This window comes from Sarcophilus harrisii, chromosome X (assembly GCF_902635505.1).
Source record: "Sarcophilus harrisii chromosome X, mSarHar1.11, whole genome shotgun sequence".
In the NCBI taxonomy this organism is placed as follows: Eukaryota; Metazoa; Chordata; class Mammalia; order Dasyuromorphia; family Dasyuridae; genus Sarcophilus; species Sarcophilus harrisii.
In genome coordinates this window covers 73,458,082-73,602,260 of record NC_045432.1, presented here as the reverse complement: position 1 = coordinate 73,602,260, position 144,179 = coordinate 73,458,082, and the positions used below count along the sequence as shown (strand labels likewise).

The window sequence follows — 144,179 nt, the reverse complement described above, 5'->3', positions numbered from 1 at the left end:
TTGTTTGGTTATTCGGGAGTCTGGACCTGTGATTTCAATAGCATGGGGAACTCCAAACATAGGAGTGCCTGCCATCCATGAAGACTGACGGCCTGTCTTAACAACTAGTCTTAAGGAGCTGCCTGGGACTCTGAGACACTATCTTAGCCAAAGGCACACAACTAGTATATGTCAAAGGCTGGACTCGAACTCTTAATATGGTCCTCTATCCTCCAGGTCACGTTGTCTCCTAATGTACTCTACAGTTGTAGCCCCCCTGGGATTGTGTTGTAGCTGCATGTCCTTCCAGAGAGATTAGACATCTGGATGACCGCTTCCTCACACTGGGACCACAGCTATACAGGCCTGGCTGGCTAAAGGTAAGATTTGAGAGACAGTGGAAATCAATGATAATTCTGCCAACAAAATAACTGATATATGTTTTGGCTTTGGATGAAAGTACAAAAGTCTTTGCTTTTCTAAACACTTTCTGTTGTCTGATAAAGATGTGCCCATTCTATGTAGTCAGAAGCTTCTGGGTTTGCCCATTGAATGAAGGAAGTGGCCACGAGCCAGGTTCATCACACGAGAAGCTTAGCCCATGTGACCAATTTTCACTGCGGCGCTCACAGAACCGCCTCCAATTTGAGATTTGTGATCACATCTAAAAGGGAGCCAGTTTCCCGAGGCCCAACACCTGTTTTTGATCTTATCCCAGACTATTTTCAGAAATGTTCTGGGAGGCCCAGAAAAATATCCAAAGCTGAAGTGGAGAAAGATCCCAAGATGTGCCCAAAACTGGGGAGAAGCTAGACCTGTTCAGAAAAAGTCTGATTGAAAGACACTAGAAACATGAAAAGAGAAGCAAAGGTCCAAGCTCCCATCTCCCCTCAGCTGCTGGTCACCCCACCTTTCAGGACCCCACTTTGCTCATCTGTCAAAAGAGGATGATAAGTCTTCCCTGGGCATCTCCTCGAGCTGATGGCAGCATGCAAAGAGCTAATCCCTATGGAAGTAGGTCATAAAACCCTAAGTTTCCTCTGGAAGGTAACTGAGATGTCATACAGTCCAACCCTCCTCATCTACAGCAGAGGAAACTAAGGCCCATATAGATTAAGGGACAATCCCTGCATCACACCGTGCTGCTACCAATCAGGTAGTTAATGCCATCATTCCATTTGAGCAATCAAATCACAGGAGAGTCTCATGGATACAGGAGAGTCTCATGGATACAAGAGAGCACGATGTAGTGACGGGTGCTGCTCTGGGAACCCAGAAATACCCGTGACCAAATCCTTCTGATACTAGCAAATTACTCACCTCTCTGGCCTCAGTGGCTTATTCTGTAAAAACGGGTATATAACTACAGGACAGTGGTGAGAATCAAATGGGATCAGGTTTTTCAAGTGCTCTGCAACCCCTGAAGTGCTATAGGGCTAAGTGAATGAGTGAATGAATGAATAAATGGACAAATAAATAAATGATGGAAGATGCAAAATTGAAGTTGTCAAAAGACAACTTCGGAAAGCTTCATGGAGACTGGTAAGTGGCAGGCCCAATTAAGCTTTATTCGCATGATTATGTGCTCATCAGTCCATTCCCTAGCTCCTAAGGCATTCTTTGAGCCTTCCTTCAGGACAGAGCTGACCTGGGGACTCTTTTTCCTGTGTTCCTTGATGTCTTGGTCACCTTGAGGCTTTGAGGTGGATGGAGAATATTTCTGGATGATCTGACAGTGATAACTTCCACTGATACAGGGAATTACCCTTCCAGGAGGTTGTGCTAGAAGGGGATAAGAAAGAAAGATTAGGGAATTTCTCCTGAGAGAAATGACCAGATAGCTGCCTGGGGATAGACCAGCATCCTGGATCTCCATACATGAGGAGACTTGCCTCCTGAAATACAGGCAGACTACTATAGTGCAGGGTGAGGAAGGAGACAGGTTTGAGACCTGCAAACCACAGGCACATGAGAGCAAACTCTTTGGGCACTCGTTAGGGACCCTTCCCTAGAAAGAAGAGATTCTTCAGAGGTTAGGGACGATGAGAAAAGCAGCACATTGCCCAGGGAAAAAAATAATATCTAATAGTGAAGAAAGTCATCAGGGACACTCCAGGAAAAGAGAATGTTGTCTTTGGGCAGAGTGCTGGGGGACCCCCTAGGGGAGAATGCCTTCAACATTTCCCCGGATGGGCTCTCTATTGGTATTTTTGTTTCATTTTTTTTGTTACAAGGGATGGTTCAGTTGTAAGCCAGGGCAGGGGAGGGGGGTTATTTCCAGAAATGACCATCACAGAAAAACAAAAGACATCAATACATTTTTGGAAAAGAGATGGTGAGTGGCTACCTGTCATTGGTGAGTGGTAGGTTTCAGTTCCACCATTCAGAAGTTCCCTCTAAGATGACTCGAAACGCCAAGGAGAGGGGACAGGCGGGATGTCTCTTGTTGTTATGTGGCACACAGTAGGCACTTGATCAACGTTTGTGGATCAGTTGGAGTGGCATACTTTTCATGGGGGTGGATGGCAGTGGACAGCTCTGGGGAAATCCTCTTGGGGGGGGTCACCCAATATGTTCCGACTCTCCAGTTGTTCTCATTCGCTTGGCTTGTGTGAGCCCCCCACCTTCTTTTCTGGCCATGCAGCTCCGTGGGGATCTCCTACACATGTACCATCCCCCATGTATACCCGCCATACATGCTTCCCCTGCCCTGTGGGATATCCACAGTTTGGATTCAGTGCAAGTTTCCGGCATCCCATCCCCAAAACAACGGGATCTAGCAAAATGCTTTCTCTTCCCCAAAGCCCAGAACTGGAAATCATTAACAGGGATCACATGCTACCTTCTACGGGCCAAAGTTTCCAAGCGAAAAAATAAAATAGGCGGTTTCATCTGAACAGCTGCAGAGAGTAGGTGTTGTGGCTATATTCTAGGGTCTGCTATTTGAGGGAAACAGCAGGAAATGCAGCACATGAATGAAGCTTGTGGTGATTGGCTCTGACAAGAAGGCCTCGAGAAGGCCTCAGCCTAACATGGGAAGACAAGACATTTAGGGATTTTGCTCAATAACGGCAATGTCCCAGGGGCCCACGGGAGCTGGACTGTGAGTGTCCGCATCTAGCCGGCTGCACTATACATTATGCATAACTTTCCCTCACTTTGACAGTGTGTGTGATTTGCCCCCAGCAAAGGATGGAGGAAGAGCTAAGTCCCCAAAGGAAGTGCAAGAGGCCTTTTCCCCAGAGGGCTTTCTGAGCAATCAGCATCATGGAAGTCCCTCTCCTGAGGTTGCACGCCCCAATGGACATCTCCACCAACTAACTGAGCATCTCCCTCCGGCTGGCCCCCCAGCACCCACCTCACACGCAACACGTCCATAACAGAATTTATTACCTGCCCCTCCCCAAGCTGTCCTGCCACCTGTCTGGTACCAGGCCTAGGACATCAGAGGAGGAAAGCAATTAGATGAGCCTGACCCTTGCCACCCTATGTGGTAGATAAGAGCCACATATGCAACCAGAAGCCAGAGCAGTCACAAGAGCCTGTCGGCCTCAGTTACCCAGAAGGAGGCCTTGTGCTGGCTTATCAGTGTCCTCTGACCTCCTGCTACCATCCGTGGCCTCTTCCTCATCTCCCTTGGGGGCTCGGTGACAACAACCTGGGAAACCTCCTTGGCAGAACACCCGTATCTTAACTGTCCTGCTTATCCCAGGCGGCTTGTCCCTGTTCTGATCCCCCCCAGGGGCCAAAAATCATCTTACTGATGCATATGTATGATAAGCATCATTATTTTTAAGTATCGATATGGCACCCGAAGGTTAGCAAAAGCAATTTACAAATATTATTTCATTTGATTCTCCCAACAACCCCGGGAGAACGGTGCCATTATAATCCCCATTTGACAGATGAGAAAACTGAAGCATCAGCGGCAGGTGAAGTGATTTGCCCGAGTTGCCAAGCTAGTAAGTGAGGCAGGATTGGACTTGAGGTTTCCCTGACCCCACATGCAGTATCCTATCCACTGAATCCACCAGCTGCCTCTCCGGAGCCTTCAATGCTTCTCCAGTGTCTGCAGGAAACAATTCAAACCAAGTCCTTAGCTTGGCATTTCAAGTGCTCGGAATCCAGCTTAAACTCACCTTTCCTTGTCCATTCGCCCTTCCCAGATGCCACAGTGGTCTTACTAGCCAACTTTACCCATCGGCTCCTTCCATCAGGTTTAGAAAACATAAATCTCCTCTTGTCGAAATCATTCACTTCCTTAAATGCCCACACTGATTGATCCTCCCTGTAATATCCACGGGAGGTATCACTCCCCAAACTCTCTCATCCCTCCACTGATCCACTCAATACATTCATTCCGGTCCACTGCAGGGCTTAGAGGGAACTTTGCAAAAGAACTAGATTCAAGGAGAAAAACAGGAGGCCCTCACTCATCACGGTTTGGCCCTCACAAGGAAAAGTGACTCAACTTCCCTTGAGATACTCATGGATAGGAGCATAAACGGGGAGGTGGGACCAATAAGCAAAGAGCAGGCTAGCCATTTGTCCCCCAGGCCAGGAGCATCAGCCAGCACCTCCAGTATCAGGGAAGGAGCCTACCCCCAAGCCAGGGCAGCAGACAACTTGTCTGAAGTGGAATGGGGAAGAGTCCCAAAACCCCTAGAGCTTTGGCCATGGTGGTCTTTGAGGCACAATGAGAGAAGAGAGTCCAAGATGTTCCAGCAAGACAGTGTTTCATAGACTTGGCACCTTTCTATGTCAAATCATCCTCCACTTTTGCTCTTTCCCATATCAGTGCTCTATACCATGGAGGGATCTTTGAATCCTTAACAAAGAAGGGGAAGGTCAGGTATGGTCTGCCACACACCCCTGTATGGATTTGGGCATCCAGAAGAACGAGAGGGCAGATGTGATGGCCTGAAACTCTACAAGGGAGATTTGGTCGAGAGAACAGGAAGTTCTTAAGAATGAAATGCTGAGGGGACAAACAAGGCCAGTGGTGACATCAAGAGCTAGATGCACTGGAAGGGGAGGTAGGAAGGTGGCAAAGTTCCCCTACTTCACAGTTTTGCCAAGTCACCTCGACTCTTCCCCTCTCTCAATTTAACCTGTTTTGGTATCACTGACATTCCCAACTCAAATCGAGGTCACTGAAAATGATTTTTCATTGGTGTCCCCTCTGGAATTCCAATCCTTCAGTTTCCCGGAGCTCCAGCCAGCTATAAAGGCCCCAAGAACAAGGTCTGTGCCTCAACCAAGCAAGGAGATGATAAGGCCTTTCTGGGAAGTTTTGCTGCCTTTGCCCTATCGCAGAATTATTGCCATGTTGTTACTCACGTACCATCCCTGGCTTGGGGACCCCAACACCATGAGATCAGAAAGGAATTAGTTCTCTACAGCATCAGGCTTCCAGAAACCTATGGGCTATTCATAAGCAAAACCTCCTGAAAATGAATGACTCGGCAACCCAACAAATGCCAGATGAATGGCTGGAGAGAGATTCTGATGTAGTTGTTCAAGCCTTGAGCTGGGAATTAGGAAATCTCGGCTACAAATCCTGCCTTATGTTCTTAATAGCTGGATGATCCTGGGCACATCACTCCACCATTGTGGGCCTCAGTTTCTCCTCCTAAACAGGAGGGATTTGGTCTCAGATCCCTTCCAGTTCTAAATCTAGAATCCTAAGATTCATGTCATAGATGCTGAAGCCTCTGGGTACGATAGGCTGGGATTGTTCTCTAGGACTGTAGTAGATTATTTTTATTGTTGTTACTGACCTGTGTAAATGATATTTAGTCTTTCTTTTTATGATTTCTTTTATGACTTCTGGCCAAACTACATTGATCTTAGAGCGTAACTCTCATACAGGGATGTAATAAAAATAAAACTATGTATAGGGATTTTTATGTTTCAAGCCCCAAACATGCTCCTGTGAAATCATGGCTAGGAAAAAGTTCTTCCTTCCCCCAGAGAATGGGCAGTCACCCCTAAAGGACTCCATTCCCAAGAGGGTTGGAGTTAAGGCAATGCTTCTGAGAGAGATCTTAATTACCAGTGTCTATTAATAAACATCCCAGTTCTCCTCCCTCAGGCATATACTCTACATAGTTTCCATCAACTAAGCTGAAGGGGAGCAGAAGGGATAGGGAGAGCATCCCCACACAGAATTCCAGAATCCAAGTGTCTTGCAGAATGGGGCCAGTTGAGGTTCCTTGTTCCCAGAAGTGCATCCAGAGTGACGCATTGGTCCAAAAACACTGCTTTCAGTTCTGGGCTCCCACCAGGATGGGCTTCTCACTAGCCTTCACATAGGTCATGATCAGGTAGGCAGGAAGTCCAAAAACATACATGGAGCACTTCCTAGGGGCCACGAGGATTGGCAGAGTGAATGGAAGCAGTGTTCTTAGAGTCAGAAGACATAGACTTGATCCCTGGCTCTGAAGTTAGCGATGTCGCTCTGGGCAAGGCTCTTTGAGCCTCAACGTCCTCATCTGTAACATGGGGACATAAATACTTTTTTGGACATCACAGAGTTACTGTGAGAAAAGTGCTTCGTAAACTTTTTAAATTCCCCATACAATTGTAATTAAAAAGTTTAAATTTTGAAAAAGTACCTTCAAAACTGCTTAAGGTAGCAAAAAACTGGAAACAAAATATATGTTCATTGATTGAAGCTGAGGAAAAGGCCCAACTGGTACCTTAAGCAATGACTATGAACTGATGCAGTAAAGGAAAATCAACAGAATCAATGGGAAAACAAATGACTACAATAATGATGTGCAATCAACAGCAACAGGAAGTTGAGCTCTGAGGAAATGAAGACCCAATCATGATCCCAGAAGATAATTAACTGAGAAGTGAGGGGTTACTGGGATAGAATACCAGATACATAAACAGCCGTGGTTACCTTTGGGTGTTTTTGCCTCAGTGTTTAGCTTTGTTAAAAAATATGGGTCTATTCTAGAGGGAATGGGGAAGAAGATTTACAGACTTTACTGAGATGCAAAAACAGGAGGGAAAATTCAAGATTAAAAAAAATAACGATATTAAAATATTCTAAAAATGCTGTTGACTCTCTCCCTTTCCATTCTTCTTGCCCATACAAATGCTACTCTCATTCTATGAGAATCCTCATCCTATGTGCCATCAAGTCCCCTGATTTTTAAGCAGGTTTTCTTTATACCGAATCTCCATTACCAATATACCCTATTACTCTTAATTCTAACAGTTCTTGTTGATTTTCTCTCCTTTTGAAGAATAAAATTATATTAAGCAAACCAAGGCTTTATCATATTTTTCACACAATTTTTTTTCACTATATATTATCTCTAATTATTATAGATGAATAAAAGTTGCTTCTGAAATGGATTTTTTAAAAGATCTGGCTCAAGTAGTCCATTTTCTCTCTGTAATGGCTAGTTATAAATTTATCACCCGCAGATGTGAGAGATATCACCTCAAAATTTTAATGAGAGACATTTTTATATTTAACTCGTTCATCCATGTAGAATTTACTGTTATATAGAATAAAAACTGATATAAATCTATTTTCTAGAAGACTGCTATTTTGTTTTTTCCAGCAGTTCTTGTTAATTTTTTTCTTTAAAAAAGACGAGTCGAGAAATTATTAATTATTCCATTTCTGGAGAGTGGGGGGGGAAGGGAAGGAGGGAGTGAGAGAACACTTCAGTAGATATCTCAATAATTCAAGTGCCTCATCACTTGATTCAGTACCAGCTTTATATCATGTATCATTTGTATCATCACTCTGTCCCAAGTCTGCAAATTTCTTAGTGATTTGGTAGCCTGTAGCACAATATCTTGATAATATTGGTTCCATTTCTGCCTGATTTTCACTATGCTTCCCCCTTTCGCACCTTTATTGCCTCATGAGCATACCTTCTGAATATGTAATTCTATCCCCTCAGAACTCCTCTGTTATTCCACTATCATGTTCTAGTGACGGGTCCTATCCTACCCAATCTTGAGCGCTACTTTTGAGGTCATATTTGCCTCCTCACACGAGGAATGCTAATTCAATTGACTTGTTGCCAATACTTTGTGCATCTGTGTATGGAAATAGTGAGGTTCTCTTTGCTTCTGATGTGTGAGGCTAAAAGAACCTAGAGTTAGAACATGTATTCCATGTACCTTTTAGTCAACTAATGGTTTCTGAATATGTGAGTGTGTTATGGAAAATCATCTATGAAAGCCTTTCTGTATCCTTCTATTTTCACCACAGCTATTATATATTCATAGACCATTTTTATCAGTATTTTCTAGAAATTAGAAAGTAGAGATATAGACAAGAGTCTCTTAATATCTTTTCCTTTGCCTTTGGGTGCTGGTGATAATGGTCATCAGAATGATCTTTTTTCATGCTTTGGAATCTTCTGGGCCTTAAAATGAATCCCTCCATGTCTTTAAAACTGTGTTGCAACACTGGCATCCCTGATCTATTTCCCATCTATTTGTTATCCCACCAGTTCCATCTATAACCTTGGGATAAAGTTTCTTACTTGTGTATCATGAAAATCTTTCTGTGGGTCTTGTCCCTCTCTCCAGCACTATTGACTGTGTGGTGAGCCACGGACACTCCTAATATTTGAACATCCACTTCTGTCACGTTTTGCAAATGAGCCTGTATTCTAAAGCAACGTGGCCGTGGACCGGTGCATCTCTGTACTTGCTAAGACCGAGCACCCACTAGATGATGCTCGTTTCTGGGCTGCTTTAGCCTCACTGTTGTGGCAGCTACCTGGCATTGCAAAACTGCCCATTTCCCTTTTCTCCATTTCCCTTTTTTTCTCAGCAGTTAACAAAATTTCAGAGCTGCTGTAATTGCACACGCAGCCCTTCTCTTTATCTGACCTAGAGGGCAGAAAATAGCATTACAAGAAAAATCTTTGTGCAAACAAAAAGATTTCTAAATTGAGGCTGGTGACCCATTTATGACCCACTAATAATGAAGACAGCAGGCTTCTAAAACAAATCATTTGGGAGAGTTCCTTGCACTTACATTAGATTTGTGTACCCATGGCTATCTCCCCAAGGTTTTATTTACTGGAAGAAACCAACAAAAAGGCCCGCATGAGCAATGGCTCCTGGGGATCCCAAACAACGTCACCACTTCCTTCCCAAACTCAAGTGGGTATCTTGGATTTGAATCATTCTCTCCAAGCAACCAAATCTGCCCAGGGCTATAATCATTTACATTTTCTTCTCTACTGGCAAGAAGCTCCTCCTCCTCAAGTCTCTTCAATACCATCTTTCCCCAAATGTCTACAATGATGTCAGATCAGTTAGACCCAGTTCAGCACTCTCTTTTACTGAAGAAATGACTCATGTTAAGACCCTTATTTTTCTGTCTGTTCTCTGTCCATGGTGCTGAAAGCGGAGCAGGGTATCTGATCGCTGACTTTATTTAACTCTCCATTTCTTGGTTTTCTCTCCTCAGAAAACCTGTTTTGGCTACTTTGCTTTCCCCTCCATTTTCATCTCTGAGTCTGCCACAGCCCCTTGACCTGCTGGAGTTAGTTGTTCATTCCCTGGTGGGTTCAGTCATGGCCCCCCTGATCTTCACTGTCTATAGACTGAGAGCCAGTTTGAATCCCTAAAGTAGGATATCATATAATATATAATATAATATAATGCATGGTTTCTGGTACCAAACATGGTGATTACTGTCTTATTAATCAGTTCTCTCCCACTGAAAAGAGCGAACTTCCTCACAATAGCTTTTTGGCTCATGAAGCTGCCTGTCAGCTCGTTTAGGCAGTCTTGGGACCGTATTTTTCCCTAGGGAACTGAAATGAACCCCCAAACGAAAACCAGCTGGAGCCCATCATTGCCTCTCCAACCAGCCTAATGGAACTATTGTTGGTTTTCTGTTTTTGTTTTGGTGGTGGTGGTGTTTTTCCCCCAGAAAAAACATATGAATGTCATCTGAGGCTAAAGCCATTATTTCCAGTGGGGGATCCAAATAAAGATTTGATTTTGGCAATGAAAGGAGACTGAAGTCAGAAACAGCATATCTTATGGGAATGCTTTGGGGAGGACGAGTGGGGTGCTATTTTCCACTGCAAATTAACCAGTCACAATCAGTACTCCACTAAAATGATGTAAGATGTAAGTGAACTGTCCCTGAGAGAAACAGGGAGTTGCAAATAGAGTCAGGTGAGCAGTTTGCAAGCTCTGAATGTCTACATATTAGCCATTCCTCAAAATTTGTTGAAACAAAAACAGGAACATTGGGTCGGGTTTCTAGAGCTAGAAGAAACCTAGGAAACCAATGAGTCAAACCTTCTCTACACTGAAGCACAGAGAGGGTGAGTGATTTCCATGGGGTCATACAACTGGTAACTAGTGTCTGAGGTGGAAACCAAATTCAGGCCTCCTCACTCCAACTCCAGTACCCCATCAACTTATGCCATGCTGCATCAATGATGTCAAAATGATTTCTCTTTGTTTTCTTTCACCACTCCCGGAAAAGCTATTCTATTCTTCCCCTCTTTCTTTCTTCATGGCCAGCATATGTCTTTCAAAAGACTCTGGAGCACCACTCCAAAGCTCCCAATTCTATTAAATCTTCATGGGACTATGGTCAGTGATAAGGTTTACAAACTGATCTATTCAAATAATTTTATAATTTATAAACATGTCAGACAGACTTTGTAGAGCAGGTATGGAAGGGAGGGTATATAGGAAAGGAACAATGCTACTTGAAGACTGAAAACTGGAATTAATGAAATAAGGTATCACGTGGAAAGGAGACTGAACTGGAAGTCAAGCCAAGGTCAGCTCCAAGTCCTGGCTGCGCTGTTAACTCACGGTATGACCTGGGCAAGGCATTTCCCTTCACTGACTTTTCACCTCTGGAAGCTGAAAGGTTTGTAACAATATCACTACTAGATCTTTACTCCAAGGAGTACTAAAGAACTGGAAACAAAGTGAGTGTCCCTTGGTCGGGGAATAATTGAATAGACATTAATAGAATGGCATTGAAGAGTATACTTTAAGGAACTATAGCTATGGGGAATTCAAGGAAATGTGGGAAGATCTGTATGAAATGACACAGAGTGAAGTAATCATAACCCAAAGAACACAATATTCAACAATGATAGTGATGTCAATGAAAAGATCACTAAAATGAAGCCCAACTATGAGTAACTGAAAAATCAGTAACAGTCATAGAGGTGAGGAAACCTGCCTCCTGTGTGACCTTTGACAAGTCCCCTGTTTTCTTACCTGTAAAAGGGAGAGGGAAGGGGTTGCACTACAGACAGACTCTGACACTCCTTTAAGTTCTTCATTTCAAGTTCCTTTGGTCCTCTTGGCAAAGGGGATTATTAGGGCAGGATATTGCAAACACTGTTGGACGAGGTCACTGATCACTACTTTTCGCTTCTTTCAAGGAAAGATTCAATATGGGGAGTGAGGATGCAGGACCAGGAAGATATATCCATAAATTTTCATCATCACCCAAAAGTTATCCATAAAATTTATTTTAAAAAACAAATGAAGGGAGTAACTAATTGGTGTAGTGGTTAGAGCACCGGCCCTGAAGTCAGGAGGACCAGAGTTCAAATGTGGCCTCAGACATTTAACGCTTCCTGGCTGCATGACCCTGGGCAAGTCACTAAACCTCAACTGCCTCAGCAATCAATCAATCAATCAATAAATGAATGAATGAATAAATAAATAAATAAATAGAACAAGCAAAGAAGTCTCTTTGGATCCAGGGAGGAAAAAAAAAAACAGAGAAAAGACCATTGAATGAATGAATGAATGGTCAAATAAAGGGGCTAAATTAGATGGTCACTCAGAGCTCTTCTGGTTGAGAAGTTGCATAATAACATTGCAGTGTTAAACACTGGCAGGAATGGCTACATGCTTTTACACAGAAACATCTTTAGAATTAAATAATTCAAAATGACATCACTGAAAACAATAGATTTGCAAAAGAAAATTCATTTCAATTATATTGTGTATCCCACCATCTTAAAATATCACTGTGGAGGTGGCTTCCATAGCTTTTCTATTTCAGAATTTTCTTGCAATTAACTATACTTCCTCCCAAATGCAAATCAGAATTCTTTGTTAAAACAAGCATCGTTAAAGTGCTTTCTAGAAGAGAGCGGTTTAGGATCTGAGAATGTTGATGTGAGGAGTGTTTGTCAAGTTCAGTTTCTACATTTGACCAAAATCCCTCTGATTTGATCCTATTGGGGATTTTTTGCCTGTTTTTGGGATAAAATCACAGGATTTTATTTGAAAGGTTGGCTCCCCAAACAGTGAAATGAGTTGAGGGTGTGAAAGGGAATCTACAGATATTCAAGGAGATTAATAACAACTAAAGACTTTCCTCCATCGTTTTCTTGGCTGATTAGTTTGCCCAGGATGAGGTAAAAGGGGAGATTCTGGAAATCAAGAGTCGAGTACGGAGATCACTGAAATGCTCCACGCAGGAAGTGAAGAAGGGCAGAGCTAGAGTGAAGTCAGCCAGGATGGAAGGGAAGGAGGAACCGACTATCTTTAAGGATTATTTGGTTCTGAAGAGAGGGAGAAGTTGAGAAGAACTTGGAGGTTTTGAGTCTGAGTGACTGAAAATGGAGGTGGTATAAGAGTAAGATTGTGTGGTGGTCAACTATGATAGACTTAGCTTTTCTCAGAGATGCAGTAATGAACCAAGACAATTCTAATAGACTTGGGCTAGAAAATGGCAGCCACATCCAGAGAAATAACTATGGAGGCTGAATGTGGATTGAAAAACACTTTTTGCTTTTTTTTTCTTTCTCTTTTTTTTTTAAATAGCCTTTTATTTACAGGTTATATGCATGGATAACTTTACAGCGTTAACAATTGCCAAACCTCTTGTTCCAATTTTTCACCTCTTACCCCCCACCCCCTCCCCTAGATGGCAGGATGACCAGTAGATGTTAAATACATTAAAATATAAATTAGATAAATAATAACTATACATGACCAAAACATTATTTTGCTGTATAAAAAGAATCAGACTCTGAAATATTGTACAATTAGCTTGTGAAGGAAATCCAAAATGCAGGTGGGCATAAATATAGGGATTGAGAATTCAATGTAATGTTTTTTAGTCATCTCCCAGAGTTCTTTCTCTGGGCATAGTTGGTTCAGTTCATTACTGCTCCATTGGAAATGATTTGGTTGATCTCCTTGCTGAGGATGGCCACGTCCATCAGAACTGGTCATCATATAGTCTTGTTGTTGAAGTATATAATGATCTCCTGGTCCTGCTCATTTCACCCAGCATCAGTTCGTGTAAGTCTCTCCAGGCCTTTCTGAAATCATCCTGTTGGTCATTTCTTACAGAACAGTAATATTCCATAATATTCATATACCACAATTTATTCAACCATTCTCCAATTGATGGACATCCATTCAGTTTCCAGTTTCTAGCCACTACAAAAAGGGCTGCCACAAACATTCGTGCACATACAGGTCCCTTTCCCTTCTTTATAATCTCTTTGGGATATAATCCCAGTAGTAACACTGCTGGATCAAAGGGTATGCACAGTTTGATAACTTTTTGAGCATAGATCCAAACTACTCTCCAAAATGGTTGGATTCGTTCACAACTCCACCAAGAATGCATCAATGTCCCAGTTTTCCGCATCCCCTCCAACAATCATCATTATTTTTCCTGTCATCTTAGCCAATCTGACAGGTGTGTAGTGGTATCTTAGAGTTGTCTTAATTTGCATTTCTCTGATTAATAATGATTTGGAGCATCTTTTCATATGACTAGAAATAGTTTCAATTTCTTCATCTGAGAATTGTCTGTTCATATCCTTTGACCATTTTTCAATTGGAGAATGGCTTGATTTTTTATAAATTAGAGTTAATTCTCTATATATTTTGGAAATGAGGCCTTTATCAGAACCTTTGACTGTAAAAATATTTTTTCCAGTTTATTGCTTCCCTTCTAATCTTGTCTGCATTAGTTTTGTTTGTACAAAAACTTTTCAGTTTGGTATAATCGAAATTTTCTATTTTGTGATCAGTAATGATCTCTAGTTCTGCTTTGGTCATAAAGTCCTTCCCCTTCCACAGGTCTGAGAGGTAAACTATCCTGTGTTCCTCTAATTTATTAATAATTTTATTCTTTATGCCTAGGTCATGAACCCATTTTGAACTTATCTTGGTGTACGGTGTTAAGTGTGGATCCATGCCTAGTTTCTGCCATATTAGTTTCCAATTTTCCCAGCAATTTTTATCAAACAGTAAGTTCTTATCCCAAAAGCTGGGGTCTTTGGGTTTGTCAAAGACTAGGTTGCTATATTTGTTGACTGTTTTATCCCTTGAACCTAACTTATTCCACTGATCAACTAATCTATTCCTTAGCCAATACCAAATGGTTTTGGTAACTGCTGCTGTATAATATAATTTTAGATCTGGTACAGCTAAGCCACCTTCATTTGATTTTTTTTTCATTAATTCCCTTGAAATTCATGACCTTTTGTTTTTCCATATGAATTTTGCTGTTATTTTTTCTAGGTCATTAAAATAGTTTTTTGGGACTCTGATTGGTATAGCGCTAAATAAGTAAATAGGTAATATTGTCATCTATATTATATTTGCTCGCCCTATCCAAGAGCATTTAATATTTCTCCAATTGGTTAGATCAGACTTAATTTGTGTGAAAAGTGGTCTGTAATTTTGCTCATAAAGTTTCTGATTTTCCCTTGGCAGATAGATTCCTAAATATTTTATATTATCAGTAGTTACTTTAAATGGAATTTCTCTTTGTAACTCTGACTGTTGGATTTTGTTAGTGATATATAAGAATGCTGATGACTTATGTGGGTTTATTTTATAACCAGCAACTTTGCTAAAGTTGTGGATTATTTCTAATAACTTTTTAGTAGAATCTCTGGGGTTCTCTAAATATACCATCATGTCGTCGGCAAAGAGTGATAATTTGGTTTCCTCATTGCCTATTCTTATTCCTTTAATCTCTTTCTCAGCTCTTATTGCCAAAGCTAGCGTTTCTAATACAATATTAAATAGTAACGGTGATAGTGGGCAACCTTGTTTCACTCCAGATCTTATTGGGAATGGTTGCAGTTTGTCTCCATTACATATGATGCTTACTGATGGTTTTAAATAGATGCTGCTGATTATTTTAAGGAAAAGTCCATTTATTCCTATACTCTCAAGTGTTTTTAATAGGAATGGATGTTGGATTTTGTCAAATGCTTTTTCTGCATCTATTGAGATGATCATATGGTTTTTGTTAATTTGGTTGTTAATATGGCCAATTATATTGATAGTTTTCCTAATATTGAACCAGCCCTGCATTCCTGGTATAAATCCTACTTGATCATAGTGTATTATCCTGGAGATGATTTTCTGTAGTCTTTTTGCTAATATCTTATTTAAGATTTTAGCATCAATATTCATTAGGGAGATTGGTCTATAATTTTCTTTCTCTGTTTTCAGCCTACCTGGTTTAGGTATCAGTACCATGTCTGTGTCATAGAAGGAATTTGGTAGGACTCCTTCATTCCCTATTTTATCAAATAATTTATATAGCATTGGGGCCAATTGTTCTTTAAATGTTTGGTAAAATTCACATGTAAATCCATCTGGTCCTGGGGATTTTTTCTTAGGGAGTTGTTTAATTGCCTGTTCTATTTCTTTTTCTGAAATGGGACTATTCAAGCAATTTACTTCCTCCTCTGTTAGTCTGGGAAGTCTATATTTTTGGAGGTAGTCATCCATTTCACTTAGGTTATCAAATTTATTGGCATAAAGTTGAGCAAAATAACTCCTTATTATTTCTCTAATTTCCTCTTCATTGGTGGAAAGTTCTCCCTTTTCATTTTTAAGACTACTAATTTCATTTTCCTCCCTCCTTTTTCTAATCAGATTTACCAAAGGCTTATCTATTTTATTGGCTTTTTCATAGAACCAACTCTTAGTTTTATTAATTAGTTCAATAGTTTTTTTACTTTCAATATTTTTAATTTCTTTTTAATTTTAGAATTTCCAATTTAGTATTTGATTGGGGGTTTTTAATTTGGTCTTTTTTTAGTTTTTTTAGTTGCAAGCCCAATTCATTAATCTTTTCTTTCTCATGGTTTTTTCCTTTGGTTCCAATTGTTCTTTCTCAACGTGATTAATATGGAAATATGTTTAAAATGATTGTACATGTATAACTGTATCGGATTGCTGGCTGTCTTGGGGAGTGGGGAGGGAAGGGAAGGAGGGAGGGAGAAAAAAATTGGGAACCCCAAATCTTATGAAAATGAATATTGATGTATGAGACTGCCTGCCATCTAGGGGAGGGGGTGGAGGGAAGGAGGGGAAAAGTTGGAACAGAAGTGATTGCAAGGGTCAATGTTGAATAATTACCCATGTATATGTTCTGTCAATAAAAAGCTATAATAATAAAAAAATTAAAAATAAATAAATTAACCCCCCCCAAAAAAAAAACACGAATGTTGGAAACTATCTTTACATGTAATTGGAAAAAGAAAATACTATTGAGGAAAAAAGGTGAAATGCTCGTGGTACCATTAAGAGGGACTGGGAAATGGCAGAGAGGAGGTGGCTTAAGGAGGAAGATGATTCAACCAGCTTGAGCTGACAAGTGAGTCTGGAGCTTAGAAGAGTGAGAGCTAGAGCTGGAGACTTGGGGATCATCTGCAAAGGGTACGTGTATCTCTGAGGGAGAAAAGCCGGGAGCTGAGGACAGCACCTCAAATGCTCACAATGACATAGTAGGCGGCTATAGAGAAGATGGGCCACAACGCACAGTCACTTCCAAAATTCTTCTCTCCTGGGGCACTGACGAATGAAAAGAAGAGGCAGGGAGATTAAGGGGGCTAGTTGGGAGCCCCCCCAGCCCTTTACTCCATTTCTCTCCACAGTAACTCTGAGGTGACAATGACATGATTCAATCATTGGAGGAAGAGCTGACTTGTTTGGCATGGGAACTCCAAATACTGGGTTTAAGTTCCCTCATTAATTCAAATGAAATCCAACACAGTAGGTACTTGCTCCATGCAGGCTGGGTTTAATTAACTAGGAACTGGCCTAAGGAAACGGATCTGAAGAAAAAAGCCAAGTGATAGAAACAGCTAGCCCACAAGGGTCCTAGCCCAAGTTTGTAGAAACAGACTTAGCCAGTCACTGGTCACTGCAAGGATGACCCCCTTCTGGCCGCCGTGCAGTGAGCAATGGAAGCGAAGCACAAGGGTGGCTTGGCAAAGCAGGCTGTTGTCTACGCTCCTTGCAGGTAGGACTGGTTTTGGTCCTTTGGGCCTTTCGATTCCCAGCACTTAACAGCCAGCATTGCCTATGGTTTAGCCTGTGTTTAAGCCTGGTTGAGTTGTGCTAGGCCCCTTAGCCCCCACTGGCCCTGACACACCTTTGCTGCCGCATGAAATTCTACCACTCAAGATTTTCCCCGATTTTCCCACTGAACACAAATATCTGCTCGAGGGGATCACCTCATTACCCATTTGGCCATGCATAGGAATGGGTTCATGGAATCTCACCTCACAGCAGGTTTTGGTGGTGCAAGAAATCAAGAGACCAGAGGCACAGGGCACCTAAGGGACGTGGGTTAGGTGTGAGCCCAAGAGATGAAAAAAGGGGTGAGGGTGGGCTGTCACTGAAATATATGTACTTGATACCGTCACTAGACTGGTTCTGTCTCTAAGCAGGGTTAGAAAAATGCCTCCAATAAATAAAGAGAAGAGGGGTTTTTTTCTCTTCTAGTTTTAACAAAACCACCATTTAGTTGAACTCCCCTGCTGGCAAAAGCTCATGTGGAGGCCCAGAAAATGGGGGAAATGAGTCACCATGTTCAATGCCTTCTTCCCTCCTAGAACAGTAAGAATATTAGCCCTGAAGCAAAATGCTCTGATTTCCTGGGAGTCCTTCTGGAGTAATAACGTTACAAGGAAAATAGAGTCAGAGAAAAGAGGGTCTGCTTTCCTTGCCTTCAAGTGCCTACAATAGAGATCTTTGGAGGAACAAATCCTGCTCTAAAGCGATGGTAAAAAGCTTTTTGGGCTGTCACGGGCCCAGTCAGGCCCAATCAAAAAGTTCAGCTGGCCATGGCCTTGAGAAGATGGCACTTGGCACCCTTCTATAGCGGCAGCCTCCCAGCTTTTCAAGTCACTGTCAGTTGGAGGGCTAAATTAGGAGGCCCATCTTCCCAGGGACCCAACCCCTACCCATTCCTCAGGGTCTGTTTAGGTCCCTTTATGAGTATTCTCTTCCATTCCAGTCCAGCTCATAAGGATCCCTCACCTTCCCTGCCCTTCTAGGGCAATCAATAGCCAGCCTCCACACGGGTATCAAGCCCACACAGACTCGATTCAATTTCACTCAAAAACTCTATACTTGCCATGAAAGTAGAAAAACTCCAAGTACAACAAGCTCCTTAAAGGAAGGAAGGAGTGAGCCTTTAGTAAGCACCTGCTACATGCCAGGCATGATGCTACATGCTTTATAAAGAGCACCTCCTTTTATTTTCACAAGCTCAGGAAGCAGACTCCCCATTTTGGAACTGAGGAAACCAAGGCATATGGAGATTAAATGACTTTCCTAGAATTGTTAAATTCTGAAGCTGAACTTGAACTCAGGGCCTCAACTCCAAGTCCAGCACCCTGTGCACTGTGGTGCCCCCGAACAGCCTTCAAGCAGAAAATGTCTCATTTTGGTCTTTGTAGCTCCAGCACCTAGGACAGGGCCTGGCCCATCACCTTCAGTCAGCATTTTTCAAGTCATGTCTGACTGTTCAACAAGCCCATTTGGAGTTTTCTCGGCAGATACTAGAGCGGGTTGCCATTTCCTTCTCCGGCTCATTTTACTGATGTAAGGCGAACAGGGTGAAGTGACTTACCCAGGGTCACACAGTAAGGAAATATCTGAGGCCAGATTTGAATTCAGGAAGACCGACTGCAGGCCCAGGACTCTATCCACCACAGGGCCACCTAGTCGCCGTAACTAGAACTTTAATAAATGCTATTGGTTTGAATTTAAAGACAAAAATGAAACCATGTTGACTGGACTTAGCTACTTTTGGAATAGGTTCATATTTTGGTAGGTAATCTCCTCTTCTTGACCAGAAGCTCCTAGAGGACAGGGTATCTCGCTTCAACTTTTGGTACAGGACTCAATTAACACGGGTTGAAGTGAATTATAAGAAGAGAACTCTAATTTTCTATCTATCCACCCATAAACAATCTGCTTGGGGCTTCAAGGAGGTGGGGCTTCCACAGGACGGGCCAGGGTCATGGTCACTCTACCTGCTCTCACCTTCAGCAATCCCTGTACTACATGAGCCGATATTCAAAGCAAGCAATGGATGTGAGCTCACAGAGCACTGCCCCCGGATGAGGAGGGAGGAAGAGGCTCAGCAAGGGATTCACCACAGTGCAACAAGCACCAAGGTTTTGTGCTAAGTGCTAATGCAGACACAAAAATCAAAGCCCTTGCCCTCAAGAAGCTTCCGTTCCATGCAGAGAACACAGCTAATTACATGCAAAATCTAAAGAAAGGAAAGGAGTGCGGGAGGACGGTAACCAGGAGGATCAGGACAGTCTTTGTGGAGAAGAGAGTACTCCACGTGGGTCTTGAAAGAAGCCAGAGATCCCCCAAAAGCCTAAATAAGGAAGGGGAACGTTCCAGGAATGAGGGGTACACAGTCTGTGCAAAGGTGTGGAGCTCTCAAAGTGTTCTCCTAGTCAAACAATGTCCTTCATACTGACAACAGTGGCAAGACAGACCTCTCTGAAAGACCCGACAACACTGATCTGTGACCAAGTAGGCTTCCCCGTGACCCAGGCTAAAAAGCCTATTATCTACCTCCTGGAGAGGGGATGGTCAGTGAATTGTTAAACATTCAGTGCCTACTGTATTAAAAGTGCTAAACACTGGGGATAAAAAGACAGACCAAAAAACAATCTCGAGAAACTCGGTCTGACGGGGGAGCCGGCATGCAAAATGCCCAAGTACAAACAAGCTCAAGACTGGATATATTTTAGATAATACAGGAAAGGCATTAGAATTAAGGAAGGCTAGAAAAAGCTTCCTGGGGCAGGTAGGTAGCACAGTGGATAGAGCACCAGCCCTGAAGTCAGGAGGACCTGAGTTCAAATCTGGCCTCAGACACTTAACACTTCCTGGCTGTGTGACCCTGGGCAAGTCACTTAACCCCAATTGCCTCAGGAAAAAAGAAAAAAAAAAAAAGGCTTCCTGTAGAAAGGAAGATTTTAGCTGGGCCAGGAAGAAAGCCAAGGTCAGAGGATTCAGGAAGTGGAGAGGAGGTGAGGATTTCACACATCGGGGCCAGCTAGTGAAAATGGCCCAAACCGGGAGAAGAAGGGCCTTATACAAGGAGACCAAAGAGCCCAGTGTCACTGCCTTACACGTTACGTGGCCAAGGAGGGAATCTGTTTTGCTCCATTTTTGGTATTTGTTACAAGGGTTTGTTTCTATTTTCTTAGCATGAGGAGAGAGGGTGAGTGGGAGAAAAAAATTGATTTTTGTTCATTGAAAAAACTTAAATGAGCAAACGCTCTTGGAATGATATGGCTCAGGGGGCTTCTTCCTCAGTTTCTGTAGCTTCATTTTCTCCATCCCCCTTTTCCCTATTGAGACGATGCTGGCCACGGCTCGTCTCTCTCTTCGTGCACTGGGCCAAACTAAAAGTATTTAAGCATCTGCTGCATGGCAGACATCGTTAGGCGGACGGATACAAAGACAGAAGGAAATAGGTGCTGCCCCCCAAGAGTCTCCAGTCAGCCAGGACATCATATGCAGCCATACAGAGTAGAAGCAGAAAGGAAACAGCTCGTGGGCTGCAAAGAAGAGCAAGGAGGCCGCTGTCCCTGGACTGTGGACTACAGGGAGGGGAGGAAGGGAGGAGGAGACGGGAGTTGTAGAAAGGAGAGATCTGGCAGGAAGATCCTCGAACGTTTCCCACTGGATCCTTTCTCTGTTACTAGGAGCTTCATGGGAAAAGATGGAGGCTGGCCCCACCTCAGCTTGGTATTCTCAAGTCTTGTGATGGGGGAGTTGAAGTCATCTGCACTCTCTGGAATCTAGGATGCTCCAGGACAGGGCTCCCTGGAAGGCCTTTTCCTTCCCTCCTTTTTCTGCCCGTCCCGCCTCACTACCACCCTTCCCAGAGACCCAAACATCCCCGAGCAGCTCCTGTTTCCTGGCAGTGCGTGTTAGTGGGGTACTGTTGTGCATGGAACGTCTCCAGGGAGCCCTTGTCCCCAAATTGCTACTAAAAGCACTAGGCCTGGGCAGTCCTACTTTAGGGACTTCCTATACATCATTTCTCCGATTTCAACTTCCTTATCTATAAAAAGGGCGTGACACCTCCGTCCCCTACCTCACGGTCCCACTTGGGGCAAGGTACCAACAAGCAAGCTCTCCTCGTTCTTCCTAATAAAGAAATGAGCCACTGGAACACCTTCTCTCCAGTGAGGTGGTACCGTCCTCCGCTTTTATTTCCCTGTTTCCTCACATCAAAAGGCATGGCACGGGGTGACCACAAGTGGAAGCAGGTAACCACTGGGCAAGACGACCACTAGGGCCAAATGTGTAGCGACCAGAATAATATAGGATGATTATTTGCAATGAAGTTCAAGCCTTTTCCCCTTTTGGCCCGTGAGTACATTCAAATATCGTTTCTCAAGTGTCAGCCTGCAAAGTGCTCGAAGGTTTGGCAGGCAAGATGGGTTAGTGGGAAAGAGCTGGATTTTATCACAGGAGTTCTAGATCTGAATCCAGCTTTGAACACTTAGTATCTGTGGAAAGCCAGGAAGTTTCCTTCAAGTCTGCGAAGCTTCAGTTCCTTCTTCTGCAAATGGGAGACACCAGCACAGATTTATGAAACATGCTTTGGGAAAGTAGGGCTATTATTATTATTATTATTATTATTATTATTATTATTATTATTATTATTATTTTGCTGAGGCAATTGTGGTAAGGTGACTTACCCAGGATCACACAGCTAGGAAGTGTCTAAGGCCACATTTGAACTCGGGTCCTCCTGACTTCAGGGCTGGTACTCTGTCCACTGCACCACCTAGCTGCCCCTGGGGCTATTATTAAGGTCTGGCTCCCCCCCAGATGGTTACAAGGGAATGACTGGAGAGGTTCTTGGGAGCAATTCCCCAAGACCTCATTGCTGGGAGCTTCAGCAGTGAAGGGAGTCTTCTCCACTGAGCACAGCTTGGCTAATGGCATTTCAGTTTCAAGTGAGCAGCTCTCATTGTTGCAGCAGTGCACTGTAGAGCCAGCATTCTGAAGGGGAACCGAGTCTCTTGGACTCCTCCTGTGCTTCCTGTCAGCTATGGCTACAAGTCTCTACAAAGGATTCCAAGTAGATGCTGGAAGGTGGCTGCTTTTAAGATCCTGCTCTGGACATCCAGGTGCAGAAAAGCAAGAACCAAGCAAGAGCACGTGCAGAGGCCACTGTTTAGAGAAGGTCTCCCAGGGAAGGTGCCAACCTTTCCACATCAGGACCCAGGTTTCCTCTTCTGGAAAAAGCTCATAAAGAAAATGAGGTACAAGGGCCCTTGCAATAAAAAAGCACGTTGCATTTGCAACCTAATTAAATCAAATGCTCCACCATTGCCCTGTGGAACAATCTATCCTACACTATTAATGAGGGAATGATTTGAGTAACTCCCTGAGCAAGATTATATACACCATCATTTTTCAGGCAGTCCTGGAGATTAATGATCAGTTTCAGAACATGGCTGTCTCTTTCTAGGACACATACAACCCAAGTGAAGGAGGATACTGACCCTTCTACGAGCTTTTCCTTTTTTTCCTGTCCCTGATTGTTTTGTAACCTGGACCGAGGAGGAAAGAAAATTCTGGACCTGTGATGTTTTAAGTGAATCAAGTCACAAAATGGATTCAGCAGAAAAACCAAGTGAAGTTAGCCAGGGGAATTCTAGGTCGATCAGTTTGACCAAAATGATGGGTGATTTAACTTCTAAGAAAATCCCTCGCTTTCTCCCAGATGATCAATAATGACACCTGTGGGTAAGGCATTAATTGAATTACAGTATTGTTAACTGCTTATCATGGGCATCATGCTTAAAGGACAATGACTGAATGGTGAGAATGTGACTGTCCACGTGTGGAAATCTGTCCTTCTTCCAACAAAGATGTCTATGTATGTCAAGTGTATAAAGAATCAGATCCATTGGGGCAAACTAAAGTGAACAGGCCATCTGCCAACTGTCCACCCTGAACAGCCACATAGTGGTGTGGATCCTTCTCAAGAGTGCACTGGGACTCGTTTTCTTTGCCCGAATGAATGTCCCAACTTGCCCTCCTCCATGATGAACTCTCAGTTACTTCAGTTCCCCAACATCCACACACACTCACGCAAGTGTGCACAAATCTATGATGATTGCCGTCAGGAAGTAATGATGTACCCGAGACCACAATGACATTTTAAAGTTTTATTGAACAAAAGATAAAACATGGAAGTCCAAGTTCACAGAGAAAAGCAGCTCTCTTGCTCACAATGTATCTTGTGCTAAATAACCTTATTAACAGCAACCATGGAAAGGATATGGAATATGTAAAGTTACATCAACAGTCAAGGAGAACAAGGAGGATCTGCAAGGGTTGGAGGGACAAGGCCAAGATGAAACTGTCTGCTTAGGGTGAACATGCTTCTGTCCTTTATCCCCTAAAATCCAATCCGGCTGCACTGACTGCCCATGAATTATCAATTGGTCTAAATGGAAATTGGTTTTTGGCAGATTTTCAATATCTTGCTATTGATTTGAAGTGTTAAGCCAATGTTTAAAACTTAAAATGTCTTATATTTGTGCCGACACGAAGGAAGGTGGGCACCGACGTTTGGGGTGGCAGCCCAGAGCCTGGCCGTGGGGATGAGGCCGAGCTGCTTTCTGGAAGCGTGTTTTGGCAAGTTCACTTCCAGTAGTTGGAATATACTCCACCCAGTCAGGTGAGCCGAGCGAGAGAGCGAGAGAGAGCGAGAGAGCGAGAGAGCGAGAGAGAGAGAGAGAGAGAGAGAGAGAGAGAGAGAGAGAGAGAGAACAAGAGAGAGAAAGAGAGAAATGGCCAAAGTACTTTACAGACAGAGGGAGGCAGCTTGAGAGGATGACCTCCCTCGCAGTCAAAAAACCAGAAGCAAACATCTTTCCGTCTTAAAGCACAGAATACATGGGTACACGTGAGTGGTGACATCCCACCGCCAAAGGGACGGGTTGGGCTTCCTTCCCCAAACTGACCTCATGCCGCCCACCCACCCCACTGATGTACAAAGCAGGGGCCACAGAAGCAAAACGGTTGCGAGACAATACCTTGCTTTTTCATTGGTTAAACATTTGGCTCTGATGAATACATGTTCAGGATGCTTTTGTTAACCACAGATAAACATTTTACAATAAACAAAGGTCACAAATAACATCAACGCTGGTTGTTTGCCAGTTATGGGACTGAGCGCTGGAGGAGAGCCCTAACAAATACTACTTAAGAACACCAAGAGCAACGAGAAGAGGAAGAGCATCCCCAGCCTCAGCTTCAGAGAGGATGGCAGCAGCCCCCAAGCCCACAGAGTGGAAGTTAAGGGGCTGACAGAGGTGACTCGCGAGAAGGGGACCCTGCATTGTCTTCTGGAGGAAAAACAGTGAGGGTGCAAGCTCGGATGCCACCAAGAGACTCGGGAAGGTCAAAAACTTTGTGCCACTCATCCTTTTCTGGATCGTATTTCTGGACTATCTCTACCATACAGCGGTTGTTCCAAGAGTACCCGCCCACCACATAGATTTTATTTTCAAACACGGCAACCCCAACATCACTCTGGCCTCGTAACATAGCAGCGATTGGAGTCCACTGATCGAGTGCTGGAGAGTAGAATTCACAGCTGAGCACATCGTCATAATCACTGGTTCCTCTAAAGTGGTTGCCACCAATCACGTAAAGCTTTTCTCCGACGGTGCACATGCAGTGGAGGCCTCTGACTGTGGTCATGGGAGCTTTCTGAATCCACTTGTCTGTGTCTGGGTCAAAGCACATGAGCTCTTTTTGGAAAGTGTCATGAGTGATTCCTCCTGAAGAGTGAAAAAAAGAGGCATTGAATGCTCCTTGTGTGAACACTAACATTCATTTCTGAATCGCCCTAAGGTGCTCGATGGGAAGCGTCGGCATCTGACTGGCTGGGAGAGGGGGAGGGGGCCTTACAACTGGGACACATGGGAGCCAGGATTTGAAGCCAGGCCTCCTGACTCCAAAGCCAATGATCTTTCCGCTAGGCCAAGCTACTTATCTCCCTCCCCCCCCCCCCCCACCCCCGAGAGAGATCTAACAGAGACGCAGGCTGTGGTCTGCTTACTGGATTGTAAGAGCGTATGAAAGGGGGTCCTTGGACCCCCGTGGATGTTTCGAAATTCACAAATGGATGAAATGAGCATTTTTTTCTTGGGAAAGCAGACCGACACGTGCCTTTTCCAGCAGTGATTTCCAAGGCTCCCGCCAAAGGGAGTTGAGCCAGCAACAAAGACACTCTGTACCTTCTCCTATCCTGAGCACCATCCGCAGTGCAAACCTGGGATAGCTCCTTACCTCAGGGGCTTCCAACAGTGGTCAGAGGGGAGTGGGTTATATCGGCACACCCTCCTCCACCCCCACACTGCACATGAATTCATTGAGGGAAACCGCTCTGAGCGATCTCCAAATGGGGCCAGCGGGGGGGCTACGGCAGTGGCCGATGTTCTTCTGAGTGCTAGCGTGGGCCACGAGAGGCCGAGAAAGACTTGAAAGGTCGTGTTTCTACACGATCGAGTACAGCATCATGAGGAGACCGGGAAACTCAGACTGGAGAAGGAGGTTTCTCCCACACTCATTTGTCTCCCTTAGATTTGCAACAAAATCGCTCGTAAAATGTGGCCAACCCTGGTGATCTCTATAAACGGTGACAACAACCAGGAAAGCACATGAAGGTATGTGGCCAAGAAAACCTCAATTAACCAGACTCCAACGAACAAGCACCCTGCCTTGACATTCTTCCCTTGGCAGAGACCTTGGGCTCTCAGGGGGTCACTAGGGTAAATGGCATTCGTGATTTAAAACATGTGCTCAGCCCTTAGTCATAGAGACTCTGGAAGGGACCCACAGAGAGGTGTGAGGCGGCCCGATGCACCATTGCTATCTGAAAGAGACCAGCAGACGGCAGTTTTCATTGACCTTGGCCCACACTGGCCCTGTGAGCTACCCCTGTGCATGTAGTCTTCTAAGGTGTTTATTAGTATTTTTTTAATTATCTACCTAATTAATGTACGCTCTCTAGATCCTGCCCACCATGCACCTGGCCTAAGCAAGCCTCCACTTAGTCATTCCTTTGCACCTTGTACTTCATTTGCAGAAGAGGCCAACTGCCGCCAAAGCAAGCCACCAGCAGAAACTTCACCCCTGTGGAACTGCTGCCAGAGCCACACAACAACAGCACAGGCTTAGGCCCCGTTCAGGCCAAACTCCTAGTCCTTTACCATGTCCCTTGCCTGTACGATGATCAGGGGTGCCCAGAATGACAGTGATCCGGAGGCCCCGCTTGACTGCCAGGCACCCAAGAACTTCCAGGTGGTCTATGGGAATAAAGTGGGTTCGGCTTAACCCCGGGTTTCTATGAACTCTCACATCTTATTGTCCCCTAAGCGCTGCCGGCCACCAAGGCTGTCCTAGTCTGTGCTTTCTGAATGACGACTGGGGAGGATTCACTAGCGGTCCCAAGTGAGCATCACATAGAGGTCAGAGGTGATCCCTTTGGAGCCAGCACACAGACAGTGTTCATGTCCACCTAGAGACAGCCAGCCATGGAAACTTCTCACATCCACTGATTATCTCTGCTGTGCTCGACCCAATCGTCAAGATGCCACCTGAATTACGGGAGGCTCCTGGGGAAGAGAAGACACTGCCCTGACAGGTTTCCCATTTCACTTAGACAACTCAGCCCCAAATATAAAGCCCAGAGGTACCAAGACACATTGTGGGCAATGCACACATCTAGAGGCCGAAGAGCTCCATCACAAAGACACACCAGCCCAAGGTCCGGCAGACAGATGTCTCAGTGTGGCTTCTTTAGGAAGATTGGGGCAGGAAGCACAGCCATGCTGAGGATAGCCGAGTTTTTCAGCCCCAGTACCGTTATTTTGCCTTTATTTGCCATTTTTCCATTATCGTGCATGCCCTTCAGTGAGTGCTCCTATCCCATCCCTACCTCAGTCCCAGCCCAATCAGTCTGTCCAGAAAGACTCATCTCAGCTCCCAAGTCATCCACCCAAACCTCAGCCGCCAAGGTCAGGCCAAGTGGTAGGAAAAAGTGTGGCTGGGCTGTGTCTGGATGGGCCCCCTTTCTCTTTCATATCTGTTTCTGGGGTTGGAGAAAGGGTCAGCGCTATTCCAGGCCCTATTCCTGTAGACCAGGCACCCAGTCCCTACCAGTGTGCTTACTGGAACAAAACCACCTACCAAAACAACCCGAGGTCCTGCTTCAATGAGCTAATGCCGATGGACGTGGAGCACTTGGATTCTCGTGCCTAGACCCAATTAAATCCACTTGGGGCTAAACATGAGCTGAACACAGCGAGCAGTGGATTTCTCCAGAGGCTCTTTCTCTAAGAGAACGATTCAATCTTCAACTCCCCCAATACGTCCTAGAGAGCCCCAACTCTCCCAAGTGCACAGGGCTGACCACGCCCTGTCATCTCCTTCGAGGGCACTGCGGATACTAAGTTCTCTACCTGCCCTGCCTGTCTAATGACCCAATGAGCTGCGGCTCAGTATCAGTGAGGCTCATCTCCTGACCTGGCTGACAACAGCTTTCATCCAGGGGAAGAAAACCTGGCCAAAGGAAGCCCTGGAGCCTGCTGCCATAAAGGTCTGGGCCTTGGAGGCCCCAACGGACTTTTCAACCCATCAGAATGGAGAGAAGAGAACCCTCCCCAAAGAGCTCAGAAGGGCTGCTTCCCAAAGACATGAAGGGAAAATAAGATGTCCCAAGCACAGCAAGTGCACCCATCAGGGCTTGGCAGAGGGCTGTTGGCAAGAGGCTAGCATAGACAAAATGAGCGGGGTGCCTCTATGAAGTCGCTTAATCGAGCATCAACATGGGACCCTATTGTTATAATGCTGGTGTCAGAGTCCAGGCTGGAGAGGGATGGCCCATCTTTCTCTGGCCTTGCAGTACAGTGTTCCCCAAGGCAAGTCATGGAGCAGAGGATTTCGAGCCTCAAGGAAACTCGGGAAACAGCTAAGCCAGATGTGACTGGGAAACGGGAGAAGGCGATCCAACACAGCTAACGTGAACGGGTTGTTTCCCAAGGCAAAATACTTTAATGTTTGACCTGACATCCTGGCCTAAAGCAACTCTCTCATTTTATAGGTGCAAAAGGAAAGTCACTCGCTCAGGGTCTCTTGGATAGGAAGTCGTGTGGACCACATCCCAGGCCAGGGCTTCTACCTACCCCGTACCACAGTGCCTCTTCCACAGCAGTGGAGCCTGTCGGGCTATTCCAGAAGACAGCTGACCATTCACCACCCCCTGCACCATTTTTCCTTTCCTCTCAGTTGAGTCCTCTTTCCCTTTTCCTCCACCCCTTCCCTTTGGGCTAAGCAGACATTAGCAGAGCTCACTTGTGATGATGCTCAAGGCCAAGAGCATGACTGCCCTTACTTAGTCGTTTCAATGACCAGATAAGCTCTTTGAGGGATGCTTCTCCCCTGGTCCAGAGCATTTGAAGTGGAATTGAAATCGTCCACTTTGATTTACATTGCTAAAGAGGGGAAACCTCTACTGGCGACGCTTGATCATCGATGAGTGAAACGTCTCCCAAAAGTTTTATTTCCATGTCCTTAACCGATCCCTTCCCTCACACACTTGAATTTTCACTGACACAAGCGAGAGCTTCGTTTGCTGTCATTTCAGTAGGGGCCTAATCAGCAGATCAAAGAAAGCCCTCTCTGGCCCAATGAAGAAAAGTATGGCATATATGAGTCTGGGAGGGGACGCCGTCCAATTGTGGTGGGCAATAGTCATCTGGGAAATGGCGAACTGCAAAACTCTGAGCTTTCTTCTCAGATATTTATAGTAGGAAATAATTTGCTTTCAGCATTAGCAAATCACAGGCGACTGTATTCAAAAGTAAAGATAAGACACTTTCCCAAACTACAAATACATTATCGGGGGCTTATGCAACTGCTCTAGCTTGGGCAACAACCGCTCCTACCTATGAGCAGGGAGAACAGAGACATCACCTTCTTCAGAGCCTCTAGAGTGGGCAAAACACTCCCAGATTAATATCATTGACCTTACCTGAAATATACATTGTCCCTCCATACACAGTACCAGCATGGCCATAGTGGGGCTCGTTCATCTTGGCCACATAGTTCCATTCGTTCATCCTTGGGTTGTAACACTCCACTGTGGCTGGTGTGACAAGAATACAAGATCTTTTTAAAACCTCAACTTGCACCATCGAGTCATTTCTTCCAAGAATAAGTCTCTCACACACATATGGACACACAACACACATCCAGAAACACATCCATTATGCATGAGGGGTCCCTTGAAAAAGATCTTCTGATAATGCCAGAAATTACATGAATAATTTAGATAGCCTCACTAAGTTGGGAGAGTCCCTGGAGACCACCTGGTCCCCCCCCTAGGCCGACCTCTTCCTTTCCAGCTGAGGCCAAGAGAGATCGAGTGCCTGGTTTGGGGTCACAGAGCTATCAGTGCAAGTGCTGGACCTGGAAGAGAGTTCTCAGCATCCTCTCAACTCAGTGCTGAACCAGAACAGGGAAGGCCACATTGGTTCATTTCCTCATCATTTCTGTATCAAATCTGTTACCATTTGGATACTGGGTATCAACATCTATGAGGGGTATGGCAGACCCTAAAAAATACCCAAATTTCAAAAGGCTTCAATTCTATGCCCTCGACTTGGACAATCTCTACCCAATCTAGTAGTGGAGACTAAGCCCCACATAACAGGCTTTCAAGTGGCCCGAGAGGATGTCTTCTCATGCGGCTCTCGCCTATCCTCCTCTTCCATCTTCAAAGGCCTCAAATGCTTTGTTCACAGGCATCTCCAACATCACTGGTGCTACTTTATATGCTCATGACTTGAAGACGCTTAGAGGCAAAACCTGAAAGGCCAAAGCCAAGGCTGTGAGAGTGGAGTGCACTTTCTTGCACAATAACAGGTTCTGCTTGAACACAAAACATTTGAGAGAAGTGGCCAGCAACTTGTTCAAAAATCTCCATGCCTGGGAAGGCAGATGAACCATTCTAAAGGAGAGATGGGGCTGGGCACCATCTGATCATTTCTCTCTCTCTCTCTCTCTCTCTCTCTCTCTCTCTCTCTCTCTCTCTCTCTCTCACACACACACACACACACACACACACACACACACACACACCCCACAGCACCATCCATTGGAACCTCAAGAAGAATTTTCTAGAGAGTATAATCTGCCCCTCTCCCCCATCCCACATGCAATGGTTTAGTTAGAAGTCACTCAATCCAATTTCAGATCTAAAGACCCCACTCTAAGGCAGGCTGTGTGGACATCCAGAGCAGCACCAGTTGAGGCCACACTGATGACTTACAAAATGCCTCCAAGGCCCCCACCCCACCTGACCCTCCAACCCTTGCTGCTTCACCAAACTGCAGCATTTCCACGCCCAAGAATAGAAGGTGTTGCCGTGGCCATGGCCAAGGCCAAGACCAATTCCAAGAACAAACTGCCATCTCCTTGAAGACCGAATCGCCAACGTTACTGTCATCAATCCCTGTTTCTTCAGTCTATCTCCCAACTGTCTTTACACAGCTGAACTCTGGGCTATCTAATAAACACAAATGACAGTGAGTTATAGGAGCATAGACTTAAGAGCTGGACGGGCCCTTAGCAGCCACAAAGTCCAGCCTTTAATTTTACGGAAGAGGCAACTGAGGCCCGGAGAAGTAGAGCAGCTTGCCCAGAGTCACACAGCTGGTAAATGTCTGAGGCAAGATTGCAGACTTCACTTCATTCTCTCCTCTCCCTATACTTATGGGAGGGCCCAGTAGATTGATGACTACGTGGTACCAGCAAAGAAATGAATGGGATTGCTTTGGACAAGTGAAAAAGGCAGTTTGAGCAGAAAGACCAACTCCCAAGAAAAGGAAGAAAGGGAAGTCCAGACAGCATGTCTCCACATGTGGCTCTCACCTATCCTCTTCCAGGTGCCTGCTGCTGTCGCCATTTCTAAGGGGAGAAATGCCACACAATTTGGTAACCTATACCAGCACATAAAAGCCCCTCCTCCTGTCTAACCACCAGCAAGCTCGCTATAAGGTAGACGTTTGTCCGCTCGGTCGGTTTTTAGCGGGGACGAAGGCTGCCGAGCCAGCCGCTCTGTACCTCTCTCAGCATCGCTGGAGGCGCCTTAATGAATGGCATATCAAAACCAGAGAGAGACAGGCAGGATGGCCTCGTGGAGAGCAAATGCAAGTGAGAGTCTGGAAAACCTGGCTTTGAATGCAATCTGTCTGGGTTTCACTCTCACCATAGGGAAGGCGCTCCTTGAGGCTCAAGTACCTTGAAGAGTTCTCTATTAGGCCAATTACACATCAGTAATAACCCAGAATGCCGGTGACTCGGGGACGAGAACCGAGCCACCGTTCGGACAAGTCTTCTTGTTGTTTTGTTCACGGGCTCTATACTCTCTCCCCAAAAGTCCCTGCTCTCAGAAAGAGTGGCTAACTTTTCAACTCTTTTTTCAAGAAAACTGTAGGGGGTGAGTCACCCCCAGCCTTCCCTTCCTCCAGTTATCCAACTCCTGTCATTTTCATTAACTTCCTTTGGCTTTTCTCTACAGAAGATTCCCTTGACTAATTCCCTACTGAACTCCCTAGAGCCATGGACCTGCATCAAAGGTGACTCACACTCTTGCCTGGCATGTTACTTACCAATCAACTCAACGTAGGGCGCCTGGTGACCGCAGCGAGACTACGGGGGAAGAGCAAAGGGGGCCCGCTGCCAAGCATGCATAAGGGAGTGAGCACAATGCGGCTCTCCAGATTAGCTTCAGGGCTAGCATGGCACCGAGGTACCTGCACATCCACCACCTCCAATAGCCAGAGAGGGCAATCTACATGAGCGATCCAACAGTCCCGTGTTGGCAGGCCGATTAGACAGGGGACAATTACAGAGTGTCTCATTTACCCAGCCCCTCCAAGTGAATGGGGTCTCCTTGGGGAAATGGGGGACACCAAGGACTGTCTGACCCTGTGAGTCCAAGCAGACTTAAAGCAGGGTTCGAGGGGGTGGCGAGAAGGGCTGGCAAAAGATGGGGGGGCTTGCACCCCATTCTTAGGCACTATGTCACCAAGAGAGTCCAAAGCCATAAAGGAGATTAGAGCACTTCCTATGTTCTGGTGGGAATTTCAGGAGCAATCTATTTGCAAAACCAAAAATTGCAAAAAAGGAATTCACTCAACTACTTCCTGTCTTCAAAGCCTGACATATTAACATCTAATGTGAAGTACCAAGATCTCAGCTGTCACCTCTGGCCTACAACAGAAACTGGGTCTCTTATGCTACACGATCGAGAGAGATTGCAGTGAGCAAGCGGTTCCTTCTCCATGGGACCAACGGCTACTCTGAGCTGCCCTAAGTTGCCCAGTGTGTTCTCAAAGGACAAGAACCATTTCTAGGAGTTCCTGGGACTTCCAGCCAGGAAGCCAGACTCCTGCATGGAAGCCAGGGCCTTTCTGAGGTGACATGGCTCTGGTCTTTCCTAATCCTTTGCAGAGACCTGGTGAAGAGAGGAAATGACATACACATTTATATGAGCTCACAGTGCTAGCAAGTTTCACCCCTGTTGTCCTCTCCTATGGCCATGCGGCTGAGGCGCATCATTTTGCAGGCCAGGCCCCAGCCCCTGTCTGGGAAGTCACAGAGAGCCAAATGCTTTCTTTGGGAGCATCGGGTGACATCCAGAAGTCAGGGCAGGTCTAGAAAAATCACAACGAGCTACCAATACGAGGCTCTGCCTTATTTCCATGAGGTAAGGGGCTCTTAGAGGAGTTTCCAATTCACTTCAACTAACATTTTATTAAGCTCCAGCTGGCTCTGTGTGAAAGCGAACCGGGAGCTTTATCCCAAGAATGTTTGGGGGGATGGCAACATCTGCCTTAGAAGCCCCTTTGCTAAAGCACCACATGTCGCATGGAGCTTCTACTGGTCTATTCTGAGATTAGAGGGTGAATAAAGAGGTGGACAAGACAACTCCAGAGGCAGTTTTATCTCGGAGAAGAGATGGATGTCCAGTGCTGCCTGTGGGATAGGGGTGGTGGGCGTCAGAGTCCTCCACTTCCCAAGCGGCCAAACTAGTGCTCTAGAGGACTGGAGCTCCAGCCAGACTGGACAAGTCAGTAAGCCGGGCCAGAAGAGGACAACACGCCAGGTCTCGTACATGTTACATGTAGCTGTCAGGTCATGGGCTGCCTGTAAAAAGAGGGAGTTGAGCCTTTGGAAAGAAGTCTGCCTGCTTGGGCCTGTGGTACCTTGTGGATAATGGATGCTGTTTTTCTGTACTTAGCTCTAAACACATCCACATGAAAAGATGGAATTAGAAAAGAAAGATGAGGTGGCGACACGAGTCGGCACAAACAAACTCATCTGTCTGTCTCATTGAGGAATAGGGGCTGCTTTTCACTACATAATTAAATTAGCTTGATATGAATTCATTCTGGATCTCAAAGTTGTTCTGGAGAAAGGAAGAATAGGAACAATTTCACTCAAGGGAAGAATAATCAATTCATTTCTCCAAGTATTTCTCAAAGGTCTACTGTACGCAGTGCCAGGAGCACAGGGGCATGAGGCCTCAGCTGGCACGGACGCTCCTGCCTAACATAGGACAGGCTGTCATGCTGCGCCTTACGAGTCCAAACCCCGCTGATGGATGTGCTCGCTAAGGGGTTCCCCCAAATCTGAGAGCCATCACTCCTCTGCCTGTACTTCCAAGTGGCTCCGATCGCCTAACTGGCATTTAGGGCCTCATTCTCCTGGTGAAGCGGAAGACACAATGCATACGGCTTCAAATGAAATGCTTCCACCTGGAGAAATGTGCATAAAAAACACAAAAAGGGGCACAGAAATGTAGCTACAACAGAGCTAAGGAAAAGCTCAAGTTAGCAGGAAGCATTATTATTTCTGGAGCGCTTGGAGAGGGCAGGGAGGGTTCTGTGCTTGGTGCTGGCCGTGTCACGAGGCTCAAGCCCTGGCCTCTTTAAGCTTAGTTGGAACTTCTGACCTACTCAACATCTCCAAACACAGCCTCCATCAAAGTACCAGGGAGAGCCTGGGACAGGCAGGAAGAGACATGACCATAACCCAGCCAAGGAAAAATTCACAAAGAAGTCCAACTGTTCCAAAGTCCTGAGCTTCAAATGCTTGCAGGCACACAAAGATCATGGACACAGAAAATTTTTGAAGGTAACTCGGCTAAACCACGTAAATTTGTAACAAGGCAAATTTAGGCCTGACATGAGGAAAAGCTTCCTGACAGTCATGACATCTCATGGCAGAGAGGGCCACATCAGAGGTGGGAGTGTGCTGCTCCACCTCCTCACTGAAGGCCTTCGTGTGGCAGCTGGATGAATGCCCACTCGTCAGGGACACCACACGAGGGAATTCAGGGGCAAATTTCAGCTGGCTGAGGTGGCCTAGCAGGCTGTTCCAAATTCTGAAATTCTACAGGTGACTGTGTCTGTGTATGTGTCAGAGGGGGGAAGGGGGAGAGAAGGAAGGAGGGAGGGGGAGAGGGAGAGGGGAGAACACTACCTGTATTATACAAATAATTTTAAAAGTAGGTAGATAAAATCAGTTCCAACAGAGCAGTAATGAACTGAACTAACTACACCCAGCAAAAGAACTATGGGAGCTGACTATGAACCATTACATAGAATTCCCAATCCCTCTATTTTTGTCCTCCTGCATTTTTGATTTCCTTCACAGGCTAATTGTACACTATTTCAAAGTCTGATTCTTTTTGTACAGCAAATTAACTGTTTGGACATGTAGACATATATTGTATTTAACATATTTAACATGTATTGGTCAACCTACCATCGGGGGGAGGGGATAAAGGGAAGGAGGGGAAAAATTAGAACAAAAGGTTTGGCAATTGTCAATGCTGTAAAATTACCCATACATATAACTTGTTAAAAAAAAAAAAAGCTATAATAAAAAAACACGAGAATTAGAAGCTAAAAAAAAAAAATAAGTAGGTAGATAACGAGTGGTGAATGAAACCACAAGTTCAGAATCTGGCTTATGGTATATCTAAGAAAGGCAGCTGGAGATGACATACAGACAGTTGGAGGGAAGACCTGGATTCACATCTGATCCCTAACACAAACTAGTTGGGTGACGCAAGTTAGATACCTGCCATCCCCAAGTTAAGCCTCCTCAACTACAAAATGGAGATAGTAACACTCGTCATGACTTCACAAGGCTGACATGGGGCCAAATGGCCAAATTTATGTAAAGTGTTTTGCAGGTTATTAAATGCTATTTGCATATCAACTATCATTCTGATTCAAAATAGGCAGCACAAGGAGGGTACCTGGACAAAGGTTTAATGATGCCTTTTCAAATCCTTCAGGAGAAAATCAAAATTCTAAGCCCATCCAAAGACCCTGGTCCTATTCAGACTCCAAGCTGGGACACATATTTCTGTGGTGCCTTGAGAAGAACGTTGCCTCTCAAGCAGAAGCAACATCGCTCTTTTCAAAGAATAAGAGTTTACTAACAGTTTGTTGAATTGAACTAGCTGAGGCATCCAGTCTTCATCTTGGTTTTAGAGATAGGGGAGTACTAAATGAGTAATTAAAGGCTTCTGCCAAAGGAGTTACTTACTCTGTCAAGTTCTTGAATTTGCTCTAAAGTAGGACCAACTGTACAGATTGCTTTGGAGGAAAGGGCACTGGCACTCTTAATAACAAATGGGCTTTCACCAAATGAACTGATGCTGATTCCAAAGGGTTTTGGAGAGAACACCCAAGGGAGGAGGGAGCCAGCACATATGGCCAAAACACGCCTATTCACCTTAAGAGGGTAAACCCACTAACACGCTTCTCTCATGAAACTAATCAAGACAATGCAAGAGAAAAAGATGGCGCTGCTGAGCATCCATCTACACGGGCCTGATTTTTTCTAGTACGGCAGTGCCAATGACACACGCTGGGTTGCGTGTTCCCAGTCCCAGGCCCTTTTCAAACAAGGCATTTGTGAAGGAAGAAGCTGGGACTTGGACCGCAATCTAGGGCATGCCGCTGCTTTCCCTGGGAACCCAATCTGGCTCACTAGGCCCATCAAACTGACCTCATCAGTACCACATTCTAACCCAGTTCACTAAGCATAATGCTTAAGACAAATTAGTTCTTCATTTACAGGCGTTAACTACTAAAATTGCTCAAGCTGGTATTGGTGATATACTTTTACACCTATCATTGATCCTTTTTCTTTTTTCTTTTTTTTTTTAAGGGATATAATATCAATAATTAAGTGTTTTATGGGGTCAGGCTTTTAATTTACCAAAGGGGAACGATGGGCTTCCTGATTTCCCTTTTGTAAAGCCTTCTTACTCCAATTTGATTTAGAATAAGAAAATTACACCTTGTATAGTTAATTACAGGCAGCCAAAGCACCAATACATTAAACTGTAATCGCAAGCAATCAGGGCTTAGGAAGAAAAAAATAACTTAGCAACATAATCAGCCCAAGTTTTCATCAAGAGAAAATGTTTTCCAAGCATCAGGTAGACAGACTGAGTCTTTCAGAAGGCTAGGAATTACATGAAGTAAATTCTGAAACATGGCAAACTCTTCTACTTCAGCTATTCGGGAGTTTATCTTTATTTTATTGTAATGTTTCTAAAAGGTAACAAAGAGGGAAAATAGTCATCATTAATCTACTAGAATGACTCGCTTTACCTGTTCAACAATATACTTGCTAAATATGGGGGGTGCGGGAGCAATATCAATATGGGAACTGAGATTCTGGTCCAACTTCCTGCCAAGTTACTATTACAATTGAAATTGCAATCATGGAATGATTCTGCCATTCAAGTTATAACTGCCCTATATGAGACAAATCAAGTCATATAGGATCTAGTGGTTGATTTTCAAACTATATCTGAAATGGAGCCAGGGACACAAACGACCGGTAAGGTACAGAGACGATCTCTGGCAGCTTCTTGAAGAGAAGAATTTCCCATGAGAAAAATAGGCCCCTGCTTTGGCTTCTCATTTTAGAGAGCTGCTTCCTTTTGAACTAGACAGCAAGATCCAAGGAGAATCAAGTCCTCCTCCACATACTCACCCAGTTCCCCGGCTGCGTTGCGGCCACCCACGGCATACAGATGGCCCTTGAGGGCACTCAGATGGAAGAAGGTGCGCTTCTCATTCAGCGATGCCACTTGCATCCATTTATTGTATCGGGGATCAAATCTGAACACGGTGTCGACTGCCGTTTTGCCTTTTGTGTCATAATTACTCTGGCCGCCAACGACGTAGAGAAAGTTTCCGATGACCGCGATTCCATGCTGATATCGTGGGGCGTCCATGGGGGCTAGCGATTTCCATTCTTGGGACTTCTCATCATACATTCTCAACTCCTTGCTGACCACCAGCTGCTGTCTCAGGACGCCTCCCAAGGTGACGAGGTGAGTGCTGTCGGAGCGGATGGCGGTCCTCTCCGACTGCATCACGGGCTGCATGTAGGGCATCATTTGGTAGTTGCTGGCTTCCAGAAGCAAGTTTACACAAGTATTGTCCGTTCTCATAAAGTCCACAGTTTGCACGTAATTAATGAGATCTTGTGGTGACATCATAGGGAAGCGAATATTCTTCATCAGTTTGGAAGCAAACTCCATCCGCAGATCATCCGAGCGGAGCCAGCGACAGGCGGCCTTGAAGAGATCGAGCTCACTGCAGTGTTTCAGGCTGTTACTGGAAAGCACGAAAGCTAGTCGTTCAAAAGGGAGTTTGACAAATTCACCACTGTTCAGGACGGAAAGGAAGTTCTTCAAGATGAAGTTGTTCACGTATTTGTCCACTTCGGTAAGATTGTAGGTATTAGCGATGCGCCCCACTTCGACACAGTTGTCTAAAGAAACCTATTAAGGTAAGACAAAAGGGACCATGAGGCTTTGTGGGCGGGTGTGCATGGACGTATAGATGTGTATGGTATGTGTTGGGACAGCAGAAACCGCATCAGAGTACACAAAACAAAATAAGAGCATCAGTAAAATGTTCATATGTCAGTAGAATGATGGACAGAGACCTCAAATCACTTTTTGGTCTTATTTGTGAAAATATTGGAAAAATCAATGAAGGCAGAAGAATGCTGAAACTCTGTAGAACTCGCCAACTCGAGCTATTATTTTTCCTCACTCAAATAGCTAGAGCCTAGAATGTTTGAAAATCTAGTCAAATTCAAGTTCTGAAAATATTCAGAAGAGTTAGAATCTTCTTCTCAATCACAAGGCAGATTCACCCATTTTTAAAACCAAAAGCAACAGCATCTTACACCAAGGTGATTTCCAACACTGGCAGGGGCCCAGCAGCAGCCTCCCTTCCATCTACCTCCACCCCTTTCTCTTGGTTTCCCCAAAAGGTCACATTTCCCTTGGGAGCACCATTAGGCAAGGGCCAATAAAAAGTACAAAAGTGAGGTTACTCGTGGACCCAAAAGTGTCACTACTCAAACCCCAAGAAAGGATGCAGGGCTCTTCCATCTGTAAAAAAACAAACTATCTGGGCAATAATCTCCATGCTCAACAATTAATACGTAGGTATATTAAAGGTAATGGAATCTTATGGGGCCATAAAAATAGGAAGTGTGGAAAGTTGATGGACATGAAATAGTACTTATTGACTATATCATTTCTTTAGAAGTCAATTTTAAGGGGAAAACCAAATCCAATCAATTATCCCGTCCCACTGTTTCTCCCTTGCTGACATCTCATGCACATGCCCCCCGCCCCCTTCTTTCTCAGACACTGTCACTGCTCTGGGTCCATGCCTGCACTATCACCAGAGCCTTCCACTTGGCCTTCCTGCCTCAAGCCACTCCCCACTCCAGGTCATCCTCTGATGAGCTGTCAAATGGACCTTCCTAAGTAAATGCCCGTCTGGCCACACCATCCTTCTCCTCAAAACTCCAGCAGCTCCTGATCTCCTCCAAGAGCAAATAGAAAAACCTCGCAACTCCTCCTAAAGTGCCCGGCCCCTTCCTGTCTTCCCAGTCTTCTTGCAATTCAGCGATCTCTGTTTTTCCTTACACACGACACTCCACCTCCTGTGTGTTTGCACAGGCTCTCTCCCATGGCTGGAAGCACTCCCTCCTCATGTCTGTGTCCTGCCTGCCTTCTTGTCTCAGAATCACACCTCTGCTTTATCCTGTCTGTATCCTGTTTGAACCTGCCTGCTCACATCCCATCTCCCCCATTAGGCTGCCATGTTCTACAGCTTTTTCCACACCTTTGTCTTCATCTAGGCTAGTAAAAGAAAACAGGGTACAAGCTGTTATTTGTAATTATCGGCACCGCTGTCTGCTTCCATTAGTACATGGGCAATCTTACTATCGTTGGTTTCATTTGGCTTTATCTACAACAGATTCTACCTTCTAGCAGATCGTAATGGGCCACAGGGGCAGAGTCAGTTTCCTGTCCCTGGCAGTAGGTGGAAGACCAACTCAAGGGGATGGTGCAGGAAGCTTTTCGGCCAGCCAAAGACGGCCTGAAGGTCCCTTCCAACTCTTTGGACATTCTGGGATTCAAAGGAGAACACGACGCGTAGGGCCAGCCTGGGTTTCCTTGCAGTGTGGAAACTCCCTCCACCACTGCAGCTCATCAATTCCTCTGCAAGTGACAAGTTTTCTCAGATACTCAGAGGCCAATTGATTTGCCCAGTCACAAAAGGGCATGGGCCATCTCTCCTTTTTCTCTCTTTGCCGATTTTCTACATCTCAGCTTAATTCTGTAAAAGCCATTTTGCCTCCTCAAAGTTTAGGATCTCCCATGAATAAATAACGCTACTTTAGTTGAAGAGAGGGAAACTGTATAGGCTGGCTATTTCTGAGCTCTGAATGGCAAGGATGGTAAGGGCTTGGGTAGGGGGTGCAGATTTGACCGATTCTCGGCTCCTCCCATGCAAGACCCTTCCCAAAGGAGCTTTGTTGTTCTGTTCAGAAATCTCAGGACCCAGTAAATACAAATACCAAATCGTTGCAAAAATTTGATTCCAAAGCCTCGCACGTTTGGCTCAGTTTTCTTTGACAGGTGGAGAAAATCGGGCATACCAAAGCCCAAATCATAGCCCACCTCAGAACCAAAGCAGGACAAAACAAACCAGTATTGGCTCCAAATTTCCAGTACAAGAGAATCTGCCAAATCCCTTGACTTCAGTGTAACTGGATTTGATCTAGAGCTGTCTGGAATGCGTGTGTGTCTGTATGAGAGTGCATGTGTGTGCGTGTGCGCACGGGTGCATATTCACCACAGTTGGTGACAGAAGAAATGGAAGCTTTGTAGATATTTAGAGTCTGCCAAGAAAATGGGCCTCTCTCTCACTGCCCTCGGGAGTTGATCTTTCAAAAGTAGAAATATAGCCCAACAGAGATTTCAACTTTAGAGTTTCTGTGAGCAGCCCTGGTTCACTAGTCCCTCATTTCTTCCATTTCCCCTCTCCGCCTTCCCTCCTCCTCTTCCCCAGTCATTTGCATACTAAACCTCTACTTGAAGAAATGAAATACATCGGCAAATGTCATGCTGGGGATAAACTCAGCGAACAAGGCCAGCATACAAATATGCCTATTAAAAACTAAGCCATGAGTAATTGAGTCAGGGCCCTCTTTACTCTGATATTGTGTGTCTTCATGTCACACAAATCTTAGATGCAAATATCATAGGAGATTGGCAGATGGCTAAGACAGCAGCATGGTGGACAGTCAGGCTTTTCCTCCTGTTGAAAAACTAAGAGGAGGCAAATGACAATGGATACTATACCAACTAAGGCCCTCCACAAGGCACAAAAGCACTATTTCCTAAAAAGAACGTCATCATAAACAATGTTCAAAGAATGTTTATGCAAAAAAACGAGTTCAATTCTGGGTAACAGCTCGGCAAACACTTTCCTTTACTCAGAGTCAGGCTTCTACCCTCCCCTTCTTGGCAATCGATGCTGCCCGTGAGACAAGAAGCACCCCACAGCCAGAAGAAGGGAATTCCCAGGCGTAATTCAGCAGTTACCTAGCCCCTACCATACACTGGATGGCAGATTTGTTTGCTAGACTGATCCCCAGAAAGGAGGCTTAGGCCTGCTATTCTGATGTCCCATTATTTTCTGAATCGTTCTGATTTTAGTGATAGGAAGACCCCCAAAACATGGCCATGCACTCGGCTTGCTAGGTGGCAGAGAGAAGGCCATGGCAGAACCCTAATCCTGCTGCAGCAGCTCTCTGTGTCAGGGCTCCCTTCCTTTTTGAATACTCAGAGCTTAGGATCCCCACTCAACAAATACACATATGGACAACAAGCAAACAAGCATACGGACAACATGCCTGTCAGGGTAGATTTCTAGATTTTCTCATAGGATTGAGAAAAAAATGAAGTGATGATGGTTAGTTTCAAAAGGCACATAACTATCCCACCGGTTGTTAATCACAGATTTTGACAGCTACATTGGGATGGAAAATAAACAAATCAAAATCCAAGAGGAGACTCACACTATATAATTTAGAAATGAGAATAAAAAACAAGATCCTAGCCCTTTTAACTCCTTCCCTTCCATTTCAACTTCTTTGGATTAAAAAAGAGCAAAAAAGAGAATAAAAGAAATTACATAATAATTAAAGGTGCTCAGAAAAGTACTTGTACATGTCAGTATCCTCCAGATACAAGGACCTGGCAACAACCAGGACAAAGACAGCCAGTTCACAAAGACAGCTGCCATAATGTGCGAACTCCCAGAATGCTCCCTTCCTGATGGCAAGGACTGAGCCTTTCAAGAGCTCATATACAACAGCAAGTGTGCTGTGGGAGGACAATGAGCATTCATTCGTGCTACTTCTAGCAATAAAGAGATCCAAAGATGCAAAGAAGGGACAACTAAAAATAAAAGGCCCATATTATTAATATTCAACAGTTAATTATTGGTAGTTATTCATTTGAAACCATCACCCAGGTAACATGAGATAAAAAGAAAAGTTCCTAAATCTAGTTCTCTTATACAGAGAGCCTTTCAGCTACAAGAGTTCATGTTGGTGCAGGAAGACTAAAGTAACACCAAGATAAAAGAAAAGCGGCAGGCTGACGGGGGTGGGAGTGGGGGAGGAAGCCAAGAATGAGCCATGGCAGTGGCTGACCTGTTCTAGATACTGGACCACATGGTAGAACATTAAAATGTTAGAAAAAGCAATATTCAACAGCCTATATGGTACTCAGTTGAAGTGTCGGTCAACTTTGCTAGCGTGCTTCTGTTGTCATTAGAAGGGATGGCTCAATGACGAGAGAGATTGCTAAATCAGTCATGTAGGAAGGTGAAGTTAAAACTAAAGCAGGCATTGAAAATAAATTTAATAAAAAATAAACTTTATGTACTCGGGGGGGGGGAAGGCAAGTTTAGATAATGTGAAGATGGAGAACACTAATTCCCTGTGGACATGACATTCTGGTCATGATAACTGGCCAAGATAAACTAGAAAATAGAGATTTGACAATGGAGGTCAAACAAGGTTTGGAAGCAAAGAAATAGGACCAGACTTAATGCCTTGCCAAAGCAAAATAATGAGGTCATCTCCAAACACCTGAATGGATATTTCCATTTCCTTGGGGGTTCTTCTGTTCTTCTGGGGCTCCATTTTAGGAAGGACACCATTAAGCTGTGTCACATCCAAAGGAGTATGACGAGGCTGGCGAGGATACTTAAAACCATTCTACATAAAGGTAGGCCGAAAGAATTGGAAGCCTTTTGACTAGAGAAGGGGAATAGGTCGGGAGAAGGGCAGGAACTCAGTTATTAATTGTTCCAATTTAATGCCAGAGAGCTTTGATTATCTAAGTTGTGCGGGGCCTCGTGCTGTTGGCTGGGGGTACAAAAAGGAATAAAAAGAAAAATCGTTTCTAGTCCTCAAGGGAATTGGAATTAAAGGACTATCATATGGAAAAGGATCAGACTTATTGTGGTCAACCTGAAAGGGCAGAAGGGGCACCAGCAGGCCTCGAAGCAAGAAGAAACTTCCTAACAGCCGGAGTTCTCTGAAAAGGGAGGAAGGGAGTAGATTATCACTTAAGACCTTCAAAGATGGGTCACCACTGGGTGGGGCCATTCAGGAGCAGACTCATGTTTATGGCACAGATCTGACTGAAGAACCTTTAGGATCTCCCAAATGGGAGAGTTCATTATTTTATCTGCAGGGATGATGTAAGCTACCAGATTGTATTCCTTTCAAAGCATAAAAATATAATCCAAATGCAAATATAAATGTTTTGAAAGAATGAAGAGGAGCATTTGTTAGGTACTGACCGTGCCAAAAGCACGGTACTTTGTGCATTCTTTGATACTCGACACTGTCTTTGCCATAGTTGCTCTCTGTGCAAAAGCACAGAATGACAAGAATCAACCGGTAGAGCTCTCTGGGGCATGCATGCTGTACTGGCTTCGGGGGTGGGGGGGAGGGAACAGGGGCAGTGAGCTCCCGACGCTTTAATTTCCTGCTTCATTATAAATAAATTAATGCTGTCCTGCTGCCCAAAGTTTTGCACTAAAGCCCACAGCTACATGCCAACAGGACCAAAAGTAGTCATTTCTGAAAAGAGCATGAGGGAAATGGTAGCCAAAATGAAGACTGGGTTCCTTTCATACTTTCAGTTTTCTAGAGATTAGCAGCTCAAGAAAGAGCCTTAATCCTAAATGTGATGATTTAAGACTGGACTTTGCTATATTATTATTTTTTTTAATCTTCCTTTGAAACATATCACTGGCAACTTGAAGCATGCAGCTCTTAACAGCAAGGAAAGCAAGCAAAGGGACCGGTTTGAAAATGCACCAGGGTTAGCTGAGACGATCAGGAGAAATGAGCAGATTTACAACTGATACTGCCCTTTGAAAGAAGAGAGAAAATGCCTGGAAGGAAGACAAAGGAAAAGATAGGCAAGAGAGACAGAAGTACAAGGAGATAGTTCCACAAATGGGATTTGGCCTTCTAGGGAAAGATAGCCATCACAAGGGTCATAATGCAGAAAAAAGAAGGGAAGCCTGTGGGCTTGGCTTTAGGCAGAAACTGGAGTCCCCTCCCTTATACAGTGAGGGTACGAGACAAGATGACCTCTGTGCTCTGTGATAGGTCTACATTCCACGATTCCCTCTCTTCGGAGGGAACACAAGAGTCTTTATTCAAAAGTACACATATAAAGAGAAAAATCAGAAAAAACAGCAAAATCATGGGATGACGGGCTGTTCCCAGGCCCCATAGAGGAAAGTCTGGAACTGGAAGTGAACATGTAAATCACAACAGCAACAAGCCAAAAGTCTTACCCCAGATATCAGAAACACTTTGCAGAAGTCCAGGATGGGGAGAATCTGGAGGAAGCTCGCAGCTTCGAGGGTATCTTGAAGGTTGTCCATGTTGAGAGAGAGTTTTGCAGTGTAAATGAAATCAATGATCTTCTTCAGCCCTACTTTATTCACCCCATGGAGCTTAATGCACATTAAATCTTGTTCTTTCATGCCACCTGGAGAAAAATACAATGGGATAAAGGGAAGGAGCTATTTTAATGAAGGCAGAACTCACTTCTATCAAGACTATGTAATAACATCAAGGGAAAGCCTTCCAGGGTACAAGCACTAGTATCCAAGTATGTTTAGTAATTGCCAAAGGATGCTATGGTACCACCAAAAGAAGGCAGAGCAAGTATTTCTCAAAGGATCCCACTTTCCCAAGCAGCTTTTTCTGGAAAAAAAATGCTTGGAGGCCAACATGAGAACAAATGAAAAATCAGCTTAAATCCAGTTGCCAGGTGAAATCAGGGCCTCCCTCAATCTTACCTGATGATTTATGCTCTTCCCCAACAGAGTATCACCGTCCTGAAGAAGGATCTTTCACGTTCAGGAAACCTTGACTTGAAATTAAGACAGAAAATCCAAAGAGCACTCTACCTGTGAACATAGCCTTGAAGTAATCACTAGCAGACGCCATCATGGCCCTGTGAACAGGGAAGGCTTCATCTCCATCTCCAGGGACGAGGCTCACATCACAAAGCAATCCTTCAACACGGAGTTGGTCAAAGCCCTACAATGAGATCATAATATCAGCCATTCAATCCTCAAGCAACTTTAGTAGAATAAGCTTTAATTTAAAAAAAAAAGAAAAAAAAAAAGAACCAAGTAGAGCGCGGGTGACCTCAGCAGCCTCCTGTTCATTTTGCTGCTACGTGTGTAGACGAGGGCTCAGGCTCCCAGCAGAGAGGGTGCTTCAAACTCCAAGAGGCTACTTAATAGCAACAAAGGTGCATTTGGGACTACCCAAAAAACCCAGAGAATCAAAGCAATTTCAGAATTCAGAATAACTAAGGGATATTGAATAGCTCCCCAAGCTAACTATAAACAGTAATAAAACTAGACTATATTGTTTTGGGGGGAAGAAATAATATTGTGTCAAGCTTCAGTTTTGTGCTCTATGAAATGTGTGTGTGGACATGTATTTATGTATATATGTATACATCTTTTTTGGGAGGGAGGGGAAGACAGTCTAGACCCTGATTCAAGTTTACCAAGCAGCCCCTCCGCCCTTGGCACACCCAGAGATTCTTATTCTTGTAAACTATGGGCTACCTTTCTTCCAGACCCGAGTTCTCCATCCATCTCATTTGCTGTTCCCCTGTCTCTGTCATCACATGCCCCCTGCTCTACACCCCAAGATCTTTTCATTGCTACTGAATGTCAGTGGCTTCCGGGGTCAACTAATTATGTCAGCAAACACGTATTAAGCACCCGGGAGAGAAGAGCATGGTGTTCCGGAGCCAAACAGATGAATGGCTGGGACCAGAGTCCTTGCCTCCGTGGTAGAGGCCGTCACGTCCTTAGATGCTCCGGGTCCCAAGGGCCCGGTCTGCTCAAGTGCGTGGACCCTGCCTCCCCACCTCAGAATCATGGTTTTCATGACATCAAATAAAATGAGCCTCCCAGTGAGGCGACAGGATCCCTCTCTCTCTCATTAAAGGTCTCTGAGCTGAAGCTGCACAATCATGGGGCATTGTTTTTCAGGTATGGCCTCTACGGTCCCTTCTCATGCTAAGAGTCCATGGCAGGAAGGGCACGTCAGCCATAGGAAAGCAGGAGCAAAGACAGCCAAATATACTATACCAGTTTGGCTCAGGATCTAGCGGGGAATAAAGAAAGCAAGAGCTAAGACTGGAAAAGCGGGGCAGGGTCAGATTGGGGAAGGCCCTGAATGCTAAGCTAAAGAGTCTGAACGTTAGGTAGAAGGTGGCAGAGTCCTTGAGTTCTGAGTAGAGGATTGCCCCAACCAGCTCCTTGGATAAGCTGGGGAAGAATGACCTAGCAGCAGACTGACAAACTTAAGTGACAAGGTAGGAAATGACTGCAAGCAACCAAGCGAGTGGCAGTAAGGGTCTGGACCATTCTTGGCTCCAGTCCTCCTCCACCCACAGTGCCCCTCCCTCTATCTGGATGGGAATCCTCCTGGTCCTCCCCAGCTCAGCTCCAGGCCAGCTAGCTCCCCTGCTGACTTTAGGCCTTCCTGTCCCCTACATCAAAAAGCACACAGATTGGGGTAGAGACAGAGACAGAGATGGGAAGCTGTCACATCTCATATCTCCCCGGCTCAAAGCCCGGAGGGCAGCAACCCCACCTTCTGGACTGCCCTAGTGCCCAGCTACTTCCCAGCCCAGTATCCTCTCCTTTTTCTCCCTCTGTATTCCCCCTACCACCATCTACCCCAACTAAAGCTCTCTCATCCTTGCTCCTGACTGCTGCTGCTATGGAGTCTGGCCTATACAATGCAGAGCCAGTAGGGGTTGGAGAAATTTTTTTTTCAATTCTGTCTAGGCTCTTGGCCCAAGCCGGGGGCAGCACACTGCCCGTTCCTGCACCAAATGGAACCCTCTTTTGGCCTCCTCACTGAAGGTGGCTGGCAGAAAAAAGCGGCTGGCACCCATATAGCATGGCTTGCCGAGTCCTTTATGTACATCATCTCACCATAACCCCGTGAGCTAAATAGGAAGGGTATTCTCATTCCCATTTCACAGATGAACAAAGTAAAGTTCTGAAAGGTAAATAAATGGATCTGGCCAGAGCCATAAAGATGAAATCTGAAGCCAAGTCTCTTCTGTATCCAAGGCCAATACTCCTTCCACTTCACCATGCAATCCCAGAACTCATCTAATGTCTGGACAAACCGAGGCCCAGATATGGGCAGTGATTTTTGAAGATCACATAGCTACAGAGGGTGCCAACAGTCTAAAACCGCAACTTCTTTTTCTATATGACCCCCAGTTCCTTCATCAAACCAGTTTGGCACATTCACCATTTCCTGTGGCCAAATCGACCATTCCTCAAAGGAGGAAGCTTTTCGACTAAGTCTTTTCAGACCTGGCCTCTCCCTTATGTAGCTAGGTTCCGGAATGGACGGGGAGGGGCTCTCCAACTCCTGCCGGCTGGATTTTACAGCCTTCAAAGGATGCCGGAGCCCATCGGTCTTGGGCCGCTTAGAGACCCGTCACACAGCATGATTTTTGCCTTCCTTGATTTTGGCTTGGGGATTAAGTTCTATTTCTTCATGGACTGGGAGCAGAATCTCCATGGGACTCCAAGGATTCACAGTCCTCTCTTCACCTTACTTGGGCTCCACCACCCTCTGATGTATTATTTACAGATAATGCGACTGAAAGCTTGGCAACAGCCACCATATCCTATTTACTTCCTCGTTTCTTTCACCAACCCTGCTCAGGATCACTAATGCTCAAGCAATCCTTGGTCAGAGCCCTGCCTCTCACAAGTCAGACCATCCCCCAAATGCTCCAGTTCTACAACCTGGTCCCGCAGCAACTCTGGCATCTTCCGAAGCTATTGTAAGGGCTTCCAGTGTCCTCTACTTCCTTGCCTTCTTTGCTCCTTCCTCTACAGGTCCTACCGCCATATGGGGAAAGTAAACTCTCGCTTCATATACTGTTTGAGTTTTTAAATCATCTGAGGAATTGAAATTTTCCTCTTCTGTTTAATTGTCCCCCCCGCCCCCCGCTCCTGAGCTGGCCACACAGGCTCAGTTCCCCCTGTTCTGAACTCTGGGGGAAGGTACAGATCGTCCCAAGCTCCCTCTACAATACCAATTTAAGCCACTCCTCAGTCTTTCTTTCTCCAGCAAGTTAATTTTGTTTCTTTAACCTTTCCTCATTAGGCCAATTTTCCAAACAGTGGAAAGTTTGGCTGCTTGTCTTTAGATGTTAGCATTTCTCAACGGAGACATCGCGAATGACATAGACCAAAAGTGGACCCGATAACAATGGCTTTTTGAGCTCTAAGGACCCAGCTTAGGGACAAATAAATGGAAAATATTTCTTTGCCCACCGAATAGTAAACACATGGAACTCATTATCCTGAGGGAGACCATAGAAGCTGAAAATACGATGTCATCTAGACTCGTAAAGCCCTCTGGCAACCAGCCAGTATGTCCCAACGATCAGTAATTGAGAAGATTGTGCCTGATTGACTGTTCTGTTCCCAACCGAATGCTTTAACCGATAGCTCCTGTTCGTATTTGGGGTCCATTAGCACATCAAAATAGTGTTTATTGAGCCTGGCAAAGGGCTGATCAGCGTCAGACAAAAAATGAATGGTTCAGGGAGTCGGCCCAGGAGAGCTAGTAAACTCTCCAGAATGTAATTCTCCAGACACAAAGGGAAACTGTTCCAGTGAGGAGGGAAAATGGTAGCTGAGGGAAAACGCTAAAGTAGACACACAAGGAACTCACTAGCTGACTGAGATAAGCAAGAACAGGTGAGAGGATGAAGTGAAGCGCAGAGTACAGTCCTGCAAAAACGGTAGTGGGAACGCAAGAGACTGGTGAGGGTAACTACAGACAACCAACAGGGTACTCTGGGAAGGTGGGCAACTCTACTGGGGGCAAAAGGAAGATGATGGAATGGAATGGAGAGGACCGCTGCCTGCAAGCGGACAGAATGACCATGCCCTTCTCCTCCACTGAAGGGAACAGACTTTTTGGAAGTGACAGAACAAACAGGCCAGCAGAGAGCTGATCTCCAAGATAAGCAAGGAGAGAGTAGCTCCCAATCTCGGGATGCAAACAACAGCCCAGGCGGCATCATTTAATGGGAAACTAGAACTCAACTGGGGTGTTTGCAATCACTATATGGTGAATGTGCATTTGCAATGGTGCCCATTTCTTTCTAGGTCATGTGCCGTCAATTAGGACCCGAGAACATCGGTGAAGACCTTGGTGGTGGCCTTGGGGACAAAGACACCAACTTCCGAATACCATCACAGAGTAAGAAGAGCAGCCTGTACCATGCAATTATGTCTCGTCTTTAAAAGCAAATTTTATTAAAATAGCTAAGTAGAAATGTTAGGTAGTGCTACCATAAGCATATTTAAACAGAATATGCAACTCAAAACAAGATTTAACAAAGTACACTTACCTTAGTCATTAACAATTCTTCCTCCTTAATCCAACTGTGGTTCCCACTCATCCCCAATCCAACATCTCTGGATTTGGAAAGCTTGTTATGCCCTCTCAGGACAAGTTGAGGGCTACAGGAACACATTTTGGCTCCAGTGATACCAAGAGACCCATCTCAGAAAATCTAGTGGGCACATACAGCCTGCCATTCCCCCACCATCCCTGATTCCAGCTCGCATTTACTATTACTTATCATTGTAACATTTATGGAATATTGAGCAAAGAAGCATTTGATGATAAGGGAAAGATTAGATATCACATATTAGAGGACTTAACTGGGAAACAAAATGGGCTAAAACAGAAGTTTCACTTAGCTATTCTGAATAAAGAAGGAACAGCTCATTGGTTGGGTACTCGGAGGAAACGGATACTGTCTAGAATTAACACTGCAGATGACCGAAGTCATCGATACGTGAGGGCCAACATTTCGTTCAGCTAATTTCAATGGAAACCTTTCCAAAATGCATTATGTATTCCCTACCTCCACATGCACCCACAAAGAAATGGACCTCCCAGGCTAGGGCCCTACATATATGGCCTAGGGCCCCACACATATGGCCTGGGGCTCACGCATCTAAGTAACTGCAAAGCCCAAAGTAACTCCCATAGTCCCAAGATGCCACATAACGTATCTTTCCCCAACATTGATTTGGAGGCATTGCTAAGGTGCCTATAGCGGCCCATTCCAAACATTTCTCAAGCTTGGTATTTCAGAAGTGAGAGAAAGATGGAGAAACGTTACCTGTAACACCACAGAACTGTGGGTGTTGCTTGAGAAAAACCGTGTGGTTCCCGTCTTGGATGACTGCAGGTGGGCAGACATGCCTATATCGCTGTTAACGAGAGATACCTTCATGTGAGGATCCTCCTCTTCTACCAGAGATCTAAAGAATGGGAGGGAAAAGCCACAAATTTAAATCTGTTCTTCCATTCACAACAGCGGATAATACCTTCAAGTAAATCACAACAGGTACTACCAGCCCCCAGCTTCCATTTCAGAGTTATGAGTCCATGAGGAAACTGAAGAAAGTCATGGCCTCCTCCAATACTTGCCGCCAGGGTCGCAAAGGTGCACGCGTGAGCTCGTCCCAGAGTGCTATCGCAGCCTGCTGCGGCCAGCCACTCGCAGGAAACTCTGGTGGCCGGTGGCACCACATCCAGCTTGGTGGAGGCTTTGTCACCCCACGTGAGGCTAACCTGGCAACTTTCTGAAGCAAGAGGAAGTTCAAAGGCAACAGGCAGTGGATCTGCCGAGTCTTTTCCCGTCCCTTTATTTCTGATATACAGAAACAGTCCCCTGTGAAAGCAATGCTGTCTCCCTGCCTGGCACTATCTTTCACTTAGCCCAAGTTCAGGCCTCTCAACAGAGCGACAGTCGAGTCTCTGGAAAAAAAAAGGATGCTATATAAATAAACGCAAGGCGTTAGCACACGCAGTACACTGGAAGTGTGTGGATGTGTTCACATACCAAACGAATTTATTCTCCAGGGGGAAAACACCAACATACAATTGGCCCAGGTTGCTCTTCTGCCTGGCATTCAAAGCCTCCCAACTTCTGGCCTTATTTTCTACTAGTTCCTCCATATATCTCACATTACAGGCAACCTGGACTGATCCCCTTGGCTCAATTTCTCCCCTCTGTTTCTTTGTCCCACAATTCCATATGCCTGAACTGCTCTCCCCACATCCCCAGCCCTGCCTGATGTTTAAAAGTCACCTCTACCACATAGCCTTCCTTGATCTCGCTGGCTAGTTACTTAGCACCACTGAAGACCTCGTGAGGACACTCGCCACCTTCACTAATCACGGCACGGGGTCTCGGCTCCCTCGCTCATTCTCTCTGCCCCTCCGTGGGAGTCGTTATTAGTGCTGGTGAGGATTCTCACAAGCTCTGGCACCCAAGCACCTAGCTGGACAGGCCTTGACTCCAGACATATGGAGAAGCTGCAGCACCCTGGCTAAATTGGGAGAGACCAATTAGCAGGGCGGTCTCAAGAGGAGCACGGTGTTAAGCCAAAGAAGCTCTTCCCCAATCACCCAAGCCACTGAGGGAGTATGATCTGTGTTGGGGGAGGGGAAAACAGGAATGGAGCCCCTACCCAAAACAGTCACATAATAAATAGCAAAAGTGGCAAGAGCCAGAGCAACAACAGATGACGTTTAATGAAGCTCTACACAAACATTCAAGAATCCAGGATCAATTATTATTAACAGGAATAATAACACCCCATTCGTGCCTGTCAACTCACTGCTCTGACACATGTCAATCTGTCCAAGGTCACAACAAGGTGGGCACAAGGGGCTCCAATTAGGCCTAGAATCCAGAGACCCCGCAAAGACCAGGCTTCCAGGCCCACGATGTGGGACGAGGAAGAACCCACGGTTTTGCCTGCACTAAGCCCTCGCTAGCAGTGGGCTTTCCTTCCATCTGAGCAGAAGCCCACAGGCTTTCCATCAGGTGGGCTGACTGCCCACCTGCCTGCCCCGGGGGTCTGGGATTGACAAAAGTGGCTCGCCGAGGGGTCTGATTGAACAGCGGACTGCCAGACGAGGGTTGGGACTGAGCCATGAGAGCCAGTGATGGTCAAGAGAGCCGAGGACAGTGGGGACTGTCCTCACTCAGCAGACAGGGGACACATTTCTGGACAGATGAGAGGAGCCCCGGCAAAGAGCAATTTTAAATCCGGGAAGAAGAGAGTGTCCGTCTCGGGGACTGGCCCATGGCGCACGGGGCCATGTCACAGAGAGGTCAGGAAAGACAAGGAGAAAAAACCAGCAGATTGTGCTCACTGGTGATTCTGTGGAGTGAGGAGTTCAGAAGCCAGAATGCAAGAGATGGGGATGCGAGAGAAGCTGAGGCAACACGTCCAGACAGTCTTTTGCATCCTCCAATCCATCGCTTCACACTGGGCCCCACCTGTGCCAGCGTCCCCTCTTCACTGCAGCCTCCCCCCCATTACCTTATGTTTACATCTCCCCGAGAAAGTCGCCTTTCCCCAGCAGAATGCAGCTTGCCAAGAGAAGGTTACTGTGGTCATGAGAAGGCGCTAAAGTGAATTTCATTTTGGGAGCAACAGGAAGGCTCTGAAGGAGTTCCAGCAGGAGACTGTCATGGTAATTGCTACCATTTCTACAGCACCTACTATGTGCTAGGCTCCCTGCTAAGTGCTTTACAAATTCTTATGTCATTTGCTCCTCCCAACAACCCTGGGAATTAGGTGCTATTATTAGCATCCCCATTCTAGATGAGCAAACCAGCAAACAAGTGACTTGCCCAGGGTCATCTAGCTAAAAAATGTCCACAGCTATATTTGAACTCAGATCCTCCTGATTCCAGGCTATCCAAAGCTGCTTGTGCCTTAGGAGAGTTAACTGGCAAGGCTGCCTGACAGGGAGCAGAAGAGAAAGACCCAGGAAGAGACTAGTTAGGAGGCTCTGGAATCACCCAGGCTCAAGGTGATTAAAGGACTAAATTAAGGAGGTGGTAGCAGCAGCAGTGGAAATGAGACATTCGTCATGTGATCGTGACATGACTTTGTAGTTGGACACCGGGAATGAATAAGGCATGAGCCACAACCAATGGGCTACCATGCTTGGGGGGAGCTGACCCGGGATGGGGCCAGGTGCTCGGCGGCCCTCAGCTTGCCCTCCCGTACTTGGAGTTGCACTGGTGCTCCTTCTTGCGTCTCTTCCCCCCTTGCTTCCGGGCCACCTGGCTCAGCTTGTTCCCTCCGGCACCAGCCTCTTGCAAGAATCGCCAGAGACCCCCTTCAAATTTCAAGGGATGTGTCTGAACTTCTGCCCGTCCCGACTCCCACTCATCGTAAAACAACCTGCTTGTCTACTCCCTTCAGATTCACTCATTCTAAGTCAATGGGCATCAGCAAACTATCGACTGTACCAAAGTCCTGGGACCAAAGAGAGGATCCCACGTTTTTGGAACTTTCCGAGGCAACTCATAGAGGTTATCGCGGGTAGAAAGAGAAGTTAACGGATGCGGATGAGTGCGACAAATGCAATGGCGTTCATCTGTAATGGCCAAGACCCGGCAAGGTCCAAAGGGGAATCATTCCTGGATGGGGTAAAGCGGAGAAGGCTTCATGGAGGAAGCCGCTGTGAATTCAGCAGCCAAAGGAGAGGAGAGCTATAGCTCAGATCCACAAGGACAGAACAAAGAAAGAGGTGGGAAAGCACAGGGGGTTTGGGGAGAGACAGATTGGGCTACAAAGCAGACTGCTTAAAGGAGACTAATAGCAATTAAGGCTAGAAAGGTAGGAGAGAGCAGGGCTGTGAAAGGGCCTTGAATGTCAGGCAAAAAAAAAAAAAAAAAGCTCAGCATTGTCAATGGACCTGGTTTTATCAATGAAGGAGGGGCACTGCCATCTCTCTCAATGCTGTACCCTAAGGATCACTGGGCCTTTCCACTTATCATACTGCAGCGGAACCCCTTAGGGTATAACTTCCTCAAAAAGAATGAGCTCCTAGAGAGTAAGCAATATCTTGCTCTCTTTGTATAGCCCGAGTCTGGCAGAGAGCTCAGCACCTAGAAAGAGCTTAATAAATGCTTTTTATTCATTCATGCATCTCTCTGACAAGAGGTCTTTGAACTAAGAAACATTTAATGATCAAAGAAGGAGCAATCGCTAATTGAAGAAACATGTCATTTAGGCAAGATTACTTAACAATGAGGAACTCCATAGCTGAATTTTCCAGCTAAAATGAAATCCGATCCTTAAAGCACTAACTAGTTTTGATGGGGGAAAACCGCCCGACTCATGCTTCCCTGCTCTCAGAAGCAGAGTATCCTGCCCATAACTTCCCGATGACTCAGGGCCAGCTTTAGGAGTCTCAATTATTGGGCCTCACACAGTGAGGCACATGGGGAAATCTGCTCAATGATTCCGGCTCCTGTGCCTCTGCTTTCGCTCCACCTCCGAGGCTCTCAGCACCCAGCTTTTGGGCCTTCCAGGCCCTGTGCCTGTCAGAGCCTCTTCCGTTTTTAAGTACGCCTCATGGTCCACCCAAGTGCAAGTGAATGGGCTGGAGCCAGTCCTTCTCCCGTGGGTTAGTTCCATGGTCTCTCCCAGTCATGTCTGTGTCAAAGGTGGCCTTGAGCCCGAGCTACAGGATGCGGGATGGGGGGGCGGGGTTCGGACCCTACGCCAGAAATCTTAATAATTGGCTCAAAACAGAGGGAGACAAAGGAAGGTACATTTTTCTTCATCAGAAATCGCTGGAAGGAAGCATCAGTGTCTTGTGTGCCTGCTCAGACTTTCCGACCGAATTTGCAATTTAAAAGAGAAAGGAAAAATACTCATCAAAGGGGTAGCCTTTTTTGCCTCATTCCAAGAACACTATTACAATCCAGGGCTGTCCCTCAGATAGTTAGTTCCTTGTCCTAGCAGAGGGCCCTTAGTAACAGTGCTCTGTTGATCTGGTTACAACACACATTTTCTATAATGAATAATTCTGGACAACTAAATGCTTTCTTTCTCTGACCATTATCTATGCAGCATGTAGCCACCATCGGGAAAGTACAGAGGGGAGGGGAAGTCACCTCACACAAGTCCTCAGTCTGGATTTCAAAGCTCACTTGCTCTTCCCTACTTCCCCTCAGCCCCGGGCCTGCCCCTGCCCCTGCCACCATCTTCCGCACATCTCCAGCCACCGCTCCGAGCACAAAAGCCCCGGAAGCTTGGAGGAGGCCCAACATTACGGTACGTGAGGCAGGCTCGGGGTTCTGACCAAGCGGCCCCGGCCGCATCCGAACCACATCATCAGACAATTCCACGAGGGTGAACGGAATGGCACTTTCCTCGGACTTTCTCATAAAGAGAATTAACGGAAGAGTCCTCTCCAGCCGTTCCTTCACCGGGGCACGCTCCAAGCAAGCAAGGGGCCTTGAGGCCAGGACGCCTGTGCACAGACGGAGGCCCCGGCCGCCAAGTCCGGGGGGGAGAGAGGGTTGTGACAGTAGTCTGACATGTGGGAGTCCCTCTTAGGAGGGCACAGGCTTCCCCTCTCGACCTCTGCTTCCTACAGCTGGGCTCCGGGGGCCCTGTTCCTGCTGCTGTCAAGAGGCTGTGTCTTTGTTCAGGTTTTCAGCCTGTGAGCCAGCCAGAGAGCTGGGGGAAAATGGTCCCTTAATGAGCTCAGGGGCTGAGAATAGCGGGTCAAACAATGGGAATCGGCTTTGTGTGGGGAAGGGGAAGGGGAAGGGGAAGGGGAGACTCCACATCCCTGTAAGGCAGACACATGAACTTCCGATTCTAATTGGAGTAAGGGCTGTTGCTGAATCGGGGAGCAGAAACTTGGTCCATTCAGCGGGGTGGGAGGGGCTGCTCCACCAGGAAGGGGTGCTCCTACTGCAGGGGAGGGGATGCTCCAGCACACCCTTCTGAGAATAGGGTTCTTAAACCCTGGTTTTGGACCCTTGGAGACGATGATTTGTATATCACGGATCAAAACAAGTATCATGTGGAGGTTTGTCAACAGGGAGGAAAAACAAACTGGTAGCAGATATCATCGGGGGCGGGGCACACTAACCTTAGAAAAATATTATTGTCAGTATTTTTCCACGAATATGTTCTATAAGCTTACAGCCTCAGGCCTGATCTGACACTGGTTTCCATGAGCAGATTCTATAAGCTACAGCCTCCCCTTAAAGAGAAACTGTCATCATGGTCTTAAAACCATCAAGACCAACATTAGGTTACAGAGAAAAATTCAGTGCTTTAGTAGCTTCCTACCTATTCTTCTTGCTAACTAGATGGTAAACTGGTCTTATTTTCCCCACTTAGGAACTGCAAAAGCTTTTAGTCCCCTCTAAATTCCTCATCCTGGGACAAAGCTCCAATCACCCTACCCCGGTTACACAGTTCTGTCCCTGCCATTCAGCAGGCTGATAAAAGACAAAACATTTCTCTTTAGAAAACCCTGGGGAATGTTCCAAATGAAATGTTCTAATATATAAAATGAACCCAATCCTAAGCATCGAGAAGCCAGAAAGCCTTAGTCAAAAATGTGGACTTCTTTCTTCACTTATTTATTAGTCCTTGCACAATGTCGACCATTTCTTTAAAAAAATGAAGAAAGATTCTTTGCCCCTCACCCAAGTCCTTCCCCACAAACAAAGAAAACTCTGCCCGCAGCTCAACAGCTCAATTTACTCAAGGGGCAGCACACAAATGGAGACAGGGAGCTGTCCTTCCCCTGGAGCTCTGAAGAGACAGAAGGCCCGTCGGGGGCCTGCATTGTACCCCAAGATCCAGATGAAGCCTAGGATAGCTAAGAGTCAAAGGACATGAAAATTCCATCCATACATAAGAAAGTGTGCTCCTGTGTCTGTGTCTCTCTAGCTCTCTTCCTCTGCCTTCCTCTCCTTCTCCCTCTCTCCCTCCCTCATGCTTTCACTCTCACTCTCTCCTATGTCTCTCTCTTCTCTGTCTCTCACACACAGGAAAAGAAGCCCGAGCAATCCAGATGACATAAGTATATCCAGCATGCCTCTCTCTCCTGAGCTTCAGTTTTGGATCTGTATCATCAACTGCCTACCGGCCAGCTCCTCCTGCACGTTCCCCAGACACCTCCGACTTAACGTGGCCAAAACACAACTCATCAATCAGCTTCCCCCCCCCCCACCCCGAGCCTCCACCTTTCCCACCTTTCTTTCTAACGGGTCACCACCACCTTTCAAGGCGGGGCCACCTGCATAACCTCCGAATCGATCCCAACTCTTCTCCTCTCCTTCTATCCAACTCCCGGGTCCTGCAATGTCTAATTCCTCAATGTAGCTGCCAGCTGTCACCTTCTGCTGGCTCGCCCCGGTTCTCACCTAGCCCTCTACCTTTAAGGTATCCCCTAGCCAATCGGTCCTCCGGGCAGCTCCCCAGCCGATCTTATCCTCGGGGCACAGGTCTGTCATTGTCAGTTCCCGGCTTAAGAAGCTGCACTGTTCTCTGTTGCTTCTGGGATAAAATATAAAGTCCCCAGTTAGCTATGTAAAGTCCCTCGCAGCTGGATCCAATTCATCTTTTTGACTTCTTATACCAGATTCCCCCTCCCCCCCCCTTATATTCCAGCGGAACATGTGGAAATGTCAACATTTTCTGCATGGATTTCACAGGCCTCCCCCAAGCAGATCCATCCCACCTCACTCATCTCTTTTGAGGCCCTTTCATCATAAAACCACAACTTTCTTCACTGACAAGAGGTTGCAACATCAACAAGTAATTGTGTATTTTCCAATAAGAAATGCTGATGACTATTAGAGACCAAGTCGTAGCGATTCCCAACACAAGAAATGATCCATCTTTACTTGAAACAGCTTAGAAGACTAATGAGATGAATGGCAAATAAAAAATGCATCTTCTACAGCCAAACTGATCGACTGGCCCTCATCATACAATACCAAGTCATCTAAGTTCCTTGAAATCATCTAAGTTGAATGAAAATTAAAACTGTAACTAACAAACTATCAAATCTTCACATTTTATCATTAGTCTATTATTACTGTCTACCAATTCTTAGACCCCTAAGTGGAATTCTATTAGAGAAAGCTACATTTCATAACAATCTCCTCACCCTCTCCAAAGAGCCCTTGCTTTCTTTCTTTTTCTACTGGGGTCCAGTGTAGGGGGTTGGCCAGAGCACCATGGAATTGTAATGCCAGTTTCGAAGGTTATCTCCCTAAATTGTAAAAGGATTGTCATCTGTATTGGGGAGGGAAGAATCACAGAGCTGAATGAAGAACCCAAAGTCAGCATGTGACAAAGGCAGGATCTGGATTGGGATCCTCCCGGTTACAAGGCCAGCCCTCTCTTTGCCTTGTCATATCGCCTCTCCAAGAATTGTCAAGTACGACATATGCTAATAATAGTTAAGAGACATATACCAAAAAAGGGGACATGATGTTTGAACCTACGATCGTAGTGGTTTATATTTAGTGAGCAATGAAAGTACTTCTTAGTATTCTAATATCTGCCTCATGAACACCATCCCAGCCTTGAGTTTTTAGACAAAACTCATTTGTAAAGTAAAAGAGGAAATGGATTCAGGTACTGTCATCTTGTTCTTTAGTCCCCAGGGGCTCATCTGTTATGCCACAGTTCTCTTTATTCTCCTGACTCAGTTTCCCTAATTATCCTGACTCAGTCCTGCCTCAGTTCCCCTGCTTCTCAGTTCTGCAAAACCTCTCCTTCCTCTTTATCAGAATACTTGATAAGGATAAAAGATCTTACGTTTTAGAATATCAGAATGCCTTTCCCCCATCCCAAGCTACAGGAATGTCAGATACAGTTTTATCAAGATGCCTCTCCCCATGTCATTATGTCATCTCATCTCCAGTGGCTCATCCCACCCTGTCAAAGTCCCATCCCAGTCTCAACTCTCTGCCCCTGCCTCAGTCTACCCTCTGCATCTGAGTCACATGTATATACGTCATCGAGAACTCTGATCGTTGGTTGGATTCTTGGAGACCATAGTCTCATTCAGTCCTGGGACCAAACATGCATCCATTGGTCCCAATATATCTCTCCATTCAATAAATTATTAAATACTCTCTAATCTCTATCTTGCTCAGTTTCTCCGGCATTACACATCCTAAAGCAAAGCTCTCTCCACACCCTCTTTCCAATTCAGAAGTCTTCAGTGGGGTCCTACAGCTGTAGAATAACACACCAACTCCCCTGTTTAGTGTTAAAAGTCTTCTGCAATAGACGGCTCCCGCCAACCTTTCCAATTGGATCCAATGGATCACTCCATTCCACCCAACCGGCATGCTAGTTGCGATATGCCATTTCCCGCTGTCACGACTTTTGCACATGTGAATCGATGACTAAGTATTAAGTGGTCTCCATGTCACTAATGGATTCTCTCTTCCTCTTTGACTTTTAGGATAATGATAATAATAATAATAATAATAATAATAGCAGCTCATATTTAGATAGCACTTTAAGGCTTGCAAAGTGCTTTGCACATATTATGTCATATTTTATCCTCGCAGCAATACTGAGAGACGGGGGTTGAGGAAATTAAAGTAACGAGTGGTAGTTGGAATTGAGTGGACCACACTGACTGAAGTACCCCGCTCTGCTGCTTAGAGACCCTTAACCAAGGACCTCGGTTATGCTGAGCAGAAACCCACTGAGACCCGAAGTTTGATGCCAAAGAATTCTCTCACAACTGGCCATCTCCAGAAATTTCAATGTCTTAGCCTAAAACTGGCCCCCCTACTCATCCATCAGTCTCTATTTCCATGTGTCTTTGTCAATACAGACACCTTCGTTTACCCATTTAGCATTCTAAGACTAGGAAATGTACCATCCCAAAATAAAAGCCATGAACGTTTACAGAGGGAGAGAACCTTCCTTCCCTGTGATAGACTGGTGACCCCAGAGGGCAGTCAGAGCAGTTCTTATCTCTATTTTATAGATAAGAATGCTGAGGTTCAAATGGTTTGGCCCAGGTCATGTGATGAGAGAGCTATACAGCTAGTGTCTGAAGCTGGATTTGAACTCAGATCCCTCCAGACTCCAGAACCAGCCTCTATCCACCACACCATCTACCAGGCCCTGCACTGTCCAGCTACCTTCCGCGGCCAGCTCAGGCACCAATTCCCATGAAGCTGCCTTGTGCCCCCACCCCAAGTCGTCAGTGCTCTCCCACTCTGGAAACTGCTCTGGATGACTTTATGTGCGCTTTGCCTTTCCTTTCTCTTTGTACCTGTTCTTTCTGCCAGTAGAACTTAAGGCCTGAGAGGAGAGGAACTGCTTCTTTCGTGTCTTTGCTTCCCTACCACCAAGCACAGTACCAGGCACAAAGGAGGCTTTTAATGAGTATTTGTCAAATTGAACTGGCCAAACTGAAAGAGCTTCAGAGAGCTGGAGGCAGGAGGATGAACGGCTCGAAATGATTCCTCATCAAGGTTGGCTGAAGGGATTTTAGACCAGAGAAGCCTCAGAAAGAGCGTGGAGGGCTGTCACTCCATTTGCTCTCTTGGCGGCCTTCCCCCCAAGGCAGAATGAAGAGCAAGGACAAGTGGCAAAGAGGCAGATCTGGGCTTCATGGAAGGAAGAGTTTGTCATCAGTTGGCACTAATCAAGAGGGTCAGGCTGCCTCAGAAGGCAGGGGCTCCCCTTCACTAGAGGTCTTCCAGTAAAGGCGATACAGCCACCTGTTGGGAACTCCACTGGGGGTGTTCCTGGAAAGCCTGTAAAGTCCTTCCAACTCTTAGTTATGTCACATGACCTGGGCCAAGCCATTTGAACCCTAGAGCCTCCTTCTTATCTATAAAATGAAGATAAGAGCTGTTCTGACTGTCCTATGGGGTCATTGTGTTCTCCGGTCTATCACAAGGAAGGTCTTCTCCCTCTGTAAAGGTTCATGCCTCTTATTTGGGGATAGCACATTTCCTAGTCTTAGAATGCTAAATGGGTCCCTCAAATGTGGTCACATTCACAGCACACATGTACTACGCAGGAGGTAAACGTCATGCTCCCTGTAATTAAAAACTCCAGGTACTTCTATTTTTACCCATGCTCCTATCACATGTGCTATCTTATCACCAAATTCTTGGTTCCTCAAAGATGAGAGCCATGCACTCCTGTGCTACATGTAATGCACCTCGGCAACCTCTGATTGCTCCAAGGATGCTGGCAAATTGAGCTTCGATAGTATGATTTCTTTTTATCATTTGTAACACCATCAGCCACACTTGAAAACCTAATAATGCTTCTCTCCAACCATCTGACTCGTCTGATCCATTAGCTCAGACCCATTTCTCCGCCATATTTTCACAATGCTCCTAATTCCATTATCAACGCTGCCCATGTACAGGAAATAGAATGCTGCTGTACTAGAGACCTTTCTGCTTCATTCTCATAGCAATTAATTAAACACCTCCATTTTCTCCGAGTTAACAGTACGGCTCTGCAGTGTGGACGGAGCCTCTGACAACGCACACCCCCCCTACCACGCTTGGATGTGTGTGACCAAGTATTGATGAGCTAGCTACGTGCACGTATTCAGCCTGTTGCCCGTCACATATGCCTGAAAGATTAAAAGACCGACTTGGACCATCTTGAAAATATGCATGCAGCAACTGGACTTTCAAAATGCTCCCATATCTCCCCTTTTCTCAGTTTGGTCATCAAAGCCTATAATCAGACATGAGAGACCCAGTGTCAGGAACTGGCATCAGACAGTTGGGCTAGATACCTGGGCAGGCCTGGCCCAGGTACCACGCCCCTTGAGTGCTCAGCCAACCTCTGTTCCAGAAACTGCAACAAGGGGAAAGCTCTGCTTCTGAAGCAGTCCCTTTCACCGTGGGAGAGCTATGGTCACCAGGAAACACTTCCTAATATCAGTCAAAACAAGTTGCTTCTCAATCTTCAACTCCCTGGTCCCAGTTCTGGCCCCCTAGCTCAGCATATACTAAATCCAAGGCCTCTTAGACCTGACAAACTTGCAAGTATTTCTTTGAAGTGAGCCTAAACTTAAGGAAAAATGAGCTGGCTCCGAATGCCGGCTCCGAATGCCTTGAACACCCCATCTCGGAAGCTTCAGGTGTGGTAATGTGAAGGGATGGAACAACTTGGCTTGGAAACAGACTGGGCAGCTGGAAGTCAACTCCAGGAGGAGCAAAATTCATTCAGAAACTGTCAAGCGCTCGACACTGACATTTTAAAGACCCAGCAGACAACTCATCCTATCCTGACTCCTAGGAAAACATTCCAAATCTGCCTAAAATGCCATACATTCACTTCTCAATAAACTCTCAAATTACCATCCTCTGGTTTTTTGGCCCCAAGTAGCTTGGGAAAAACAAGTTAAAATTAATTGTCTCCATCTTTGAGACTCTCAAATCCTTGATGGCCATGATGGTCCAGGATGGGAGGGACACCGGGGAATCCCAGGAGTCTTCTTCCCCCTTGGGCCAAATCTCCCTTTGAAGTAACCAGAAGCTACATTCAAGAAAGAAAACCCAACAATCCGGAGAAAAAGCTGGTCGATTTTTTTTCATCTGAAGGTCTCAAAAACACTCGGTTTTCTGTTTCACAAATGACAAGTCCAAGAAGCCTGAACACTCAGGGACACACAGCTGGTATTATTTTCTATCCCATTATATTCCAGGGCTTCAGCGCAAAGAGCTTTTCAAGAACCTACAAACTGGGATTGTTTGAGAACGTTTCAGTCTTAGTTTGTAAATGGCAAGAGCATCCACTTGGAACGAGATGGCAACAAGCAATTTCTGCAGTGAGGAAACCGAGGTCCCACAGGCAACTCTACCACTGGGCACATGAGTGCTGCTCAAGGGAACACGCACCTTCTCCATGTTTCCATTTGCTTTACCTAGAATAAATGAATAGGATCTCCTTCCCCTAAGACATTCAAGAGACCGAAAGATAGCTAATATAAAAATGAGAGCCGTGAGGATGAGAACAGTAAGTCCTCTAGAAAGAACCACTTCACCCAAGAATTGATTATTATATTATCATTAATATTCAAAGATTTATAAATGATCTCCAGACCCAAGCATGAAGCATTAAACATATTCACGTATATGTAGATTTTTTAAAATTGTCATTCTACCATGTCTGTTCAGTTGCAAGATGGAGGAAGATAACCCTAGAAAGGAGTTGATGTGGGAAAAGACCAAAGGATCCAAGGGGATCACAAGCTAGACTTAAGGTAACGTTGGCTGCTAGAAAAATTACTTTACTTATGGGATTCCAAACAAGAGAGATACTAGTCTCCCTACACTCTGTACTAGTCAGATTACATCTGGAACATCACCTTCATCTCCAGGTATCATGTTGTAGGGCTGAGCCTGACAAACTGATGCTCATCCCAACAGTGACAAGCCGGTAGGTATCCAGAAGCTGTGACCAGGAAGAATCCAGACCGCACAATGATAGAGTCAGATAACTAAGAATGTTTATCTTGGGGAAGAAAAGACTTATTGGAATCTCAAAATCATTATCAGTTCTATAAAATGTTTAGGATCTGGCTAACATGAAGTTTTGGGGGACAAACCAAGGCCCATGTGTGTTCATTTCAGGGCTCAATTAAAGGGCTACAGCTTTATGTTCAAAAAGAGGAAAAACTTTCTAACAGTTACTGGGCATCCACAAACACCTCACAGGCTGCCCTGAGAGGTAGTGAGCTCCCCCTCACTAGAGCTATGCAGTCAGAGGATAGATGGTCACGGATCAGGAGCGAAAAGGACGGATTTTGAGGGCGAGGGGATGCCGCGGAGGTTGGAGTAGATCAGCATTTCCCCAACGAAGGGAATTCTGACTCTCCGTAAAACCTTTACTACAACCTCTTTGAATTTAAAAAATGACTCCTCCCCCAGCTTGGCTCCCTGAGGTGCCCAAGAGGAAAAGTGAAAGGAGGAGGTCAGCTGCTCACTGGGATGAAGCTGCTTGGGTCGGAGCTACTTGCACATCCCAAGCATGGTTTGGCTTAGAAAATGCTGGACTAGACAATCTCGAATCCTTTCTGGCTCCGATTGTCCAGGTCTTACCACAATTATTCACCAAAAGCTGGGCCAAAAATGGCTGCAAACTTGGGCTCGATGACTTATATTAGTCAGTGATTTTCCCACATCGTATAAGCACCCCCACCGGTACATGTGAAAAGAGTTAAAGGCAACCAAAGTAAGCCTGCTCCCAAGCTTCCAGACACCTAGCATTGTTGTGAATACCCATCCCTTAAAGTCCAGAATGATGTTTTGTTTCTCCACACCCCCCCCCCATACTTGTATGTACAATTCCACATCTTCAAGGAGGATTTGGTGTCACTCCTTTGCCATCATTGTGAAATGTGTTAGTAAAGGGGGTAATACAAGAAAAGGCTTCTAAAATTATGCCAATCAAAGCAAAAATGCAAAAGCCCAGGGAAGCCAACATTTTAAAATCTACTTTTTAGTGAGTTTTTTTTTTTAATGCCCACCCAAATAATAAGAAACATGTCTGAGACAGCAGAGTTCTCTTCCCGGGAACAAGTTGGCAATCCGTGCCAGGCAAAGAGAAGCACAGCAACTTTCTCAATATTCATCTACGGGGTAGCTGGGTCTCGGGACAACAATCCGGGCCTCAGTTGCTAACTGTTAACGCCACAAGCCTTTCCAAAAGGAAATCAACTGAACACTGGGGATCAAAGCAGACAATGTCTTCTTTAATGACATTCATTAAATCCGTGGTCACAAACAGAAACTGCTTTCATAATCATTGTTTTAGAAAAGTTACACTGGGAGAGAGGTTATCTTATTGCTTCAATCCTCCATTTTGTCATTTCCAGGACATTGTTTGAGGCTGGGAAAAAGTGGCCACCTTCATCATCCTCATCCTCATCCTTCTCTTTAATGTTTGCCAAGCCCTTTGCATGCCTCATCTCATTCGGTCACTGTTTCTCCGCCCCCCCCCTTCTCCTCTGAACCTAAAAGGCAAAACCGTGATGACTCTGCGAACAACTCATAGTTTGCAACACGTATCCTCCATTTCCCAGGATAGCCAGTATTAGCCATCGTTAGCCCAATGTTCAGTGGAAGCTGCCAAGGTACTGGGAAGGAGCCACTTAATGTGTGAACACACTTTCAATTTCCCAAGTGGACCTTTCTCGACTGACCTGAGAAGTCCAACTGTTCTCACCTGCCGAACAAAGCCTCTCCTCTGGGGATCTCTACACAGAACATCGGCCAGCTCCACAGGGTAAAGTGGATACCAATTAATCTGCTGATGGGCACTAGCTGTCAACAGATGACCCCTCCTTTTCAGGTGGACTGCCCTGCACCGATTTGGGGAACAGAAGTGAAAGGCAGGGCCATAACTCCCAAGATCCAAACTGAGCCTTTACGGACGCTTCCCCTTAGAATTCTCTGTCTTGTCTCCCCAGAATTTGAGACATTCGACCACGTCCCCGTCGACCATCCCAACATTTTGTCGAAGGCACACGAGATAAGCAGGCATTGATTTCCCTTCTTTTCAGTTCTCGGCCAGGCAAAAGTCATTTAGCAAGGCCCACACAAACTCCTGAAAGGGGGGAAAACTGACTGAAGAGCTGCAACCCGGAAAGCAAGCACAAAGCAGTCAGACTCTAAAGTCCAAAGGCCCGCTTCTGTCTCCGTTCTGATTGCACCCTGGCCCCCGTCACGTTGACTGCCGAGACAGGATTCCCAGAGGCCTGGGCCCACTGAAGAGCAGCACCCCCGCCCTGAGCTCCAGACAGGCACTGCCTGAAGAGGCTTTCCATTTTCTTTCCAGGCTTCAGTAATTATTCTATCACTGCAACTGACTTTTAATGAAGCTAAGAAACCTTCAGACTGACATTTGCAAAGCACAACTGTTGAGAACATGGCAAGATGTACCTTGAGTAAGAGTTGGAGAACGGTCGAGACCTGCAGCCAAACATTTCCCCCACCTCCAATAAAGGAACTCTGCTCAAAGAGATGCTAATGTCTGCGGGGGGTGGGGGGAGGAGATACAGAACAAATGGGTTTTCTTCTGCCGTGCTTTGCAGAAGAACGCCAACATATCCAACTTTATATGAACCCTTATGTACAGGTGATTACTGAAACTATTATTTTCTCCCTGGGGCCAAAGGGCCATCTTTTCAATTGGATTCCAAAATCTTCAGACCCCAAAGATCCAAAGACGGGGGCGGCTTCCCGTCTCCCTTTTATCCCCCCCCCACCCCATAGTGGGGTGGAGCACTCCCGGCATCACACTGGCCCCTGGGCCTAGGATGATAGCCACAGTAATCCATCTGTACCCTGCCTAAGAAAGGAAAGCCTGCTACCACATTGTTTTCTCCAACGAGCGAGCTCCCGGGCTTCAAAGTGGCTGCGGACACACAATGGCTAAGTAGGAAGAGAATTCTGTGCGGGCATCGCAATCAACTTTGCTCAGTGAGTCTCCGTGACCCAAACCCTGGATGCCCAAGTCCCAAGGTGAGCATCAGGCTCCACGTCGCAGGCTTTTCACACTGCGTCTGCAAATATAAAAGCCTTCCGTCCGTGTCTGTGCAAAGAAGCCAGATGTGCCAACTGACTAAGAGAGTCCACTACCATGGCCAAGTGCTCTAGGGGTAATAGGAGCCGTGCAATGACGTTTGATATTCTACAGATGTGCTCCCCCTGTGCGGCAATCGGCACACGGGAGCCGGGCTGTTTCCCTCGGCTCGGCGGTCCAAGCCACTTCCCTGCTTTCCCCAGGGTCAGAGAAGCCGACGCTTAAGCAAACCGGGGAATTCGCAGGGAGATGCTGAATCTGGTCGGACCCGACTGGACAAATAATACAAAGAGCACAGTACGATTTTTTTAAACTGCTTAATTTTTCTCCGATCTGGCAGGAGCATTTAAAAAATCAGCTGCCCATTTCATTTTGAGGGGAGCAATGCAGGAATCAGAAATCAGGAGTCTCTCAGATGAAATCAGAATTACTGATTTTCATGCCCTCTGGAGAAGTTTGGCTTTGGCCTGCCCTGGCCACTTTGGAATAGTCACATCTGATTAGCTCAGGGGTGTCTTGTACACTGGAGCAAACACACACACACACACACCCACACACACATATACCCCGTTGAGGACATTTCAAACCCCCACCAACCTGTCACTTTCCTCTTTTCCCACCACACTGCAATAACTCTGGGGCTTATTTTTCCCTCAATGAAGCGCATCATTTTAAGAAGAGAGCAAAATCATTTTCACATATGTTCAAGTGGAATACCTTGAAATATCTGAGAGAAAAGATGAATAATCTGCTAAGGAAAATCTGGGAGAAGCCGGGGCCAGCAAGCCTGCCGAGTGACACCAATTCCCTGCTTCCACGACCCGAGGGGGGGACCTGCCAAGCTGAAAATCTCAAGCTGAGCCGAGCCTCGGCAAACGGCAGCAGCCGAGGGGCTTCGGAGCATCCCTCCGATCAAGATGTTACTGACCATCCATGCCCCAAAGAAGAGGGAAAGCAGGGAGACAAGGCTGCCAGGCAGAAGCCCCGGCTCCTCAAGCTGCTGCTCCTGTCCCTCGATCGTCAGTGGGCACGGCCATCCGAAACAGCCACGGCAAACATACCCGAGTTTTGATTCCAAAGCCATCTTTGTAACTGAAGGAAGAAAAATCTGAAAAGGGCAAGCTTCTCCTCCCCTCCTCCACCCGTGGACGGGGCAGAAAAAGAACAGTTGGTTATGCTTCCTGGCTTTTCTTTTTTGCAGGCAGAGCTGTGTGAATAAAACCCACCAGACCAATGTTTTAATTAAAAAACCAAACCAAACCAAAACCTCCACTAAGCCATCCCCAAACCCTCACGAAATGTTTATTTCCGATCAATTCGGTCTCCCAACATCTATACCGCCGGTGTGTCGGCCCGGCACAAGCACAACTGGGTAGACAGAGCCTCGATGCCCCAACCTCACACCTCGAGGCTTTCGGCATCACGATTGCAAATTGAGCGAACTTGGAGAGCTGCACCACGGCAGAGCCAGGCAAATGCGTCTCCCCCGTTAGAGCAGCACTACCCGTTCAGGGGAAAGAAAGCTCGCTTTCTCCCGACCCGCATATGCCTTTGCCGGAGACTGTGAAATGCTCCGAGGCCAGGAGGCATCCGGAAAGCGAGCGCCAGACCAGCGGCCGTCGGCGCTTTAGCACAGACACGGCCCGGGAGGCACGGGGGGCTCCCGGCCCCTCCGAACCCCGAGCGGCTTTACAGATCCATGAGAACTATTCCAGGTGGGCTCGACCCGAGAGCGTCTGACTAGCCCCGGAAAACACTCCGCACTTGGAAAGTTCAAGTGGTCCGGAGGCAAAGCCAAGCTAGGGAGAGTGTGCCTGTGCCTGCGTCTCTGGAGAGAGAGCGCCCGGCTCGGGAAAGCGGTCCCACCGGAAGCCCCCGCTCGCTCGCTCACACTTACATGTACGCCGGCGAAAGTGGCGATGACCTGGAGGTTTTAAGCACAGGAACTGGGAATTTCCAGATAGCCGGAGAGCTGGTTTTCCATTTCAAAGGCATGTTGTTGTCACCACGGTACTACAATAACAGTAAACAGCGTTTCCATAACACAGCCCCAACTAGCACTCCTTCCCCTGCCAGAGCCGCCGCCGCTGCTGCCGCCGCCGCCGCCACCGCCGCCGCTCCAAGGCAGCCAGAGATGCTGCCGGCGCCCTCGGACCGGGGCTCCCAGCCAGCCTCCTCCTGATGCCGGCCCGACTGAGCCGCCGCCGCCGCCGCCGCGGCAGGGAGAGAGCCGCCTCTTGGGGAGCTCCCGATGGCGCTTCAGTTAAGCGAGGCGGCTCGGCTGGGCTCGGCTGGGCTCGGCACCGGGCAGAGCTGGCCACGCCGCGGCAGGAGGGCTCGGCGAGCCTCCGCTCTCCCTCTAACCTGATTTCTGACCAATAGAGGCAGGAAAAAAGCAGGACGGAGGGGGACCGTCGGCCAAAGGAAGCCAGGCACCTACCTACTCAGAATGCACTTGTCATCCTCCGAACAATCCTCCTGCGAGCTGCAACAATACAAGTGGGCTAGTAAGCTCAGCATAGCCTCGGGCCACCGCGGGACGGCCGAGCCGGGCGGAACTGGCAGAGCTGGGCAGAGCTGGGCAGAGCCGGGCTACCAAATGCAGCAGCGGCTGCCGGGGCGCCTCGTATGTGAGCTCTGAACGAGCACCCCGCCTGCCTATGCCATTAAGGAGAGCGCCCAGCGCCCCGGCGCCCGTCCTCCGCATCCATTGTGCGACCGAGGCCAAGTGCGGGCGGCCCGCCCCCCGGCCCCTGCCCGGGTCTGCGCCGCATGCCCAGCTCTCCGCCGTTCCGGCCGGGGGCTCTCCTCCGCCCGGGCTGATCCCCGAGCAGGACGAGCCCCCACGCCCGCATCTGACAACATCTGGGGCAGTCTCGCGGACCTCCCTCCCTCTCTCTCTCTCTCCCTCCCCCTCCCTCCCTGTCTCCCTCCCCCCTTCCCCACCTGCCTGTCTACCTCCCGCAGCACAGCGGCAGCAGCGGCAGCGGCGGCAGCAGCCCCAGGGCTCTGCCCCTAACACCTCAATGACGGGACCCTGCCCAATTCTAGGACAATCCCCTCTCCCCCTCGGCCGTGACCCCACCCCCCACCCCACCCCCAAATCGTAGCCTGCCCAGGGGAGAGGGGAAGGGGAGGCAGGGGAGCCCACCCGACAGGCAGCCGCTGCCCTCGAGCAGGTGGCTACCAGGCTGGGAGGGCAGGGGGCAGTACAGAGACGGGGTGGGAGGCAGGCGGGGCAGGGGGGGCAGGGAGGAAGTGGGGGAGCAGGGATGGTGAAAGGGCAGGAGGCAGGCAGGGCAAGAGGGATGGAGAAAAGGAGGGAGGGAAGGGGGAGGGAGGGGGCAGGGAAGGAGGAAGGCAGGGGGCAAGGAGGGGAGGGGGAGGGGGAACGGGAGCCAGCTGCTGACCTCCAAGGCAGGCTGGGCAAGGCGGCAGCGGCGGCGGCGGCGGGCAGGGCGGGGGCAGCACAAAGAACAGCTCCTCCGGGGGCGGCTCTGCTCCCTTACTCCTCGCAGGCTCCGGCTGCGCTCAGCTCAGCTCCAGAGGAGCGCCCGCCCGCCTACGGGAGGGAGCCGGGGTGCAAGGAGCGGGCCGCTGCTGTGGCGGCTGCCCGGCGGGCTCTGGGCCACTTCCTCGGCACACGGCTGCCCCAAGGAGAGCCGCCCGCCCGCCCGCCTGCCCCACGGCTGCCGCTGCTGCCACCTCTGGCGGTGCCGCCCGTGCCTGTGCCTTCGCTGCCCCCTCTCGCGGTGCCGCCTGTGCCTCCTCTGCCGGTGCCGCCTCTGCCAACGCCGCCGCCGCCGCAGCGGCTGTGCCAAGCGAGGTGAGCAGAGCCAGCGGTGCCCACGGGGGGCTCGGGGCTGCAGCCCTCCCCTCCCTGAGCCTCAGTTTCCTCCTCAGTCAAAATCAGTCCTCCCCAGTCGGGTCCAGATCCGGCTGCCAGACACCGGGGACCTCGCCACACCTTTAGGAGTCTGGGGTGCCAGGTCTCAGTGTCCCCGGTGGGAGCCGGAAGGAAAGTGAGACTGCTAGCGCTGGAGATTTACAACTGGGGCGCAGCTTGGAGGGGATGGAGTCTAAACCCGGCCGTTACAGATGAGGAAACTGAGGCCCTCCCCCTGCCCAAGGCGCGCTGGCCGCTAAGTGGCAGAGGAAGCCGTGAGCCGGGGCCTGCCCGCGCTCCCCACTCTCGCACACCAGCAAGTACCGAGGGGGCCGCGACAGGGCCAGGTTCAAGTTGGTACCCAAAGGTCAAAGTGGGCTTCCAGCGAAAATGGGCTTTGACTTACTTTCTCCAATTATTTATGAGCTGAAGATTGGAGCTAATTAGGGGGGGGAGGAGGAAGGGGAGGGGAAACGCTTTTCTCATACACATTTTAAAGACACAGTTGAAGTGCTCGCTTAGCACAGACCCAATGGCTACTCCCAAAACGGGCCGAGGGCTCACTCACAATCCCCAAGCGGCCCCCCAAGGGCTACTGGACGCCTTCCGGCCAGAAAAACCAAAGCGGACCCCAGAGCCGGTCCTTGGGAAGCACAGTTCCTGACCAGGAGGGAGGCAGGAGCAAGCACCAGGCCCCATTCAAATTCACCTTAATCCAATCCCCACAGCCCTGCTCCCAACCCCAAAGCAGCCCCTTCCCCCCCAGGAGGGGATTCTCAGGAGGAGAGCTCCTCCCAGCAGCGCCCTCCTCTCCCCCACTCAAACTCTGGAAGGAACTGGGAGGGGAGGGCAGAAGCCCCACTGGGACTCCCAGATGTCTTTTACTGCTCAAAAGAAATTACAGGAGGGAGGGCCGGAGGCACAGGTGACCCAACCTAAGGCAGGAGGAACAGCATTCTGCGGGGGTAGGGGGGGGGAGACTTCCCAGGTTCCTCTCTGGGGCAGAACTGCCTAGCACTAGCAATGTTCCCCACATAAATCTCACTCATTTGCTGCTCAGGCCTGTTTTCGGCACCCAATGCACCAAAGCTCCGGGGAAGAAAAGCCCAGTGCTAAGAGCTCTCTCTGATGGAGCCCTTCCTTTCGAAGAGGAGGAAACCGAGGTCCCAGCCGTGCCCGCCCACCAGGGCCGTCTAGCCCCCTTTCCCGAGTATGCCACAGAACACTGGCCTCCTCTCCGGCAAGGCACTGATCACAAACACCCACGGTGCGGAGGGAGGTCTCAAAGCAGCCAAAGCACCACGATGGAGAAGGGGGGAGGGCACGGAGCCAAGTCTATGGGGAAGGGAAAGACGGAAGTCACTGGAGGAAGGGCAGTGGAGGACACTGGGATTATTCAAAGGAGCTCTCAAAGTTAGAGCTGCAAGGGATCTGAAATGGGAGTTCTCAGGTCCAACCTCCTCGATTTACCCACCAAGCCCAGGGACCCAGTTAAGAGAACACACAAGAAGCAAGTACCTGAGTCATGACTTGAACTCGGGTCTCTTTCTGACTCCAAGCCCAAAGTTCTGCTTTTCAAAACTTTCAATGGTAGAAAATGCTACTGTGTCTGGCACGCCAGTATTTTCTTACTCTTTTGGAGCAGCAGGCTTCAGGGCATAATCCTCAAACTTGGCCTCGGTGTGCAATGGCCAATCCTGGCTCCCAGAATCCATCCAGTTTTCCCAGAATCCCCAGTCCTCCCACCTCCTCGGGGAGGCCGACGCACTCCACGGGTTCTCCGGGTCTGCTTTTCCCCAGACCGAACAGCTCAGAAACATTACCGTGGCCCCACAGAACTCCTTCATCCCTCTCATTTTCTTAAGCCGATCTCAATCAAATGAACTGAGGGAGGCCCGACTTGCTGGGTCCCTCTGAAGCTTAGCCTCCTCCTCAAGCACATACTACAGTTTGAGCAACACCAAGTTACAAGCAGATCAACATTATTCTCAACATCCAACACCTCGTCTCAAAGTTCCCTGTCTGCTCTCTCCTGTAGACGGTGATCGGGCTGGCTCCTCAGGGCAACCTCACCCCCTCCGAATGTGGCCTCTGTGGCCTTAACTCTACCAACTGGCCTAAGACTTCCTTCTTGTACTTAGCCAAAAGGATAAGGCCTTTTGGAGGCTTGGAAACGTCCCTGGCCTATAATTAGCCTCTCTCCAGTCTCACAGGTATACCACAAACTTGTTTAAGGGACTCTTCCTTCTCACAGCTTAATGATAAACTTCAGCCTTAATGGATGGGCCTTCCCTTCAGGAATTCAGATGGTGACCCGTACACACAGTCTCTTAGTCCACATGATTTTTGTCCACCTGTCTCTTGAGATTCTCCCAAGGAGCCACCTGATGCGATGGGGATGGGGAGGGGAGCCAGCCTTCCCACTGTCTGGCTGTTTTCACTCACGCTTTCTGGTTTACCACAGCTTTAGTGACATCGTTACCCCCAGTTTCAACCTGGTGCCATTCGAATGCCCAAGGTTTGCTGGGTCCCGTGACAGAGCATGAGCGCATCTATGATCACAAGGGTTGGTTTCTGGAAGCAAAGGACTAAACCCAGAGGGCCCAGGAACAGCAGGGCTCTCTCCTCTCCTCCTTTAAACCTTAAACTGACACAGGCCAGGAGCCAACGACGGCCACAGTCCACAAACCAGATCCGGTGACCGGCCTACTCCTTTTAAGAACACATACATATAAACGCTAAGCTGGGTGATCAGAGGCCCAAAGGCCCACCACAGCACTGGCAGAACATTAACTCATCGCTTAGAAATACCTACTAAGCTAAATACCTACTAAGCTCGTTCTCCACCTCCCATACACCTGAGCCTGAGGTGGGAGCTAGGTCTGGGTCCTCATTCACAGACATATGTGGACCTTTCCATCTCCTGGCTCCCAGGGGAGAATCCCAATGAACACAATTGAAAGGGACCGAAGGGATCTACTGTACTCTAGCATTTGACAGAGATCTTTGGCAAGTGAACAACACAGCCATCTTCTGAAGATCTTCAAGAGCAAGCTGGACGACGGAGCACTCTACGGGTATGTTGCGGAGGGGAGGCCTGCTCAAGCATGAGTTGGACAGGATGGGTTCACACGGTCCTCCCCGTTCAAGGATGCAGCCAGTCACCAGCCTGAGCTAACTAAACAAAATCACTCCACACCTAAAAGGGCAAGGGCTCTGCTAAATCATTACGCTGCTGGGTCTATCTTCTATTCTTCTGTCCATGTTCCTTTTCTACCCGGGAAGTTTTTCAACCCTGTAAAAGCTCAGCTTCCTGAGGAAAAGAGGGAGTCGAGCCTTCTGGAAGCAGGTCACAAGTAGCCCTACCCAGAACACTACATCCCATGGCGACCCCCAGACTCCTCTAAAAGAGCCTGGGATTGTGGTCGGCTCAAGGGTCCACTGCACTGATAATGTAGATGATTAGTAAGGAATATGAAAGAAAAGTCAAAGGGTTCAATTTTGTAAAATCCAAAGGTCTCCTACGATCAATGCAGAACAACCACCTTTACTCCAAGGGGGGAAGGGGCATCTGTTTCTTTCTTATCAGAAACAGTACCGGTGAACACATGAGACTTGGAAGAACTTGTACACCAGATCCTTTCCTTGCTGAATTTTTCACAACGTAACCAAATCAAGCAAATGAGCTGGAATTGTGCAAGGCAATAAATGCTTCCTTTCGATGACTTTTTATAAATGACCACCGGATCTTCCATGCCTCACAAGACACGTTTATTTGGAACTAAGTCAAATCATATGTGTTCCAGGGAGAGCTCAGAGCCCCCCACCCAATAGGAGGGCTGAATTTTCAATCCTCACCTAAGGATGTATAAATGCCTTGTCCCACCTCTATTTCAGAGGGAAAACCCTCTCATTTGGAGCAAAATGGAAATTCTCAACTGTCTGAAATGTAAGAAATTTCTTTTGCTAAACAACCTGTCCTTAACTCAATTTTTCTAGTCTAACTATATGGCCATCATGCACCCAACAGCGTCTTTTAAAAAACATGCTGTGATCAGATACTATTTCTCCAAATCCCTTTCCCCCTTTCATAGCTCCGCTCCAATCCATAATCACAGTTCACAAGAGAACACAAAGCCACATATCCAGACATCTCTTGACACATACCCAAACAGGAGCATAGGCACAAGTATGACAAGGTAGGAGCCATCAGTCAGAATCTAAAAGGAGAAAGATATATCTCACTTCCGTGACAGTGCTAGAAGACCAAAGAAGAAGGAATGGCAAAACATCAGTGATGATTAAAGACAAGCTCAGGGGTTCATTGGAAAAGGGGAAGGAATGGATGTTAAAAATGGAGCACAAAATACAGGAAGGAAAAAGAACAGAGGTAAGAAATGAGCAAGGTTGGATGGCCAAGGCGGGAGAAGGGACAAAGCTACAGAATGCGAATGGCCAGGAGAACAATAAGACCCCAGGTGCTGAGGAGATAATCTCCTATATCTTCTTCCACTTCTTGCTGTGTCATTATGGCTAGAGGAAGCAGTGGCTGAAACAAGAACCTGTATGAAGACAGCTTATCACAAAACCATAGGAATTAGCATTTCAAGTGACAAATCCCTGAGAACATTCTCTATCACCTTTTCAGACCCCTTCGGAAATAGGCCAGGTCAAGCATGTAGTATTCCCTACCTCACCCCGGGAGGCTGCTGAGAAGGTCACAGCAGGAAAGTGGCTGAGAATTTCGGGGAGCTGCCCTTGGCCAAGACTACCAGAGGAAGAGGCCAGGCTTAAAGGGTCGCAGTAGCTTCTGATGGCAGTATAAAAAGTCTATTTTCTTCACCTATTCTATGTTGAAAAATCATCTGAGCACTCCAAAGAGCTGATAAAGATGAGAACTTTTCTATTCGTGAAGGAAGATAAAAACTGAGTTGGCTAACACAGCCCATTCTCAACAGTTTCTCTCAATCTGACTAAAATGGTTCACTTAATCTTTATTTAAAAAAAACTCCTCCTAAATCCAGATGACTAGATTTTGCATTATATAAATGCAACTTCAGTTTTCTAGGCAGCTTAAAGAATGGGAATCCCAGTGAATTTCTGATCAACTGGGGATTCATTACACAGAAGGTCTTTCTATTACAACTTTTTTATTTTTCAAAATCTTTTTAAAGTAAAAATTGATCCACTTTCCCAGGACACCAACAACTAAAAACTCCGTCTCTCTTTGATCACGGAGGATCATTCTGTGTTCAGGGCAATAGTTCTGAACGTGATTACACATTGTCCTTCGCACTCAAAGACGAGAATGGCATCACTATTCAGGGTCAATGTACAGGGTACCCTTCTGCGGCCGATCAAACCACCACAAGCTCCAAAGGTTGTATCACAGGTCAGGCATAAAGAGTCCACATGAACATTTGGAGCAGAGATGTTTCTAAATTTGTGAATCTCACGTTTCTTCTGAGCTACTGCTCTTTTGTGTGGACATGCTACGCTGGGCCATCCTGTGCCACTGTCTGCTGTGTCACAAGTCAATTCCAAAGTTCTTCAGGAAAACCTTGAGAATGTCCTCGTATTCCTTCTTCTCATCCCGGGGTGAGCCCTTATCCTACGTGAGTTCTCCATACAATAGTCTTTGAAGTAAATGTACCCTTGACATTCGAACCCATCGGAGTTGTGCTGCTCTCTGCAGTGGAGTTGGAATGCTTCAGTTTAGCTCAAGAAAGGCCCTTCAGAGTCTAGTATCTTCTCCTGCCAGGGGATCTTCAGAACCTTCTAAGACAATTCAAATGGTAGCGATTTCGTTTCCCAGCATGGGGCAGGCAGACTGTCCAGGTTTCACAAGCATGCAACGATGAGCTTAGCACAAGGCTCTGTAGACCTTCAGTTTGGTAGACACCTAACGCCTCTCCTCTCCCACTTCCTTCGGAGCCTCCAAAACCCTGAGCTAGCTCTGACAATGCATCAACTCATCAACCGGAATAGATACTGCCAAGATAAGTGAACTTATCCACAGCATTCACAATTTCTCCTTTCACGGTATATTAGACGGCAGAGAAATCATGGTTGTTAGCATTATTCTTCTTCTCTTCCCCGCTTTTGAAGATTCATAAGGAACCCATCCTGGGATCTCCTTCTCTGGCCATTATTCTGTACATGTCAATGTTTGGCAGATAGGAGAGCACAGGTGGAGAAGATGGCGTCAGCTTGGCATCGAGTAACAGCACTGTTATGGCCTCTTTTCTTCCCCAGGCTCCCAGAGGGCACCTTCGGGACAATTCTCAGAGAACATGGGGCTGCCACAGGACCGGCCCACATTTCACCTTGTTTCTAATTCTTCACTCCTGCTTCAGCTCTTTCATTCCACGTATCTGGGAGAGTCCAAGCATGTGGCTACTGGCGGGGACTCCTAGGGCTCTTTTTCAAGGAATCGTAGAGTATCTGTACTAAGGGCCCTGGATCACTTAACCCAATCAACCTTTGCAGATGGGACAATTGAGGCCATGCCATCACTTGGTTTGCCCGTGTTTTCCTCTGTTCTTATAGTCCACTTTTAGGACTAAGGGGAAAAAAGCCAAAGACCTGGGTTCAGATTTCATCTCTGCCACTGGTTAGAGAAGCAGCAAGGTGTGGTAAAGAGAGCAACCTTGGGTTCAAGTCCCACTTCTGCCAGATACTAGTTGTGTAATCCTAGACAAGTCATTTAACCTGAGCTCAGTTTCCACATCTGGAAAATAAGGTGTAATTAAGTTAGCTTCAAAGGTTCTGTCCGGATCAAAATCCATGATACTATGATTATTGTAGGTTTTACGCTAATTAAAGACAATTTGAAAATTCAAAACAATGTACTTTTTGGTTACAGTAAGCATAGACATCTGCTGAATCATCCAGAGTACAGAAGTTTGCTGCTTTAGTAAATCTGTTCCTTGGGGTCAGGGCAGTGTATCTTCCTTTAACTCCTCAACTGAACAGAAGAATCCTGTCAATCATGTTCACATGTATTTTTTCCCATTCATTTTAGTAAATAAAATGAGCCACCAATCAACGTTTCGTTTTCTGCAGAAGACTATGGGAGGAAGACAAAGCAGAAGTCCTCATAACCAAGTCAGAGACCTGACCCGTAGGTTTTCAAATCACTGGATTTTGAGACATCACAGTCGAGAACAAAACTCTACCCCCATCTAGACCACACGTTGGCCAAGTCCCAAATGAAGTGTCGACTGAGGCCCCCAGCTCTTCAGTGGGGAAGCCTGCTTGGCTTGGACTACCATGTTAGGAGGGTCCCACCTTTACTCCCAGCTCCTCTGTCTACTCTTCTCCACTTCTTTACAATTGCCATACCTCTGGCCCCTTCTAGCTCCCCTTTCCCCATGAGAATGTAAGCCTCTTGAAGGCCTGGATGGCCTAGCATGCATCTCTAAGAGCAAAGCGACTGGCCTATCTTAGCCCTCAATCGATGTCATTTTCTCTTATCCATCCAATCCCTAGACCCTAAGATGGAAATATCGCTCCCAGCCCTGCCTCCCTCCTAGGTGCATGGTTCAAACAAGAGAATGCAAGCTACGCGGAGGCACTCTGGAGAGATAGAGGATGCTCGTACTTATTCTGGAGCCCATGCTGGCTAACCCCAGGATTATACTTCCAAGCTGCTGAGATGTCACCAGCCCTGTACACAAGTCTCAGCTTTCACAGGACCAGGAAAAGGCCAGTCCCACACACTGAAACACAAATGATAAAAACAAAGGCATTTGCTTCTTTCTTAGCGACATGGCTATGCTGTCCAAATGAACATACTCACCATGTTTTTGAGAAATCTAGGAAGAACTATAATGCACTGTTCAGTTTCCATTCTAATAGCACCCCAGAAAAAACATGCAAAGGTACATGCAGGCCTAGGCCATTTCGGCAACCCTGACGCTCAGTTTTGTTCAAGCGGAGATGCTCGTTAGAAAAGTCACAACATGCTTGCTTTGGCTATGCTGATCAAGGCCAAGGGATTCGCCCGAAAGAAACTGAGCATGAATTGTGGGTTTTCAGAGACTATGTTGGTAACTAAGTTGGCTGAAGGGTCTTCGGGGTAGTATTTTCACTTTGCAATCCCCCATTCTAACTGGCAACAACACGACAGAAGGCCCAAAGCCAACTCTGGTAAGCCGGTGCCTCTCTTCCCAAAACTGCCTGGGACATCGGCCTCTTCTTGGACATGAAACATCAAGCAAACCAGGAGGACGCTGTTGAGCTACACACTCCAAGCTGTGCTCTTGATGGAACTCAAGGGACTTGCCCAGGCTGATCTTGGAGCTGGGACCAAAGCACGGCCAGGCATCCTCCCTCTCCCTCTGTAAGTTCTTCCCATTGGAGCACATCAGTCCTTTTCTGGAAACTGAGGATTATGGGGGTATGGGGTTGAGGAAATGTTCCTCTGCTACAAGGTAGAGAGGAAAAATTTCTGCAAAAACTGCAGATGGAGAAACCCCAGCAAAAGAGTGACGATAGAGAAGTTCAAGAACCCATGATGACTCCTGAGCAGAACTGACGAGTGAACCAGACCTTCTCTTTTGACCACCATCCTCCTGGCCACCAAAACCCAAGCAACTAAGTCAGCTAACTTCTTGCCCTGCCCTTCCCAGAGGGCCACACACAATGGCGTGACCCTGAAGGGGTCCTAAAGGAAAGAGAAGTTAGCTAGGTTCACTTTGCCTACAGCTATTACAAAAGACAGAATTTCTTTAAAACCCCAAGACCAAAAGGCCTCCCCTCCCCCTTCTTATACAGATTAGTCATAGCGACAATAATGATAACAAGCTTCCCTTGGAGAACCAAGGCAGCAGACTCTCAGAAAGCACTGGCCTCCCATGATTTCCTGCCCTCCAGGCCCGACACACAAAAATACTTAAAATTTGATGTGAAAAAAAGGTTGCCCTTCAGGTCCAGTTGAATTACACATTAGGTGTTGGGATTTCCTGTTAAAAGCTTTCTGAGCTTAGACAGTAAACTTCAGCTGTGTGTGTGGCTATTCAAACATATGGGCATGTGTGTGCATACATGTACACACATGTGAGTATATGCACACGTATGCATACATGCAGCTACGAGTACCAATTCTCATAGAACCTCAGAACCAGAAGAGAGCTCATAAGTAGGTCATCCAAGCCCTGCCTCAGCAGGGAGGACTCTCCTTCCCATAATCCCCAGGAAGCCATTACCAGGTGAGTGGCCGTGCTTCCACCCAGGCAGCCTGGGCCCATTGGGGATAGCTCACAAATGATAACCAGCCTCAGTTGGTCTCTCCTGTCTGTTTCACTTCTTGTTGTGCAGTTGAGCCAAACTAGTCCTATAGCAATATGTGCACGCTTTCATGCATATACACACAAACGTTTGCATATGGACGCACGCAGGTACCCTTCAAATACTTAAAACAGCCCTCCTGGTCCTCCTTATCCAAAACCGCTATTTCTTGTTTAAAAAGGCATCGTATAAACTGAAGAACTATTGAAGGTAGGAAAAGGGGGCACATGACAAGTGTCGGCAGTTCAATTTGAGATCGTGAATCCACGGTGAGATGGGAGAAGGGACTCAGTGCTGGGCACACATCAGGAAGCCCAAAGCTCTAATTCTGCTTCTGAAACTATGACCCTGAATCGGTCACTTCTGCAAGCTCTGGGCAAGCACATGGGACTTACTAAGTCATTAGTGCATTAGCGAAGTATATCTCACCGAGTCCAACAGTAGGCAGGTCTCCAACAACATCCCATGACCCACATCCCACAGTGCTACTGGATATGAATATGTAGAGAAAGTACAAAGGGGACTGGATATGTTACTGAAGCACAAGAGGGCACCTAAGGGGGCAAGGTGCCTGGTACAAGGAGAACAAAGAAGATGCTTGGGTTTTGCCCATCTCACCGAGGTGTCACAGTGTCACCAGTCCCCAGGGCCCCGCGTTCAGTGTCTGGGAACATATCTCTGGTTTGGGCCAAGCTCTATCACAAACAGTGTGACCCTGTGCAAGTCACAATCTCAAGTTTCCTCAACTGTAAAATGGGGATCCTAATGATAACTACATACCAGGGTTGTTATAAAGATCAAATAAGATACATATAAAGCATTTGGCATGATGCCCACCTTTTTTCCTTCCTCCTTCCCTTCCTTCCTTCCCTCTTTTCGGAGAACTTGTAGCAACAACTCTTCCTATGTCATGGGCTGCACAACATTGTGAGAAGCAGAGGAGATCACACATGTATAATGAGTTGGTGAAAATATAAAGTGCTTCTACATCTACAGCATATGTGTATATATATATATATATATATATATATATATTTATATAATATGTATGCATATGTGCACACACATAAAGGTATGCATATGTGCACACACATAAAGGATCAAGTGTTATTAAGAGAAAAGTTTTTTAAGGATTATTCCACTTTTACATCTAAGCACAGGCAACAAAACAGAAGTGAAGCTGCTACAAACACTCGTCCAGGGGGAGCCACAGACGTCTGGGTGGGAGGGGCGCCTACATTTTCAAAACCAATCCCTGCTACACGTGCTTGATGGTATCGGCATCTTCCTCCACCTCCTGACAATGATATTCACTGTAAAGAAAATGGATTTTGGGGACTTCCAAAAACCACACAAAAATCCCAATTTCACGAAAGCCAGACAAAAGACTGACATTATGTAGAACAGTTATTGGTATTAGCCCAAAAAGTCTCAAGCGGCCAAATCGGGGAACAAGGAGATCATTTTCTACAAAGTCTCCAATCTGCCCTTGAAATGCCACTCTCTCCGTCTCCCTTCCTCTCCCACTTGTGCCTGGTCTCTCGTTCTCTCTCCCCCCTCTGTCTTCCCTCATCCCTCTCTCCCTCTCTTTCTTCCATTCCTCTCTCCCTAAATGTCAAATCTTTGCCAATACACTGTTGAGCCACCAAAATCTGAAAGTACATGACATCAAATAGAAGCCTTTGGAGAACAGATGGCTAATGAGCTTCCAGCTCCATTTACTACCAATTTCTGACTTTCTTATCTGCTATATAATTGATAGAAACATGCAAATCAGTCGCTTTCCTCAGAATCAGGATGTGTGTGCGTGCACGCGCATGTCTGTGTACGTATAGGCGTGTGATGTCCCAGCAAGGTCCTTGCCGGGGACCAGTACATCGTCCAGCAGGTCAGCTGACCCACGGCCTCTCGAGAAGGCTGGTTCTAACCCACCTGACAGGCCCTGGGCAGACCCCAGTCCGCCTGTCATCAGTTTTCCCTTCCTAAACTGTCTGCTACTCCTAAAGTACTCCCAACCCATCTCCACAAAGCGGTCCGTGCACTTGGCGGAAAGCAAAGATCCGACATTAACTGCTCACTGCCTTCTCATCTGATCAATGACTTTCTCAGAGCAGACTGCCAGTTTGTTCTGTGAATTTAGGTTTTAACCTTGCAGTGCTTCTGCCAGGCCAGAGATCATCTCATACGAATTAGATGAAGTTCACAAGCGAACCAAAAGCAACACAGTCCCAAGAGGTGCTTGTGAAGATGTTTACGAATATCCTCAGAAATCCAAGCTCTCCCACAGAAAAAGAGATGGCCAATTTCTGGTTTCCTTCCTGGACTGACCGGTCTTGGAATGAGAGGAAAGGGGGAACGGTAATTCATATTATTTCCAGTGTAGTCTCACGTAGTAGTCATCAGACCATCGGCCCCCCACGAGTAACAGGTACAGTGGATCTATTGGATCCTTCAGATCTATTCATTTTCAGCCTGAAGAGCTAGCCCAGACTGAGGACTTCACAAGCCCATCATTGCTCTGGTTAAAAAAGATCATTAAGATCTCTCCCTCCAGCTTCCTTGCCATTCCTCTTAATAGTATACTGCCCTTTGCTTGTGTCTCTAAGAAGACATGAGTCTGCCATCTTCTGGCGCCTCCCAGAACTCCACAGTTCCCTGTCTGCTTCCCCTACAGAGCCATCTGGCTGTGGCTGAAGTTCCATGAGGCCCTTCCAAGCACAGAAAGGACCCTCGGTGCCTTTCTCTTTTGCCCTGCCTCGGGTTTGGGGGCTGGGCCTCTCAACAGTCTAGCAGCCAAGGGAAAGTCACCCGCCAACGGGACTGGGAGCACAAGAACCAAAAAGGGCACAAGAGAACGCTCAAAAATGCAAAGATTACCGAGCGGGAAGGTGGCTGGACTCAGGGTCCAACCTTCCACCGTCTGTCCTGGTAGGGCAGGCCCCATGGCAGGCAACTGTTCCAAAGTGGCAGTAAAGGAAGCTGCTTGTGCTGAGGCACAGTGCCCCCCACCCAGGGCTCTGGGCTGGCATCACAGACTCGGCTCTCCCTGCCACTGCTCTGACCCACTGAAATAGCAGAGGGAGAACCCCGAGTCAAGAACAGTCAGTAGCAATGACTTTGGAATAAGGGCATGGCCACAGGCGACCTAAACCTGAACAAGTAACCTGAAACACAAGCTGACCAGAAAGGGATTTTTCTTTTTCCCAATGTCAGCATGGCTTTAATTCTGGGAACTCTTTTGTCACAGTGACATGCAAGCTCACACACACATGCAACATGTGCACACGCACATGGCTCCCCATAGCCTGTTTTGAAGTCTTGTGGATTCATTAAATGTATCTTGCAACAGCTTATTCCTTTCTCTGCTCACTGGGCCACCCGCCGTGTAGCCCCAAACGAGGCTCCCTCCCTCCATTTTCTCCCACGTCAAGCTACTTGTTTAACTAATCAACTCCAACGTGTACATGGGAGCTATCTGCCCAAGACTGAGTGGATCCTGTCGCCTCCTCCAGCCCATCACCTGCAGCTTCTACAGAATGAAGAGGTAGAAGCGGTCTTAAAGAAACCATTCCTGCAATCCCTCAATCTGAGAAAATAAGAGACTGAGACTCAGAAGTGACTTGCCTGAGATGAGAAGCACACAATGACTGGCACATAGTAGGTGCTTACTAAATGTTTCTCGAATGAGTTTACAAGGTCAGGATTTGAATTCAGGTTCTCGGCCTGTCATGTCAATGTTTCCTGCCTCGATTCTCTCTGAGCATCTCCTGTACATAGAAGCGCCTTTTCCCCGTTTGAGTTTTCTGAGAAACCAACTGCCAAGGTCCCACCACTCCCTTTGGTGACAATGGCAACAGGCCTTGCTGGAGGGATTCAAAGAGCTTGTGATTTTAAGATGGTGCTGGAATCGATATTGCCGAACATTAAGAGGCAGAAAGAGTGGCACCCTGGAGGAAGAGGACATGAGTTTAAAGTTTCCTAGTAGTGACCGGGTGACCTGAGACAAAGGCCTAGAGTTCAGTATATGGAATTGCAGGGAAAGAACACCGGAGCAAGATGTTAGAAGACTTGGGCTTAAGCTTCTGACTCTGTTTTTGGCCAGTCCTTCATTTCTTTGCTTAGTTTTCCTTATCTGCAAAATGGGACTCATGCTTCTTAAGAGTTGTATTGAAGAGAAGCAAGAAAGAAGAGATTTGAGAGTATTTTAGAAAGGATAACGCACTCTCCCTCTCATGTTACCAAAATGCTTTTAGATGAATGGACAAAGCTATAGAAAACACAGCATGTAAAAGACAGAAATGAATCACAGTTCTATTCTAGGATTATCACCAAATGGTCACCCCCAAAGGTTAGCAAATTGCTACCATTGGGGAACCTAGATGCCAAGAGTCATCTGGGAAATGTTGGGGTGTGGCCAGTGATTGATGGGAACCTCCACCAAGGCTCCCTTGGGTCCTGGCCTGGGGTAGGTGATGTTACCTGGGATCTGCCGAGCAGCCCATCCAGGGAAAAGCCGGCAAGGCCCGGTGAGTAGGCCTGATGATGGATTGTTTGACTGTTGCCTGAGGAACAGCCTGGTGAAGGTAAGAAATTGACTGATTTTTGGACACGGGAAGAGGAATCGTCTGGCCATGGCACCTTTCAAAAGTCTAAGTTGACGAGGAGCTGAGATCCATTTGGGTGGAAGAGAAGGAATGGGATGTCTGGTGGTGAGACTCACAGGTCAGTGAAATGGCAGCTGGGAGGGAGGAATCTAAATGTTCCCTTTTCCTTCTTAATTGATTAGTTTCTCCTCATTTGTGAAAGTCATTTAGTTTAGCTCCATATGGTGCCTTTGAGACAGATGTTTTCCAGCTTAATTCTTCTGAAGCGTTAGCTGACCTTCCCAATTTGGGATCCTGGCTTCAGTGTCTCGCTAAATTTCTTGTGCACAACATGTAACGCTCTCTGAGCCAATGCTGACCCCCCATTCAACGCCATGGGCAGTAACAGGAAGGAACGGTTCTTGGTTCTGCTGTAGAACGGGATGGTCCCTACCGGGTTGTCCCTAAAGGACTGATGGACAATGCTGGCTCGTAGAGAGCTGTCCAGGTGACGGCCTGCAGTTTGGAGACCGGGGCTCTCATGTTATTGACTTCTCTTGGTCTCTCATAAATGTCTGGGACACTAGTGGTCTGTTTCAGACCACTGAAAAAGGCAGCTCTCTTTTTGCCTTTAAAAATTAGTGGGGAAAGTAAGAGATCTTTGTATTAATGCTCATATGTGAACGGGGATAATACATGTCAGTAGTGATGTTTCCGAGCAGCCCAGATTTGTAACCTTAGTCCTTATGGTTTGGACTCCACGGAGCTTTTCCAACTGGGCTTTTCCAGCCACTCTGGATCAGTTGTCCTCACTATCTATAATGACCTTAATTTTGCAAGACATGGTGCTTTTTTACGTTCTTTCTGCTGTAAGAGACATAAAGGGAGGAGGCCCTTCTCCCTCAGAGTCACAACAATGACCTGAATGATTGGGCCTGACCCTCCTGAGTGAACTTATGCAGAAAAGAGGAGTTGGTCTGAAAGTCCTTCCAAATCATATGGAAATATATGGAAAAGAAAAAAAAAAAAACTTCCCATTTAAAAAGAACATTTTGGATTTGTTCTGCAGCGTCCAACTCTTTGGGACCCCATTAGAGGGTTTTCTTGGCCAGGCTACTAGAGTAACTTGCCATTTCCTTCGTTTAAGTGGCTTCCAGGAAGTAACTGAGGTGCCATAGTAAACTTAGGTTTTTCTGCCTCTGTCCGCTGCACTGCCTCGACATTGAATTCTACGTATCCCCAGATCATCCCGGAAACCTTGCCTATTCTCCCTTTCTATATTTTGCCTCCTGAGAGCCATCCACTCTTTTTTTCCCTATTTATGTCTTGTTATATTGTGAGCTCTAAGCTATTTCCCTCCTTCTCCTCAACCCTGCTGAGCTTCTCCATTTCACAGGGTAAATCAGTTCATCAAACTCTGGATTGTCTCCATTCACCTACTGCCACCCTAATCCAAACCCAGTCCTCTCTCAAGTGTATTTTTTACAATCAATGCTGTTTCTTAATCTCTGAGCCATTCCACACACATTTGTCATATTCATTTTCCTTGAGATTCCTCTTCTTTCATGACACTTTCTTGTTTGAAAATCCTCGATTCCTCAGTGGCTATAGGAGCAGGCCACAAGTTTCTGCTCCAGCTGATCACATCTCCTTCCTTTCTTCTCAATAACCCATAATCCTTCTCACTTCCAAACCTCTGACACTATCCCAAATGCTCTCTCAAGCCACTTTCTCTTTTTATTCCCACCCTACCACCCACTGTGCAAGGTCTTCCCCAAGTCCTCATCTTATTTATTTCCATAAGGTCTTCCCAGATTCCTCAAGCCTATTCTCCAACTCCAAGAGCACTTAGGGTCTGTCCCATCCATTTGGGACTTCCTCTGCCACTGGCTCATATTGCTCTGCGGTTACTGCACACAGGCCTTGTTTCTCTGTGTTAAAGCGGAGGGCAGGGACCTTCCCTCGGCTTCCTTGCTCTCTAACACTGTGCTGGGCACACAGGAAGCCCTATCAGTCCCGATTACATACAATGGCCATGTGGATTTTACAAGTCTTCAATTTCACTGACTAGAGAAAGAGGAAAAATAATTGGAAAAGGGGAAGGAGGAGATTTCCTCTACTTGCATCCCATCTGTTTTCTTCTAAAATGTAGCATCACTCCTTCAAACCTGAAATATACTGCCAAGTAGCCAGAGTACTAGGGACAGTAGCCCCTCGTTTTCAAATGAAGACATTGAGGCAAAAAGAACCCAGGGGGCCACGACCTCCATCCAAATGGTCCCGATAAAGCTAGCGAGAGAGGAAGACAACTTACTCGGCTCTTACTGGGCAACCAGCCCAGGCCAAATCAGAACGAGACTTAGTCTCTCTTTACAGCAAGCCTTGTTGTGACACAAGGATGGGGGAAGAGGAGATTCAGAGGGGGGGAGCACTGGTAATATAAAAGCATTAACATAAACCCCACAATGCTCTCTGCAATCATTCCCATTAAACAACTGCTCTAACTTGGGATGAGGAAATCCCCAAGTCCAGAATTCAGTTATGACAATCAACAGTCCACTAGATGGAGCCAAGAGATGTGGAGTGAAGTGACCCAGCGGCCTCCCGGCTGCTTCCAGCTGCATCATCCGGGACTAAAATCCTGTGCAGGACACACCAGAGGAGGGAAACGTGTTGGGGATGATGCCCAGGAGCAAACAGAGACAACAAGCGCTTCCAACGTGCCCCTGCCCCCCAAAGGAGGGAGGTGATGAAGGAAACCAGAGTTCAACCATTGGACTCTGGGGGCCCCAGTTTCACAATCAAATCTGAAGAAAGGCCGAGTCCAAAGTCTAAGTCTCTTCCAGGCTTCCTGGGTCCCCACTATTTCCCGGAGCCCTTCCTTCCCCTTGCCCAGAGAGCACAGGTATGTGTTGCCACTGGCACTCCTTAAGAGGAGATCTGGGCATCTCTGCATCCCTGGGGCAGGGGCCCTCGGGCAGAGAAGGAAGCCAGAGGAAGGCCAGAGCAGCTAGACGAGTACTAGCAAGTACAAGCTTTCTGGAGGGAACGGGCTCTTTGAACATGACTCACCTCATGAACATCTCCAACTTTCCAGGGGGCCACAGGGCTGCCCTGCAGCTGGGATGGCACAGATCCCCAGCTTTGCTCCAAGAGCTGCAGCCGGCTGAAGCTGGTCACTGAAACAACACCTCGTCAGAAGGAAGCTGGCTGGCTCGGCTACAGCCATGCTGGTCACCTCAACTGTGATGACGCTGGGAGACTTTTGGGCCAGGGTGACAACAGACTGGCAGCCAGAGGCCACTGCTACTCACAGGATTCAGATTGAGTCGCTAAGAATAAGGCAGTGGGCAAAAGAGACCAAGAGTTGGAAGAGGTAAAAGGATTATGGGAAGATTAATGGGAAGCAAGCTGGAGAAGGAACTGGGACACTAGCATATAGCCCAACAGGTAAAGCCGCCTGCAACTAGAGGAGGGGAGGGGCAAGCACCCCACACAGATCCCCAACAGAGGAGTAATCCTCCCCTGACCTGTCACGCCCACTCTGGTACTGTGGGAGCCACAAGGATCAAAGGGAGCTGGAACGTCACGCCACCTACATCAGAGCAAGAAATCCATAAGCTTACTCTGATCCATTCCCAAGATTCATTGTACTCACTCACCACACACAGGGCCCCGTGCTAAACACGGGGCATACAGACCAGAACTGACATTCTACCGTCTGGATAGTGACACATTTACAGATAGGCCAATACAAGTCACGTGCCAGATAAATACAGAACGACTGGGGCTTAGAGAGAGTGGTGGACTCCAACGCTACCGAAGGAAATAGGGCACTCTGTCCTGGAGTACAAAGCACATCCCATCCACAAACCTCACCCTGAGAAAAGCCTGCCCACTTTTTCCAATAAGCTGCCCACAGAGACTGTAGTCAGCACCCTGGAGAGGCCTCTGGGCCAGGGAAAAGTCAGCAGGGCCCAGCACAATCAACATAAACATATACATTCATTATGCAATCATAAATGCATACAAATATCAATACATAAATACAAAATCATACAATCAATTGTAAACATTCATAAAATACCTGCTATGTGCTAGGTGCTGTGCCAAGCACTGGAAATGCAAAAGAGGCAAAATCTGGTCCCCATCCTCAAATAACAAATGACTCTAAAGGGGAAACCAACAAGTAAACCAATATATACAGCAAGCTCTCTATGGGACCTCGCAACATGCACAGTACAGACCTGCTGCTACCACCATCCCCAGTAGCATCGGTTCGAAACCTTCGCCTTCGGTCCAGGACACCATCGTCCTTACGGTCACACAGGTTGCCAACCTCAAAGACATCTCAGACTCCTCATTGTCCCTCACCTCCTCAACACAGTCAGTTGCCAGGTCCCGTCCATTCGACTGCCACGATATCCTTCTCCCTCCAAACAGCCCCCACTCTATTTGAGATCCTCATCGCCACTAATCTACACGGCCAACTACAATGCCTTCCTCCTTGGGGTCCCTGATTCCCCCTCCTCCCCTCCAGCCCACCCTCCTTCCTAGACGTGCAAAAAGATCTTCCTAAAACATGAAGTTTGTAGCCACTGCCATGCTCAAGAAGTTCCAGAGGTTCCCTTGTACTTCTCACAAAGATACAATCCCCTCTGTTTAGTATTAAAATCCTTCACAATCTGGCACCAACCTTCCTACCTTGCCAGGCTGAGCACCCATTACAGCCTACCCCAAATGGCCCATTTGTTCTTTTCCCATGCCACGCCAGCTCTTCCTCCTCTCTGGGTCCCAGGATCCCCAGCACCCTTCAGAGTTCAGTTCAAGCACAGTCTCCCACAGGAGATCACTGGGATCCCTCCAGTTGCTGGTACTCTTCTGGAAATCTGCCCTATCCCCCATGCCCACTAAAATGTTAGTGAGTTTCTTGAGGGCAAGACTGTGTCCTTTTTATCTTGGAGTCGCCAGCCCACAACTTGGTGCTGAGCACACTGGAGGTCTATTTGTTGAAGGAATATATTTTTATCTCATCACTCTTCTGGTCAAATATTGCTACCAAATCCTCACCATACAGAGATGTATATTCATCTTCTTGAAGGGCTTCAAGGCCTCTTCCAACCACATGACCCCACCTTACTCAGCCAGACTTATTTCCCTCTAGAGACAATCTCTGGCTCACAAACACCCCACACATACAAAGATCGCTCTCCTCCCTCCCCTACCACCTCGAACTCTGTTAAATCTCGGTTTTATTTGTATTTGTATTTGTATCAATGATATTTGATCATGAGAGCTACTGCTAGAAGTAGTTGGTGCTATCCATTTTACAGTTAAAGTAACTGAAGCAAACAGAGGTAAAGTGACTTCCCAAGATTACACAGCTCGTAAGGGTCTGAAATTGGATTTGGATTCGGGTCTTGTGGATCCCAAGGCCGATACTCTACCTGCCGAGGCCTCGCATGTCCCTTCCACACACGTATTCTATGTGCATGGTTCCCTCTTTGCACCAATGCTGTATTTACAGAAGCATGCATTCTAGGTTCAGGGCGGGGGGGGGGGGGGGGGGGGGGATATTCTGCCATTACCCTAGCTAACTCTTAGCAATATCACTACAGGCTCACGAAAATAAAGCTATCGACTACATCTGAATGTGGCTGCTCCCCTGGGGAGCATGGATGCAGATTGGTTAGGAGGGGGCCGAGAGGGGGACCTCCACTAAAAATCTCTTTCCCTAAGTAACTGGCACTTTTCAGCCTGCCTGTTGATTTTTGGTGCTGTTGGAAATTCATCAGTTATCACGTGTCATTTTTGAAACTATGAGGAGTCTCCAACTGGGAAACTATCATGCATTTATATATCACAGATAGTGCAAGTGTCTAAGATGTCTCTGTACCCAACATCAAGCTGAGATGGGGATATTGGCAGGGAGGTCCGTTTTAATTTCAGGAGAGGGAATGGAGATAATTTTGGAGCAGGGTGTACTTTGGAAGGATACTCTAGTACAGGACCCCACCCACCCCCACCCCAGCAAAATGCACTTAAAAGTGCACTTTGAAACTGAACTTATTTTTATAAAGCTTGTGTTTGAGGTCTCCAGCAGATGCAAAGTTGTGAAACTCTTGGAAACTTGCAGCGTTTATTTAAAAAAAAAAAAAACAATCCTAAGCAGACACAGGGCAAATGTCATGAGAAGTGGGAAAAGGCTTTGGGAAAAGGACAAACATGGCTACAAGTTCCTTCTTTTCAGACTTAAGCCAAGTAGAATGAAACAGAAAGCCAAGGACAAAAGCAAGTTTCTGCTTTGTCCACAAATGATGTAAAAGGGCAAAGGAAGGAGGAAGAGGAGGGGGAAGAAGAGGAAGAAGGAAGGATGGAAGATGAAAAAATGGAAAAGGAGAGGGAATGGGGAGAGATAAAAAATAGAGAAAGGAGGGGAGAAAGGAAGAGCAGTAAGATGAAGAGGAGAGGGGAGGAAGAGGAAGGAAAGGAGGAAGGAAGGAAGGGAAGAAGGGAGGGAGGGAGGAAGAGAATGGAGGCAGAAGAGGAGAGGGGAAGAAAGGAGGAAGGGGGAGACAGGAAGAGGGGAGAGGGGGATGAAGGAGAAGAGAGGAAGAAGAGGAAGCACATACTAAGTGTTGAAAGGAGTGCTCAGTTCAATAGGCAAATGAACGCCTTCTCACTAGAGGTAGTTAGTTCTGGTCTTTCCCTGAGCAACTACAAGAAAAACCAAGAGTTTCAAAGGACTGACAACGGCCTCAAGGGCGTCCATCCCTGTGCTGCGCCATGTTTCCAAACCCAGACTTTTTTTTAATGTTCTATGCAAGTTGTTCTTTTCAAACTGACAGAGCCAACTAGGAAAAATCTAAGACAGAATTACTCATCCGGGACCTTTCCTACATAAGTTGGCACCAAATTGTAGCTCAGCATCTGCGGGTTCTAGAACTTCCCAGATGGATCTTTCTTTCAAAAATTTCACACGGGTGCTAATAACGTCAAGCCAGTTACAATTTAGGTAGCTCACTGAAGGGAGGCTGTTTTCATATATAGGAAAAGTATCAGCCACAGAGCTGAGCCCGATCTGGGACGGTGGAGCCCTGGGGCAGCTTCCTGGGCAAGGTTCTCAAATGGAGGCCTGCTTGGTCAGGACACAGGTGATCAAGTAATTCTCAATCCCCAACTAGACATAGTTAACAGACAACCAGGTGCTAAAAAGAAATGCAGAGACATGTCTTTACCCTGTCACCCTAGCGATGAAGGCCTTCCACTGGCTGGCTCCAGCCCCTTTTCCAGATTTCCTTCCCATCATCACTCCCCTTTACACCCTCATTCTGGTTAAAGTGGCCTGCTAGGTGACCCTCCCTGGCCCCTTCTGTACTTTCTCCTAGGCCGGCCCCTCTGCTGGCCACCTTCCCTCCTTAGTCTACAGTCCGGGGACTGTCTCCCACATGAAGCATCTCCTGATTCTTTCCACCTCTCCTCCCCATCCCCACCTCCACCCTGTCCTCAAAATACTCCTGACTTCTCTGGGACCAGATGTCCATGATGTTCCATGGCTTTAATGAGCCCAAGCAGCTCCCCACAAAACAAGCTCATCTTTTTAACAGGACTCTTTCTGGTGAGCACCCCAGAATCCCAGTCTCACAAAATAAATGAGATTTGCCCGGCATCTCAAAGGAGGAGGGAGCAGAGCACAACATGGCGCCAATGAAGAAGTAACTGGAGACCCAGCCTACAAGAAGGCCGTGGATGGGCTGTGGTGGGAGCACCCACCCGCTAAGGGGATAGGTTTATCAAATTAAGCATATGTTATATTCTCTGGTTGGGAGAGAAGTGCCTTGGGGACAAGACCCGTTTGGGTCTGTCTTCAGCCTGTAGCACCATACGTTGTCCAACTGATTACAAACTGTGTCTTTGGGTTGTCTAAACAAACAGACCATGGCCTCAGGGTTTGTAACAATATTCTATGGACATGGACTTCCTATATACCGCTCTGGTGGCTGAACTGTTCTGGTCCCAGAATGCCAGGGACAAAGTCACTCTGGTGCTGGAACCATGGGAAAGATGTCTGAGACTGACTTGGCCTTGTTTTCAGGGCCCTCTTGCCTTACCACTGAGCACCTGTGCAGTATGTTCTCTGTTCAGGGTCTGAACCCTAATCCCTGCCCTCTCCCCAGAGTAGCAAGCCTGTCAGTTTGCATTGCCTGGATCTCCTGCGCCTCCTTGCCCTAAGGCTTCTGGGTATTTCACAAGCATCAAGCATCTCCCCAACTTGCTTCCCCACTTTACTTCTGGCCTGTGCCTCGATTCTCTTAGCTTTGCCTCACTTTGCAGAATCACGTGCTCTTGAGGGCCCAAGAACACAATGAAGACTAAGGGAACATTTCAGAGAGGGGAAAGTGAGCAGCCAATAGAGAAGGTCTTGAGATGGCAAATGAAACTCCAACTTCCCAACCCTGTACCTCCCCAACCAAAGCTATGGGGCCAACATATTTGAACTCAGGACTGATCAGCCAGAGAAGATCTCGGAAGAGATCAGCAAAGCGAGCACCTGGGGAACACCAAGAAAAAGTAGAGAAGAAAGAAAAACTTCTCTTTTCTAATCCAGCAAGCCCTCAAGCTAAATGATTGGTAGAGAGACACTGGAGATTTGGAAGCTGGGAGGAAAAAAGGAACTCTCCAACCTAATTAAGTGTAATGGAGGCCTGCCTTCTGGCTTCTAAGTGAATTTCTGAAGGACTGAGAGGAAAGTTTTTATCATTACTAAACTATTTTTGCAATCAATAGGCGCCAGTTCAGAAAATTACAATACATGAGGGGAAGCAAGAGTGTCCGGAGCAGAGAAAGAGAGAGCAGAGTTTACATTTCCCCTTCCTCAGAGATTCTGAGATTTGCTGCTGCTTAATGAAATTCCTTATTAAAGGTTCTAGTCCCATAGATTTCATTGTAGACAGCTCAGAATTCTCTTTGGGGAACATCTACGATTCCATGTCGAATGTCAGAGCACAAGTCAGCCATCACAACCCAAATTTAACTGTCACAACTTCCTTGAGGTGCCTCTTCCTTCCCCCAAGTTTCTGACCAGTCCAGACCACTGTGCTTTGTAGTTTGGCTTCTATTAGGGGACTCCTCATTTCCACACAACTTTGATTCATCACACATAAGACAGCTAGAAATAACCTAAGAAAACCCGAGGAAGGAACAAGGGAGTGAGATGGGTTCCATGCTTGTCATTGTAGAGATGGCACTACAGGAAGTTCCCAGACCAACAGCAGACAGACATGGAGAAGGGGCCTCATTCTAACCAAGCTATTTACCAAAGGTCTTCTCCAATGCAGCAGAGAACGGGAACTGGAAAGCACCTTCGAACCAACCTGATTTTCACGGATCCCTAACCTGTTTGGTCAGCTTCAATCTGGCTATGTGTTGGGTAGGGTCCATCTTAAATGATATCTGTGCACAAAGAAAACTTAGTTGCAAGCAGCAACTCACTTTCCCCAAACAAGAAATCCCCTTTTCTCTAGGGAAGGGCTTCTTGAACTCATGACCCCTTTTTGCCCGAGAATTTTTATATGACCCCAGGTATAGAGGAATAGGAAACGGGTATACAGACCAAACATGTAATGATGACAAAAAAATAGAACTTCACAACCCCCACATTCACTTACGAGACCCCATATGGGATCAGGACCCACAGTTTAAGAAGCTAGACTCTGGGGTGCCGACAAGATTGTTAGCTAACCAGATCAACGTATAAAAGCTTCGTTTCCATTAAATGTGCAGTAAAGCCTTCATAACTGTTTAATCTTTCTTTTAATTTACCTTCAAATGGCACAAAGGACACTCTCCATAGCAGTGTTTTTGAGAAGCAACCTTCCTGAGGCCAGAAACTATTTTACTGGCCTGAATTGATGATTTATTCTTATGTCCTCCGTCAATGAAACCCAAAGAAGCATTTGGGTCACACTGCCCTCTCACTTAAGCCTCCCCAAAATGCTGTTCAGGATTTGTTTTATTACAGTTACTTAAATTTCAGTCTGTTTGGAGAGCCCCAGCCCCAAGGATCACACACACCCTGGACAACTGCAAAGCCAGGACAGGCGATCAATGCCAAGGGCGATCTCACCGCGATGCTCAGAAACGGTCAGCCAAACACCACAGCTAAACACAAACGATATTTAAAACAAACCACCTCATACACGAGGACAAGACACCAGACAACAAGAAAACGGTACGAGAACGAGTTACAATAAAGCGTGTTACTGAAGGGGTGTCCGTGATCTCAAACATTCTTTAATCTGATCCACAGCGTGCCTCAGTTGTCCCAAGTCTGGCATCAGACAACGGGAGGCCCATGGAATACCGCCAGACTTCAACAGCTGGGGGAAAGGGGATGCCCTGGCAAGAAAGCGGCCAAAAATAGCAAAAAGAGGCAAGCTAATGCACAGGGATTGGCTGGCTCCCAGAAGGGAAGAAATGAGAGAACATCTAGACACACAGGAGAGAGAAGTAGAAACAGAAGAAAGAAGAAGAAAGAGAAGGGGGCAACAAACAGCAAAGGCAGGGTTGGGGGGGGGGGTAAGGGACCAGGCTGATGGGTTGGAGTTCTGAGCGAGGCCCTGGGAGCCATGACTGACACTGATACCGATGATGTAAAGGGGGCCCAACATGGCAGAAGCCAAGCAGCCTCACAGGAGCTCAGAGGGATTGAAAGGTCTCAGTTTTGGGGAAGTTCTCTTCTGAGAAACTGAAGAGGAACGATGGAGCAAGGCCACTGCAGTAGGGACCACGAGGGGCAGTAGATTCAGGCAGACAGATTGGGGGAAGGGATGCTCAAGAGTACAGAGCCCTCAGAAGAGACACATTTGTCTCAGGCAGCTGGTGGCGCTACAGTGCAGACAGCACTGGGCCCAGATTCAAGATAGCCTCCTAAATTCAAATCCAGCCTCAGATGTTTTCTAGCCATGTGACCCCGACCAAGTTACTCTGAGCTGACCTGGGGGCACTCCTGGGGTGGCTGCTGAATCAGTGACATTGCAGAGAGCCTTCATGCTTTGCAACAAAAGGGCTCTGCTACAATTGTAGGCCTCTTGGCTTCAGACCCCCAGCTCTGAAATGATCTTCCTCTCTGGAAAAGATCGTTTCCGTCTTACTATGGTGCTTGACACACAGAACATGCTTCCTAAACACTTGATTCTTTCGTGTCTTTTGTTTTTAAATCCCCAGGATTCCAAATATAAGCTTCCCCTGTCCTGCAGACTAAGCCCTCCCCTCCCTTGCAACAAAGGCAGCTTGGCAAAACTAGCACATCACCTAATTATGACAGCACAGGCAATGCTCCCCCACCACAGACCCCCACATCTGAAGAAGGAAGGGAGGGACGTTTTCTCATCTTTTCACTGGGGGACAAGCATAGTTATTATACTATTATATTATAATTATTAATGAATATTGATTATAATATGTTATATATTACATATAATATTAATATACTATATATTATCTATATCATATCAATATATGTTGTATACATATAAATCATAATTAATAGTTATTATAATGTTGAAATGATCTTTTCCTGGAGGCGTACTGAAAATAGAGAAAATACCTGGGTCAAACTATTCCTTCGCTTACTCTCTGTCACAGTAGGGAATATCTTGTTTTTTGAAGAAACTGAGATGCTGCGATTTTCCATTCGTGAATAATGGTCACTATAGCCAGCATTTATAGAGAATTTTAAACTTTGCAAAGTGCTATACAAATATGATCTCATTCAATCCTCATAACAACCCTGGGATATAAGTTCCATTATTATTCCCATTTTACAGATGGAAAGAAGCTGGGGCAAACAGAGGCTACGTGACTTGTCCGAGTGTCAGATCTTTCCTGCCTCTAGGCCCTTCTACCCACCACACCATAGAGGCCAGACACAGACAAAATGGAGCCTCAGAGAGCAAGTAGCTCAGGCAGGAGGGCCTGGGTTCCAAGAACCCTGCCTCTGCCATATCCTGGCTGAGTGACCCTTTGCCCACCACTTACCGCACTGATAGAGAGAGCGTCCTCATCACTGGGACCTCAAGATTAAACACCAACCCAAAAAAGGCCGAGTCAAATAATAAATGGCTCAGAACGTCCCTGAACTCTGCCAGGGCGGGGGGTGGTTGCGATCCTGCCACGCTGCAAGCTGTTCCAGTTGAAGCACTGCGAGGATCACAGGGAAAGGGAGTGGATGGCAAGCCTGCAGAACCTCGGGATAAAATAACAATGGCGCTCTACAAAGTCACCAGATCTGGAGCCATGGGTCTGTCTGTATTTCCCTCTCCAGTTATCCAAACAAAACACATCAGAGTTTACCTACTGCTGCTAGGTAAACAGCCTGAGATCAACTCATCTTTATAGGCATCTTCCAGTCTGAGACTTTCCCTTCTGATTCACTGTCCTGGTTTGACCTAAGCAAGGATAAGAAGTCCACAAGCTTACATGCTAGAAACAAGTCTATGGCCATTCATTTATCAAAACAGCCAGTGTCTCAAAGGGCCATGATGAGCAAGTGCTCAAAAAAGGCCCCATCCAGCCATCCTCCTGAAGGCCACTGAGAGGGAGATGGGCAACTCCTTCAAGTAGCACATCTTGAATGCCTGGCTCCGTTGCCTACACAAAGCTGGAAATGAAAGAACCTCCGGAGATAATTCAGAGAGCAATGGGAGCTTCTGCACACCCTCAGGCACTCCATAAACAACAACCAGTTCTTACTTGATTATTAGCACATCACCACGTGGGATCCCAGTCAAGTGGACAACCCAGCATGACAACAATATTTATTCTCCAGAGGCGGGGTACCGGGACAAGGTAGGATGTCTCCCAATACTCTCACCTGAAACAATGGAACTCTAAAACACAATGTTCAATAAAGAAGAAAACCGATCGCTTAGGGAAAAACTCCTTATTTAATCAAAATTACTGGGAAAAGTGGAAAGTCATCTGGCAGAAAGGATGCTTAGCCCAATCCCTTGCACCATATCCCACAATATCTTTTAAAAGGATACATACCCTTAATATTAAAGACCAGACTATAAAATAATCAAAGAGAAAGAGATCAGATCCTGCCATAGACATCAAGAGGCACCATATTCTTAACAAAACAAGCGACAGAGGTACTGACTTCTACACAGACAAAAGTAAGGGACCAAGGAGAAGAAGGGAAGTGTAGAATGAGGGACAAAATCTTGGTATCAGATTTCTCTGATAAGGGCCTGGTATCCAAGATGTATCAATATTGAACACATCTAGATCTAGCTCAATATGGCCATAAGTCATTTCCCAGATATGACCGTAAGCCATTTCCCAAAAGCTAAATGGTCAAATGACAGAAATAAGCAGTTCTCAAAAGAAGAATAGCAAAGGATTTGCAACCATGTGAAAGACGGTCCAAATCACTGAAATGAAAAATGCAAATCAAAGCAGTCCTTAGAACCCACAAATTGGCAAATGTGACAAAAGATGGGAATGGCCAGAAGTTGTGGGGGTCATGGGAAAGCATCACACCCGTGCATATCTGAGGAAGGAGTGAGCTGATACAACCATTTTGGAAAGCAATTTGGACTTTTGCAAATAAAATAACTAAAGCATCTATACCTTTTCACCTAGTTATACTAAAATTATACCCCAAGAAAGTCAATTATAAGAAAAAAGTCTCCATACATGCAAAAAACATTTACAGCAAAACTTTTTGAAATAGCAAAGAATTAGAAACAAAGTAAATGTCCGTTAACTAGAAAATGGCTAAACAAATGTTGGTACATGAATATAATGAAATATTAGTATAATATTCACTTGTTTTCATAACCTATACTTTGTTCAGCTATTTCCCAATCACCAAAAGTAGGGTTCATTTACAGTTCTTTGCTACTTAAAAAAAACTTGCTACTATAAATATTTTTTAAATATTCCCTCTATCTCTGCCCTTCTTGGATTATACGCCGAAAATGGTATCAGGGAATTTTAAAGGGTATGTATGTTTTAATAACTTCTTAGCATAATTCCAAATGATTTTTCAGAACTATTGGCCAGCTTCATGGCTCCACCAAAAGTGTATCAAGTGTACCTATCTTTGTACATTTCCTCCAACATTTAACATTTTCATCCTTTTTCATCTTTCTCATTCTTATGAGAATATGTTGAAGCCTCAGAGTTATTTTAATTTACATTTTTTAGAGACGTGAAGCATGCTATCATGATGTTGATAGCTTGTAGTATTTCTACTTCCTATCAAAAAGGAAAGAATTTAAAAAGAATGAGGCAGAAACTGTTTCAGCCTTCTGTAAGAATGAGTATATTCATACAAAAATATTTATAGCAGCTCTTTTTGTAATGATAAAGAACTGGAAATTGAGGTAATGTCCATCAATTGAGGAATAGCTGGACAAGTTGTGGTATATAATTGTAATGGAATATCATTCTTATGCTATAATAAATGACATACATAACGATTTCAGAAAAACTTGAAAAGATATGAACAGATGCAAAATGAATCGAGCAGAACCAGGAAAACATTGTACACAGTAAAAGCGATTCTGTGTGATAAACAACTGTGAATGATTTAGCTATTTTCAGCACTACAACAACCCAAGACAATCCCAAAGGGTTCATGATAAAAAAAAATGCTATCTGCTTCCAGAGAAAGAACTGATGAGAATCTGAACTCAGACAGAAGCCAACTATTTTTTACTTTCTTTTTGGGGGTTAGTTTTGTTCAAATTTTCTTCCACAAAAATGACTAACATGGAGATGTTTTTACATGACTGCATATGTATAACCAGTATCAGATTATTTTAAATCTTAAGGAGGAAAGAAGGGAAGGACAGAATTTGGAAGTCAAAACTTAAAAATGTTAAAAGTTGTTTCTGTGTGTAATTGGGGAAAAAGAAAAAAAGAAAAAAGAATGAGTGTGATAAATACAAAAGTACAAACTTACACAAATAGATGCTGAGTGAAGAAGAGCCAAGAGGGTTGTACATAAGGACTCCCAAAAGGCAAATAAAAAAAACTCCAGGTGAATGAGGCAAAATTATAAAGAACACTTTCAAAGACACCAAAGAAGAGTTGTGAGAAGACCCCTCCCCAGCCCCAAGCCTACCCCTCTGCATAGTTGTGTGATCCTTTAGTGTGGCACATATTTTCAGACTTTTTAATTTTATTGCTCAATTATGCCAATTTCCCCCTTTATTTTTGTCTTTAAAATATTTGTCATCTCCAAGATGACTCCGAGAGGAGAGAGATATGGAGGAAAATTATAGTAGTGTAAAAACACAAAATATATCAATAAAAACTTATTTAAAACACTTTGCCTTCATGTTCACATAATACATACACATATATCAGCATTTTCAAAGACTCCTATTAAATATTCAAAATACATTGACATCTCCTACTCTCAGATACATAACACATGCATTTATATTTTTTCTTTTTCTCTAATCAACAGTTCTTTATTTTTTCCAATTACATTTAAAGTTAATCGTCAACATTCATTTTTGTAAGATTTTGAGTTCCAATTTTTTTGCCCTCCTTCCTTTCCTTCTCTGCTCCCCAAGAAAATAAGCAATCTGATATAGGAGATTATATATATATATATATATACATACATACACATACATACACACAATCATTTTGAACACATTTCCATATCAGTCCAGCATACTTATATTTAAAAGACAATTTCAGTCCTTAGAGTGTTTGAAAAAGTAGGTCCTAAAAGCACATTTGGGGAGGGGGTTCATTAAGCATCCCTAGGATTACCTGGAAGGAATCAGCATTCATTAACTGATCAAATTCCTCTGAGGATGATACACTTGGCTTATCTGGATTGAGATTTCCAAGCACAACCTAACCTCTCCCTCCACATTAGTCCAATTTCTAACACTTCTCTGACATTTACTTGTATCCTTGTCTCAGTCCAATCATAGCAGCAAATCTTTATGGAGCTCCTCATATTTGGAAGCTGTAGGAGCAGAAAGGTTGTGTCTGGACCATAATGAGCCCTTAATGAATCCTTCATCTCATTTCTAAAATAACTACATTCATGAACCTACCTTTCATTGATTAAAGATATCAGGTTCCCTCTGGGCAATGAATGGTCCATCACCTCTAGGCGGGTAAATGCCCTTCAAGAAAAGAAAGAAAAAATTGAACACCCAAATTAACACAATTTGAAATGTCATATTGTCACTCTTATAATCTTATTTATATAGCTAAAAAAAGCAAAGTTGTCCTCAGGGAACCCGTCATATTATGAAAATAAATTCTCTTAAAGAAATTGATCAAAATACAAGAAAAAACCCCTCTGGCCAAGGTCCATACGTCAAACTGGCATTGGGACTGACTGTCCCCTGACCTCTACAGCCCATCTGCAATCTCCACACCTTCCTCACTTCCACCCCTCCAAATCTCTAGAGGCTATGGGGAGTAATTAATTATTTTTGCCATGCGAAATGATGTGTGATGGAGCCCCAGAAGACTCCTATCATTTAATGTAAGTGCTCCCCAAGCTGATGCTACCGAAAATGCTTCTGGGGGAAATGACTACATTTCATTTTAAAGCAATTCTAAGTACAGGTACAGCTGCCTGCTGTTCTTCTTAAGCATCTCTATTGTAGCAGCCACACACACTTTCTGGTTGAACCAGAAATAACCATCAATGCTTTCAGACTGTTCTTTCCGAGTGTCCGAGCAGCCTCCCATGCTTCCTTGGGACAACCAAAAAAACCTATCTTTTCAAATTATCAGTCGCAATGCTCTCGGGTTTTCTTCTCCCCAATACCAACTTCAGCCACAGGATCTGAGTAGGACAAGAGGTCAGAAGTCATCTGTTCCAGGGCTTCTTAAAACTTTTGCCACTCACAATCCCTCTTGGTTGGAGAAATTTTGACATGACCCCAGTTATATGGGTATATAAAATAGTGACACAAATCAGACATTTACTGAGAATAAAACCAAATTTTGCAAGCCCACATTCAGTTACCAGATTCCAAACGGGATTGTGGCGAACTAGTTTTAAAAACTGGGCCTTACAAGTGCCCCCTCTACAACCCTCCCCCACCAAGAGGCCACCCAATCTCTGCCCCTCCAGGAATGTGTGCTGTGAGGTTCCAATTGTGCAAAAGTTCTGTCTTCCACCTCGCCCCAGCTCACCTAGTTGAGGCCCTGGCACCAAGGTACCACCCACAAGTATAGTCTGTGATCAGATTTAAAGAAAGCCAGAAATGGAGAAGCCACAGAAGAGAAACATGAGCCCCCAGCTCATGCTGGGGCTGACCGGGGCCACCCAGCAGCACATGGGAGATAGAGACTAGAGGTCCCGATGTCTTCACAGCACCAGGCCACACCTTTTTCCACTTTACCCATACTGGGGTTAGCGCCAGCCCTCATCCCACCCCAACACATCTCCAAGTAAAAGAAAAAACCCTGAGCAGGACAATAAATATGGAGAAGAAAAGATCAATCAGTATGCTGCTAGAACTCAAAAATACTGGAGAAAGTCATGTGCAAATGAAAGCCGGCAGGAAATCACAAAGTATGCGAAGTTTACAAAACCAGAACTTCAGTCTTCCTAAAACAGTTTGCTTTTATATAAGTTCCTTTGTGTTTTCCTTTCCAGAAGTGCCCATAAACTCACCTGCCCAATGCCCAGGATCCCTAGAGACTTCTGCCTGGCAAGGGGCTCACACTTCCGGCCCTCACAGCAAGGAGATAATGGCTCAGCCACTTCTCCCAGGAAGGAGCTTTTCCCCAGGGACGGGTTGGAAGTGAGAAGGTTACAAGGCCAGTTCTTTAATAGAAGCGAGCAGAAGAGCCAGGGCATGGCCTGATAACCATAGGGGCCCAGGCCAGCCCGAATACTGACTTTCTGTGGCCGCTTCTTCTAGGAAGGTTTCCCCAGCCTTATAAGGCCTACCGGGCAAGAGATCGATCTTGGTCCCTAACAGTTAAGGTTTCATTCCACATTATCAAATGGTCTTGCTTCCTGGGGCTAATGACACAAAAGGCATCTGTCCTGTGTGTTACAAGGTTCAAGCTCCTTTTTAAGTGGGGCTATAGCATGGCAATCATCTTAAGAAAATGAAGAAGAGCCAAACAAAGAAAATTTGCAAGCTGTGTGAAAAGCAAAATGCAATGAATGACATCTTAGAAAATGCCAAAGAGCTCTTGACCCATCCGGGGGCAGTGTGGCAGCCACACAACGGGCTCAGCCCATGGCAAGGGCCCAGCTCTCCAAGGCTCTCCTCTGGGAACATTTCATTATCTAAGTACAAAGGAGTTCAACCCCAGAAGGACCCTGTTTGCAAATCAATTCACTATGGAGGGCCAGAGCTCTCTGGAGTGAAAGAGGGCAACAGGGTCAAGGAAAAGAGCACAAAAGGAGTCTAATTCACTAGGTAAATTCAACACGGTACTGACTTGAAAGGAAAAGGCCCAAGTTCCATTTAAAACTGTGCCCCTTTCCCCCAAAAAATAAATGTAGCCATGAACAGCATGGTGATCTCCAACAGAAAAGATCCTTTTCTAGTGGGGCCGAGGGGCATGCATGCTACTTTCACCCTGGAGGAAACAAGCATCGACATTTGGACACAGAGAGATAAGGGAGAGAAAGCACTTTGAACCTCAAAGTATTTCATTAATAAAAAGTAAACTCTTGGTATCTTTCCTCTGCATATGGTGTCATCATTTAACAAATTAGCAAACACAAGCCTCGAAGAAAAAATAAAGCTCTGTGGAGCAGTATATTTTGATTTCCGGCAACCAACAAGATATATCAGTAGCTTACGTTCATATAAGTATGTATATTCACATAGGCAGATGGGTATACACACAATGTAGCACATTCAGGTATGTAAAGTCCTCCACATACACTATATCTGGGGCAGAAAGGAAATAAATTCAAATGGCACTAGAAGTCGGGTGGAGATTTGATTTTGTTGTTATTGGGTTGTTCAGGTGTGTTCTATTTTTTGCGATCCCATAGACCATTCTATCCTCCATTATCTTCCCAAGTCTGGCCAAGCTCCTGTTTGGTGCTTCCACAACACTCTTATCCATTTCATCTCTGCCTTTTCCTTTTGCCTCCCATCTTTCCCAGAATCAGGATCTTTTCCAATGAGTTCCATCTTCTCACTATGTGGCCCAAGTATTTAAGCTTAAGCTTCAGTATCTGACCTTCCAAGTGAACAGCTTAAATTAATACCATTAAGCATTGACTGATTTGATCTCCCTCCTGTCCAAGGAATTCACAAAAGTCTGCTCCAATATCACATTTGAAAAGTGTCTATTCTGGAGCACTCAGCTTTCCGTGACACAGAAAATTCCAGGTGTAGAAACTCCCTCTCAATATACACTGGCACCTTATCTGTAATAACTTCGTCTCAGAGACCTAGAACCCTATTTGCTGAGGGTCGCCTAGCCAGCCTGCCGCCGCAGGCCCAGAATGCCTTCTCCTACATCCCTTTACCTTGTCAGATGCCCCTTTCTCCTTCAATATACAGTTCAAATATCACCTAGTGTGAGAAGCCTTTCCTAATCTCCCCAATCTCTAACACCCACCTTGCTACCTATTCTCCCAAGTAACTTCACATTGAATTACCTTGTATTGTATATATTCGTACTGATTTACTTCTCCTTAGACTATACATACTTAGGCTTCTGTTGCCTCAAATACGAGAATGTTACTTCTTAGGAGAAAAAAATTCTTTTTTTTTTTTTTGCACTTATATCAGCAGGACTTAGTATAAGGCTTGGTACTGAGAGGGCACATGGTGAGTACTTGCTAATCAAGTGCTAGAAATAAAGTTATAAAGGAGGGAGGATTAGTGAACAAGAAGGAATAGACAAATTTGGTCTGGAGAGCATATGAACCCAAGCCTCCAACAATTCTGAGCTCAGACCCTTTCCCGCATCCCCATGCCGTTTATCATGGCTCTTCTGAACAGGCATTTCATTCATCGGGCAGCTAAGTAACTAAAGTCAACCAGAAGCGACAGCAATTAGTTTGGAATCAGCTGTGTGCCCACTCAAAAGCCACAGAACAAAAGTCTAAATCCATGTTAAAAGAAAAAAAGGTCAAAGTGAGAAGACAGAAGCAATTCTGCTAAAGTAACCTAGGTCCCCCAAACTCTCATTTCAGCAGGGAAACAGGAGCACCGGGCTCTGCTGATGGTTAATGAGTCTAAGGGAAAAAAGTCAAGTCTAATAAATCTTAAAAAATAAAGAATAATGAAAGACTAAAAACTGGTATTATATTACCTAAAACAACAGCAAGAGTTGTGGAAGTTGAGAGAGAAAGGGCCAGAGACAGAGAAATAGAGACAGAGACAAAGAGACAGAATCAAAGAGACAAAGATAGAGATAGAGACAGAAACCAAGTCAGTGAGAGCCAGAGACCAAGAGAGACAGAGATAGAAGAGAGACAGAGAAAGATAAAGAGACAGAGACAAAAACATAGTGATGAACATAAGAGAGAGACAGAGAGACAGACACCAAGACAACGAGAGAGGGAGAGAGAGAGAGGGAGGGAGAGAGGAAGGAAGAGAGAGAGAGAGACAGGGAGGGAGAAAGGAAAGGAGAGAGGGAGAGAGAGGGGGAAGGAGGGAGAAGACAGAAACAGAGAGAGACAAAGAGAAAGACAGAGAGACAAAGAGAGAAATTCAGGGAACTCGGCAAGAAAAAAAGTTAAGTCAGAGCTTCCTCAAGACCATCAGTGGGGGGACCTGGAAGGAGGCAGAGTGGTGGAATGGGACAGATACCCCAAGGATTAGTGTCCAGTGCCTCCCCACAGCATGTGACCTCTATCACCCTCCATACCCACCCACATGATGAAGCAAGGGCCCTTGGGAATGCCCGGGTGCCTGGACCTGATCAAACTGCAAGCAGAAGTCAACACTAGAAACAACAGTAATAGCTTGAAGCCTGGTTTTTCCAGATCTCTCAAGATGAGTAGAAAACAATGGGAAAAAAGCTAGGTGGTTTTTTTACCTCCTCCCCCAAAGGAAAGCAAACCAAAACAGCAACCACTGATCCACAGACTTTCTTTTGTCATCTCTAGGAAATCAAGAGGCTGGTCTTGGCCATGGGCCAATGGCTTGCCCTTCATTTCCTCATCTCATGGCATTCTTACAGGAACATATGAGATGATGTACATAAAGTGTTATAGCAAGCCTTGGTGCACTGCAAAAGCATCAGCTCTGGTTATTATCACCATCAGCTCACAACTGTCTATGTCTGCACCACAGCCCATCTTCCCAAGCACAGAACTGAAAAGCGGAGAAGACATGAGATCCTGCTGCAGCTATTGTGGGGAGGAGGGCAATATAAAACAGCCTTTAGTCCTATGGACCAAAGGAAAACTTCAAGGCCCTCCTCCATTTGGGTGGCTCCTCATTTGTGACATGTGATGAGAATAAAAGCATTTATTTATGCCAGATGTGACCATGGAGTGCATTTGGTTCAGTGTTTCCCTTGGAGTCACCACCAATCAAAGCAGACAACAGAAAGATCACCGAGGTCGTGGAGAAGTCGCCCTGCATAGAGGGCGAGACAAAGAAGGATCCCCGACAGATTGTGCTCCCCCTTCCCCTCCCAAAGGAACCTGTGCTGCCTGGATCGAGCCCTGAATCCTACCAGGCCCCATGTGGGGCATGGCTCCCAACCATTTCTGTATCATGGGCCCCTGGATAGGCTGGTAAAGCCTGTAAACACCAAACAGTGTTTTTAAGTGTCTAAAATAAAATACAGAATTACAAACCAATCATATGCAGAAATAGAGTCACTACAAAAGTTTTAAAAAACAAGTTCCCAGGTCACAGTTTAAGAAGCCCAGTTCTAGAAGAATCAACTTAAACATTCACACTGAATAAAAAATACACATTGTGCTTGCACTTGGGGTGACTGACAGGGAAATCCTACATCCGGAAGTTCCTTAAACACGAAAAGTTATGAAGCAATTTTACTCCGCTGTACTGACCTTCAATTTAAATTTGTGAAAATCATCTTTAACATAAAAAGGACAAAACAAAAGTGCTTGCCGCTCAGGTTAGGAGCTATAGAATCTTGGGCACCTGTGGGTATATGGCGGGTACACGCTGCACACGGACGACAATGAGCCGGACAGAGGACTGAGGAGGAAGAGAAGATACAGCTGGGCCACGTCTGGCAAACTCCCCAGTGCTTTCAATGATCCCAAAGTGCTCAGTGCCGAGAACACCTACTGTCTGATCAACAATCTTCAGGCAGTTCCACTCGGAAAAAGTGCACATTGCTTTTGGGCAATGGGAAGATCCTCAGTGGGTATAAGGAGGCACAAACACGGTGCTGGGAACCACTTGGAACCGAAGCTCAGCCCTCAAGGTACCTCCCAGTCGGGTCTCTCCTTTGTGCACTTGAAGTGCCAGCCAAAGTCAGCTACCCATCTGCTCTGTACCCTCCTTCAACCATTCCCATGAGCCTCCCCAACACTTGGCACAGTTCCCCCTTTATCTTGGCCCCAGAGACTTAGCATCTTCCTCTAAGGCACAGCTCAGAGAGAGAGAGAGAGAGAGAGAGAGAGAGAGAGACAGAGAGACAGAGAGTGAGAGAAAGAGAGACACAGACAGACAGACACAGACAGAGACAGAGGAGATTCAGAGAGACAGAGAGGAACAGAGAGAAAGGCAGAAACAGACACTAAGAGACAGAGAGACAGAAACAGAGACAGAATGAGAGAGACAGAGGAAGAGTGAGAGAGTGACAGAGAGACACAGACAGAGTGAGAGACAGAGTTAAGAGAGACAGAAAGTGAGAGAGAGACACAGGAAGAGAGTGAGAGAGACAGAGACAGAGGGAGAGAGACAGAGAAAGCGAGTGAGACAGAGAGACAGAGGGAGAGTGAGAGACAGAGAGACAAAGAGAGAGAATGAGAGAGACAGACAGAGATAGAAACACAGAGAGTGAGAGAGACAGAGAGAGAGCGAGCGAGAGAGAGAGAGAGAGAGAGAGCGAGCCAGAGGGAAAGGGAGGGAGGGAGAGACAGAGAGAGAGACAGACAGAGACACAGAGAAAGAGAGAGAAGGGAGAGGGGAAGGGAGAGAAGAAAGGGTGCCTAGAAAAATGCGATTTTATACTTACAACTTTGCCCTTTCCCGCTGCAGTCCTAGGGGGTTGCCGAAGAAGCCCTTGTCCCAAGGAGGCTGAAGCTGGCTGCCCCCACCCAGGGGGCTTCAGCACTTCTGATCCTGCCAAGGTCAGACACCCAGAGCCAAGCAGCAGACCGTACAGTGCGCACAGCAACAGGCTGGCCTCACTCTCGCCAGCCAATCAGTGCAAAGAAGTCCTTAGTTACTTTACCTTTTCCCCAGCTGGGGGAGGTTTTGTCTATCCGTTTTATCCATTCAGAATTAGGGTTAGAAGTTCTAACCTCACTTTAACCCCAGTGTCCCGATGCTGACCTTGGTCCTCTTGCCCTGATCTGACCCCATGCTATGACTGTAAACACCTCCCAAGACCGGAGCAAAAACAGGGGAGCTTCAAGTCAAGTGAGGTCACAGGGTGAAGCCCTCCGGCATCCTCCACTAAATTAGGAGGACTCTAACCTGAAGATAGTCCCCAAGGCCCCTGACATCAACACCTCCTTGGAAACAATGAATCCACCCAGCACCCTCGGCCAATTTCCGCCAGCCCGAACCTCCCATGAACCTCCTCCTTTTAAGCCGACCTCCTTTGTCCGGTCGCTACCACATCTGCTAGGACACACATCCGATACTCTTGGTCCCTTTTTCCTTCAAACTCTCCTGCTTTCCTTGGCTTCTGTGGCATTTAGTGCCACCTATTCCAAGGTATAACAGTGACCACAGGCCAGGAATCCCAAGAAGGCAGATCTGAATATAAGGGGAAGGTTCCTACCGACTAGGAAAGTCCAGAAATGAAACAGGCAGTGTCCAGAAACACCACAGAACCTGCCCCTTGCTTCCAGCAAAGGCTTGCTGGAAAATGTCCTAGAGCAGAGGTGTCGGGTCACTCGAGTTTGGCTTCATATTCAGATGTGACGGGGAAATGTTTAACCAAAAATAATCCGTATACAATTGACCAGAGATCGCATTAATGCAGAGTTCTCTTAAGTCTATACACCTTTCAAGGACCTTCATGTACTCAACTGTACATACAGCTCTTTTTCTATCAGAGTTTTAATACTGGACCCTCCTGTCCTAAAGGAAAGTCACAGTCATGCTGTGGGAAGGAGCATACAGAGAGACTACTAAAGCAGGATTCTAACTCGATTCACCACTCAGATTTTCTCTTGCTGCCTTGATCCTAGCCTTCCTCAGGAGATCCAGAAGCTAGCCTTCTCTCCTACAGGCTCCCTTCTACCTGGCCTCCTGCAGTAGTTCTCTCTCTTCGGAAAGGACAATAGCCCCCCTTTATATCCCCCACAATGTCCATCTAGCATAGGGCTGAGAACAATCAATATTGGACCCGTAGGGAAATGGGATCCATAAAGCATTCTACCTCATACAATTCTGTCAAGCAAATGCAATTTCCTGTCAGGACATATTGTCAAGACCACCTTTGTGTCAGCATCTGTGTGATCTACCAAGATGGCTTTGGATGGCCCCTCAGTCCAAAATTGACCACACACAGGTCAGAACTTGAAATCCCACAGTCAGAACTTCCTTCCTTTGCCACCATAAGGATTTGCCTTGGACATGCCAATATCTCTAAGAGGAATCAAGCAATAAGCATTACACAGTGCCCACTATAGTGCCAAGCCCATAAATAAATGTTACATCAGTCACTTCCCTGTGACTACCTTCTGAGAGGAAAACTGAAAGGGTTAGAAGTATTTTTAAGTACATTTTTACAGCCTCCCCCACAGACCTCGAGAACAGAAAGGCATGAAGAACGATGAATTAATTAATATGGGAAACTAGCTGCTAAATAGCTAAGGAAAGGGTGGAACTCCAGAGTAGGACTTGGACCTAAAGAAAGGCAGCAAGGGACTGAAAACAAAAGAGAAGGCTAGCCCAGAATTAATTGGAAGGCCAGAGGAGACTTAGAGAAGTAGCCTCTGGCAAGGGCCTGTGAAAAATCACCAGATCTACAGAATGAATGAAAAGGGCAAATACAGTACCTGGGTCAGACATTGATGATCATCTTCAACCAATTTCTATAGCCAGAAGGACAGAACTGACTTGGGGCGGGTGTCTCTGCCCAGGGTATGGTAATGGAATTGTCAGTTCAGTGCATTCAATGGCTGGTGTTCCCTAGGTATACCTCAAATCCTCAAATTAATTTAACATGTCCACTGAGTAAATGATTGTGAATTAGACTATTACAAGATTGGGTGGGAGAAAAGAGGATTAAGAGGATTGTTGGAAAAGCTAGCATTGGTAGAATTGGGTGGAGGGAGCCTAGGATGGTGTGGGATTATGCTTTCATGCCTTGGGTCTTTAAAAAAGAAAAATCTTTACAATCACACTCCCAGGCCCTTAGGATCCTTGCGATTTGGTTGCATTAGTGAGAAGAGCCCAACTTTAACTTAAAGTTCAAAGTTAAGAAATAGTCTAGCAAAACGAGAAAAACAAAAACAAACAAAAAAGAGCTTGAATATAAAAGCTACTGTGGTAACAGGGAAGACCAAGACACAAACTCATAAGAGGACAACAAAAGGAAAACAGATACAAAAGCAAAACGTCCAAGAAAAATACTAACTGGACCCAAAATCAATAAGAATTCCTCAAAGATTCAAAAATGACATAAAAGTAATAGAGGAAAATTGGGAAAAGAAATGAGAGTGATACAAGAAAATAATGAAAAGAGAATTAACAGTTTGGGAGAAAATATTAAGGAAAATAACACTTTAAAAACAAACTAATCTGATGATAAAAGAGGCACAAATATCACTGAAGAAAAGAAAGTGTTTAAAAGAAGAAATGAACAAATGGAAAAAAGCTACAAAGGCTCACTGAAAAAAATAATTCCTTAAGAATTACAATTGTGCAAGTGGAAGCTAATGACTCCATGAAATATCCAAAAAAACCCAGAATCAAAAAAATGACAAAATAGAAGAAAATGTGAAATATCTCATTGAAAAAACAATTCACCTGGAAAATAGATCGAGGAAATAAATCCAAATAAATCCAATTTTTTTAAATTGAAACTATCTGAAAGCCATAGTCAAAAAAAGAACTTTGATAATGAAGAGGAAAAGGTTGGGGAAAATAAGAGATGGACAACATTTGAATCTCATTCTCATTGGAATTGGTTCAGAGAAGAATACACACAGATAGATACACACAACTCAGCTGGATATAGAAATGTAGTCAGAAGCAAAACATATTTTGAGGCGGGACAGGATAAAAAAAGAAAAGGATAAACAGAAGTTAATAGGATGGAAGGAAATATACAGTTAATAATCATAAGTGTGAATATGAATGAGCTCACCCATAAAATGGAAGCAGAGAGCAAAATGGATTAGAAACCAAAATCTAACAATATGTTGTTTACAAGAGATACGCTTGAAACAAAGACACGAAGAGAGAACTGCAGTAGAATTTAATATGCTTCAGTTAAACTTACAAAAAAAAAAAAAAGGGCAGGGGTAGCAATAATGATCTCAAACAGAACAAAATCAAAGAGAAACTACATTTTGCTAAAAGCTACCATAGATATGAAATAATATCAACATATTTACAGCAAGTTTCTCTGATAACTCTCATTTCTCAAATATATACTGAGCACAAAGTGAGTCAAATTTAAAAAATAAAAGCCATTCCCCAATTGACAAATGGTCAAAGGATATAAAGAGACCATTTTTCAGAAAAACTCAAAACTATCTATACTCATATGAAGAAAGTCTCTAGATCAAAACTTCTTAAAACTATGGGTGGTCACAACCCTACGTGGGGTCATGTAACTGAATGTGGGAGTTTCAAAGTTATAAACAGTACATGTTTTATTTGTATACCTCTTTTATATTATCTATATACCTGGAGTCATGCAAAAATTTCTCAGACAAAAAGGGGTTGCAAGTATAAAAACTTTAATTAGTCCTGCTCTAGATCACTCCTGATTGGAGAAAAGGATATGTTGAAACAATTCTGAGACGCCACCTCATACCTATCAAAAATGATAAATGCTGACGGGGATAAGGGAAAATAGGTATACTCATGAACTACTAAGTACTGAACTGGATCCAACCATTCTGGAGAATTTTTAACCAGGACCAAAGGGCTATAAAACTCTGCACACCCTTTGACCCAACAATACCACTACTAAGTCTGCATGACAAAAGGACTAAAGAAAAAGGAAAAGGATGGAAATGTACAAAAATATTTACAGCAGCTCTTTTTGTGGTGACAAAGAATTGGAAACCAAGGGAACGCTCATCAATTGGAGAATGGCTGAACCAAGTGCAGCATGTGATTGTGATGAGAGTACTACTATGCTATGGAAAATGACAGAGTATGGTGTTTTAGAACAGTATGGTAAGATCTATGTGAACTAATGTGAAATGAGAAGAACCACATCACTGTGCACAGTTACAGCAAAGCTGTCATGATAATCACCTGTGAAAGACCTAGCTATTCTGCTTAAAACAATGATCCAAGACAGTTCCAAAGGACTCATGATAGAAAAAAAAAATCATTTGCTTCCAAAGAGGAATGATAAACTCAAAGTACAAGTATAATTTTCTCACTTTTATTTTCCTTGATTTTATAAAAAATATGACAATATAGAAATCTGTTTTGCCTGATTTCACATATAGAATTGATTTGTTGTTTGCTTTTTCAGTGGATGGAGGAAAAGTGGGAGGGAAAAGAAATGAATTGGAACACAAAATTGAGAAAGAAAAAACTTCAAAAATAAATAATTTTAAGGAGCAGAATGTACAAAAGCTGAAGAAAATAATTCTTTAAAATTTAGAAAATTTGAAAAAGTATACATTTAAAAAACCCGGCTAAAAAATACAAACATTGAAAATTAAAAGAAAAACCAGTAAAATTTAAAGCTAAAAAATGGGGGTGGAATAAATAATTTGGGGGGGGATTGAAAAAGTAAAAAGGAAAGTAACTTAAGTGACTCCTAATGTGAGAGCTTCAAGAGAACTTGGATATCACACAGCCCATCATCTTCCTTCAAAATAGGAAAACTAAGCAATAAAATGACTTGCCCAAAGTTGCACAGAAAAGACAAGGCCAGAAACTAGACCTCTTGCCTCTGGAGCTGTCACCACTGCCCCACAGTACCTTAAATCTCAGGTTAAGTGGAAATGAAGCCAATTGACATTAAAGCATGGATTTTCAGGGAAATGTATATGCATCTTTGTAGAGATGGTCTGGAATAGTGGCTATTACTTTGGGTTTCTTTATTAGGAAAATGTGGGTCCAAATCCTCTCTCTTAGAGTAGCCATGAATCTAGGCCCCTACTCAACCTTTGCCTGGCTCTCGGCATCTCCTAACCCGGCCGGGCCATCCCTACTGCTGAGTTAACCCAGCTAGAGTAATCAATCGTTTGGTTGGCCTTTGGTTGACTGCCATGTATTTGTGTAGTGCTATCACAACAAGTCAATATCAGGTGAACACAAGGCCCTCCAGATCTTGGCTTGGGAGGAGAGGGGGATGCTCCCCCAATATTTGCTTTCCTCTTCCTGTTTACTCTCAACAAGAAAAGCCAGGCCAGCTTTCCTCTGAATCCTCCCCGGCCTGTCACAGTTCCCACATGATTTCCCAATTTAGCCTGAATTAGTCTAAAGGAAGAAAACATTTTCCCTTCCCTTCCCCTCCCCTCCCCATTAACTTTTAAAAGAAACTGCTCCCATTCATGCTGGCTTCTTCCCCCATGTAAAAGTCGAGCCTCTGGAGACCAAGCCCCGGCAGGGTCTTCTCTCGGCTCCCAAAGGCAGCCTGTCCTTCCTGGCTGCTTCTCCTCAACCCAGCCCAGGTTTGGCATGGGTAGCAGAATGCTGGCTGCACCCTCCCCTCCCCACCCCGCCCCACCCCACCCCCAGGTTCAAGCCAACCTTCTTTAACATGAACCCCATGAACACAATGAAGGGAAGGCTATGTTCACAAGGTGGCACAATTACAGGACTGTTCAAAAATTTCGAATGCTATCTTTGTACTCTGAACTAATCAAAAATGGTTTGAACTTCGGCTATTTTGACACAAGGTATATTAAGTATATTTAAAGAGATTCAAATTGTTACATTTTTTAAATACGTTAATACACGTAGCTGCCCCTAACCTTTAACTTCCTCAATCACTGGAATCTAAAAAAAAAAAAACTAAAAGTCTAGGACTGATTTCCACATGTGTAATATGTGCTCCATGACTTTCTGTCCTTGGGACAACTCACTCCGCCTGCCTTCTGACCCTCATATCCCAGGTGCTGGAGAGCTAAGAGTCTTGTTGGGAGGAGACACTGTGGCTGGCCATCAGACCTCTTCTCATCCCACAGTATTCTAACGTGCGCTTCCCACCCCACTTCCATCCCTAAGAGTCCAGCCTCAAATCCTCTCCCAAGGCTTCACCCAATAGACTGGCAGCTTTTCAGCTCGGGAAGACCATCACAGCAGCCCTAAGGCAATCTGATTTTTGGTTATCCTCTCTCTTTCAGGAGCCACCCAGCCTGCTCTCGCACTCATGTCTTCACTGATATCTCTGCAACCACATCTTGCACACAAGGCATCACTGGGAATAGCATGATTCAGTCTACTTAGGCCACCAGTATCCTTTGGGATTGACCTCCAACTCTCCCGAGTCCACGGTGCTCCACCACAATGCACACTCCTACAGCATCACCAAAAACATCCTGGTGTTAAAAAACCAACAGCTATCACAGCATCAAGCAGTCCAAGATAACCAGATGTGCACACCTGTCCAAGACGACTATGCCAATCAACCCAAGGTGACACGCCTGACTACAGATGAGGTGTTTATCCATTTTGTCCAGTGTGGACAGTTGGACCCATCACTTTTTCATTACCATGGGATTTTACGTAGGGGATTATCATTATTATGAGACTTAAGGATTTCAAAAGGGATAACACTTGCACTGCATTGGGGGGAGGGAACACGTGTGGCAAAGCCGGAATACAGAGAAATGGCAGCCCTCGAGCCACCTGTCCTGCTAGCTTTGTGACTGCACAGATGTGGTCGCTCACAGAAAATCACCTGTGAAAAGCTGCCAATTCCTTTCTTGTATTTTTCTAGAGACAAGAAACCAGATGTACGGGTTAGCTCTTGACAATGGCTTCTTGGCCATCTGATATTTAACAGAAGCACCATCTGTCATCTCTGCCATGCCCTTTGTAATCTTTCCCTCTGTGGAATAAAGATGGATCCCTGGGAGCCTCCAAAGCTGTCACTTTTGCAACACCCTAGAATATTCCCAATTGTCTCTGGAGGTTTGATGCCATGAAGTTGTCTAAAAAATGTTAAAACCAGATGAACTTTGAAGGATTCATTACATGTGCAGAACAGAAACTTGGCAGGTGAGCCCTGAAATCAGACACAGCCTATAGCATTCCATCTTCCATGAAGTTACTAATTACTATTCTCATTCACTTTTTCTACAACCAGAGGTGATATAATTAGAAAGAGAAGAAACTCCTGATTTCTTTAATTTTTTCCAAGTTTTTATTTTTCCAAATACATGCAAAGATAGTTTTCAACATTCATTTTTTTTCAATTGATCAGTCAACCAGCATTTATTTAGTGACCTGATAGGTGCAAAGCACAGGGCTCAGCCCCGAGGAAGTAAAAACAAAGAATGAAACAATCCTTGCAAGAAATTTACAGAATTTTCAGGCTCTCATTCCTTTCCACTGAAATAATTCTCAGTTCTAAGCCTAAAAATAACACAAAGAAGTGATCCCTTGACAATTTAAAAAACACTTTGCCATTCTACCTTTCTCTTCCCTTCACTACTAAGTTTCTTGTATAATTAATCCACAATCAAGATCTTTGCTAGTAGATTACTGAACCTGTTCTTAAAAATCAACAACAATTTAGTTTGAAAATCCACAGGTCCTTTATTAAACTGGATTCCTTTCTAACCTCTACAACCTTCACTTTTTTGTTTATTAGAAGCTTTTTATTTTTCAAAACATATGCATGGATAATTCTTCAACATTAACCCTTGCAAAACCTTGTGTTCCAATTTTCACCCCCTTCCCCCACACCCTCGCCTAGATGGCAAGTAGTCCAATATCTGTCAAACATGGTAGAAATCCAATATAGGCATACATATTTATACAATTCTCTTGTTGCACAAGAAAAAATCAAATCAAACAGGAAAAAAATGGGAAAGAAAATAAAATGGGAGCAAACAACAACAAAAAGAATGAAAATGGTATGTTGTGAACCACACTCAGTTCCCACAGTCCTCTTTCTGGGTGTACATGGCTCTCTTCATCACAAGACCATTGGAACTGGTCTGAATCATCTCATTTCAACACTCATTTTTACAAAACCTTGTGTTCGAAATTTTTCTCTGCTCCCTCCCTTCTTAGTCTCTTCTCTAGACTGCAATCTGATATGAGTGAAATATGTACAATCCTTCTAAATATATTTCCATATTTATCATGATGGGCAAGAAAAATCAGATCAAAAAGGGGAAAAAACACTGGAAAGAAAAAAGCAAACAAACAACAAAAATGGTGAAAATACTACACTTTGACCCCCATTCAGACTCCATAGTTCTCTCTCTCTGGGTGCAGATGGCCCATTTCATCACAAGTCTATTGGAATCGCCTTAAATTGTTGAGAAGACCCAAGACCATCACCGTTGATGGTCACATGATCTTGTTATTGTGTACCATGTTCTGTTGGTTCTGCTCATTTGACTCAACATCAGTTCATGTAAGTCTTTCCAGGCTTTTCTGAAATCAGCCTGGTCTTCATTTCTTATAAAATTGTAATATTCCATTACATTCATACACCATAACTTATTCAGCTGCCCCCCATTTCCAGTTGGGCATCCACTCCATGTCCAGTTCCTTGCCATTACAAACATTTTTGTAACCCTCTTTTAAGATCTCTTTGGGATACAGACCCAGCAGTGAGACTCCCAGATCACAGGGTATGCTGTACAGTTTGATAGCCTTTGGGCATAGTTCCAAATTGCTCTCCAGAATGGTTGGATCAGCAAACTTCTGATTTTAAAGGAGAGTCTTACCACCCTAAGAAAGAATGCTTCAAGTCATAAATAAGAGAAATGCAAATCAAAACAAATAGGAGATTTCTCTTCCCATCTGCAAACTGTCAAGAATGACCAACAATAGGAACAATCATTGGGGGGGGGGGAGTGGCACACTAATATACACTGGATAAAAGTCAAGATACTGCCTTAACAGCTCCAGGAAGGAACTTATTACATCAAAATATTTAGAGCAATACTTTTAGTGATAGAAAAAAACTGGAAACAAAATAGGTGCCAATCAATTGAGAAATCGATAAATTATGGTACGTGAACATAATGGAATATTACTGTATCATAAAAAGATATATGTGTGTGTCTATGTGTGTCTATGTGTCTGAAAAAAACATGGAAATGCAAGTAAAGATTATTATAAACGAATGCAATGTGAATCAAGGAAAACCAAGATAACAATATACACAATGACCATGGCAAAGAGAATGGGAAAAGCCCCAAAACTAAGGAAAATTAATGCTATGAAATTTTAAAGACCAACACGGCCACAAAGAAGAGAGCCAAGAAGGCAACTCCCTTACACTATTTCTTTTTTTATTTTTGCTTAAGTTGTGGACTATTGTGTGGAAACTGGATGGTGTATACATGAGACTCAGTTGATATGTTTCTTAGTTTTGCTTTGTTTCCCTCTTTTTTATTATGAGAAGTGATTCTCTGGAAAGCAGAAGGATATATTTGGAAATGAAGGTGAGGTAAAAAACAAAGATATCAGTAATATTTTAAGAGAATTCCAAGCCGTAGTTGATTACATCCCTCTGGCTCAATAAACTCCAGTCGGTCCCATTTCCCCTAATATCAAGTACAAAATCTTCCTGGATCCTTCCTCCTCCATTTTTGTTTCCCTCTTCAAACTCTACATTCCAGCTAGCCTGATGGTCATTCCACAGACAGAAAGCTCCTGGCCTGGCCCATCCCCATTCTTGTCCGTGTCTCCATGCCTTTGTGTTCGCTGCCCTCCATGACCAGAATGCACTCCTTCCCCCCTCCTCCAGCTCTGGGAATCTTCTGATTTCCAAAACTCAACTCGAGATCCATATCCTACAGGAAGCTACCTCTTCTCCTGACCACCCTACTGCTACATCCTACAGGAAGCTACCTCTGCTCCTGACTACCCTACTGCTCGTAGGCTCCTCCCTCCACAAACTACCTTTCATTCATTTGGCATAAGTCATGTAGACAGATATTCAGAGGCTATCTCAAAAAGTTCTGGTGACGTTTCGAGCCTGAAGATTAAAAAACTGATGATCCGCTTCACACCTTTAAAGGCGAACCAAAAATAAAGCTTCTATCTTAGTGGATAAAAGTGCCAAATTATTCCCAGACAACAGAAGTCTGGGACCAATAAGAGAAATAAACAGCTGTAGGGGAGAGGATGGCATTTAATCAAACAGCACAGTCCAGGGAGATGGGAGTGCAGCAGCTCCTTCTGTCTGTTAGAACAGCAGAAACAAGAGGTACTGGTGACACCTAATACTGCTGACTTCCCTCACCACTCAGTTCAGACCATCACCTTGTGTACAAGGCCTTTCCCAGCTCCCCCCTCTCAGTGCCTTCCTTCCCCTCTAAATAAGGCTATTTTCCATCCACTTCATATATTATCACATATATAGGGATGTTATAGTCATAGTGTCTACCTATTAGAAAGGAACTTTCTTGAGGGCAGGGACAGTATTGCTTTTTCTTGTGTATTTGGCATAGTCCCTAACATCATGACAAATGACTGATTCATTCTACTGTAAAAAACAAAATTCTAAAGCATGTTTTCCCTTCTAGAAACCATATGATAAATAAATATTTAATTCTTTTGCTTCCTGCAGTATAGGATGAAGTGTCAACACTATTCCGATGCTTTACCATCTGTATCGACATGTGCCAGCTCAACACTATCAGGAAGGGAAAGGAATAAACAGTTATTAAATGCCTTCTATGTGCGAGGCACTGTGCCAAGAGCTTCACAATTATTAATTCCTTTGATCCTCACAGCACCCCCTGGGAGGTAGGTGCTACTGTTATCTCCATTTTGCAGTTAGGGAAACTGAGGGCCATGGAGATTAAGTGACTTGATCAGAATCATAAAGCATCTTAGGCTGGATTCTAATCCAGGTACTCCTGACTCCAGTGTTCTATCCACCACCATTCAATTGTCTTCTATCATGTAAGGTAGCATCCAATATGGGCAGTTGTAGCAGCTAGCAGGCCATAACTAAATCTCTTTTGAGCAGATCCCGACACATCATATTAAACGGGGCCACATTTATCTGTGACGCTGTAACGTTTTATAACAAACACTATGGGGTCAGGTCTGTCTGGAATCTTTGAGTACCCAGCGCAGGGCTGACACACAGCAGGGGTTCCATGAATCTACATCCTGCTCCAAGCGCTGTCACGTCCCTGAGCCCCCAAGAAGTCAAAGAAGCAAGCCTGCAAAGAAGCCACCCTCGGGAGGGGGTCGTCACCACTCACCCACATTCACACAAAAGGACAAAATCAGAGTCCCTGTGTCATAGGCCCAGAGAGTGTGGATCTTTACAAGGGACAGCAGCAGGACTCTTGGGGCTCGGGAAAGCAAAAACAGAAGCTCAAAGTACAAACAAGCCTAGAACACACCTCTGGGGCCCTCAAGTTCCAAGGCCCCTTTCATCGGATCCCATGGATCAACACTGCAGGCCAGGAAGAGCACTTTGGGGGGGGAGGGGCAGAGGAGACACGGTGAAAGATGGCAGGGAAAACGATTGAGAAAAATAAGCAAGGCACAGGGAGTCTCATCAAGGCAGCACCATTGCTTTTCAGCAAACACCGGACAGACAATGAGGGTTACGGCACCCGGGGGAGCAAGTAACTGCCAACAGAGTTTGCCCTCCTTTATCCATACACAGCACCAAGGAGAAGAGAGAAGCCCCAAAAGTTGAGTTATATAAAAGTAATCAGATATATGGTCATTTAGAGGAATAGCTTATCATTCCTGGTTAATTACCATAGGAAGACCAGCTATTCAATTTACCAACGTGTCAAATGAAGCGGATTAACAAGTTTTATTTCAATGCCAGCATTAACTTCTCTCTTCTTCACTGCTCATGGCATCGGTTGACAACTCACACCTTAAAGTTACGGCAAACATTGCAAACATCGTGTACCAACACATCCCTACCAGCAAATGGAAAGACAGCCAGCAGACTGAGAGGCTCACGCCAGAGTATCTCAACTGCACAGTTACCACAGCCTCTGGAAAAGGAAGTGGCAACTCCCAAAGAGCCAGCCTGGCACCATCAAGACTTGGACGTGCTAGACCAAGCCGGTTTCCCGTTGATAGAATGAATAAACAAATGAAACAAGCATTCACAAAGCACCTACTACGTGCTAAGGGCAGGGGATACAAAGATACCAGCAAAATTAGTTTGTGGCCACGCGGACTGGATGTTCTCACAGGGAGAGGAGGCAGGGGGCATTGTCACAGATACACATGACAGCAGTAGACAGTTAAAAAGGGTTCAAGTTTTTATTCTGATTCAGAACTACATAAACCCCATGGCCAAAGAGTGGTCATCCGCAGTTGACAGGAGGCACAAAATAGGAGATCTCCCACCCCTGGGAACAGCATCAGCCTCTGCCTCTTGAGCAGCTCTTGCCCCAGTAGGCACAGCTGACCTCAACAGAAATGGCCATTTAGCCCTGGCACATGAAGCCCTGCAAAAAGTGAGTTTGGGCCCTGACCCCTAATGCTAAAAAACCTCCCTGCCTCCAATCTCTCTCAGCACAGGCTGCCACTTCCAGAAGCACGGTGATGTCAACAGGCCACTGAATGTGCTGTCCTGTTTATCATTCTCAAGGTAGTATTGATTGTCACTGGACCAAAGCCCTCTTGGTGGTGGGGGGGGGAGGCCAAAGGAGTCCTCCAGTCACTCTCCTCAAGTAACCTGCACCTCAGGGCCCAAGGGCTGAAGTCAAGCTTCTCAGGAAACACTTTAAATGGCTTAACCTCTCTGAAAACCTTATTAGATATGAAAAGCCTATGTTGGAAAATGGAAATACCTTGGGATCCCTAGGACATTAAAATCCCGCTTTGGCCTAAGGCCCCAGGCCAAAGGTCACTCTCCCAAGCCCACAGGCATTCACAAAAGGCCTCCCTAACAGTCCTGTACAAAGGAGAGGGAGGAAAGGAAGGAGGAGGGGAGGAGGAAGGGGGAAGAAGAGGGGAAGGAGGGAAGAGAAAGAGGAAGGGAAGAGGAAAGGAGGAGGAAGTGGACCGAACAACAATGTAGAAAGGCAAAAAGCAAAGAGTACATAGGAAGGAAAAAAGTTCGAGGAAGGAGAGGAGGAGAGGCTCTGAGAGAGCCCACCAAATAAATGACCTGTGAATTTTCCAATTGGCCTTGCAGAAAAGAGGCCCAGCCTGGGCCTCACTCCCTGTAGTGGGCAACCCAAGAGAACTCAGCAGCAAGGAAGTCCATCCTGTGTCTGTGCCTCAGTCTGGGGTGTTTCTCCCCCCCAAGGCCAGTATACAGTAAAAACTGGGAACTGGAAGCCTCCCCGGTGGCCCTGGGGTGTCCCCACCTGGGACCTTTCTGTAATCATGTCCTGTCATCACTAGTGGCCATCATTGCCCTTCTTTGATCTTGGGGAAAGGATTGCAAGCAAGGAAGTTCAAATTCAGAGGCCATCCAGTCCCAACCTTGCCCATTTTACACAATAAGAAACTGAGGCTCAGCTTCCCTAGTGTATTACCCAGCCTAACCCGGTAGTATGTGACAAGAGACAGGATTTTAATTCAGCTCCTCGGCCCCAGCCCCCATTGGCCAGTCACGCGCCTCTGGGACCTCACTGACTGGTCGCGCACCTCAGCCGGGCCCCCACCAGTCGGCCGCGTGCCTCGGCCCCAGCCCCCATTGGTCGCTCGCGCGCCTTGGTCCCAACCCTCACCGGCCGGCCGCGCGCCTCCCAGCACTCCACTGGCTGGCCGGCCACGCGCCTCGGCTGGGCCCCCACCGGAAAGTCACGCGCCTCGCCCCCAGGCCCCAGCCCCCAGCCCCCACGGGCCGGGCGCCTCAGCCCTGGCCCTCCCGGCCGCACAACCCAAGCCACACATGCCGATCAGAGATAGGAGGTGAGAGAGCTGACCTACACACCTCTGCTGGTGCTTCAGGCTACTTGGTGGAAGAAGTAACTGCAAACTGGGAAGAGTTGCAGAGAACCAAGGGAGTTGACTTAGGCCTTGAAATTCATAGGCAGCCAGGTGGTTGATAGTAAAAGGCTGCCCAGGTGAGGTGCCCGGAGATCTCCAGTCGGCAGCCCTGGAACCCGCATCTGTCCCATTGGCAAGCAGGCGGGCAACTAACTGCGTGTGTTCACTCGCGCTCCTGGCAACCGCTGGGATTCTAAGAACACCATCCGGTGCATCACAATGCCAGGCCTCAGGCCTGCCAGGAGGCCTTTCTGGGCAGTTTGGAGCAAAGCTTCTTAAAGCATGCTTTCTGCCCCTATATGGAGTTGTGTAATTGAATTTGGGGGTTGCAAAATGACATTTAGTACCAGTAAATGTTGGATTTGTATACCTACTGTGTATGCCCAGGATCACATAAAAATTTCTCAGATTAAAAGGAGTCATGGGTGGAAAACGTTGAAGAAACCCTGTTCTAGAGCATCTTCAACCTCAGGGGGAGGAGATGCAAGGTGCCCCTCAGTGCAGCTCTTTGTCATAGGCCATCTCTGGGTGCTTTCCTGGAGCACCCTGAGGTGCTCACTGAAAAATCTCTCAGAGTCCCCCCACCCACATCTCAGGGCTCGGGGAGAGCCTCAGAGGTCGGGGAGCTCACCAACGTAGCCCAGAGTAGGAATTCCAACAAAGGGTCCCCATCTCCACTGCGACACACCCTCTGAGGAGGAAAGCTGGCCTTCTCCTGCCCACACAGCCCTTCGGCTCAGGGACAGCTCACCTCAATAGAAAACATTTCCGCCACTAAGTCAAAATCTCCCTTCCATGATACCCCCTCAGACCTCCTCATAAGCCATCTGTGTTCCCTGGGGCCACGTGCATGATCCCCATGACGCTCCGCCCCCACGGAGGCATCTCTGGGCTAGGCTGGACATACCTAGCTTCCGCTGGCATTTGCTAAGGATCCTCACTTTGTACACTTATTTTAGAGCAAAAGTTTTGATTACAAAAGTCCCTTCTCTAAGGATTTTTCAAGCTTTTGTACAGTTTGGGGGAATGTTTGCCTCAAAGCTTACTCTCCTTATATAAAAAGCTCTCAGAGATAGGACGATGACCCCTTCTAGGAGCTTGAGGCTTAGAGCCAGGGCCCACGTGTAGGATGCCATGGCTAATGACTCTGCCTAACTCATTTTTACCTCTCCAGGCCCAACTTTCCCCTGGTGTAAAATCCAAGTGCTAGACTAGCTTTTAGCATCTGGCCCCATCATCTCCAGGCAAATGGAGAAAAGATGGAGGCGATATCAGATTTGATATTCTTGGGCTCCAAGATCACCACAGACAGCAACCACGGCCATGAAAATGCTGGCATACTAAAAAGCAGTAACATCCCCTTGCCGATGGAGGCCCGGATAGTCAAAACTATGGTTTTTCCAGTAGCGATGTATGGCTGGGACAGTTGTACAATATTTTATACAAACGGTGTTTAATGAGCAAGAGAAGGTGAATTTTAAACTAAGAACCACAAGCTTGAAAGGGAGCAAGTGAAAGCATCCATTCTTGAGGCAGTTTCCAAGAATATGGCTAGCATAGAAACCGAATTTTCGAGCTGTGCGATGTAGCCTCATGTCTGACAGATGACGGTTGGCGAGATGCAGATGACGGTTGGCGAGATGCAGTGTGTCTGGGGTGTTCCCAGCTGATGCCAGAATGAGCCCTGCACTCTGGTCTTCTGCCTTGCAGCCAGTACAGAGCCTGGCCCTCAAGAGCAGGTCTCTTTGAAAGAGCCATTGGCGAGCTGGCTTTCAGGGTAGCCCAGCAGGTAGTCGCTTGCTCTTGCTTCATAGCACAAGGCCCTGATTTGGGGAAGGCCTGTTGCTCCATTTTACTCTGTGACATAGATTAGGAGAAGCAGAGGAGATGAAATGAGGGGGCAGAGAAAAATGATTTGGGGATTAAAGTGTATAAAACATCCATGCAGTCTCTACTCTTCTTTGAATACTGTTACTCTGACTTGCTCTAAGTAATGGGTTAATTGGCAATAGAGCCATTACTTAGAATTTTCCTAAAAAGACTGGAAAAGCATGGTTCTGAGAAAGGAGCCATTCTGAAGCCTTGGCAGACAGATTGCCCAAAGGTCCATGGCACGAGCAAGGCGAAGACAAAAAACATGACAAACCTGCTTTTGTCAGATGGGGAAACTGAGAGTGTGGAAGAGACAGGGTTTTGTTTACAGTCACACAGCCAGGATTCTGAAGTACTCCAAGTCTCTATAGGCCTTCCAAGTAGCTATTTTACACATGACAGAGATTAGAAAGAGTTTGCCCTCAACATTCTGGGTTCAGTGGTATGGACTCCCCAGAGACACACTTAAGTGAGGAGGCGGCCTATGTGGCTTCGCCCATTCCCCAAACCACTCTCAGGAAGGCCAGCTCGCTCCCCTCAAAAACAAATTCGAGTTGTCCTTTGCCACTCAACTGTGAGAAGAAAGCAATGGGATATGGGGCCCCAGCACACCTCCCTCCTCCCAGCAGGGGGTCATTTAACAATTAACCGACAGTCAGGGCCGCAGTCATGGGTGCTAGGAGAAGCCACGTCAACTGATTTTCTGAGAGGGAATAGGAAACTTTGCCAGTTTGCCCACAGCAGGCAGAAATATTGAGCCCAAAGCTCAGAGACCAGTACTGGCCCCAGGGACTCATCTTCCTTGCCCTCCTTCCCCCTTCCTCTTCCTTCTCTTTCTCCTCTTCCCCTCATTTCCCAAGTATTTTCCCACCCATGCTATCATCTGCTCTTCCAAACACTCCTGACCACTAGGTGGATAGAGCTGGAGATGAGACCCTCTTTTTACAGATGAGGAAAATAAGCCCTGAAAGGCCAAACTGTTCAAAAGTTCAATTCTTGCCCCAGAGCAAAGCAAGGAAAGCCAATGGGAGAGGGGAGGAGGGCCTCCAGGATTACCACTTCCCTGTGGGGCGAAAGATGACCAGAGACACAGGAGTGGACAGAATGAGTAGAGTTTAGGAGCTGGGAGACCAGGGTGCTGAAGGAGGAAGAATCAGAGGCACCAAAGATGACACGCAGCTAGTAAGTGGCAGGGCCAAGATTCAAGCTCTGACTCTTCATCTACTCTAAAACAGACTGTCTACACAAAGCAGGCTGGCTTCTAGTTGTCTTCCCCTCAAAGTTACCAGGATTTCTTAAAGGCCTCTTCTCATTTCTCAGCTTCCTGGCCTCCTGACCTCCTCACCCTCCTCTTCCTGATTTTCTCTCTCAAACTTCAGGGATGCTTGTTCTTCTCTCGCACTTCACTTCTCACTCACTGTCGCTTTCCTTTGCTCAGTCTTCCTCAGTATCATACCACCTATCCCATGGCTGTTCCCCAAGGTTTGGTTTGGGGACCTCATCTCTTTCCTCTCTAGGGTCTCTCCCTTCTGATCAACTCCCATGGGTTCAATTACCATCTAGGCGCTAATGGTTCCTAAATCCAACCCCAGGCTCTCTCCTGAGCTTCAAGGCCAAACTACAAACTGCCTGTGCATGTCCCATAGGCATTTCAAACTCAACTTGTCCAGGCCAGAGTTCACTACCTTTCACCCCTAAAAACCACTCCTCTTCCAAACTTCCCAAGTGACTATTAAGGACCCACCTTCTTCTGGGTCTCCAAGGTTCAAGATTTCGGGATCACTCGACTTCTCCCTCCTTCTCATCTGCCAAATTTGATCATTTGCCAAAGTCTTATGGCTTCAGCTTCCACTTCTCTCTCACCACTACCTTCGTCTCCACTTACAGCAGCACCACCAGGCCTCCATCCCCCTTACCTGAACTTTTGAAACAGCCTAAAAGCTGCCTTCCCTGCCTCAGGTCTCTCCCCTACCCAATGGATACTCCACACATCCATGTGGCCCTCACCAGGCCTCATTCACCAAGTCACTCTCCTGCTTAGAAAGCTCCCATTATCTATTACCTCTATCACCTCGAGAATCAAACACAAACTCCTCTATTCGCCACTTCCAGTCCCTCCCAACCAGGCCCTAATGTCCCTTCCCAGCTTTATTGTATGTTACTCCCCTCTCCACTCTCCTTGGGGTCCCTTAAAGCCACAGATGAAGCTCTCCTTCACCTAGTGATTAAAGCCAAGCTAAATTCTGCTATTACTTTTAAGAACAAAATGAGAATAGTTCACTGTGTTTCATTACCTTTTAACAGCATGCCCTTTCCCAATGCCTGCTGGTCCCGAACATCTCCTATCAGAGATCAGACATCTGCTGATCTCCGTCAGCCAATACAAGGCAAACCCAGGAATAGAAAAGAAATCTCTTTAGACCTCAGTCCTGACGAAAAGCATTCACAAAGCTCCTACATGATCATCTACAGGAGAGGTAAGGAGCGGCTTCATTCATTTCAGCAAGATAAGGTTCAAGTCAGCTTCCTTCAGTGGAAGGGTGAGTACTCTGGTGGGGCTGACAGTACAATAGTACCGATTGAGACCCATCCCTTATTGTCTCAGCCCGTACAATTCTTTTCCACGTCTTTCCCTGATGTGTTCAAAGCTTTCCTCTGGAAAATCGGCCCACTCGCCTCTTTAATAATAAGGTAGATTTAATAAGTAATAAAAACAGATTTTATAAATGCTAGGCAGATTGGAGCATCAGGCACTTGAAAGGTCAGCTGAAAGGGGAAGGCGGCCTCTTGCAGGAAGGATCCTTCCTCATGGTCAACTGGAGCAAGAAAGGTGATGTTCAGGGCCACTGCTAAGCAGTCATCAACCTGTGAAGGTGCTGGGTACAAAGCAGACAAACATCACAAAGTACCAATGTCGGGATATGCTTCTGAAACGGTTTCAGGGCGGCCTGCAAGGTAGAAGCCAACAAGACACAGAGACTGAGGCCGTGCTGGGGCCAAGGACGCAGGGAGAGAGAGGCTGTGGCTCATAATATGTCAGAGCCTCAAGGTACATTCAGTGTACATGTGGAGGATAAGCACAGAAGGGTAGCCCTCAGCCTCTTACTCCTGGTCTTACAGCCTCAGTGTGCCACACTGAAAAGAACATCACTGAGCCACAGCAGATCTGGTCTCCTCAGGAAGTTCCCAACGTGAAGAGAGTCCCACCGTGACTGCCCATCTGGGTCCTTCTAGAAGTCCCCTTGGCTTCTCTGAAAAACTCCTGGGGGAGCCCATGCTCAGGTGAGATGCTCCACAATCAAAGCACGAAGCCACCGACGCACCGCGTGCTGCTGCCAAAGGCAGACAGGCTCTAAATGGAAGACCGTGTCCTTCTCACAACCCCTGCCTTCTTCCCAAATTCTGGGGGCTTCCCCGCTCCAGAGAGCCGCCTCCAGTTACTGCACTGAGCACTCAATCTACAGGCAGAAGTTGAGGTGTGGACTCCATGGCCTCTGAGGTCTGCATAATCCTGTAGGGGTCCATGTATTAGACAGCAACCTGCCCACTTGCAGACAGGCACACCTCTCTCCAGACTGAGTCAGATGGGCCCTGCCCAGGCACAGAAATTTATTCCAGGATATGCTAAACCACTGTGGGGACATAAGTTCCGACATAAAGCAAGTCCTTTACAAATGGGAACTAGTCCAACGGCCTTCCAAAGCCTCTTACTTTGATACTTCGAAGGTGTCACTCACGTCTTCGTCTAAAAGCTCATCCGGTATAAAGAGCACAGGACGTTGTGTACGTGCGCAAAATATGTCGGGGTACACATGCTCTGACAAATCCCACCGACGTGGAAAATGCTTAATCTGGCCCAGCCAGGTAGCATCCTGCCTCAGAGGCAGGAGTATGGGGGTGCAAATCCCATCTGACACCCACTGGCTGGGTCACATGGGGCAAGCCAAACTCCTTCCACAAGGAGACCGACAGCTGCTAATTGGAACTGAAGGGTGGATTTTGATCTTGAGAGAACTCCCTACCCTGTACGGACAAAAAGGAGGCTGGGGAACGGGGGAGGCCAACCATCCTAAGCAGTGTGGCCACAGGATAAGGAGGTTTTTGCAGCAAATTACACTTCTCAAAAGTCAGACAAAACAATGGCCACCTGAAGGTCTGGCAGGTCCTTCTAGGCACTCACACGTCCCACATACTCAAGCCCCATTTGCTGCTCTTCACCCACTATGTTCCATCTCCCACCTCCACACCTTTGCATTGGCTCTTTCCCATACCTAAAATGGTCTCTCCCCTTGTTTCCTTTAAGTTTCACATCATCTGCCACTCCTGCAGGAGGCCCTTCCCACCTTCCCTACCCCCCTCCACATGCCCCATGTACTCTGCATTTCTCTAAGTAAGTTTGCTTTCCCATTAGGATATGAGCTCCTCAAGGACAGGAACTGCCTTCTGCCTTTCATCCTCACACTTGCCACGTCCCCCACCCCACTCACTCCCTACTCATCTAACTCCAGAAGTTCCCTATCAACTCCAGGATCAAATACAAACTCCATTATTTGGCCTTCAAAGCCCTTCACAAACTGGGCCTTCTCCCTTTTCGCACACTTTACTCCCCCTCTTTGGATGCAATGATTTGAGCATCCTGGGCATTCCAGGAACAAGACACTCCATGTCATGGCACCCAGCATTTTCTCCGGCTGTCCCCGTGACAGGAACACTTTCTGCTCATCTCTACCTACCAGCTTCCTTTAAGTCTGAATTAAGATCCCATCTCCAGAAGAAGCCTTTCCCAATCCCAATGAACTCTAGTGCCTTATTTCTCTTACTTATCTCCTATTTATACTGTTCACTGGCTTGCTTTTTGCCTCCCCCATTAAATAGTAAATTCCTTAAGGACAGAGACTATCTTTTGCCTCTTCATATTCCCAGCATTTAGCACAGCACCTGGCACACAGTAAGAGCTTACAAAAAGCTGGTTAATTGGTTTCTCCCAAAAGTTAATCCTTTATAGCACAGACACACTCCTTTGCCAAAAGCTTGAGTTGCTTATCAAAAAATGATGAAAAATTAATCCTATGACAGATGACATATTCTAAGTTAACAATGATCTTTTTCGATGATTGTTGGAGGGGATGCGGGAAAACTGGGACGTTGATGCATTGTTGGTGGAGTTGTGAACGAATCCAACCATTTTGGAGAGTAGTTTGGAACTATGCTCAAAAAGTTATCAAACTGTGCATACCCTTTGATCCAGCAGTGTTACTACTGGGATTATATCCCAAAGAGATTATAAAGAAGGGAAAGGGACCTGTATGTGCACGAATGTTTGTGGCAGCCCTTTTTGTAGTGGCTAAAAACTGGAAACTGAATGGATGTCCATCAGTTGGAGAATGGTTGAATAAATTGTGGTATATGAATGTTATGGAATATTACTGTTCTGTAAGAAATGACCAACAGGATAATTTCAGAAAGGCCTGGAGAGACTTACATGAACTGATGCTGAGTGAAATGAGCAGGACCAGATCATTATATACTTCAACAACAATACTATATGATGACCAGTTCTGATGGATCAGGCCCTTCTCAGCAACGAGATCAACCAAATCATTTCTAATGGAGCAGTAATGAACTGAACCAGCTATGCCCAGAAAAAGAACTTGGGGAGATGACTAAAAACCATTACATTGAATTCCCAATCCCTATATCTATGCCCATCTGCATTTTTGATTTCCTTCACAAGCTAATTGTACAATATTTCGGAGTCTGATTCTTTTTCTACAGCAAAATAACGTTTTGGTCATGTATACTTATTGTGTATCTAATTTATATTTTAATATATTTAACATCTACCGGTCATCCTGCCATCTGGGGGAGGGGGTGGGGGGGTAAGAGGTGAAAAATTGGAACAAGAGGTTTGGCAATTGTTTATGCTGTAAAGTTACCCATGTATATATCCTGTAAATAAAAGGCTATTAAATAAAAAAAAAATCATTGACAATTCATATACTAAAGTGAATAACAGCTGCTTGATGTCTTAATCACTATATATGATATATATATATATATGTGTGTATATGTATATATATATATATATTAAACTATACTATACTAAATACTATGCTAAAACTTTATATTATATATATATATACATATACACATACATATACGTATATATATATATATATATATATATATATATATATAAAGTTTTAGTACATAAATCAACCTAATAGTATCACAGCGATCAATGCCTTATCTGATCTTATAGAGGAAGCTAGATGTTGCAGTGGATAGAGTTCTGGGCCTGAAGTTAGGTGGACCTGAGTTTGAGTTTGACCATAGATACCTTCTTGCTGTATGACTCTGTGGCAACTATTTTATTTTTATTTTTTTTTATTATTTTTAATAGCCTTTTATTTACAGGTTATGTGTATGGGTAACTTTACAGCATTGACAATTACAGCAACTATTTTAGCACTTTGTACCAAATCAGTTGCCTTGTCTGTAAGGTAATGACAATAAAAACATAAAAAAAAAAAAAAAAAAAAAAAAAAACCAATGATCTTTTTCAAACTCCACGGCCACTGTTGACTTTAGCAGTCCCCTTCTGGAAATCTCACTGGTGAGAATGTTCCCCCCTTCCACCTACAAAGCCGCCCACTGCTACACCTCAGTCATCAGTGCCAAAAGCTAAAGCAACAGACTGGTCTATGAGTAGATTTGGGGTCAGAGCCAAGCATTCAGAGTCAATTATTATGGAAAAAGTTTTATTCATGGAAGAAACTCTGGCAATGCACAGATTGGACTAGCAAAGTCAAGAAAGTCCACTGGAAAATTTCAAAATCCAAAGAGTGTTTTTAAAAAGTCACAACAGATCAAAGCCTCATTCATTTTACAAAAACCCTGCTTAATGGCACTGAAACAATGGTATTCTAGCTATTTGTAGAGAAACTGGGATTTTTTAAGTCATTGGAGTAAGGAAGTGTCTCAGCAAGGAAACTTCCTACCCCAATACAAATGAGTAACTCATCCTCTAACTTAAGTGTCGTAGAGATGTCTGGGTCACTGAGAAGCCCAAGTGACTTGCCAACAGTAAGTACCTAAACCAGCACGTGGCAGGCTAAATGTGTTCCTGATCCTGAGACTGGCCATTACCACTATTTCACAATCTCTTTGTATATAATAGATTATTTTCCAATTCCAATTCCAATCCAAGAGATTATTTTCCAAAAACACAACTGAAAGTTATCTTTCTGGGGGCAGCTAGATAGATGGTACAGTGGCTAGAGCACCAGACCTGAAGCCACAAGGACCTGAGTTCAAATCCTAACTCGGGCACTTAACAATTCCTAGCTGTGAGACACTTGACAAGTCAGTTAATCCCAACTGCAAGAGAGGGAGAAACTTATCTTTCTTGAGCCTACAGATAGCATTGCTGCTACATTTGATGGTTTGTAATTCTAATCAAAAACTCTTTCCCACAAAGAGGGGATTTTTTTCCTAGAAAGAAAAGTCCTCAGAAAAGCAACATGTAGTTCCCTGTCTCTAGGAAAGTCTTCTCATAAAATGGTAACAACTCAGAGGCAATGTGGCAGAGGGAATGGACTAGATTGAGATTCAGGAGAGCCTGGGATCCTCTTCTTCCTGGGACACATGCTGGTTTGGTGACCCGGGACTAGTCAACCTCTCAATGATTCAAGGTCAAAGATTTAGAGCTGGAAAGGTCTTAATCGGAAGTCTAGTCCAGTCCAGTCCAAGCCCATCCAAGTGTCCCTAGGCAAAACTAGGATTTGGATGTTAGTGCTCTGTGAAATCAGGGTTCCTATTATTGCACAAGGGAAGTCAGTGCTTCTTTAAAAATGGAAGCAGCGATGGAAGTGGCTATCTTCGACAAAGATCTAATTCAGTTCCAATTGATCAATGATGGACAGAAGCAGCTATACCCAGAGAAGGAACACTGGGAAATGAACGTGGGCTACTTGCATTTTTGTCTTTCTTCCCAGATTATTTTTACCTTCTGAATCCAAGTCTTCCTGTACAACAAGAGAACTGTTCGGTTCTGCACACATAGATTGTATCTAGGCTATACTATAACATATTTAACATGTACAGGACTGCTTGCCATCTGGGGGAGGGGGTGGAGGGAGGGAAGGGAAAAGTTGGAACAGAAGTGAGTGCAAGGGATAATGCTGTACAAAATTACCCATGCTTATGTTCTGTCAATAAAAAGTTATAATAAAAAACTGGAAGCTGCAAAAATCTCAGAGTCCAGGGATCAGCTTCTCTAGCATTCTACAACTCGTCCCTACTTGTCCCTAGCCTTTGAAATTGCCATTTTTCCAGAATATACTTATTAAGAGCTGGAACACTGAATTTGTGTATTTGAAAATCAAAGGCCTTAGTTTAAAAAAAAACTTTGTATGAAACCTTTCCTACTCCTCCTCCTCACCCACCCACACCCCCAGAGAAAAACAACCTTGGAACTATGGTTCATAAAGAACTATACCCTTCATCTAAGGCACCAAATCTAACATAGCTTCAGCAAAAGAGAAAAATAAACAAAAAACCCAATTCCCAGTTTTCCAATTCTTCCCACAAAGTGCCATCAGACTTCTACCTGGCTCCCCCCTCACTACTTCTGGGAGGCCCATGAGCAACCACAGGATTTAGGGGCAAGTGGGGAGCGCTTTAAGGATGAGGAGGAAGAAAAATCACTCAAACCCTTCACCTGATGGAGCACCCAAAGCTGAAAGCCTCATCACAGAGGCACTGTGGACAATATTAAGGAACGGTAAAGGGGCCCTGAATCTGGCTTTCTTCCTTTGTCCTACTTTAGAAATATGCAAACTTCTCTATGTATGAGTTCTATGTGCAGGTTCTTTCCTCTTATCATAAAGCTAGTTTTCCTATATGTTTCATGAAGTTATGAATGTCTTTTAACACTACTTAGTCTGATTTTTCTTGCATTGATAAATGTGGAAATAGGTTTAAAAGGATAACATATATTTAACCTGCATCAATTTGTTTGCTATCTTGGGAAGGAAGAAGATAAGGGAGAGATAAAAGTTTGGAGCACAAAGTTTTACAAAAATAAAAGTTGAAAATTATCTTTACTTGTATTTGGAAAAATAAAATACATTCGAGGAACAAAGAAACAAAAAAGAAGTTTTCACCTACACTTTGTCTTTCCTAATTGGACTGCCAGCTCCATAACCATGTAGAATGGAGCTGTTAAATATCCCTCCCTCCCCCGCTACCTCAAACAGTGCTCTGAGGCAGATAACCACGGCAATCAACAGGGTCCATATTTAACATGCTCAAGGCTCTCTGATGTACCGCAATTCAACACTTCCTCGATATTTGTCATCGAGGCATAACTAGCTAGTTTCTCCATTATACAATCAATCAGTCAGCACTCACCTTGTTTTCTAAGTAGAACACAACATAAACACATGTGCTCTATTAGAATTTATCAATACATTCTTACATATAATATGTAATAATAACTATATATATTTATATATATATATTTAAATCCTGACGGCCATCAGTCTCCGAAATTTCAATCCAACTGCCTTTTCCCTAGATAGTCAACAGACTCTCCCTCTCCCCTTCAGCAGCCTACTCTAACAATGCTAAAGCTTGGGCAGTGCCTATGAAGTGGCCCTTCAATCTGGAGAATGTGTGTTCCCTATACCCCAGCTCCACCTTCCTTCCCCTGGGCTCTCTCTACTTCCTCCCCTTCCCATTCTAGAGTGGGTTGCACTACTGACGGCTCTGGAGAGCCCGCCTCCCCTTCAAAATCTCCATAGTCCCTTTTGAACCTCAACTCAGCTCCTCCAGAAGTATTTTATCAACCACAAATCATATGGTTCTTAAACACTTTTCCTCCGTCAGCTGGAAAAGGTGTCATTTGTTAAGCCAAACTAATAATGGCAATTTTCCCCCAATGGCTCGAAAAGCTCAAAACTGCAATTTGATACTGAGTGTGTGGGAATCCCAGGCCATTTTGAACCAATACAAATTCCCATTCAAGGGAGTCCATCCATCAGAGTGACAGGCAGCAGGAGGCAAGTAACTTCTTTAGGCCTGTTCCCTATCACCGTCAGCCACTGGCAGGTAGGACACACTTCGAGATTCAAATGAATTAATTAAGAATCCTTTTCTGAAGAATATGCTTCCTTCCCACTACTGCTGCCAGGAGTACATCTGTACAGAAAACTGGATGCATTCTAAGAAGCACACTTTACAGGCAAACGAGCACATCCCCAGAATCCAGAAGCAGCAAGGCAGTAGTTTCGTTCTTCTTCCCTTCCAGGGAATTAGGGGAACTTTCTAGACATTCTGAGGGGGTTTTGTTAAAAGAGGAAGTACAGGAAGGGGCCCCAGAAAAAAAACACTACATCGGGAGGCAGAAGGCCTAACTTCTCATCTGTTAGGTCATTAATTAGCCATGAGACTATGGGCAAGTCACTTATCCACTCTTGGCCTGTCTCCTCGTGTCAAAAGTAAAATGATCTCTAACAAAGATGGGGAGGAAGGGAAAAAGTAGAGGAAAAGGAAGGAGAGAGAGGGGACGCTTAAGGGGAAGAGAGAGAAGGATGATTCTGGGGGACCTCTCTTTTCACCAGGACCTGATTTAGCACTTGCTTTTTCCATCTGTCTGTTTAATTATATGGATTGGCTGCGTCAGACCACGCGCCATGATCACTTGCCCGTCTAGCTCATCCTTCCAGGTAAGGTCCTAGGGAGTAAAATGAATACAGGATAGAGGTGAGGGATTCACCAAAAGAGCAAGTTGAAAAAGAACTAGGAGAGAAGTCCCATGAGACGGAACAAAACTGTAGGTTCTGAACAGAGACATCACCATTCCAAAGGGTAGAGGTCATATTGTAGGCCTGAGCCAGAATGCGGGAGTGGGAGTTAGGGAGGGTGCCCAATTTGAAAGCCAGGCCAGCCACTTGCCACCAGTTAAACTTGGACTAGAAGGGTGGTTGGCATTTAGGAGGCATTCAGAAAGCACTTTACATATAGTATCTCTTTAGTGCTCACAAAAACCCTGGGAGGCAGGTTCTATGAGGATCTCCATTTCACAGAGGAGGCTCAGAAAGGCTAAGTGACTTAATTGCCCAAGGCTAGGATTTGATACCACTTTAGCAGTTTTCCCAGAGGAACCTGGGACCTTAATCTCTCAGGGCCTCTGTTTTCTCTCCTGTAAATTGGGGTCATAGAACTAGGTGAATTCTAGGCTCCCTATGAACTCCCAATCTATGACTTCATGAATCCATTTTTAAAAATGTGCTGAGGCCAGGTGGCACAGTGGATAGAGCACCACCCCTAGAGTAAGAAGGACTTGAGTCCTGGCCTCATCTTCTTCCTAGCTGTGTGATCCTGGGCAAGTCACTGAACCCTGTTTGCCCCAGTTTCCTCATCTGTAAAATGAGCCAGTGAAGTAAACGGCAAACCATGCCAGGATCTTTGCCAAGAAAAGCCCAAATACTACCTAAACGATTCAATAACAATGGAATGACCACAAAGATGAGGATCTGGCCTGTTTCCAACTCTTATGCTGCCTCAGTCTGAGATCTCATCCAGGCAGCTAGGCGGTGCCAGGGCGGGCAAATCTGGGCTGGGATTCAGGAAGATGCGATTTCAAATTCTGCCTCAGATACTTCCTTCTGGTAGGATCCTGGGCAAGTCACAACCTCTCTGATCTTCAATTTCCTAAATGGGGATGAAGCTAGCACTTGAGATATGTTATCTCAAATGAGATAATATGGGAAAATTGCTTTGCAAACCTTAAAGAGCTAGAGAAATGCCAGTGAGAAATAGGTAATAGTATCATTTCTGTGTCCACTTTCTCATTCCAACCCTCCTTATTCCACAAGGTCCTTATCCCAATCCACCGAGTAATAACCAGAGCAGAGCTTGCAATGTGAAGGGCCTCTGGGAAACACAACTATGCAAACTCTGGAGAAGCTTGCCCAATCTTGCCTGGTAGGGAAGAACATCAAGAACCTATATTCCAGGAGGAGGCAGAAGTAATAGTTCAGTCAAGCTCATTAGTCCACCAATGGCTGGAAATTACCACCCCAAGGGCATTGCTAGTCTGGAACAGGGTAGAAAGGTAGATAAAAGACCTATTCTTGCCTCTCTTAGTGTATGGGCACCCTTGGACACGGTACTTCTCTCTGCATCAATTTCCTCAATGATACTGTAAGGATAATGACTGTTCTTATGAAAATGTTTTGAAATGTATGTATTTAAATACTCTCTACTGATGCAAGGCATCATGGAAGAAAAATGAGAGCAGTAGGGGAAAGCAGCACATTATAGAATCCTGAGCCCAGTTCTCCCAATCCCAGAGCTGACCTGGGAGAGGGTATACAGCTGACCTGGGGGTGGGAGGAGGGCAACACTCATGTGCCTAGGTCAGCAGAAGCTACTAGGATGATGAGGAGCAAGTGCTGACAACTAAGAAAATGACACAGGAGCAGGGCCTCCCATGTGTCTTACCACCACCAGCAAAGGGGCTTCAAGGGACAACCTTAAAACCATCAGCCAGCATGATCTGTAACAGAGATAAGCTAGAAACCTTCCCAATAACATCAGGGTGTGAAGCAAGGATGCCCATTACTACATTATACTAGAAATGTTAGCTACAGCAACAAAAGAAGAAAAAGAAATCAAAGAAAACAGACAATGAAGAAACAAAACTACCAATCGTTACAGATGATACGATCGTATACTTAAGAGAACACGTATAGAATCAACTAAATAGAAACCTGAAATAACAACTTTAACAAAATTATGGGATATAAAAAACCCCACGGCCTTTATTCATTAATAAATGCTAATAAATCATTAGCATTTCTTTATATGATCAACAAAGCCCAGCAGAAAGAGATAGAAAGAGAAATTCCACTTAAAATAACTATAAACAGTATATAATACTTGGGAGTTTATCTGCCAAGACAAACCCAGAAACTATATGAACACAACTACAAAATACTTTTCATACAAATAGAGTCAGATATAAAAAACTGGAGAAACAGCAATTGCTCATGGGTGGACTGAGCTAATATGACAATTCTGCCTAAACCAATTTATTTATTCAATATCCTACCAAACTACTAAAAAGCTGTTTGATAGAGATGGGGGAAAAAAACCAAATTTCATCTGTAAGAATAAAAAGTTAAGAATGTCAAGGGAATTAATAAAAAAAGAAGGTGGCCTATAAGAGATCTTAAATTATATTATAAAGCAGTAATCATCAAAACATCCTTGTACTGGCTAAGAAATAATGCTGGATCAGTGGAATAGATTAGGTGCACAAGTCAGTGGTCAATGACCATATTAACCTAATGTTTGACAAATCCAAAAACTCCAGCTTTGGGGATAAGAAATCACTATTTGACCAAAAAAAACTGCTGGGAAAACTTGAAACAAAAGAACCCAAACTAGGTATAGACCAACATCTCCCCATATACCAAGATGAGGTCAAATTGGACACATGATCCAATAAAGGGTAACTCCACGAGCAAATTTGAAGACCAAGGAATAGAACTGATGACCAAAGAAGAGATAGCATTACAAAATGTAAAATAGGAAATTGTGATGTTAAATTGAAAAGCTTTTATATAAACGAAACCAATGCAACTAAAATGTTTCCCAGCTTTCTGCTTTCCTTCTCAATCTTTACAGCAAGCATCTTTGATAAAGGCCTCATTTCTCAAATATAAAGAACTAAATATAATAAATAAATACTGAATCAAATTTATAAGTATACAAGTCATTCCCCAACTTATAAAATGGTCAAAGGCTATGGACAGGCAGATTTCTTCAGATGAAGAAATCAAGGCTATCTATAGGTTTATAAAGAAATGCTCTAAATCAGTTTTGATTAGAGAAGTGCACATTAAAACAACTCTGAGGTACTACACCTCACACCTCTCAAGATTGGCTAATGTGACAAAAAAAAAAAAATAGAAAGTGATAGTTGCCAAAAATGGAAATTCCTCAAGCCAAGCTCTGACCATGTCACTTCCCCTGCTAATGAAGCTTCACTGGCTCCCTATTGCCTCCAGTCTGAAACACCAACATGTTCTGTTTAGCATCTGTAGTCCCTTATGAGCTGACTCAGGCCAACTCTTCTGGATTTATTTCACATTCTTCCCCTTCACAAACTTCATTCATTTAACCACCATTCCACGGAGGAAAATTTCCCTTCTCTCAAGGGACTTCCATTATATTGGAAATTTTCATTTCATTATATGCCAGAGCTTTCTCCCTCCTTACTTTTGTCTCTTGGGATGTTGGACTCCCCTCAAGCATCACCCAGATGTCAACTCCTACATACAAAGGCTAGTTGTTACTGTTCCCCTCCTCCCATACAATCACTGTACATTGATTTACTTCTGTACTCCCATCTTTCCATCACACACACACACACACACACACACACACACACACCATCCTCCCAGAACAGAAGTTTCTTGAGAAATGGGGATGGTTCATTTTTGCCTTCAAATCCTGGGAGCCCATGGGAAATGCTGGCAGAAAGAGGAGACGGAATCTTGGACAACAAAGTCAGTACCTTCCCCACCACCCCAAGCTGTCCAGAGCTGCAGACGTTCTGTCCAGAGAATTCTCTTCTCCCTAAGAAGCCGTTCCACTCTTAAGATTTGTTAAGAAAAGTGGAGGAGCTATCAAAAACGGGCACTGTGTTCCTGAAAGGTTTGCATTCCTTCGGCCTTTATTCATTAATAAATATCTGAATGAATGAAAAAAACCATTTTCCCCTTTTTAAAATGTTGTCAGGTTTCCCATAATAGCCACAACAAGCCAAGTGGAACCATAATCTGCACGTGATTTGTAGAAAAGGCAAAAGGAGCCAACCCTGATCTTTAGGCATTCAGGCACAGGTGCAGCCCCCAGCACTTAACAACTGGGCTTTTTCCAGGGAAAGAGAATCTCAAGCAATATTAGCAAGAGCCAACAGGGTGGCCTGGTGCCAAGGCAGTTGGCGCTGGCGTTGGCACTGACATCAGGAAGAACTGAATTCAAGTTCCACGTCTGATTCGGTTGTGCCGCTCAGGGCCCCAGAAGGCTCTCTGAGCGCCAGTGGTCAGAGAACTTCATTAAGTGAGAAAACTTTCACACTGGGAGTTTCTGCCCCAGTAGCTCCTCCCACCAACAAAAATCAAAGGGCAGCCACTCCTCCTCCTCCGAATAAAAAACTTGCTGAAGTGCAATCAATATCTTGTAAAGCCCCAAAGGAAATAAGGGCCCAAGTCATGCCTTCATACATAAGGAAAAACACCCAGAATTCTGCAATAAAGCAGTGCTTTTAGAAGATAAAATATAAAATAAACCTTTTAGTTTCAAGCTCATAAACACTTCAAAAATACAGATTAACATCACACATTATTAGAAATCTCAGAAAGTCCAAGTGAATCATAGTCAATGTGATTTTAAAATGTAGTTGATTTTCTAAAACCTCTTGACTACTAGGAACCCCCATTCGCTTGGGAACTCGTTAAAGACCGGCTTTCCCTAAAACAGGAGTTTTTTCCTATTTTTTAATATCAGACTTCAGATCCAAAAGTGTGAGCGTCCTAGACAGAATGTCAGATTAACTCAATGGGTTAAGGAAACTTCAGGTCTGACCAAATGATTCAATAACCTCCCTCCCCCCCTCCAAAAAAAATTGGAGCATTTCTTTTTAGCTCTCTCTGAAAATGAGAGGCTGGAGCCCAATTGGCTAAGCTTGAGAGAACTAGGCTAAAATCTGGGCTTTGCACTTTAGTGGGAATTGACTTGTCTGCTCGGGTAAGCGCATCCCAGTCCCCCCATGAGGGCTGGCGGGACCCCATTCCGGGCCACATCTAATGGTTAAAGGAGGAAGCTTGGTTGAGACCAAGTTCCAAGGTGAGACAACTTTCCTCTCACGGCAAGACTTTTTTGGTTGCGAGGGAGCTCTTCTAGAGCTTTTAATGCGGAAGATCCCCAAAATGCAATTCTTAAACTATTCAAACAAACAAAAAAACCATCAAAATCCAAGGTCCTCTCTTCTCTTTCCCAGGCAAGGCACAACTCCTTATTATTTACCTTATTATTTTTACCTTATAAGGTTCACTAAAAACCCAAGGTCCTGCAGGACTGTTTTTGTCAAAAATTCTATGAGTCCATGAACAAAAAATCAAACCAATTTACAATCATCTCAAACCTTGTGGCTTCAGATCAAACTGTAAATTCACATTTTAATTTTAGCAAAACTAAATCATAAGTAAAATGGGTCCGATTACGTTGTGAAATCTGTTCGAATGATAAAATTCACCAAGACAAAATGGAAAATGCCTCCTGGCTTGGGGGAGAGGGGTATGCGTCCCGTGAACAGGAAAACTTACATCTATCTCAAGTGGCATTAAAGCCACCAAGTTGTGGAGTCTCTGGCAAAGAGAGGGATCGCCCTGGCCCAACGCTCTCCAAGGAGCTTCTTTTCCCACTAGCAAATCATTAAGAAGTAAGGGAAGGGATGATGCCGCTGGCTCACGTGGAAGACACAAAGAATACAAATAAGTAAAAGACTTCTCGGTGGCCCTCGGAAGCCACGTCCTTAGCACGGGACCAGACGGGTGGAATCTTTATTTCAAACTTCACACGAATCAAATAATTCCCCAAATGTCCCGAGTTTCTCTGAGCGCTAGAGTGTCTTTTACTAAAGCCTCCTCCCCGTGCGCCCAACGCCGAGTTCTTAGCCCGCGGGCTCGCGGGAGCTTGGGAAACGTGGGCCTATGCGTGGGCTCGGTCTCGCTGTTCCCCACCCACCCCCACCCTTCGTATTACAATCAATCATTGGGTTTCCCTGGCGGAACGGACAGGAAACTACAAAGTCTTGATTGGCCCCGGAGCAAACTCCCTGGGGAAGCAACAGCCCGTTCCTCACAATGTTCTTCCCCGCGCCTTCCGACTTTGCAAAGCGTGTCCCGGAGAAATGGCCAATGAGGGTGCTTGGAAGGGCTTGGATTTGTCGCTGAGAAAACGACAGCCTGAGCTGCCCCCCCCCCCTCCCGCCCCCAAACGGGCCGCTTCCCTGCCGGGGCCGCTCGCGCTCTTCGGCTCGCTCACCGTTGCCAGCGCCCGGTGCCCGGCTGCCCGTGCCCAGCTTCGCGCGAAGTGGGCTCTGGGGGGCGGGGCGGGGCGGGCAGGAATAACGTGCCGCTGCCGAGATGCTGCTAGACAGACTGGCCTCATTAAAATTTCGTGCAAAATGTAACCTTTGGCCAATGTTTTTGTTTGTTTGGCTGAGACCGCAGCCCCGCACCTGGCTACCGGAGGCCCCCTGTTCTTCTCCACCTTCCCGGGGGGAGGGGAAGGGGGAAGCGGCAAAAAGGCGGGGGCAGGAAGGGCATGGATCGCCGGGCTACGGCTGTTGCAAAGGGGGAGTCGGATGGAACACTACCGGGTCCGAGTAGGAGGGAAGGAGGGAAGCCCAATGGGGGGGGGGGGGCCTGAGCTCTGAGCCCGCCGGGGGGGGGGGGTTGTAGGGAACACTAGGAACACGGGGTCCGAGGGGGGGGTGGGGTTGGGTGGAACAGTAAGGACACGGAGTCCGGGGGGGGGAGGGTTGGATGGAACACTGCGGCCACGGAGCGGGGGGTGGAGGATGGACCGTGGGGGGACCCCACGAGGTGGGGGGGCGGGGAGGGACTAGTAGGGACGCGGGATCGAACCCTAAACTCGAGGAATCCCGGAAGGGGGAAGCCGAGCGCTGGTCCTACTAAACCCCCGGACCGGAGGGAATAACTAACTGTTCGGGCAAAAGCTGAAACGGGACAAACACTTGCCGGACCCGTGGGGTCCGGGGCCAGCGAGCGGTCGCCCTTCCCCTCCCGGGGCTCCCTCGAGCCGCCAGTTTACAAAGTCTAGCTCTGGCCGTCCTTGCCCCGGACAGGTGCCCGGCCAGGGAACGGCGCCTTTTCGTCTCCCCCGTTTAAACGCTAATCACACCATCCTCTGTGCTCCAGTGCTTTTCATAAACGGTTTTTAAGTCCGCACCAGTATAAACGTTTGGGGGACGCAAAGCGGAACCGCCGACCCCCCCCCCCCCCGCCCGGGTCAGTCTCTGCCTTTCCCCTGCCGCGCCCCGCTAGCCCGTCCAGGCCCCCCTCCCCACTCCCGGCCGCCCCACATCCGGGGGCGAAGGCCCAGGTACCCCGAAACTGCTAGGGAAGTTCCATCTCTCCCACAGAGGCGCCCCGCAAAGAGAGAAACTTGCCGAGTACCTTAGGTGGTATCTGTTCAAGAACCATTCCATCACGCACGCACCCCGCACGGTCCCACGCCCGGCTCGGGAAAAGCGCTCGCCCAAAGAAGCCGCTCCAAGCCGCCGGACAAGCGTCGCCGAGAAGAAGGGGCGGGGGGGGGGGAGCGGAAGGAGAGTGGGAGTGCGCGGGCCGGCCCCGACCCCCAACTTGCAAGGAGGTGAGCGGAGCGCTCGGGATATGCACGGCTCGCTCCGGGGTCGGAAGCGCTCTGAGGAGAAAAAGGGGAGGGGGGCGCGGGAGCGAGACCAGGGGACGTCTCGGACTCCCGCTCCGCGCTCCCACCCAGTGTCCGAGGCCAGGGGTCAGAGGTGGGCAACAACGCCCATGCCGATTGGGAGGGTGAGAACGAGGCTAAGAAGGGCCCGGGGGGGGGGGCGCGAAAGCCAAGGGGAGGGGGTAGCAAGATGGGGAGGACAGAGGCGGGGGAGGGACTTAGCCAAGGAAGGGGGAGAACCAGAGGAGGGGGCAGCCAAAGGAGGGGGCGGGGTGGGGGGGAGCCAGAGGAGGTTCCCTGGGGACGCGGGCTCCGGCTCCCCTTCTCCGCTCCCCGGAGCGCTTCCCCCTCCAGCCTGGCGGGTCTCGGGACCCGCACACCCCCTGTCCCGCCGAGGATCACTCACCCGGGTCTGAAGCGTGGCCGTCGGGCCGCTTCTCGTCCGGGGCACGACTGAGCGGGTATCGGGGAGCCGGCACCCGCGGCTCAGGGGCAGAGGAGAGGGAGCGACGGGCAGGCGATCTCTTCCCTAGCCCTGCCCGCTCCCCGCGCGTGTCTCCCTCGGGCTGGCACCTCCGCTCGCCGCCCGGGCTCCGGGAGTCCTGCGAACCGCGGCCGCTCCGCTTCCCGTGCCCCGTCCCGTCCTAGGCTGTCGCGCCGTCCCCAGCCCCGCCGAGAGGTGCTCGATCCCCGGAGCCCGAGCCGGCCCGGCGGGCGCTTCGCTTCTTCGGCCCCGAAGTTCCAGTCCTTGGCAGCCCCCTAGCCCGGGAGCCGCCGCCGCCGCCGCCGCCGCCGCCGCGCCTCCGTCTGACCTCCCGGGGAGTGGAGCGAGCCTAGAAGGGGCCGGCCGGCCGGCCGGGGGGCGGGGGGAGGGAGGAGCGGGGAAACATGGCGGCGGGGGCGGCCCCGGCGGCGCTTGCGCGGGAGGGCGGGGGCTGGGAGGGGCGGCGCGCCGTCCCGCCGTGGCACCGGACCCGGGACCAGCCGCGGGGGGCCCCCCGGCGCTCTGGGGCCCGCACTCCCGGGGATCTAGGAGACGCGGAAGCCCCGGGAGGGCGGTGAGGGAAACTAGTGTCCCCGCGGCGGGCTCTGCCAGAGCAGGGGCAGAGGTCGAGGCGGCCGCGCGGGGCTCCCTCCTCCAGGCTCGGCCACTGGCAGAGCCAGAGCCGCTACCACCGGCCCCGGCGGCGGGGGCGGCGGCGGCGGCGGCGGCGGCGGCAGCAGCTACACACGCGGAGTGGGGAACCGAGACCCGGCAGCCCCCCCCCTCCCCGATCCTCCGCGTCCCCCACCGGGGCGGCGGCGAGCCCGCCCTTTGTCTCCGCCGCCGGGTGCAGGGCGGCCCCAGGGGCTCAGGTGAAGGCTCCCCGCTCGGTGGGGTAGGGTGGCGGGGCCGCCCGCCCAGCGCTAGCTTCACCCAGCGGGCTGCCGTGCGGGTCGCCCTTGGGTCCCGCGGAAGGCGGCCCCTTCTAGCGCCCCTGTCTTTGTCCTCTCCCCTGCGGGGCCCGAGCCGAGAGCCGGCGGGCCCGTGGCCGTTTCTCGGGGCCACCTTCCCGAACCTCGGCTCTCATCTCTTTACTCCTACTCCCAGGTTCCTCCTGGCAAAAGCCAAGAGCCCGCCTTTAGCTGGAATCCTTGTCCTTTTCTCTCCACTTTAGGGAGTCACTTGATGGGGTGGGGGTGATGCTGGGTCCGGACCCTCTGGGTTAATTAAGCACTTAATTCTTCCTCTGCTTTCCCAGCCCAGGTCAGCTTTCCCGGTATCCTTGTCATTACC

General features: G+C 46.2%; 1 protein-coding gene across 8 annotated transcripts; it reads right to left on the bottom strand.

Annotated features, from left to right (window-relative positions):
- Positions 1–23,456: 23,456 nt before the first annotated feature.
- On the bottom strand, positions 23,457–143,194 carry KLHL13 (kelch like family member 13). Of its 8 annotated transcripts, none has more exons than XM_031945114.1 (9): positions 142,809–143,194; positions 100,670–100,741; positions 50,549–50,690; positions 45,249–45,381; positions 44,628–44,824; positions 37,411–38,206; positions 31,252–31,287; positions 29,351–29,464; positions 23,457–25,094 (listed from the first exon to the last, which is right to left on the bottom strand). In XM_031945114.1, the coding sequence occupies exons 2-9, from the start codon at positions 100,717–100,719 to the stop codon at positions 24,607–24,609; spliced, it is 1,956 nt and encodes a 651-aa protein (XP_031800974.1). In that variant the 5' UTR covers positions 100,720–100,741; positions 142,809–143,194; the 3' UTR covers positions 23,457–24,606. The 8 variants fall into 8 exon arrangements, with proteins under 8 accessions (XP_031800974.1, XP_031800969.1, XP_031800970.1 ...); XM_031945109.1 differs by lacking the exon at positions 142,809–143,194 and adding an exon at positions 142,147–142,246; XM_031945110.1 differs by lacking the exons at positions 100,670–100,741; positions 142,809–143,194 and adding exons at positions 68,716–68,831; positions 69,259–69,347.
- Positions 143,195–144,179: the final 985 nt, after the last annotated feature.

Bases quoted from the DNA above. Each gene is read 5' to 3' on its own strand.
- KLHL13 (XM_031945109.1), bottom strand. From the start codon at position 142,178: ATGGAATGGTTCTTGAACAGATACCACCTAAG. The intron at 29,465-31,251 runs GTGAGAGCCACA...TTGTCACACCAG, and splicing joins AGGCACCTGGAAGAGGATAG to CCACAGTGGAGTGTTACAAC. The intron at 25,095-29,350 runs GTAAGGTCAATG...TTCACTCTTCAG, and splicing joins AGGGACAATGTATATTTCAG to GAGGAATCACTCATGACACT.